The 129,454-nt window shown below is 40.3% G+C and overlaps 4 protein-coding genes and 1 long non-coding RNA gene across 18 annotated transcripts; 3 read left to right on the forward strand and 2 right to left on the reverse strand.

Moving 5' to 3' along the window:
* The first annotated feature begins 17,090 nt into the window (after positions 1-17,090).
* LOC309611796 (RNA/RNP complex-1-interacting phosphatase-like) lies at positions 17,091-31,004 on the forward strand. Of its 2 annotated transcripts, XM_082356652.1 has the most exons (8): positions 17,091-17,392; positions 20,057-20,117; positions 26,508-26,554; positions 27,171-27,246; positions 27,600-27,657; positions 29,491-29,574; positions 29,674-29,762; positions 30,866-31,004. In XM_082356652.1, the coding sequence occupies exons 1-8, from the start codon at positions 17,332-17,334 to the stop codon at positions 30,867-30,869; spliced, it is 480 nt and encodes a 159-aa protein (XP_082212778.1). In that variant the 5' UTR covers positions 17,091-17,331; the 3' UTR covers positions 30,870-31,004. The 2 variants fall into 2 exon arrangements, with proteins under 2 accessions (XP_082212778.1, XP_082212777.1); XM_082356651.1 differs by lacking the exon at positions 29,674-29,762 and having other exon boundaries at positions 17,097-17,392; positions 27,475-27,657; positions 29,491-29,625; positions 30,866-31,002.
* Positions 30,993-83,893, forward strand: LOC309611795 (EKC/KEOPS complex subunit TPRKB-like). Of its 10 annotated transcripts, XM_082356643.1 has the most exons (6): positions 38,235-38,373; positions 40,276-40,410; positions 40,945-41,104; positions 45,565-45,687; positions 47,030-47,206; positions 76,254-83,893. In XM_082356643.1, the coding sequence occupies exons 3-6, from the start codon at positions 40,964-40,966 to the stop codon at positions 76,437-76,439; spliced, it is 627 nt and encodes a 208-aa protein (XP_082212769.1). In that variant the 5' UTR covers positions 38,235-38,373; positions 40,276-40,410; positions 40,945-40,963; the 3' UTR covers positions 76,440-83,893. The 10 variants fall into 10 exon arrangements, with proteins under 10 accessions (XP_082212774.1, XP_082212771.1, XP_082212767.1 ...); XM_082356648.1 differs by lacking the exons at positions 38,235-38,373; positions 40,276-40,410 and adding an exon at positions 30,993-31,107; XM_082356645.1 differs by lacking the exons at positions 38,235-38,373; positions 40,276-40,410 and adding an exon at positions 37,964-38,102.
* Positions 42,054-57,128, reverse strand: LOC309611815. The gene is made up of 2 exons (XR_014234760.1): positions 55,448-57,128; positions 42,054-42,128 (listed from the first exon to the last, which is right to left on the reverse strand). It is a non-coding gene; the product is annotated as an uncharacterized lncRNA (long non-coding RNA).
* On the forward strand, positions 58,225-62,437 carry NAT8 (N-acetyltransferase 8 (putative)). The gene is given in 5 exon segments (XM_082356658.1): positions 58,225-61,006; positions 61,008-61,062; positions 61,065-61,324; positions 61,326-61,345; positions 61,347-62,437. Coding segments are annotated over 5 exon segments (558 nt in total). The 5' UTR covers positions 58,225-60,862; the 3' UTR covers positions 61,426-62,437.
* LOC309611785 (centrosome-associated protein ALMS1-like) lies at positions 62,614-111,581 on the reverse strand. 4 transcript variants are annotated; one of them, XR_014234724.1, is made up of 7 exons: positions 109,333-111,581; positions 74,261-74,464; positions 73,585-73,814; positions 72,346-72,529; positions 70,121-70,184; positions 64,013-64,112; positions 62,614-62,774 (listed from the first exon to the last, which is right to left on the reverse strand). XR_014234724.1 is itself a non-coding variant. In XM_082356608.1 (7 exons), exons 2-7 carry the CDS (start codon positions 74,412-74,414, stop codon positions 62,730-62,732), a joined length of 777 nt encoding a protein of 258 aa, XP_082212734.1. In that variant the 5' UTR covers positions 74,415-74,464; positions 109,333-111,039; the 3' UTR covers positions 62,614-62,729. The 4 variants fall into 4 exon arrangements, 2 of the variants coding, with proteins under 2 accessions (XP_082212734.1, XP_082212733.1); XM_082356608.1 differs by having other exon boundaries at positions 109,333-111,039; XM_082356607.1 differs by lacking the exon at positions 109,333-111,581 and adding an exon at positions 76,205-76,316.
* Between the last annotated feature and the right edge of the window lie 17,873 nt (positions 111,582-129,454).

Consider the following 129,454-nt stretch of genomic DNA (forward strand, 5'->3'; position numbering starts at 1 on the left):
TGGCTGAGGGGATCGGTGCAGGCCAGCGGCTGGTGACTATCAGGGATTCCTAAAGGGAGTAGTGGAGGATCTTGGTTCTCTGTTGGGATCTGGTAGGCATCCAGAGGCTTTGAAAGCTTGGTTTTGATATCATCCACGTGCTTACTCTCTATTTGTCCCTGGCTTGGAGCTGGAGGCAGGGCCAGGAGACGCCTGGCACTCTGGACTGGAGCTGTCACTGAAATGTCCCCAAGTTCAGATGGTGGGTTACTCTCAAGTATGTGGCTGTTTCTGCTACTGCAGGACTCGGGGAGTTCTTGACTTTGTGTCACACAAAACGTCTGGCTTGGAGGTTGCAATCCCAGGGAATTTTTCATCACCAGGGGGGAGGTCTCCATCACTACAAAGGGATCAAGGGAGAAGTCAGTCCCTGGTAAGTGAGATGCTCCCCCTAAACACCAACACAGCAGTCGTGTACCTTTCAAGGGGTTCAGGGGCAAGATGGGCAAGGCATTTCTACTAACTCTTCTTAAGGATCATGGACAGTGCCCTATGCTACGAGGTAAGCGGTGACTGTTGTAATTCTTACTGGTGAGCCTTTCCTGTCACTGATTCTCGGCTCGCTTTGTATTTCATAGGACTGTTATAAGTCCAATACAAAATGAGTCTTATTTTTAAAAACCTGAAATGTTTTACAGAGCCTAGCATTCTCATATAGGGTCCTTTCCATTCTCCCCACTTTCCCGAGAGGCCAAGAACACGTCACACCATGAACTAGGAGAGGGGGTAGAGCCCTTGCTGATGAAATACATCAACAAAGACAGAGTCTTAGCCTGCTTGCTCTCTGGACAGGATCTCGGACCACAAGGTCTTCAATCCTGGTATAAATGAAGGAAGTGAGGACAGTTCAACTGGCACTCTGATAACAAGAGTTCTGAAACACCTTCCAAAGAGACTATAGCAGTAGATGAGGGAAGGGAGTGCTACAGTGTGGCAGTACAGGGGGAATGATCGGCTACAGCAGTGAAAAGTGTGGTACCGATTGGTGTGCTCTCGGGGTTCTTGTACATGTAGCATAGATGACCTCTACAGTGGCCCTCCCACCTTCCCACCTGCATTAGGTGTTCTTTTTTTTTGTAATTTATGTTTATGTATTTATTTACTGTTTGAACTTATTTATTCTACGTATTTATTTTTTTGGCTGCACTGGGTCTCTCATTGCTGTGCACGGGCTTTCTCTAGTTGGCGGCTAGCGGGGGCTACTCTCGGTTGCGGTGTGCGGGCATCTCATCGCGGTGGCTTCTCTTGTTGCGGAGCGTGGGCTGTAGGCACGTGGGCTTCGGTAGTTGAGGCTCACGGGCTCTAGAATGCAGGCTCCGTCGTTGTGGCACATGCGCTTAGTTGCTGCACGGCATGTGGGATCTTCGCAGACCAGGGCTCGAACCCGTGTCCCCTGCATTGGCAGGCGCCACCAGGGAAGCCCTAGGTGTTCTCATATAGAGTCTAAAAACAGAGGGCACTGAGCGAAGGTAGTGGTTATTAAAGGCTCAGGATCTAAATTCTACCTGTCTCTACACCCCTTCCCAGCTGTCGATTTGACCCCATTTTTGAATGCTGACCTCATTGTTCAGCTTTTCTCTGCCGTCTGTATACTCACCTTGAAAACTTGTTTCTGTGATGCGTTGAGCAGACACAGGGTGGCAGATTGCAGAGGTGGAAGCTGGTGGTCGGATATTTGTGGGCTGAATCTCCTTCAGTCCCATTCCCATTTCTGGTTGCACAGAGGCCCTACTTCCTGTGTATGACGCCGAGCCGTAGGATTGCGGGCAGGAGCCAAGTTCTCCATACAGTAAAGACCCCAGTGTGCCTTGGTTACAGTAATATACCTGGCTTCCTTCCTGGCAGGGAAGTGACAGGCGGCTATGCCCCTGATTTGTTCGTGGGCCTCCTGATCCAGCAGTTCCCTTGGCTCTGCCCCTGTCGTCAGCTGCCCCTAGGATAACTCTGAGCCCTAGCCACTTCTCTGGTAGATTTCCCTATTCCCCCACTACAGTCACACCTGAATAAGGCAACTCAGACCTTTCAGAGATGTGTCCTGAACCTCTTGTTTTCTGAAATACCTATCTGGTGGTTGTGAGACTTAAGGCCAGCGTCCCCGAGAGACTTTTTCTATTTCTCCTAGTAAACCTAGACTCATCTTCTGTCACCTTCAACTCTACTCCAATTGTGTTCTTTCAACCCAGACCTCTGACCCTGCTTTTTACTTCTGCCATTTCATCCTCACTCCTGCTTCCTTTCCTAAATCCATACGTCTCTTTTGGCCTTCCTAGCCCTGGGCCAAGTTCCTTCCTCTTTGCTCAGTTTTTACCCCTTTCCTTCATTCTCCCATCCAACTTTCAGTCCTTCCTTTCTCACGCCCCAGTTAGCAGCATCTGAAAATTCGAAAGGTTTGTTACTCATCTATTAATTGTATTCCATTTACTTATTCAGTTCTATACCTATCTTACCTGTGTATGGAAGAACAGCTGGTAGCCAAGGTGGCACCAAGAATCCTAGCAGCTCTCACTTGACGTATCCGTAGTAGTCGGCAATTTCCATTTCGTTTTCCCTCTCGGTGAAAAATTGCAGCTTGCCCGAAGAGGTGTATCCGGCAGCATTCTCCCGTTGTTGTTGAGCCCGCCTCTTCATGGCCTCTCGCTCTGGCCTCTGCTCTTGTTCGATGGGCTTTGACATGACTGGCTCAGGCACGTTGGGTTCCCTCCATGGAACTCGTTGCTTGCTGAAGTCTTGGAGTAGAAATTGGGTTTGGAGCTTGGGTGGGGACTGGCGCTTATTCACAGCAGGGGGAACAGGCTCCCGCTGGAGAGGAGCGCCAGATGAAGTTTTGGAGGGTGCAGGCCTAGGAGCAGCAGACTGAGGGACACGAGGCTGGGTATGGTTGGTCCAAGCCGGTTGGGTTGGGTTGGTCACAGTTGGCTGAGCTGGTTTGGCGGGGCCTGGCAAAGAGGCAGGAGCTGGCTGGGATGAATTGACTGCAGCAGGTTGAGCTGAGTCAGTAGAACCAGGCTGGGCACGGTAAGCCCCAGCAGGCCGATGTGAGGCCAGAGACTGTGGCCTCCGAGGAGCGGGTCGAGCTTGAGGCTTGTCCCAGGCAGAAAAAGGCAGAGGTATCAACTTGACCTTCCCAGGAGGAGGCCGCTCATACTGGGCTGGAGATGGACACTCTGTTTCAGCACTGCTGTCTGGTTTCTGGGCTTGGACTTGCGTTTTCTCAGGACCCTTCCCCTCACGTGGGGTATGCCGCCATGGCTGGATAGCTGGGGGTGGCTGGGGGTCTTTGGGGTTGCTTGACTTTCCCAAGAGCCGACAGGAAGAGAGCCCAGTTTTCGTCTCATTCTTCTTCCCCAGCGCATGAAGAACCTTCACAGACTCCAGCATGCGCACGCCAAGGGAGGTTCGAGGCTTTTGAAAGCTCTGTTGGAGAAGCTCAGTTTGGTGTTCCTTTCGCTTCGTGTGGGGGATTGCTGGCTTCTCTTCTGCCTTGACTTTGTTCCCTGACTGCTTGTTCTCTTCAGCCTTGTTTCTCCCTCTGGTCCTTTTGGTCTTTTCCTGCCCGTGGCTCTTAGTTTTGCTGATCTTTCTGGATGCAGCTTTCTGAGGTTTGCCTTGAGAGTGCTTGGCCGTGTTCACAGGAGCCCTGTCACTGACTGCAGCGTGGCATATAACCACTTCTCCCCCTAACAGGCACTCTGGATTCTTTGGCTGGATTTTGGCCTTGGGAGCGCCACTGATAGGCTCAGAGGCTTTCTGTTTGTTCTTCCTGGGTTGATCAGAGGGAACCTTTATGACACTTGGCTTTTCCTGCACCGGATTCACCTTAATGGCTCTGGTGTCTTTAGCTTTGATCACGTTGGGACCTTGGGATTGATCAAGATCTTTCAAAGGATTAAAGAGCTGGGGAAGGTGAATATCCTCCGCCAGTGTAGTAATGTCTGCAAGACCACTGCTAGGTTCAATCCCATTTTCAAGTGTCCCTAGGTCCTGACGACTCCGGCTGTTCTCTCCCAGATCAGCATTTTCAGAACCAGGCTGCTCCTCTTGGCTGAGGGGATCGGTGCAGGCCAGCGGCTGGTGAATATCAGGGATTCCTAAAGGGAGTAGTGGAGGATCTTGGTTCTCTGTTGGGATCTGGTAGGCATCCAGAGGCTTTGAAAGCTTGGTTTTGATATCATCCACGTGCTTACTCTCTATTTGTCCCTGGCTTGGAGCTGGAGGCAGGGCCAGGAGACGCCTGGCACTCTGGACTGGAGCTGTCACTGAAATGTCCCCAAGTTCAGATGGTGGGTTACTCTCAAGTATGTGGCTGTTTCTGCTACTGCAGGACTCGGGGAGTTCTTGACTTTGTGTCACACAAAACGTCTGGCTTGGAGGTTGCAATCCCAGGGAATTTTTCATCACCAGGGGGGAGGTCTCCATCACTACAAAGGGATCAAGGGAGAAGTCAGTCCCTGGTAAGTGAGATGCTCCCCCTAAACACCAACACAGCAGTCGTGTACCTTTCAAGGGGTTCAGGGGCAAGATGGGCAAGGCATTTCTACTAACTCTTCTTAAGGATCATGGACAGTGCCCTATGCTACGAGGTAAGCGGTGACTGTTGTAATTCTTACTGGTGAGCCTTTCCTGTCACTGATTCTCGGCTCGCTTTGTATTTCATAGGACTGTTATAAGTCCAATACAAAATGAGTCTTATTTTTAAAAACCTGAAATGTTTTACAGAGCCTAGCATTCTCATATAGGGTCCTTTCCATTCTCCCCACTTTCCCGAGAGGCCAAGAACACGTCACACCATGAACTAGGAGAGGGGGTAGAGCCCTTGCTGATGAAATACATCAACAAAGACAGAGTCTTAGCCTGCTTGCTCTCTGGACAGGATCTCGGACCACAAGGTCTTCAATCCTGGTATAAATGAAGGAAGTGAGGACAGTTCAACTGGCACTCTGATAACAAGAGTTCGGAAACACCTTCCAAAGAGACTATAGCAGTAGATGAGGGAAGGGAGTGCTACAGTGTGGCAGTACAGGGGGAATGATCGGCTACAGCAGTGAAAAGTGTGGTACCGATTGGTGTGCTCTCGGGGTTCTTGTACATGTAGCATAGATGACCTCTACAGTGGCCCTCCCACCTTCCCACCTGCATTAGGTGTTCTTTTTTTTTGTAATTTATGTTTATGTATTTATTTACTGTTTGAACTTATTTATTCTACGTATTTATTTTTTTGGCTGCACTGGGTCTCTCATTGCTGTGCACGGGCTTTCTCTAGTTGGCGGCTAGCGGGGGCTACTCTCGGTTGCGGTGTGCGGGCTTCTCATCGCGGTGGCTTCTCTTGTTGCGGAGCATGGGCTGTAGGCACGTGGGCTTCGGTAGTTGAGGCTCACGGGCTCTAGAATGCAGGCTCCGTCGTTGTGGCACATGCGCTTAGTTGCTGCACGGCATGTGGGATCTTCGCAGACCAGGGCTCGAACCCGTGTCCCCCGCATTGGCAGGCGCCACCAGGGAAGCCCTAGGTGTTCTCATATAGAGTCTAAAAACAGAGGGCACTGAGCGAAGGTAGTGGTTATTAAAGGCTCAGGATCTAAATTCTACCTGTCTCTACACCCCTTCCCAGCTGTCGATTTGACCCCATTTTTGAATGCTGACCTCATTGTTCAGCTTTTCTCTGCCGTCTGTATACTCACCTTGAAAACTTGTTTCTGTGATGCGTTGAGCAGACACAGGGTGGCAGATTGCAGAGGTGGAAGCTGGTGGTCGGATATTTGTGGGCTGAATCTCCTTCAGTCCCATTCCCATTTCTGGTTGCACAGAGGCCCTACTTCCTGTGTATGACGCCGAGCCGTAGGATTGCGGGCAGGAGCCAAGTTCTCCATACAGTAAAGACCCCAGTGTGCCTTGGTTACAGTAATATACCTGGCTTCCTTCCTGGCAGGGAAGTGACAGGCGGCTATGCCCCTGATTTGTTCGTGGGCCTCCTGATCCAGCAGTTCCCTTGGCTCTGCCCCTGTCGTCAGCTGCCCCTAGGATAACTCTGAGCCCTAGCCACTTCTCTGGTAGATTTCCCTATTCCCCCACTACAGTCACACCTGAATAAGGCAACTCAGACCTTTCAGAGATGTGTCCTGAACCTCTTGTTTTCTGAAATACCTATCTGGTGGTTGTGAGACTTAAGGCCAGCGTCCCCGAGAGACTTTTTCTATTTCTCCTAGTAAACCTAGACTCATCTTCTGTCACCTTCAACTCTACTCCAATTGTGTTCTTTCAACCCAGACCTCTGACCCTGCTTTTTACTTCTGCCATTTCATCCTCACTCCTGCTTCCTTTCCTAAATCCATACGTCTCTTTTGGCCTTCCTAGCCCTGGGCCAAGTTCCTTCCTCTTTGCTCAGTTTTTACCCCTTTCCTTCATTCTCCCATCCAACTTTCAGTCCTTCCTTTCTCACGCCCCAGTTAGCAGCATCTGAAAATTCGAAAGGTTTGTTACTCATCTATTAATTGTATTCCATTTACTTATTCAGTTCTATACCTATCTTACCTGTGTATGGAAGAACAGCTGGTAGCCAAGGTGGCACCAAGAATCCTAGCAGCTCTCACTTGACGTATCCGTAGTAGTCGGCAATTTCCATTTCGTTTTCCCTCTCGGTGAAAAATTGCAGCTTGCCCGAAGAGGTGTATCCGGCAGCATTCTCCCGTTGTTGTTGAGCCCGCCTCTTCATGGCCTCTCGCTCTGGCCTCTGCTCTTGTTCGATGGGCTTTGACATGACTGGCTCAGGCACGTTGGGTTCCCTCCATGGAACTCGTTGCTTGCTGAAGTCTTGGAGTAGAAATTGGGTTTGGAGCTTGGGTGGGGACTGGCGCTTATTCACAGCAGGGGGAACAGGCTCCCGCTGGAGAGGAGCGCCAGATGAAGTTTTGGAGGGTGCAGGCCTAGGAGCAGCAGACTGAGGGACACGAGGCTGGGTATGGTTGGTCCAAGCCGGTTGGGTTGGGTTGGTCACAGTTGGCTGAGCTGGTTTGGCGGGGCCTGGCAAAGAGGCAGGAGCTGGCTGGGATGAATTGACTGCAGCAGGTTGAGCTGAGTCAGTAGAACCAGGCTGGGCACGGTAAGCCCCAGCAGGCCGATGTGAGGCCAGAGACTGTGGCCTCCGAGGAGCGGGTCGAGCTTGAGGCTTGTCCCAGGCAGAAAAAGGCAGAGGTATCAACTTGACCTTCCCAGGAGGAGGCCGCTCATACTGGGCTGGAGATGGACACTCTGTTTCAGCACTGCTGTCTGGTTTCTGGGCTTGGACTTGCGTTTTCTCAGGACCCTTCCCCTCACGTGGGGTATGCCGCCATGGCTGGATAGCTGGGGGTGGCTGGGGGTCTTTGGGGTTGCTTGACTTTCCCAAGAGCCGACAGGAAGAGAGCCCAGTTTTCGTCTCATTCTTCTTCCCCAGCGCATGAAGAACCTTCACAGACTCCAGCATGCGCACGCCAAGGGAGGTTCGAGGCTTTTGAAAGCTCTGTTGGAGAAGCTCAGTTTGGTGTTCCTTTCGCTTCGTGTGGGGGATTGCTGGCTTCTCTTCTGCCTTGACTTTGTTCCCTGACTGCTTGTTCTCTTCAGCCTTGTTTCTCCCTCTGGTCCTTTTGGTCTTTTCCTGCCCGTGGCTCTTCGTTTTGCTGATCTTTCTGGATGCAGCTTTCTGAGGTTTGCCTTGAGAGTGCTTGGCCGTGTTCACAGGAGCCCTGTCACTGACTGCAGCGTGGCATATAACCACTTCTCCCCCTAACAGGCACTCTGGATTCTTTGGCTGGATTTTGGCCTTGGGAGCGCCACTGATAGGCTCAGAGGCTTTCTGTTTGTTCTTCCTGGGTTGATCAGAGGGAACCTTTATGACACTTGGCTTTTCCTGCACCTGATTCACCTTAATGGCTCTGGTGTCTTTAGCTTTGATCACGTTGGGACCTTGGGATTGATCAAGATCTTTCAAAGGATTAAAGAGCTGGGGAAGGTGAATATCCTCCGCCAGTGTAGTAATGTCTGCAAGACCACTGCTAGGTTCAATCCCATTTTCAAGTGTCCCTAGGTCCTGACGACTCCGGCTGTTCTCTCCCAGATCAGCATTTTCAGAACCAGGCTGCTCCTCTTGGCTGAGGGGATCGGTGCAGGCCAGCGGCTGGTGAATATCAGGGATTCCTAAAGGGAGTAGTGGAGGATCTTGGTTCTCTGTTGGGATCTGGTAGGCATCCAGAGGCTTTGAAAGCTTGGTTTTGATATCATCCACGTGCTTACTCTCTATTTGTCCCTGGCTTGGAGCTGGAGGCAGGGCCAGGAGACGCCTGGCACTCTGGACTGGAGCTGTCACTGAAATGTCCCCAAGTTCAGATGGTGGGTTACTCTCAAGTATGTGGCTGTTTCTGCTACTGCAGGACTCGGGGAGTTCTTGACTTTGTGTCACACAAAACGTCTGGCTTGGAGGTTGCAATCCCAGGGAATTTTTCATCACCAGGGGGGAGGTCTCCATCACTACAAAGGGATCAAGGGAGAAGTCAGTCCCTGGTAAGTGAGATGCTCCCCCTAAACACCAACACAGCAGTCGTGTACCTTTCAAGGGGTTCAGGGGCAAGATGGGCAAGGCATTTCTACTAACTCTTCTTAAGGATCATGGACAGTGCCCTATGCTACGAGGTAAGCGGTGACTGTTGTAATTCTTACTGGTGAGCCTTTCCTGTCACTGATTCTCGGCTCGCTTTGTATTTCATAGGACTGTTATAAGTCCAATACAAAATGAGTCTTATTTTTAAAAACCTGAAATGTTTTACAGAGCCTAGCATTCTCATATAGGGTCCTTTCCATTCTCCCCACTTTCCCGAGAGGCCAAGAACACGTCACACCATGAACTAGGAGAGGGGGTAGAGCCCTTGCTGATGAAATACATCAACAAAGACAGAGTCTTAGCCTGCTTGCTCTCTGGACAGGATCTCGGACCACAAGGTCTTCAATCCTGGTATAAATGAAGGAAGTGAGGACAGTTCAACTGGCACTCTGATAACAAGAGTTCGGAAACACCTTCCAAAGAGACTATAGCAGTAGATGAGGGAAGGGAGTGCTACAGTGTGGCAGTACAGGGGGAATGATCGGCTACAGCAGTGAAAAGTGTGGTACCGATTGGTGTGCTCTCGGGGTTCTTGTACATGTAGCATAGATGACCTCTACAGTGGCCCTCCCACCTTCCCACCTGCATTAGGTGTTCTTTTTTTTTGTAATTTATGTTTATGTATTTATTTACTGTTTGAACTTATTTATTCTACGTATTTATTTTTTTGGCTGCACTGGGTCTCTCATTGCTGTGCACGGGCTTTCTCTAGTTGGCGGCTAGCGGGGGCTACTCTCGGTTGCGGTGTGCGGGCTTCTCATCGCGGTGGCTTCTCTTGTTGCGGAGCGTGGGCTGTAGGCACGTGGGCTTCGGTAGTTGAGGCTCACGGGCTCTAGAATGCAGGCTCCGTCGTTGTGGCACATGCGCTTAGTTGCTGCACGGCATGTGGGATCTTCGCAGACCAGGGCTCGAACCCGTGTCCCCCGCATTGCATTGGCAGGCGGATTCTTAACCACGGCGCCACCAGGGAAGCCCTAGGTGTTCTCATAGAGAGTCTAAAAACAGAGGGCACTGAGCGAAGGTAGTGGTTATTAAAGGCTCAGGATCTAAATTCTACCTGCCTCTACACCCCTTCCCAGCTGTCGATTTGACCCCATTTTTGAATGCCGACCTCATTCTTCAACTTTCTCTGGCGTTTGTTATACTCACCTTGAAAACTTGTTTCTGTGATGCGTTGAGCAGACACAGGGTGGCAGACTGCAGAGGCGGAAGCTGGTGGTCGGATATTTGTGGGCTGAATCTCCTTCGGTCCCATTCCCATTTCTGGTTGCCCAGAGGCCCGACTTCCTGTGTATGACGCCGAGCCGTAGGATTGCGGGCAGGAGCCAAGTTCTCCATACAGTAAAGACCCCAGTGTGCCTTGGTCATAGTAATATACCTGGCTTCCTTCCTGGCAGGGAAGTGACAGGCGGCTCTGCCCCTGATTTGGAATCTGAGATGGTGTTCCCTGAGCAAGGCTGGCAGAAAGCGATGGATGTAGAGGGACCATGTTCTTGGCGTCTGAAGTTTTATCATACTGGGCTGCCAGAAACATGGAGGAGGCAGCTGTGTGGCGGTCAGTGAGTGCCAGAGTAAAGTCTCCGAGTGAAGAAGAATTCTTTTCAGTGCTTGCTGTGATGTCCCACTCAAGAACACCTGGATAGGAAGCAGCTGAAGTGGAGATCTGGCTGTGGTCAGTAACTCCAGATAACATAGTCGTGCTAGAATGTTGGTAAAGGTAGGCACTACCCATGAGTGTCTGGAAAGGGGTACCAGTAGCCGATGCCGAACTGACGGCAGGGGCAGAGACTCTGGAGAAGTTGCAGACACTTCGTGTTAGGGAAGTTGCATTGCTCACCACAGGAGGAGAATGCTGCAGAGAATTTAGAGTTCCAAGTAGAGATGGATGTTGGAAATTTTCTGTAAGAACAAGAGGGTCATGAAAAACTCAGGGAGGTTGAGAAATTCTCACTACGTTTGAGGAACGGCATCATCTGAAGGTTCTTGCTATCAGGACACCTCTACTATCACTACTTCCTGAGAAACCCAAAATCAGACAGTTGATGATGGCTGTAAGGACTGAGCAGTTTTCCACTCTTCTCTATTCACTGCCTGTGCTCCCATCTTGGGCACAGACGGGCAGAAGAGCCAAGTGGTGTGGTTCAGAGATTGTTCTCTAGGCTGGAAGCAACCTTCTCCCTGCCCTGTCTTTCCCTTCAGCCTGCACTCGTATTGACTTCTATGCTATTTCCTAGACTGGAAGCATTTTAGAACTAGGAGGCCCTTAGAGAACTTCGATGTTCTCAGTCTCATTTCGTGAGTAAGGAAACTGAGGCTCAGAGAGGTCGGGTTGACTTGTTCAAGTTCTCTCATTATGTTAGTATCATTACCAGGTTTCAGAACCTAAGTATCCTGACTTCCTTGCCAGGACTCCACTCTGAGCATGATACTGCCAGAAAGCAGGAGAAATAGAACTTATAATATAGGCATTTTTTTTGTCCATTAGAAAACAGTACGGCTATTACCATTGTCGTCTTCAGTGTCTCCCTTTGCTTGTGCAGTTCCCACGCTATTACCTAGAGGTGACGTACAGCTCAGTCCAACTGGTGAATTGAAAGAGTCATTTTTGCCCTCTTCAAGCCTGGTTTCTCATCCTACCTCAAAATGATTACCCGAAAGTGGATTTCTTAAGTGCTTTTGGAAAGAGAAAAGTTATCTGATTACTTCAGATTACTCACCTATAAAGTGGTTATAACACCACCACCAATAATAATAGCAGTAATAATTAATAGATGAATAAGCTGATCTATTGCGTATGATTTATATGGAGGAAGATACAATAAGTTCTAGAAAGACAAAGAAAAATCATGACAAGCATATTACGTTAACGAAAAAGAAATCCATAGATATTAATGAAAACTGGGGTATGTGGCAAGTATCGAAGCCTAATGAATTTACTAACAAATGGCATTCTGTACCATCCATGCAATATTATGAAAGTGAATTTTGCCCACTCTATTTTAGTGAATACTGTTAACCAGAAAACACGATGGAGGTGATAGAGGTGAATGAATTCCTAGCCAATGCATACAGACAGAGAAGGTATGTCAGTAAAAAATGCATAACAAGCAACAGAATGCAATAAATGTGCATGTATAGGTAGCCACAACACATATAGACAAGTATTTCAATGAAAACCGGTACGAAGCAGACAGCAAAATAATAAGTGTAAAAGAGTTTCATTATTGTGCTCCTTCATATTTTTACCCAGCAAGTAAGAGGTATTAAGCCTAGGAGAAATATATATTTCAATGAATATAGCTTATATAATAAGCAGAAAGGAAGCTTAAAATGTATCAGGAAGGTTTTGGGATTTATCCTAGAACTTAGATTAGAATCATCTTCAGCATCCAAGAAGATGGCATCCCAAAACCTCAAAAAACCATCATGCCTAGAATCCAATTAAAAAAGATTTTCAAATGTAAGAAAATCCACAGGACTCCACAATATGGTTTTCGATAAACGTGGATGTTTGTTTGTTTTGTTTCTTTGGCCGCGCCGCGTGGCCCTGGCCGTGAAAGCACCGAGTCCTAAGCACTGGACCGCCAGGGAATTCCCTAAGTGGGGGGAATTAGAGATGTGGGGCTTGACTTTTTCTTCTTCTTCTTCTTCTTCGGTAGCTAAGCTCTACAAGCGAACGATGGCTGTTGATCAATGTGCTCTCTGTGTTAGGAAGGAAATAACTGTAAAAATGAAAAGCAGCCTTGCCTTAGAACCTACATATCATCACACAAAGGAAAATAGTCCTTCTGATTCAATTTAGAAGATATCACTTAAAATGTTGAATTGGTGAAATGTCTACCTAGTTTAAAAATTAGAAAGAATAAAACACTGAAAAGCAGCCCCCTAGATAACCACTGTGGTTGCTTGTTTATAGGAGGCATCATTTCTAAAACGTATTTCTAAAATGTTTATATTCAAAACTGTCAAGTGGCCAACTGTATTCAGAGAGGCAATAAAAGAAAGAAAACGGAGTATGACTTTTCTGATAAGCTGCCTTTCCTGGTGATCCCCTGTTCTGGCCTTACTTTCCTTCTTAGTCTGTTAATGTAAGGGTTTGCTACCATCAACTTGGTTTTGCCCTGCTCTGAGCAGGTTTCCCTCTGTGCTGTTTCTGCTTTAATTGAAAATCTTTGGTTCCCATCAGCATTCCATTGCAAACTCCGTTTTTCTTGAGAGCTCCTCTATGCTTTCCCTCTTCATTCTTACATTTTCTCCCATCTCTTGGTGCCTGTTGGCCTGTGCTAATGAAAACCATCCTAAACTTCCTTACGCTCGACTCTGTGCCTCCCTGTAGAGCCCAGTACTCTCCATCCTCTCTCCCTATTCTCTCTTTTCAACTAGTCGAAATCCTAGTGGAGGGGAGACCATTAGAGATGAAACATCTTGGTATATATTGCTAGTTTTCTATGTCCCCTGGCTTTTCTATGTTTCTGTTGAAACACTCTTGAGAAGTGTCTGATTTCGTTTTCTACATGGGTACCCTTTAAGGCTCAGTACTGGAAAAGAAGGGGATCAGAGTGATCAACCCAATGTGGTATCCTAACGTAACAGTTAAGGAAAGCAACAGGCTTTGTGAGACAGCCAGTGATTTGTCCAAAGTCACACAGATAGTAAACGTCAGAGTCAAAACTGAAATTAGGTCTCCAGACTTGTAGTTCAATACTTTCCCTCATTATTCCATGCTATTTTGAATCTCCTACTCAATTTAGGGGCAAAAGAAATCGAACGCAAAACTTTCCAAAGTTTCTTTTCTTACCTGACATGGTCAGAGAAGAGGAAGCATCCACTGCAGGTACAAGGGATGAGGAGACAACACTAGAGGGTGTCTGAGTGGCTGCAGCTGAACGGCGCACGTGTCCAGTACAGAGGTCACTGGTTACTGGTCCAAACAGCTCCACGGAAACCCCAAGACTCTACCAAGTGGTAGTAGGTTTGGTAGGAGAGTGATGTCACAAAGCAGGCAGTTGAAAGGTATGAGAGAGCCAATAGGGAGGTCCGATCCCCAACAGGAAGGCGGGCTTGGGTGAAGAGAGTGTAGGAGAGCTAAAACAACACCTGAGTTTCTGAGCTCTGGGGAGGAAATCCTAGAAGACAGATTTACCTCCCCCAGGCTCTTCCATTAGGGAAATCATTGCCACATTTCTTACAGACGTTCATTAATACACTGAACTAAGAGTTACTTATATTCTACAGAGTATTCTATTTTATGTATCATATACTTAGAGCTATATAGATCTTATTTAATTAATAATCCTTAGGAAGGAAAGAGCCATCTAGTTTGAACTATTACAGTTGTTCTGAAATCATATGTGTCTAATGAGTGAACTGATAGCAGCTTTTAAGGAGCCAAAGTAGGGATTAAGAAGCTCTTTTTGTAACTTGGTTCAAGAGTAGGGTGAAGTTTCTTGAGTGTACCTTGTGGAGAATGTTGTGGTCCAAGGCTCTTCTCTTTTAGTTTCTTCTCCTTGACTCCTACCTTCCTTGGGCTGGGCTAGGCTGGGGGCCAGGTTGGACTTGCGACTTAACATTTCTCTTCCGCTTTCTCTTTTTTTTTTTTCTTCCATTATGGGCATTGCTTCGAGGACAAGCCTTGCTCTTGCATTGGACGTTACTTCCTGTCAACTTCCAGCAGCAGGAGTCTTCTTTTCAGTGCTTGATGCTTCACGAAATAGACTCTGCCCGTTGGCAGCAAATACCAGAGAGCTAGGAGACAGAGCTGGTTGCAGACCTTTCCTCTTCCAGCCTTTGGTTGCAATTGTTTGGCCCATAATTTGCTAGCTCTAGTTCCTTGGGCCACACAGGTATCCTGCCATCTCCAGCTCTTGTTATATGTGAGAGACATTCTGAACACTGTCCCTTTTTCTTTGCACAGAAGTATATACAGTGTGGCAGTTACTGTAATCTCCTCCGCCTTGCAAACAGCCACTCTAGAATCTTGGACCTCTAGGACTCTCTGTCTTGCATGCTTGGGGGCAAGGCCAAGCAAAATGAAGAGGAGAATAACTAGAGAAAGAGGAGGACGTTGGTGGAGAATTGGGAGCAGGTAAGGTGAAAGGGCACAGGAGAAAAGAGATGCGTGTAGACTTTTTGGTTTCTGTGGGAAACAGGTTGACACACTTGGGCCTCATTTGGTATTAACAGAACAGAGAGTTAAAGATCTAAGTAGCTAGATAGTGCAGCAACTGCCATGAAGTCTGTACACTGAAGAGAACAGTCTCACATCTAGTTTTCATTTTGTTTTATGTCATAGTACCTTATTTATAGCATTCACTGGTGTGTTTGTAGAATACAGATGTTTTCAAATGCTCTGGTTTTGTCTACATGGTTATCTCCTTGTCCTGTTTGTAAGGAATCCAACATTGTAAGACATATTGCATGTTTTTCTCTTGACGATTGTCGACCTTGAAGCGTCATGAACTAACTTGAGCTGTTGGATTCTGTGGAGAAACGTTCAAAAGGGTCTGTGAAAAAGGCACTGTGGTGAGTCGCATTATGCACCCGAGCGTAAGGAGCAAGATATCTGCCACCAGCCCAGCTTGGCCTGGATTGCCTCTGTTTTAGTTCCCCTGGTTAGTGCTTTTCTCCCTAACCACTCTTGTGACTGTGATAATGTGAGTAAGGGCGGAGTTGCTAATGATCTATGTGTGAGGTAAGCTGGTTTGAGGGAGGCAATCTATGGACCTAGTCATTTTCCTTGGTGGTAAGCTTTCAGGGGTGCAGAGATTGATCTTCCTGGGGCCTTTTCTGGTCCCAGGAAGATATCGCATAGATGGGACCTCCCAAGACACACATTGAATCTTTAGGCCTGTTTTTCCTATTATGAGGTACGAGTTTCTTCACTGATGGGGATGATGCTTATCTGAGAAGAAATTGTGAAAGGTGGTGTAGTGTAGAGGTGTGGCTTAAGCTTTTAAGTTTTCCTCCAGGTTTTTCCCCTAAGCTTCCTACTTCGGACGGCCTACTTACATGATACTAGTAGGTGATGTCCGGCTAACAACTTCCTAAATATACCTGCAAGCCAGATCAGTGTCTCTTTTCTCTGTATTCCCATGGAAATCAAGAGTCCCGCCGAATTTTCCATCGAAACAGTTGATTTGTGTTGTCTCTAGGAATTCTAAAGGGCGTACCGTTGCTTCCTAACCGGTGTCATTTGGGAGATCCACCTCTGTACGTTCAAATGATTAATTTTGAGACTTTGCTCATGTGTGCAGTAAACCCTTGAATTCCCTAAGACCTTCCTTTCCTCCATCTCCTACCCCATTAAGCCCGCTTCAGTTCATCTCCTGAATTTCTTTGGAATCTGTCAGCCAGCTCTTCCTCAACTTCCTAATACTGAACTTGCCTGTCTGTTGCGATTAGGTCCTAACTGGCGTCCATATATCTTGTTTCCTTCCAATCCACTCTTCACACAAGAAACCTTCAAAGCAAGTTGGAACGTTGCTCATAAACATCGCTCACAAACATTGTTTTGAGAATAGAAAACACACTGTTGGCCTTTAAGACTCTGCGTGGTCTAGAATCCTCTCTGCTTCTCTAGCCCCATCTTGTGCCACTTTTGCCCTCACTTTCTATGCTTCAGATACACTGAATTAACCTTAGTTCTCACTCATCTGACAGAAGTCAGTTCAGATACTATTTTTCACTGTGATTCCTAGCATTAAGGAATTTGATTATCAGGTTTTGTATGAGGACTAAAACTAAACTGGGAAGTGGAAGAATTGAGTTTCAACTGTTTCAGTCAACACGCATGTATTAATGATACCTAAGTATTGAACACCGGGCTAGGTTTCATCAGGGATACAGAAGTTCTGGCCATCTCTGGTTTTGGATATCCCTTATTTGTTGAGACCTTTGCGTTGTTTGGTTGCCTTTTGTCTGTTTTCCAGATGGGAAAACAGGAACAAGGGAAGTATAGGTTATTACTAGGTGGGGTTGAACAAGTGGAGCAGCAAACTGCAAAGCAGAAAGAAGAGGGACGTACTATAGAGGGATATGACTTCCATTCTCAAGGCGCCTGCATCCTGTGCAGGGAGACAGCCTAACATAAAATGTGCCTAACAACAAATATATTGACTTCTTACTAAAAATCTCCAGTTCATAGAACCGAGGGGTTTGTACCTTCTCCTTTAAAAGTGATAGTCCTGGGACTTCCCCGGTGGTCCCGTGGTGAAGACTCTGCGCTTCCAATGCAGCAGGCGTGGGTTCAATCCCTGGTTGGGGAGCTAAGATCCCACATGCTGCGCAGCCAAAGAAATTTTTTTCAAAAGTTATACTCCTGTATTATTGGCTTTAGTGGTTTAGATTTTGTTTTACTGTTAAGAAGATTTCAGTTTATTTACCGGGAACAAACAACACATAATGTAAAAATAGTTTCCCAGAAACGATTTCCATCATTCTCTTCTGCCCTTTCTCCCGCAGACTGGTGTTTCACCTTGACAAGTTCTCTGTCATTCCATAGGAAAGCTGTCTGGCTTGGAGGTTGCAATCCCAGGGAATTTTTCATCAGCGGGGAAGTCTCCATCACTACAGAGGAATCAAGGGAGAAGTCAGTCCCTGGTAAGTGAGATGCTCCCCCTAAACACCAACACAGCAGTCGTGTAGTTTTCAAGGGGTTCAGGGGCAAGATGGGCAAGGCATTTCTACTAACTCTTCTTAAGGATCATGGACAGTGCCCTATGCTACGAGGTAAGCGGTGACTGCTGTAATTCTTACTGGTGATCCTTTCCTGTCACTGATTCTCGGCTTTCTTTGTATTTCATAGGACTGTTGTAAGTCCAATACAAAATGAGTCTTATTTTTAAAAACCTGAAATGTTTTACAGAGCCTAGCATTCTCATATAGGTTCCTTTCCATTCTCCCCACTTTCCCGAGAGGCTAAGAACACTTCACACCATGAACTAGGAGAGGAGGTAGAGCCCTTTCTGATGAAATACATCAACAAAGACAGAGTCTTAGCCTGCTTGCTCTCTGGACAGGATCTCGGACCACAAGGTCTTCAATCCTGGTATAAATGAAGGAAGTGAGGACAGTTCAACTGGCACTCTCATAACAAGAGTTCTGAAACACCTTCCAAAGAAACTATAGCAGTAGATGAGGGAAAGGAGTGCTACAGTGTGGTAGTACAGGGGGAATGATCGGCTACAGCAGTGAAAAATGTGGTTCCGATTGGTGTGCTCTCGTGGTTCTTGTACATGTAGCATAGATGACCTTTACGGTGTCCCTCCCACCTTCCCACCTGCATTAGGTGTTCCTTTTTTTTTTTTTTTAATTTATGTTTATTTATTTATTGTTTGAACTTATTTATTCTACGTATTTATTTTTTTGGCCGCACTGGGTCTTCATTGCTGTGCACGGGCTTTCTCTAGGTGGCGGCTAGCGGGGGCTACTCTTGGTTGCGGTGTGCGGGCTTCTCCTCGCAGTGGCGTCTCTTGTTGCGGAGCATGCGCTCTAGGCGCGTGGGCTTCGGTAGTTGCGGCTCACGGGCTCTAGGATGCAGGGTCAGTCGTTGTGGCACATGGGCTTAGTTGCTTCACGGCATGTGGGATCTTCCCCGACCAGGGCTCGAACCCGTGTCCCCCGCATTGCATTGGCAGGCGGATTCTTAACCACGGCGCCACCAGGGACTCCCTAGGTGTTCTCATATAGAGTCTAAAAACAGAGGGCACTGAGCGAAGGTAGTGGTTATTAAAGGCTCAGGATCTAAATTCTACCTGTCTCTACACCCCTTCCCAGCTGTCGATTTGACCCCATTTTTGAATGCAGACCTCATTCTTCAACTTTCTCTGCCGTTTGTGTACTCACCTTGAAAACTTGTTTCTGAGATGCGTTGAGCAGACACAGGGTGGCAGATTGCAGAGGTGGAAGCTGGTGGTCGGATATTTGTGGGCTGAATCTCCTTCAGTCCCATTCCCATTTCTGGTTGCACAGAGGCCCGACTTCCTGTGTATGACACAGAGCCATAGGATTGCGGGCAGGAGCCAAGTTCTCCATACAGTAAAGACCCCAGTGTGCCTTGGTTATAGTAATATACCTGGCTTCCTTCCTGGTAGGGAAGTGACAGGCGGCTCTGCCCCTTTTTTGGCATCAGAGATGGTGTTCCCTGAGCAAGGCTGGCAGAAAGCGATGGATGTAGAGGGACCATGTTCTTGGCGTCTGAAGTTTTATCATACTGGGCTGCCAGAAACATGGAGGAGGCAGCTGTGTGGCGGTCAGTGAGTGCCAGAGTAAAGTCTCCGAGTGAAGAAGAATTCTTTTCAGTGCTTGCTGTGATGTCCCACTCAAGAACACCTGGATAGGAAGCAGCTGAAGTGGAGATCTGGCTGTGGTCAGTAACTCCAGATAACATAGTCGTGCTAGAATGTTGGTAAAGGTAGGCACTACCCATGAGTGTCTGGAAAGGGGTACCAGTAGCCGATGCCGAACTGACGGCAGGAGCAGGCACTCTGGAGAAGTTGCAGACGCTTCGTGTTAGGGAAGTTGCATTGCTACAACAGATTTTTAAGCAACAGCGCAATCCAGCCAAGTTTATATTTTAGAGAGAGAACATCTTCCATGTGGAGGATCAGTTGAAATAGAAGAGATTGTTAGAATTGTAGGGCGGTAGTATTCCAGGCAGGAGATGACGAATGCCAGACACCACCTAGTCACAGACATAGCTTTTGCAGAGATCAGCTACATGTTGTTGTTTTTTATTTAGTCTCTCATATAATTTTTTTTAAGTCCTGGACCGCAAAATACTGTGGCATCGTTGGAAAAATCTGAGACTCGATTCTAGTCTTTTTTCTGTTTGCCTGCTCTGCAGCTTGGGCTTATGTTCTCAAGCCTTACTTTTTCATTGTGAAATAAGAACGGTGCTACTTAACCCGAGAACTCCCCAGGCACATAGACCCGTGGCGTGTGAGGAGCAGTGAAGGAGAGAAGGAATGGAAGTGCTTTGGGGACCCCAAGAGCCCTTCAGAAACCGTTTGTTCTTTTTAATATTGAGCATTAAAAGTGAAGGCATTCCATTTGTTTCACTCAAAAACAAATTCTGTTCTTCTGATAGCCTGTTTTTTTTTTCCACTCCCTTTTTCTATAGTCAGATCAGTTCCTGATGGGCATTCTCCAGTCCACACTATTGCATCTGATTGGAGGTTATGCAAAATTTCCCAGAGACAATGAATTTTGACTGTATAGTAGTTAATTCTTTATAGTACGTTCCTGCAAAAACACTCTTTTCTTCAGAGTTCTTCCTTTTCAGGATAGTGGTAGTGTTGTGGTAAGTAATAAAGGCTACTCTTCAGAAAATTGTATAACTTGTTTTTAGTGTATCTACTTCGCTTACTTAATTCCATATTCCCTGTTTTCTAGACAGACTTCTTGGTGTCCACTGTACCCATGGTTTCAACAGGACTGGCTACCTCATGTGCAGGTGAGTTGCCAACCCCAAGAGGCAGAGCATGTTTAAATTGTTCTGTTTACAATAGTAATGTAAGCTAATGTGAGCTGAATGCAAAAAATGCAGTCAGAGAAGTGTATGAAGTGGAAGGCAATTTTGCCCCCTACTCAGATGTTACCACCAGTAATAATTTAGCACATATTTTTTCAGAGGTAAAAAATGCAGATATAAGCATATACAATGGTCCCTTGGTATCTGCAGGGGGATTGGTTTTAGGGCTCCCCATGGATCCGAAAATCCTCGGATGCTCAAGTCCCGTATGTAAAATGGTGTAGTACAGTCGGGCTTCCATATCTGCAGGTTATGGAACCGTTGGATATACAGAACTGACTGTACATGTGATTTAATGGTATAGTGTTTTAGACATTCTGGTTTATAATTTAATATATGGAGGACATCTTCCTCTGACAATATTTGGAGACCTCATTCTTATTTATTTATTATTCTTTTTTTTCTTCCAACTTTGCTTTATGTAGTTGGATATAAATAAATGAACACAAACTTAAGCAAGATACATGTAAAAATTTAATAGAACCTGATACTCTAATTCTTCCAGTGTTTCTCAGACTCATCATGGGGCTCTTAAGAAAAGTACCCAACATGGATACTACTACAGTTGAATGTCAAATCTTTAAGTGCTTATGACATACTAAATTCTTGTATAATGCACTTATGAAGAACCCTTCAAGATACTTGTGTTTTGTATGTAGCAAAAAGTGCTAAGAGTCAAATATTCAACTCAATATAAAATAATAAGAAGCACTTCTGATTTGTTAGGTTGAGATTGCTTCTCCTTTTACTAATGAATGATTTTTTTAGCTGTAATATCAGTGAGCTGAACAAATATGTCACCTTGGAGTACATAAGGAAAAATAAACACATGCTAAATGGGTAAAACATTACAACTACATCTTTACTAGACCATCTCTACTAACACTTCAGAAGCTTAGAGATTCAGAGTGTTCTTACGTTAATTGCAAGAAAAATAGAAAGAGAGAAATTCCTTCTTTTTTGAGATCACAGCTGTGAAGTCGTGATTATACAAATTCTTCATTTGTGTGCAAAACATGAAACACATTTCTCTTAATTCTCCCTGCTTAGAATTGTCAGTCAACTAGCAGGACTTTCCTTCCAAGAAACAGAGACTGAGATGTCTTTTATATAACTTCAATAACCTCAGCACTACAATAAGAAGACATGCAGTATCCTTTTGCTGTGCTTCAAGACAACAGGGAAGGAGGTCACAGGAAAGAAGAAATCAAAATGGTTACAACTGAGAAACTTTTCTCAGTGTAACCATGGTGCCACTTTCATTTTTACATAAGCATGGTGGCATAATTCAAGCTCAATACATCAGAATTCTTAATATTTAAAATTTACCTTGACTTTTAATTATCACCATGTTAACAACCAAAATAATTTGACGAAACTCATAAGAAAGGGTAATGTTAAACCCCACTTTACTAGAGTTAGTTTCTGGACACATTAGCTCATTTTTTTTATAGAAGAGGGACAGTGAATCTCAGTTGGCTTACAAGCTAGGAGATCACTTTGAATTCTGCATTTCTTAACTGCAAACAGATATAGCACTTGTAACAGGTTATAACTGGTTTTCAGCTGGTTTTCAAGCACAGAGCCAGCCCCAACAGTAATAGTACACTATTGAAAAAGACCTAAGGCAATGAATTCCATTTCCAGTGGAAAGAAAGAATCGTATGGTCTTGGACAAACAATTCTGATGGTTTACTTAACAGTCACTTAGTAGTTCTTCCTTGCTCATAGAACTTTATGACTTTTTTGAGGAGTGAAGCATTCAGCTTGAGTGGATAAATCCTTGTTAGGCTAAGACAATCATTATCATATCCCTCTTTGCCATGAATTGTCTTATGAATGGTCATATCAGTCTGTTTTGGCAAATGAGTAATTAAGGGAAGGCTGTTATTGTGCTTATGAGAATGATATTTTTCTCTGAGAAAAGATAAATAGGCATTAGGAAAATGACCATTTGGGCTCTTTTTCTGCTTCCTCCTTGTTTTGTGAGAATGATATTTGGTTTTACAGCAGCCATCTTGTGACCCTGAGATGATCATATGCCAATAATGACAAATGGTAGATTAGAAAGAACCAGCAAAGACAGAAAACAGCAACATCAATAGTAACAACAATCACAGCAAAAGAACAATGGGACCTTAACTTGTGGAGTTCCTATAAAGTAAAAAATAAATGCTCTATGTTTATTCTAAAAAATAAAGAATTATGCAAACCAGCTTAAAACTCCTTTTTTTGTGCCAGTGTTCTAAAATGTGGCTTTTCGTAAAACCTTGACCCAAATGCCAGCAACTTCAGAAAAGAATTTGGGTAGGGGGAAGAAGAAAGTTATCTCACTTAGGAAAAACAACCACTATCTTCATCCTAATCTTCGACACACAATTTAAACATATATAGCTGCTGTAACACTTTACACAGTTCCTATGTAGTAGAGCAATAATAAGATCTAAATACAATTATATTTTTAAACACTGGGTGAAGGCTTTACATAAAAATACCATCCTACTTTTCCCCCTAAATTTCTAAAATATCACGTGCTTTTCCCCAACATCTGCAGCCGTTCAGGAATCTTTAGGAAACTTTCATGCATGATCTTAATTCCTAATCCTTGGCTCTTGGGCTCAATGACAGAAGATCAAAACCACCAAAAATGATGGTTCACTTGAAGTCAGGTGAGCGACACTGGCTCAGTTAGTCTCGTAGGACAAATGCAGTGCTGCATCAACTGTCTCCATGCAGGAGGGGCACGTGAAGGATCTCATCAGCCAGTCATCTGTACAGCCCAGGTGATCTGCATACACAGCAGAAATCAAATTGGGTTGTCGTAAACAAAGTCCATCATACAGATCACACACTCCCGGATCTTTTTTTTTAATATTTGTTTTATTTTATTTATTCATTTATTTGGTTGTGCCGGGTCTTAGTTGCAGCCAGTGGGCTCCTTCATTGTGGCATGCAAACTCTTAGTTGCGGCATGCATGTGGGATCTAGTTCCCTGGCCGGGAACGAACCCGGGCCCCCTGCATTGGGAGTGCGGAGTCTTTAGCCACTGCACCACCAGGGAAGTCCGCTGGATCCTTTTTTCTGATCCATTTCTTCCAGGGTCATAAACTCCTTCAGGCTGATGCTGTATGAGGCCTGTTCTTTCAGATATCCTAATTTGCTCCTCTCAGCTGAGTTGCTAGGCGAGTCTGGCTAGGTGTTGGATGAGAGACCAAAACTGGAACTTGATCCAGATATGGCAGCAGCAGCTCCTGATCCAGCTCCATCCCCTTGCCAAAGCTAGCCCAGTCGGACTGAGACTTGTGAGGCAGGGAGATGTCATCCGAAGTGGGGGACTTAAGGCAGTTCCCCATCTTCTGGGGCTTGAGTGTGTGATCTGTGTGCTGCTTTGACAGTCTCCCAACCTCATTCTTTTTTTAAAAAAAATTAATTTTCATTTATTTTTGAATTTTTAAAATTTATTTTTTATACAGCGGGCTCTTATTAGTTATCTATTTTATACATATTAGTGTATATATGTCAATCCCAATCTCCCAATTCATCTCACGACCAGTGACCCCCACCCTGCCCCACTTTCTCCCCTTGGTGTCCATACGTTTGTTCTCTACATCTGTGTCTCTATTTCTGCCTTGCAAACCGGTTCTTCTGTACCGTATTTCTAGGCTCCACATATATGCATTAATATACAATATTTGTTTTTCTTTCTGACTTACTTCACTCTCTATGACAGTCTCTAGGTCCATGCACATCTGCACAAATGACCCAATTTCGTTCTTTTTTATTGCTGAGTAATATTCCATTGTATGTACGTACCACATCTTCTTTGTCCGTTCATCTGTCGATGGGCATTTAGGTTGCTTCCATGACCTAGCTATTGTGAATAGTGCTGCAATGAACATTGGGGTGCATATGTCTTTTTGAATTATGGTTTTCTCTGGGTATATGGCCAGTAGTGGGATTGCTGGGTCATATGGTAATTCTAGTTTTAGTTTTTAAGGAACCTGCATACTGTTCTCCATAGTGGCTGTATCAGTTTACATTCCCACCAGCAGTGCAAGAGGGTTCCCTTTCCTCACACCCTCTCCAGCATTTGTTGTTTGTAGATTTTCTGATGACGCCCATTCTAAGCGGTGTGAGGTGATATACCTCATTGTAGTTTTGATTTGCATTTCTTTAATAATTAGTGATGTTGAGTAGCTTTTCATGTGCTTGTTGGCCATCTGTATGTCTTCTTTGGAGAAATGTCTATATAGGTCTTTTGCCCTTTTTTTTTTTTTTAATTTACCTTTTTTTTTTTTAATTATTAGCGCCTTTAATTATTTATTTATTTATTTATTTTTGGGGCTGTGTTGGGTCTTCGTTTCTGTGCGAGGGCTTCCTCTAGCTGCGGCAAGCGGGGCCATTCCTCATCGTGGAGTGCGGGCCTCTCACTATCGTGGCCTCTCTTGTTGCGGAGCACAGGCACCAGACGTGCAGGCTCAGTAGTTGTGGCTTACGGGCCTAGTCGCTCCGTGGCATGTGGGATCTTCCCAGGCCAGGGCTCGAACCCGTGTCCCCTGCATTAGCAGGCAGATTCTCAACCACTGCGCCACCAGGGAAGCCCTTTTGCCCATTTTTTGATTGGGTTGTTTGTTTTTTTTAATAGTCAGCTGCATGACCTATTTATATATTTTGGAGATTAATCCTTTGTCTGTTGATTCGTTTGCAAATATTTTCTCCCATTCTGAGGGTTGTCTTTTCGTCTTGCTTATAGTTTCCTTTGCTGTGCAAAAGCATTTAAGTTTCATTAGGTCCCATTTGTTTTTTTTTTTTTTAAGGCTGCATTGTTCCTTTGCTTACTGATGAACATATAAAAGTCAGAAGTTTTTGATATTATAAAACGTCAAAGTAATGAACATTCCTGTGTGAACATCTTTGAATATATATGCTTTGTCTCAGTTAACTTCACTCAGAATGGGACTTCTGCATCAAAGAGTTTATGCCCTTATGCTTTTTGTGGATGTTGCTACACTGTACCAATGTATGGTTGTTCATGCAGGAAATACTTATTGAGCATCTGTTATGTTTAAGCACTGTGCTGGGTGCTAGCAAAAAGACTTGTGAAATTTTGTGAGTAAAGAGACTTGACCTGCCCTTTGTGAATTCTAGCAGTCCAGAGAGGGAATAGATATTCAAGAATCATACTCTGCATGTAGAATTACAACTCTGACAAGTGCCAAGGAGAGGGACATGGTACCATGAGAGCATATTTTAGGGAGGATTTGATCTCATCATGGAGATTAGAGAAGGTTTATTTAGGGATGTTTCAGCTGATATCTGAAGGATGAGTAGGTATTAACCAGATAGGGACGTTGGGGAGAGATTTCTGAGCATAAGGAATAGCAAAAGATCCTATAAGAGGAAAGCATATGCTGTGTTGGAGGAACTGGCCAGGAAGGTGGGGCTGTTGGGGGAGCATGTCATTATAATGGAGCTGCAAGTGTGGGTAGGAGCTCGATCGTGCAGGCTTATGTTTAAGGTTTCAGACTTGAAGAGTAATAGAAAACCATTGAACTTTTTTTGTTGAACATACCCAGTTGCATTTTCAACCTATCGTTTTGCTACCGAGTGGAGAATACACTGCAGGGAGAAAGAGTGGAAGCGAGGAAACAAGTTAGGAGACTTGTGTAGAAATTGGGCATAATGGTGGCTTGGACCAGGGTATGGTGGTCATTTTGGTGGAAAGATGTGGACAGATTCTAGAGATATGTAGGCAGTATCATTGTTAGCACTGGTGGTGGGTTGAGGATGAGGGTGAGGGAGAAATAGCTGTCAGTGATGGTGATTCCTAAGTTTCTGGCTCCTATGGTTGGTTAGATAGGGTTTTTTAGATATGATGTTAATATTTGTCCTAATTTGTCTTTTGTTATTTGTTGGTTCTTGATGGATACTCTGTCATATTAAGTCTCCTGTTTTTAGTGTACAAAGCATTTTGACCGAAACTGACCGTTGTATGTTATCAGATAACTTTTTAACATCTGCCAGTTTGGTCCTGTATTTTATTCTCTTTCATTTATTAATTAAATTGTTGTATTAATGTAAATAATTATATTAATAGATTTTCTAAAGTTGCGTTATCCTTGCATCGTTGGAATAAAGCCTTTTTGTACTCATGGTATATATATCATTCTTTAATAATTATTGATTAGATGTGCTGATATTTTCTTAGGATTTTTATATCTGTATTTGTAAAGCGAAATTGGACCTTTTTTGCAAAAACTTGATTTTCTTTTCTTTTTATTTACAAATGACTCAAATTTTGTTGTTTTGTAGATATTTGATTGATGTAGAAGGCATGTGGCCAGATGATGCAATTGAATGTAAGTATAAGGGTTGTCACTACTTTTCCCTTTTCATAAAATTTGAAGGTAGAAGTGTAGGGGAATTTCTCAAATTTTGGAAAAAGAGAAAAGTTTGTAATTCATTTGTTCTGACATAAGATAACCTTTTACCAAAAGTTTATAAAGGTATGTATCTGGAAATAGCGAGATATAACAGCCTGAATAATTAGTCAGTGGATTTCAGCATTTTTTTTTCTTTTTTAAATTTATTTAATTAATTAAGTTATTTTTGGCTGCGTTGGGTCTTCGTTGCTGTGCGGGCTTTCTCTAGTTGCGGCGAGCGGGGGCTACTCTTTGTTGCGGTATGCGGGCCTCTCATTGCGGTGGCTTCTTGTTGCGGAGCACGGGCTCTAGGCATGCAGGCTTCAGTAGTTGTGTCACGTGGGCTTCAGTAGTTGTGGCTCATGGGCTTAGTTGCTCTGCGGCATGTGGGATCTTCCCGGACCAGGGCTCGAACCCCTGTCCCCTGCACTGGCAGGTGGATTGTTAACCACTGCGCCACCAGGGAAGTCCCTGGATTTCAGCTTTGATCTGCTTTCTCTGGGAAAGATTTGCTTTCTGTACAGTTATTTCTAACAGTTCATCCGCTCCTCAGTATTCAATAGGAGCCATGGACATTGCTTAGAAAGACAAAACTACATTGAAGACCTTTGGAATGGTCCCATCAGAAAGTAAGTTGCATTTTATATGTGATATTTGTGGTTAGGAAGATCTATTTTTATATCATTTAAGTTGCACATATCCCTTCTTCATGTAGCTTGTTTACTTGCTCGAGGAAACCTAAACAGATAGGAATGGGGGGAGGATGGAATTGTTATTTTCACGGGCCAAAATATAGTCACTAAATTGGCTACTGAATTTGCAGACCAGTAATATTTTGTGGAAACATTCTGTTTGAGGAATCGGGATTCCAGTGTATCCAGAACAAGTGGTTTTGAAGACTCAGTGCATATGATAGAAACAGTTCACACAGCTAATAAGTCTGTTAACCAAGGACCTAAGTATAACCTACATCCAACCCCAGGTTACCCAACATCTCGGCGTTTCCATACCCAGACCCAAGATTTTCAGCAATCAGAAAGGTATCTCTGCTTTCCCTTTTTCTAGAATTGAAATAGAAATTAATATTATATATTAGTGCAAACACATTATAATGTGAAGAATTGGTGTTTTCTTGCTGATCAGTGTCAACCAGGAGGTATTGTTTGTTCCATATTTTGCATTTAGGGCTGGAAAATCAAGTATAGGAGGGGGAATAGGTGATTTTTCAGAGGCAGTTGGGAAGAGGACTTAGGAATTTTCATTGATTCTTAAACTTAGTTTAAGCCAATAATTTGATGTGAGTGTCAGAAAGGATCTTACATTCTTAGGCTGCATTAATAGTGGTATAGTTTTCAGAATAAAGAAGGTTGCTTTATTTAAAGAGTAAATACAAATTATAGGGAAAATGGTAAAATTCCAGTAGAGAAACTTGCAAAGGGGTTGAACACATAAATCACAAACATACTTTTACTCGGGAAACAGGAAAAACCTCAGTACAATTAAAACAACAACAGTTTTTGCTATTTTGCTATTAATTTAGCAAGTTTTTGACAAGGTAGTCCAGTGTATTGATTGTCAGGCTGGACCTGGGTTTACATCCTGGCTCTGCTGTTCACCCTGTATGTGATGTTGAGTAAGATCTCTAAATTTCTATTTTCTTATCAGTTAGATGGAAATTTTAACAATATTATAAATAAAATTTTAATAACATATACCTTGGGATTGTTGTCGATTATTACATGAGTTAATAAAGTATTTTAGCACATTGTAAACTTTCAGTTTTCAAAAAGATGTTTTGGCATTTTTAGCAGATGTAAACATTTCAAAAAGGTGTTGCTTGTGTTGCCAGGGGCACTGAAAAATGGTATAGCCCTTTTGAAACATAACTGTAATAGCCATAAAAATGTTCATACCTGGTAATTCCACCATGAGGTTACAGAAGTACTTAAAAATATGGAAAAATGTACATGCATTTAATCATTCAGCACATTTCTCAAACTCCCTACTATGTATCAGACTCTGGACTAGGTGCTTAGGATACAGTTGTATATGTTCTGGGATGTTAATCCCAGCATTATTTACAGTAGTGGAAAAATTGGTAGCAGCTTGCATTTCTAACAATGAAGAATAGCTAAGTAAATTATTATATCCATGCTATGATACTTTATAAAGTCATTGAAAGTGATAGCTTACTTATGATAAGTGAAAATAATAGGTTATGATTCAGCAGTCAAAAAAAGATGCTAGGGGGAAAAAGACCAAAAGTAAATATTAACCAGTTTACTTAGATTAAGTGGGATTGAGGGGTTTTGGGGGGTGTTTACTTTTCTCAGATTTCCAAATTTTCTTTTGTATGATTATATTAGATTTACTGATGTTGCTTTTGAAACAATTTAATTTTCCAAATTTGCTGCATGTGCCATGGTTAGAATTTCTACATTTTATAATTAATTCATGTATGTATTTACTTATAAAGTGAAAGTAGGTTCCTGGTTTTCAAAAATAAATAGCTTATTCTGTTTCATGTCAACCCTGCCACACTTGGAGAGAATGCATCTGATTAGAATAGTACGGGCATTTATCTCTATAGGGAAAGATGGAAAGGCTTCTGGGAACCTACAGTGTGCCAAGGCATTGTGGTGGGTAATTGAAGTATATCATCTTAATTTACCTTCAAAACAATCCATGAAGATGGAAGGTATTATTAGCTCTATTCTATAAGAACTACGAAATCCAAAGATTAAGCAATTTTATCTGCTAAAATCACACAGGTAGAAAACAGTAGAACCAGAGTATCTATGTATAATTTTATAAAGCTTATTATATATATTTATTAAAACTAATAATGGTGTATTACTTTTGTTTTGTTTAAGAAAATTTTCACAGAATCAGAACATTTACCAGAGAGGCCATATTCCTCCTCCTGGTCCCCACGGAGAGGACTGTTTACAAAGGAGGTACTCTTGGAATGTAAAGCCAAATGCCAGTCAAGCAGCGCAGAACAGAAGGTTGTATCCTGGCAGTTACTACAGACTACCCTATCCGACCTATTATAGATGGACCAAGTGACACAAGCCTACCCTAGAAATCTATCTGGAGACAGAACAGGACTGAAGACAGCCAGAGTGACTTTTTATAACATCAGGTCAATTGAGGTTTATAATCTATCTTAGTGCTCTCTTATGTGTTCGAGCTTAAGGAAAAATTATATTGATATTTAGCTCCGCTGATAAATTTGCAGTATTTACAACAGTGAAGGAAATAATCTGTCATTCCAGTCTTAATTTTTTTTAAAGGAGGATGATATTTTAGAACTGATAAAAAGTAATAAAGAACATCCCTTGTAAATTATTTTTAAAAATTCTATCTTCCTTTTCTGGTGTATTTCCTTCTGACTAGACTTGTAATGTTTGTGTGTGTGTGCAGAAAATTTTTAGTGTTTTTGTCATGTTCTGTTATTACCCAGTCATCAGGGTATCTTCCCCCCCCCCAAAATGTTCAAGATTTCTATTAAAATCTACCTAGGAGATAATCTCTTTAGAACCTAATCACTATTTGTAATTAGTTGTAGTATTTTTGTGATTAGACATTTCTTTCTTTCTTTTGGCAGTCTATTGTTGGATTTGACCAACTTCCTTTCACTGAATTGTCAGATACGCCATCTAACACTAGATAAACTTTTAGGGACTGATTGTCAATTGAGCAGGAGAGACCAATTGATAAACGTAAATGCTAAATGCTGGGTAATTTACCTGACAGGGTAATTGTTATCAACTGGGTGGAGCTACTCAGAAAACTTGAAAACTCTCATAGACTATAAATGTTGCTTGATGAACAGAATAGGGTGCGACATTTAAAGCCTGGAATATCTGGGGAGACTTGCGTGGCTCCTTGTGTTGTTGCTTCCTTGTTGAACGTAACCTGCTGTAGTCTTTCTCCACTTGCCTCTCACAGTGGAATGGTGCCTTGACCTTGACTTTTTCTAAGTTGCCCCTTCTGCTAGTTTACCTCTGGAACACACAGCTGGATCATGTGGGAGGTGTTAATTATTTTTAGTTGCAGAGGAAGCCAGAAACCTTTGTTTGCTCAAGAAAGGGTCTAACTGTCATGACATCATAAGCCTTGGTAAATATTTGATGAATACTTGGGCAAATTGGCTTCATTTTTTAAGTCTCTGATTTTGAAGCGTTGTATCATGGAAAGTCTGATACTGCATATGATAGTTGTTTTCTCTGTTCTGTGTTATAGATGAACATCATGTGGAACCTGACCCTAAGGAAGTGCTCTAACTCAGCTACTCCCTGGTCTGTGTCTGATGAGCTCAGTCAGGTTGCTACCTTTCATCTAGGTGGTGGCTCAAAGTTTTTTTCTGCCCGCCACATTTAACAGAGATACAAGAGTTCTTCTTGCCAGAAGGCTGCGCTGTGGAATTGTTCCTTCGCATACATCGTGAACTCTCCCTTGGAAAGATACTGGCAGCAAGACAACTGGTGAGGCAAAAAAAGAATCACCCAGGGACAGGCATGGGAGTCCAGCTAATCTAATAGTTTTAAGGAGTTCCTTGGCAAGCAGTTTCTGAGGAGGACATTGCCACCAGAAGTGTCATCTTAAGCACTGCCACCTTTGAAAACCTTCTTTGATCGTGTTGTCCTCTCTGTCCCCATCCCATTTCATTTATCAACAGCTTATTGAAAACCAGTCTCCTTTTGCTATCTCGTGTCTCATTTATTCTTCAAAACACTGTGTTTCCGGCTTCTGCTCACATCACACCACTGAAAGTCCTCTGGCTAAAGGGACGAGCAACCTTTTTTAAAGGTCTTTAGTGGTCTGTTTAAGCTTTTAAATTTTTTATTTTTATTAAAAAAACACAGGTAAGTATTGGGTTGGCCAAAAAGTTCGTTTGGGTTTTTCTGCAGGATGTTACGGAAAACCCAAATGAACTTTTTGGCCAAGCCAAGAGTTTAAAATTCAGATAGTTCTACTGAGATTTCCATGAAAAAGAGTAGTCTTCCCATCAGCACCCCTGCCCTATCCCCTGATTTTCACTCCCCAAGGGTAATCACTTTAAGTATTTTTGCATTATTTTCTACCCAAAGGCAACCACTTAAAGTATTTTAGCATTATTTTCTAATATTTGCCTCCATATTTAAATACTAGGCTTATATTACCACATCTTGATTTTTCAGTTTCTGATACTATCTATTGACTTCCTACTGTGGAAGATGAGAATTTAGCTCTTTCACATCATCTGTCCACATACACACTTCTGTTCCCCTCATCTTTTCAGGATAGTTAATTTCCCAACTTTTGGTTAAATCAGTATTCTAAGTTTATGTTATTTGCTAGGTAAGTATCATTCACCTCTGAACCCTCATGTACGAGTTATGTCTCCATTCTTACACCATTTTGTCCCCTTCATTTTTGTTTGTGTCTTTTCCTATGAACCTATCACTAATTCATCCTCCAAATCTCTAACACCACTGTACCATTTCTCAGTGTGGATAGGGTAAACACATCAGATTCTTTTTTGTTTGAAATCTTTCCTGGATTGATTGGACTTGTTCTTGACCTGTTCTAGGTTGGGCACTGTTTTTAGTTTGCCAGGGCTGCGATAAAAAAGTACCACAGACTGGGTGGCTTAAACAACAGGTGTTTATTTTCTCACAGTACTGGAGGCCAGAAGTCCAAGATCAAGGTGTTGGCAGGGCTGGTTTCTTCTGAGGCCTCTCTCCTTGACTTGTAAATGGCCATCTTCTCCCTTGGTCTTCACATGGTCTTCCCTCTGTGTCTATGTCCAGATTTCCTTTTCTTATAAGGATACCAGTCATATTAGATTAGTGCCCACCCTAATGACCTCATTTAAACTTACCTCTTTAAAGACGCCATCTCCAAGTACAGTCACATTCTGAAGTCCAGGTGGTTAGGACAACTTCAACATACGACTTTTGCGGGAGCACAGCTCAACACATGACAGGCACGTTGGTTGTTCTCTACACCTGGGGCATAGCTCTTGCCCTGAGATTTCTCTTTGCCTTCACCCTGGTCCTTTCTTGTGCCCCTCTTCTGTTTCCTGGATCCACAGCTGCTGCATTCATGGTTTACTTCCCTGTTTGGTGGAGCATATCCTTCCATGGTTTCCCAAGGATTAATGGGATGTAAATTTTTTGAGGCTTTTGCATGTCTGAAATGGGTTTATTTTATTCTTCCACTGCACTGATAGTTTGATAGACTGTACAATTGTAGGTAAGCACTTTAAAATGCATTTATTCATTGTTTTCCATAGTTCATTGTTGCTGTTTGAAGCCTTGTGCTATTCTGATTCCAGAACTTTTATTTGTGACCTGTAATTTTTCTTTCTGCAAGCTTTAGGATCTTTGTTTCAGGTGTCCTGAAAGTTCATGATATGACTTAGTGTGGGTATTTTTTAAATTCATAATGCTAGATACTAAATGAGGTCTTCCAGTCTGGCAGGCTATATGCATCAGTTCTGGGAAATTTTCTTTTCACTTTATCTTCTCTATTTTCTTTTGGGGGAACTTCTATTAGTTGACTATTGGATTTTCTGAAATGTACCTCTAAGTTAATTATATTTTTTCTTTTATTTTCCATTTTTAATCTTTCCTTTCTTCTTTTTTTTAAATCACAAGAATTTTCTCAGCTTTATTTCCACCCTTCTGTTGATTATTTAGGTTTTCTGCTACATATTATATACATATTTTTTCTGCTATATGTTTTTTTAAAAAATAAATTTATTTATTTTTGGCTGCATTGGGTCTTTGTTGCTGCACGCGGGCTTTCTCTAGTTGCGGGGAGCGGGGGCTCCTCTTCGTTGCGGTGCACGGGCTTCTCATTGTGGTGGCTTCTTTTGTTGCCGAGCACGGGCTCTAGGGCGCGCGGGCTTCAGTAGTTGTGGTGCACGGGCTTAGTTGCTCCGCAGCATGTGGGATCTTCCCGGACCAGAGCTCGAACCCGTGTCTCCTGCATTGGCAGGCGGATTCTTAACCACAGCGCCACCAGGGAAGCCCCCTGCTATATGTTTTTAATCTCCAAGAGCTACTAGCTCTTCTTTTCTGAATGGTTTTTTCCCCAGGCACTTCATTCTTTTATTTTTTTAAATGAATGCATTATCTTTTCTCTCTCTAAAGTTATCAGTTTTTAAGTTTCTTCCGTTCCCTGTGTCAGCTGTTTTTGTTTTTTGTTTTTTCCTGTTTGTTGATGCCTTTCTCTCCTGTTAGATGTGATCTTGAAATATCTGGTGATCTTTGCCTGTCATTTAGTACTTAAGATTGAGGCACTCAGAGCTGATGGAAGTGTATGGTAGACTTGTAATAAGGTGGTCAGTCACCTTGACTTTTTTGTTTAGCTTCCCCTTGCTGCACACGATTAGGTTTTATTTTTCTCCATTCTAAGAGTTAATATCTTTGAAATTTTTATCACTCTCTCTCTCTGTCTACCATTCATCATCCCTCCCACTCTCTTGTGAGTTCTTAATCTTTAGGAGTCTTATCTTCTTGGTAGGGTTTGAGTAAAGAGTAGAGATATAGGCATGAGTTCAATCTAGCCAGTGTAATGAGACTTTGCCAATTAAATTGGTTTTGGGTTTAACCTCAGTCTGGTAAGCTTGATTTTTATGCATCATGTCCCAAGAGTGTAGGCCATTCAGTGCCCTAAGACATGATTTGGACCCACAAAATCAACTACAAACACTCCTGCTATGGAGGTAGGCCCTATCTAGATCCTGCCTGAACCACCTTTCTAATGTAATTCTAACAACTGCCCCAGAATTATGTCCTAAAACAAGCTCATTAATGTTATTCCCCTCTTGGAAATCTTTAATGGCTTACGGCCTTCAGAATCCATTTCCAACTCCTTGTCAGGGCCCTGTGTGATCTGACTCCCAGCTGACTTTTCAAAGCCTCTGCTGTGTTCCACTCCATTCTTCAGTGTGCCAGCCGTTTCTTGACCACAACATTATACATGTTTATGCCACGGTATCTTTGTCTTTCAGGTTGTTCCCTTGGCTATAATGGCTCTCCTATAGCCTCTGTGAACAAATCATTCTTGAAGCCCCCTCTCCTCAGTAAAGCCTTCTCTCCCAACCCTACCCCCCTACTGAATTACTCCTTTTTCTACAAGGTACCTTGTATCACTATTTAGCATTTATTTCATTTATATCTCCTGTTATGTGAAACATAGGTTCTAAGAATGGTCTCAGATTCCCTCAACCTCCTCCTCCTCCCTGAAGGTGCCATCTGCCACCTGGACCACACTCCCCTGTTTTGCCTTTGCCAGCAAACCTAATTAGCACTCTCTAAGCTGACTAGAGCCCAAGTTAAACTGTGGGCCTCCATACCAAGCCCTCTCCATTCTCAGCCATCCCTCCATGTTAGAGTTGGAGGAAATGCTACATATCAGGCCACAACTCGCAATGAGAAGCACACACACTGCAACAAAAAGTAGCACCTGCTCGCCACAACTAGAGAAAGCCTGTGTGCAGCAATGAAGACCCAATGCATCTAAAAATAAATAAAATTTTAAAATAATAAAATTCATAAATTATTTGTTAATAATTCTGGCAGTCATAGCTGTTAATTTTTCAACCACACATATGAGACCAAGAAGTACCAGAGCTCTTCCACTGACTTGACATTGAGATCCTACAAATATTTATACCTTTTAGGAATACAGAGACGTCAAGTAACAGTTTATCAAGAAGTACAGGTTTCGGGGCTTCCCTGGTGGCGCAGTGGTTGAGAGTCTGCCTGCCAATGCAGGGGACATGGGTTCGAGCCCTGGTCTGGGAGGATCCCACATGCCGCGGAGCAGCTAGGCCCGTGAGCCACAACTACTGAGCCTGCGCGTCTGGAGCCTGTGCTCCACAACGGGAGAGGCCGCGATAGTGAGAGGCCCACGCACCGCGATGAAGAGTGGCCCCCCCTTGCCGCAACTGGAGAAAGCCCTCGCACAGAAACGAAGACCCAACACAGCCAAAAATTAAAAAATAAATAAAAAGAAAGAAGTACAGGTTTCATTTGAGGGGTTATTTTCACATGACACAGGAATGGTTCCAGTTGCTCACATTCTTACCAGCACTTATATTGTCAGTTTTTTCATTTCTTTGAGCTGTTCTAATACAGATGTAGTGTTGTCTCATGATTTTTAAAACAGCTTTAGAGATATAATTGACATGATACACTGTACAACTGTTAAAGTGAACAGGTTGATAAATTTGACATGTATACATCCATGAGACCATCACCACAATTAAGATAGAACACATCTATTGATATTACCCCAAAGTTTCCTAGTGCCCCTTTGTAATTCCCCTTTTCCACCCCAGGCCCCCTACCCAAGCCACTGGTGGTTTGCTTTGTCACTATAAATTAGTTTTATATAAATGGAGTCATACAGTATACACTTTTTATGTCTGGCTTTTTTCTTTCAGCATGACTATTTTGAGATTTATCCATGTTATTTTATGTAGCAATAGTTGATTTCCTTTTTACTGCCAAGTTGTATTTCATTGTATGGATATACAGTTTGTCCATTCACTTGATGAACATTTGGGTTGTTCCCAGCTTTTGGTGGTCACAAACAAGTCACTGAACTGGGACAACTTTTTTTTTCTATGCCTATTTTTTAATTGACTTTACTGAGGGATAATTTTATAAAATGTACTCTTTAAAAGTACATAATTTGATGAATTTTGACAAATTCATACTCCCTTTTAACTAACACCACATCAAGATATAGAACATTGGCTTCACTGCAAAGGTTCCCTTGGGGGTTCTTTTCAGTCAGTGTCTCCCACTTGCCCATTCCTAACAACCACTAATTTGCTTTCAGACACTCTAGAATAAATTTGCAATTCCTATAGTTTTATAGAAATGGAATCATACAGTAACATAATTTGTTTCTTGCTTTTTTGCTGAGCATGTTTTTAGATTCATCCATGTTGCAAGTATGTTCATTCCTTTTATTACGGGATAGTATTTCATGACATCAATTTACCACAATTTGTTTATCCATTGATGTGTTGTTGGGCATTGGGTTGTTTCCAGTTTGGGGCTATTATGAGTCAAGTTGCTATGAACATTCACGTTCAAGCCTTTGTGTGGACACGTTTTCACTTCTGGGTAAATGCCAAGGAGTGAAACTGCTGGGTATGGTAAGAATACATTTAATTTTTTAAGAAACTGCCAAACTCTTTTCCAAAGTGGTTATACTATTTTATACTCAGACTAGCAACGTGGGAGGGTTCCAGTTCTGCATGTCTGACAACACTTGGTATTTAAAAATTGTAAGGTCTTTTAAATTTTAGTCATCTTACGGGTATATAGTAGTATCTCATTATGTTTTTAATTTGTATTTCCCTGATGACTAATGATGTTGAGCATTTTTTCAAGTTTTTATTGGCCTTTCATTTATCTTTTGTGAAGTGTGTTCAAAAATGTCTCCCATTCTTAATTAGGTTGTCTCATAATTTTTGAGTTGGAGTTCTTTACATAATCTGGATACCAGTCTTCTGTCAGAACAATTTTTTTTTTCATATATATTCCCACTGTGCTCAAGCCACAAGGTTCTTTGCTCTTTCTTAAATAGGCTAAGGCCATATCTGTCTCAGCCTTTGAACACCCTTTGTTGCCTGGAATGCTGCTCTTCAAATACACACAGAACTTGCTTCCAGACCTCCTCCAGTCACTGTTCAAATGGCCCTTTTTGGAGAGATCTTTCTTAACCATCCTATTTAAAATAGTAATACCCACGGCCTGACATTACCCCGTTTCCTCTGGTTTTTTCTCCATAGCATATATCCACCCTATTTGTTATTTACCTGTCTTTTTGTTTAAAGAAAAGTATTGACCAACATGAGCCCCAAGCATAAAAAACAGGGAAAATAATTCTCTACAGCCTGTTCAGCGGATTACCTCCTCTTTTGGAGGCTGATACACTTAAGGATGAAAAGTCAAATTTGTGAGCCTGCTGGATGAAGAGGTTGATTCCATTAACGTACTGTCATCTCTCTCTGAAGTACCTCAGGTAGGTCGCCGACTGCGTTCGGCTCCAGGAGATCCTTCCCCAGTGAGCGTACCCAGAACAAGAAGCAAACTGAATCCCGCCTGCCTCGAAAAAGAACTGTTGAATCTCGAGCAGCGGAGACGTACATAGAGCTCATTGGAGCCAATACTTTTCTTTGCACGGGAAGAAACTGAGGAAGTCTCGTCCAAGGCCAAGGTGCTTAAGGACCGGGCGGAGACCCACACCCAACCCTCAGCTTCCGGCCCCGCCGGAGGAGTCGCCTCCTCCCTCGCCGGAAGTGGCAGACGGAGCCCCGGCTCTCCTTCGCGTCCGCTGATGCGATTCAAGCCGGGGAAGAAGGGTGTGCCAGGAGGGCGGAGAAGGGGCGCAGGTGAGGTTGATCTTCCGGAAGTTCAGAGCTTTGTTTCCGTGGGGAAGATCTTACGAGAAGAACAGGGGGGCGACGGTGAGTCCTCGCCGAGCAAGAGCTGGCCGGGCGGGAACGGAAGACGCAGTCCCGGCACCCATTTTCTAGACAACGGATGTGATTCTCGGCGTCCTTGTTTATCGAGCGCTTCCTGAGGCCCGGCCCTGGGATGCAGCCCGGCAATGATCGGCTTAGTCTCTCCCTGATGTATCAGCTGACGATACATCACCCTGATAAGGCCGCGACTCACCAAAGTTGTGACAGAGGAGCTCGTGGAATAGGGAGCTAGTCCTGGGTTCTGGGCGCGCTGGTAAATGGACTCTTACCGGCGAGTTGAAGGGAGGGAGGATTGCATCAGGGGAACTGCCTGTCCTAGAGGGCGCGCGGGGGCGGGAGCTTGGTGACCTGAAGCTGAGAAGTCAAGTGCGGTGGTGGCGGAATGAGCGCGATCAGGGGAGGGGTGCGCTAGGAAGCCGAAGAAGGAGGAAGGGCCCAGATCATAGAGTTTGGAACGCCTGTGGGTGGAGGTTGGATGATAGGAGGGCAGGAATTGTGAGGCGACCACTTCTAGGTCACAGATGTAGATGAGAGATGGTGGCCTACGGTGGTGGCAGTGGGTATAGGAGAGAATTGGAGCTGTCAAGATGATATTTAAAAATTGACAAGACTTTTGGATTAGATATGGGATTTGAGTGAGAGGTTAGTATCCAACGATGATTCGAAGTTTCTGACCTGAGTGAATTATATAAAACAAAACAAACCATTTTGACGTTTGCTAGGGGGCCTTTTTCCCCTAGTGTAAAAACAAAAACCACAAAAATTTTTTTCCTCCCTGGTTATATGTACTCGTTGTATTTTGTGTGCACACTGCAGAAAATTCAGAACATACACACAAAAATATTTTTTATAGAAAACAATAAAAATTACCTGCAATTCTACTATCCAAGATGGCCGTATTTTGGTGTGCTTCCTTTATGTTTTTGCTTTGTGAGTGCATCTTTTTGTATAGTTGGGTATACATTCTGTCTGTATCTATTCTTTTTCCATTGGACGTTATCATGATAATAAAGGTTTAACTGCTGTGTGCTACCACATTATTCACAAATTTTATTCTTTCCTGATTGTAACAGAAAAGATAAGATGTAATTCCAGCAAGTCAAGGCCAACTTTTTTTTTAAACCCCACATTTGTTTATTTATTTATTTTTGGCTGTGTTGGGTCTTCGTTTCTGTGCAAGGGCTTTCTCTAGTCGTGGCAAGCGGGGGCCACTCTTCATCACGGTGCACGGGCCTCTCACTATCGCGACCTCTCTTGTTGTGGAGCACAGGCTCCAGACGCGCAGGCTCAGTAGTTGTGGCTCACGGGCCTAGTTGCTCCGCGGAATGTGGGATCTTCCCAGACCAGGGCTCGAACCCGTGTCCCCTGCATTGTCAGGCAGATTCTCAACCACTGCGCCACCAGGGAAGCCCAAGGATAACTTTCTGTTGTATTTTTCTTTCAATATTTTTTCTTTTTGTGTACCTTTTAAAAACCCCACAATTTATGTCACATTTTGTGTTTTCCAATCAGATGTGAAGTACTTAATGTTATTTATTGCTATATTTACACATCCTTAACTACTCTTCAAGACTAGTTTTTAGTGGTTGTTTAGTAAAAACCAATCCCCTGTTACTAGTTAGGTAGGTTTTCAACTTTTTACTCTTAGGATGATGAGAAGGACATCTTATTACATAAATCCTCAGATTGCCAATTTATTCCTTAAGAAAAATGCTAGCAATGGAACCTCCTAGGTAAAAGGATAAAATGAACCTATAAAATTGCCTCACCCAAATATCTCATTGGGACTTTAATTGAAATTGTTTTAAAGATCAGATTTTTGCAGTGCTTAGTTTTTCCATTTCAAAGATAGATTATGTCTTTCCAGTTATTTGTCTTTTATGTCCTTTTCTTGTTAAATTTATGTCCATAAAGGGTCAGTATTATTATTTAAGAATTGTACCCTCTTGGCTAAATTCCCATGTGTGAAATGAATATCTTTGAGTTGTGTCATACTTTCTTCTATAAGATTATTTTCTTTATATTTGTGTCTAGGTTCTGCTAAAATATAAATAAATGGTGAGATCAGAAAGCTAAAAAGACCAAGTTAGAGTGAGGTTTCCTTAATGCTATAAGTAACCTGTGGTCTAAAAAATTTTTGGTTTTCTGCTCCTAGTTGTCTGTTGGGAAGCTGCCCTTCTTGCATGCATCAGAGCCTGCCTTATCTGCACCAGGGGGCAGATAATCATGCTGGTTGTTTCCAGAAAGAAAAGAATGGCAGAGTATGAGAAAGCTGAGATAAAGGACATGGGTGAGATGCATTGAGAACTCAGTGTATAGCACTATAATTTGAAGAGTAACTACAAAAAGGGAAATTAGCAAACAAACTCAGATTACAACCATATGAGCATGGGGCAAAGAGAAAATCTTTGAAGACCACTACTGTGCTACTTAAACATCATATATTTGTAATAGTTAAACCTGTACTCAAAATATAAGCTGTTTGAAATTGACTTTACCAATCTTAAAATTTGACCACAAGTGTCATATATATGCAGATCTGATATAAAACCCAAACCTAAAAAAAAAAAAAAAAAAGCCAGGGGGCCAGGTGTCAACCTTGATCCTTCCCCAGGAATGGCAAAGGAAGCTAGAAACAGCTCGAGCAGGGTTAGGAAGACAGTGTCTCCTGAGAATACCAAATGTTTTGGGGTGGATTTTTCTAGTTTAACAGTTCTACATCTTATTATTAAAGTTACTTTAATATATTTAATTGTTAGTAAGGATATTTGTTTGTTAGTGACTTACAGTTGTTAACTTTTGGTCTTTTGGTCTTGTGCAATAGAATCCTGCTTATCGGTGAAATGCAGTTGACACATCAGCTGGACCTATTTCCCGAATACAGGGTGACCCTTCTGTTATTTAAAGATGTAAAAAATGCTGGAGACTTGAGAAAAAAGGCCATGGAAGGTGCCATTGATGGCTCATTAATAAATTCTACAGTGGTAAGTACTCGTGGGAATGAGTGAACTATATGGGGAGTTTAAGAATATGATGATTTTTCATGACGTTATAGGTGGGCCTAAAATTGTTATCTTCAGGTAAAAAGTTCTTGTCCAAGCTGTAGAGTGGAATCAGATTTGGCCAGCCTTGAATTTAACAGTGAATAGAAGCTGAAGTGCCAGGGCCTGCCCTTGGAGATGTGAAAGGTCGTCTAGCTCTGATGTGATGGCAGATGCCTGGATCTCCATCTTCTCTTCTGAACTAGAAAATCTCTCTAAAGGAGGCATTGCATAGTGGTAGAATCAGCAGGACTTAAATCCCAGGTATGCCATTTATTATGACTTTGAGCAAGTGGTAGCCAACCTTTATATAGTGCTTATTTGGTTCCTGGCATTGTTCTAAGTTCTTTACATATACTGATAACTCACGTAATCTTCACAACAACCCTGTGAAGTAAGTATGGTGATTATCTGCTTCTACAGATAAAACACTAAGGAATTCACCCAGGTTCCCTCGGTGGTAAGTGACAGAACTGGAATTCCAGCTCATTCTTTGCCTTGGTTTCCTCATCTATTGCATGTGAATAATGATACAGATATCATAGGGTAGTTTTGAGAAGTATAGAAAATGAAGGTAAAATGTTTTTTTGTTTTTTTTTTTTAACATCTTTGTTGGAGTATAATTGCTTTACAATGGTGTGTTAGTTTCCGCTTTATAACAAAGTGAATCAGTTATACATATACATATGTTCCCATATCTCTTCCCTCTTGCATCTCCCTCCCTCCCGCCCTCCCTATCCCACACTCTAGGTGGTCACAAAGCACAGAGCTGATCTCCCTGTGCTATGCGTCTGCTTCCCACTAGCTATCTATTTTACGTTTGGTAGTGTATATATGTCCATGCCACTCTCTCTCTTTGTCACATCTTACCCTTCCCCCTCCCCATATCCTCAAGTCCATTCTCTAGTAGGTCTGTGTCTTTATTCCCGTCTTGCCACTAGGTTCTTCATGACCTTTTTTTTTTTTTCTCTCCTTAGATTCCATATATATGTGTTAGCATACTGTATTTGTTTTTCTCTTTCTGACTTACTTCACTCTGTATGACAGTCTTTAACTCCATCCACCTCACTACAAATACCTCCATTTCGTTTCTTTTTATGGCTGAGTAATATTCCATTGTATATATGTGCGACATCTTCTTTATCCATTCATCTGATGATGGACACTTAGGTTGCTTCCATGTCCTGGCTATTGTAAATAGAGCTGCAGTGAACATTTTGGTACATGACTCTTTTTGAATTATGGTTTTCTCAGGGTATATGCCCAGTAGTGGGATTGCTGGGTCGTATGGTAGTTCTATTTTTAGTTTTTTAAGGAACCTCCATACTGTTCTCCATAGTGGCTGTATCAATTTGCATTCCCACCAACAGTGCAAGAGTGTTCCCTTTTCTCCACACCCTCTCCAGCATTTATTGTTTCTAGATTTTTTGATGATGGCCATTCTGACCAGTGTGAGATGATATCTCATTGTAGTTTTTTTTTTTAAATTATTATTTATTTATTTTTATTTTTATTTTTTTGGCTGTGTTGGGTCTTAGTTTCTGTGTGAGGGCTTTCTCCAGTTGCGGCAAGGGGGGGGCCACTCTTTATCGCAGTGTGCGGGCCTCTCACTATCGCGGCCTCTCTTGTTGCGGAGCACAGGCTCCAGACGCGCAGGCTCAGTAGTTGTGGCTCACAGGCCTAGTTGCTCCGCGGCTTGTGGGATCTTCCCAAACCAGGGCTCGAACCCATGTCCCCTGCATGGGCAGGCAGATTCTCAACCACTGCGCCACCAGGGAAGCCCCTCATTTTAGTTTTGATTTGCATTTCTCTAATGATTAATGATGTTGAGCATTCTTTCATGTGTTTGTTGGCAATCTGTATATCTTCTTTGGAGAAATGTCTATTTAGGTCTTCTGCCCATTTTTGGATTGGGTTGTTTGTTTTTTTGTTATTGAGCTGCATGAGCTGCTTGTAAATTTTGGAGATTAATCCTTTGTCAGTTGCTTCATTTGCAAATATTTTCTCCCATTCTGAGGGTTGTCTTTTGGTCTTGTTTATGGTTTCCTTTGCTGTGCAAAAGCTTTTAAGTTTCATTAGGTCCCATTTGTTTATTTGTGTTTTTATTTCCATTTCTCTGGGAGTTGGATCAAAAAGGATCTTGCTGTGATTTATGTCGTAGAGTGTTCTGCCTATGTTTTCCTCTAAGAGTTTGATAGTGTGTGGCCTTACATTTAGGTCTTTAATCCATTTGGAGTTTATTTTTGTGTATGGTGTTAGGGAGTGTTCTAATTTCATACTTTTACATGTACCTGTCCAGTTTTCCCAGCACCACTTATTGAAGAGACTGTCTTTTCTCCACTGTATATGCTTGCCTCCTTTATCAAAGATAAGGTGACCATATGTGCGTGGGTTTATCTCTGGGCTTTCTATCCTGTTCCATTGATCTATATTTCTGTTTTTGTGCCAGTACCAAACTGTCTTGATTACTGTAGCTTTGTAGTATAGTCTGAAGTCAGGAAGCCTGATTCCTCCAGCTCCATTTTTCGTTCTCAAGATTGCTTTGGCTATTCGGGGTCTTTTGTGTTTCCATACAAATTGTGAAATTCTTTGTTCTAGTTCTGTGAAAAATGCCAGTGGTAGTTTGATAGGGATTGCATTGAATCTGTAGATTTCTTTGGGTAGTAGAGTCATTTTCACAATGTTGATTCTTCCAATCCAAGAACATGGTCTATCTCTCCATCTATTTGTATCATCTTTAATTTCTTTCATCAGTGTCTTATAATTTTCTGCATACAGGTCTTTTGTCTCCTTAGGTAGGTTTATTCCTAGATATTTTATTCTTTTTGTTGCAATGGTAAACGGGAGTGTTTTCTTAATTTCACTTTCAGATTTTTCGTCATTAGTGTATAGGAATGCAAGAGATTTCTGTGCATTAATTTTGTATCCTGCTACTTTACCAAATTCATTGATTAGCTCTAGTAGTTTTCTGGTAGCATCTTTAGGATCCTCTATGTATAGTATCATGTCATCTGCAAACAGTGACAGCTTTACTTCTTCTTTTCTGATTTGGGTTCCTTTTATTTCTTTTTCTTCTCTGATTGCTGTGGCTAAAACTTCCAAAACTATGTTGAATAATAGTGGTGAGAGTGGGCAACCTTGTCTTATTCCTGGTCTTAGTGGAAATGGTTTCAGTTTTTCACCATTGAGGACAATGTTGGCTGTGGGTTTGTCATATATGGCCTTTATTATGTTGAGGAAAGTTCCCTCTATGCCTACCTTCTGCAGGGCTTTTATCATAAATGGGTGTTGAATTTTGTCAAAAGCTTTCTCTGCATCTATCGAGATGATCATATGGTTTTTCTCCTTCAATTTGTTAATATGGTGTATCACGTTTATTGATTTGCATATATTGAAGAATCCTTGCATTCCTGGGATAAACCCCACCTGATCATGGTGTATGATCCTTTTAATGTGCTGTTGGATTCTGTTTGCTAGTATTTTGTTGAGGATTTTTGCATCTATGTTCATCAGTGATATTGGCCTGTAGTTTTCTTTCTTTGTGACATCTTTGTCTGGTTTTGGTATCAGGGTGGTTGTGGCCTCGTAGAATGAGTTGGGGAGTGTTCCTCCCTCTGCAATATTTTGGAAGAGTTTGAGAAGAATAGGTGTTAGCTCTTCTCTAAATGTTTGGTAGAATTCGCCTGTGAAGCCATCTGGTCCTGGGCTTTTGTTTGTTGGAAGGTTTTTAATCACAGTTTCAATTTCAGTGCTTGTGATTGGTCTGTTCATATTTTCTATTTCTTCCTCGTTCAGTCTCAGCAGGTTGTGCATTTCTAAGAATTTGTCCATTTCTTCCAGGTTGTCCATTTTATTGGCATAGAGTTGCTTATAGTAATCTCTCATGATTGTTTGTATTTCTGCAGTGTCAGTGGTTACTTCTCCGTTTTCATTTCTAATTCTATTGATTTGAGTGTTCTCCCTTTTTTTCTTGATGAGTCTGGCTACTGGTTTATCAATTTTGTTTATCTTCTCAAAGAACCAGCTTTTAGTTTTATTGATCTTTGCTATTGTTTCCTTCATTTCTTTTTCATTTATTTCTGATCTGATCTTTATGATTTCTTTCCTTCTGATATCTTTGGGGTTTGGTAAAATGTTGAGGATATGGCCTTTCCCATAATAATAGCCCTCAATAAGTGTTGCTTCAAAACTTTTTATTATTTATCTAGGTTGCTTGCAGCTGTAAAATTCTGTGATTTTCTAAACACCATAAGCCCTTGAGATTTTGAAAATTTTGAAAATGTAGTCCATAGGAATTGTGATGAAGCAAAACAGCCTGACACTGGAGTTACCATGATATAGGGCATATGTCTTCAGAGTACTCCAGATTCTCTGTGTGTAATTCTTTTTGTTCTCTTTGGTAGATTGTTGATCCATTTCAGATACTTGTGGCAGCAAACAAAGCAGTTCACCTCTACAAACTGGGAAAAATGAAGACAAGAACTCTATCTACTGAAATTATTTTCAATCTTTCCCCAAATAACAATGTAATTAATATGGAATTTACTTACTTTATATCTTTTGACCTTGTCATGGTAGCCTTTGTACTCAGTGTTGGGTTGGAACCTGTTGTTAGTAACAAACGAAAATAATAGTGAAGAAAGAATGCTGGACAGAGAGTTGAGGTTTAGCATTGCCTCTTACTAGACAAATAAGCTTTGGAGTCACTTCACATATGAGTAAACTAAAGTTTAGCTAAATTAAGTGAGGATAGTTTTATTTGTCCTTCCTGACCATATAGAGTCAGGAAGATCACTCTAAATTATATTTAAATCTAATGATAAAAATTAGGCATGGATATTTGTGTGTTATCATGTGTATCTTTCGTTCTCCCCATGAACTCTTTGAGGATAGAACCCATGTCTTTTCCATACACCAGAAGCCTGCCTGGGACCTAGAACAGCCCTTTAACACATGCTCACACACCCAGTGCATAGGAAGAGTTTGTGGTTTGAGATATTGATAGTAATCAAAGTTATTGAGTTAAAAACATTCTACCTGGGGCACATTTGAAAAAAAAATGTAATTTTGCTGACGAAGTTTTAGTATTACTACTACTATTAACAACACAATCAAGTGCTGACATCAAGAGAAAAGTTAGGAAACCCATGGCATAGTTTACAATACAGATGTTTGAAAAGTTTATAAAATGTGTGGTAATAGAATTCCCCAGTACCTGGGGGAAAATTACTGGGTAACTATTGTTTCTTTGAGATCACTGAAATAACTCAGGAGATTGTACAATTCATAAACATCTGTCCCCTACCCTGTTCCAGCTGTAGGGGCAGAAGAAACAAATATGTTTCTGAGGAAGGCAGATGAACAAGACAAAGTCCAAATGCTCTAAGATAATTGATATAATGGGAATAATAATGCAAATCTGTGGGAACAAAGAAGCAATTCATTCTGTAAGGAGGAAAGTGCAAGGGGAGTGACATTTGAACTGGACCTTGAAAGATGAGGGCACTCCAGGCAGAGGGCAAAGTGTGAGCCCAGGCAAAAAAGTATGAAATGACGGGAGCCCCAAACAGTCCCGACTGGCTAGGGGGCAGGAGTGCACGGCTAGAGGGTCACTTAGGTCCAGGGGGAGTGGGTGTTTGTGCACCGTGCCAAGTCCAGGCTTGAATCTATGGGAATGAGGCGCAGCTTTGAGCAGGGAGGACTCAAGAGGCAGAGCTGATAGATATTAGGAAGGGATTGTTGGAAAACTGTAGACAGAGAAAACCATTAGGATATGAAAAATAAGAATCTGACCAGGGAAGAGCACAAATGGGGAGAGATTTCAGATGTTGAAACTACTGGTTTTATTGTCTTTTTATTCCCCCTTAGATTTCAGAGGCCTTGAAAAAATTTGGTATCTCCGCAAATGACACTTCAGTTCTGATTGCTTATATTGAAGAGGGAGAAAAACAAATAAATCAAGAATACCTAATATCTCAGGTAGAAGGTCATCAAGTTTCTCTCAAAAATCTCCCTGAAATAACAAATATTACAGAAGTCAAAAAGGTTTGTAAGCCTGTATTTTTAGAAAGAGCATAATAGATGTGGAATAATACTGTTTGCTTATTGTACACCAATGCTTCTATATATTTTTTTAACTTTTGAGAAAGGTTAATGTAATTAAAAGTTACTTGAAAAATAATTATAGATGCAAAGAATTGGAAATGCAGGTTTATGTAACATATAATTAAAAACTTAGTTGATGCATTCTTTTTTTATATATATAAATTTATTTATTTGTGGCTACGTTGGGTCTTCGTTGCTGCACACGGGCTTTCTCCAGTTGCGGCAAGCAGGGGCTACTCTTCGTTGCAGTGCGCAGGCTTCTCATTGCGGTGGCTTCTCTTGTTGCCGAGCACGGGCTCTAGGCACGTGGGCTTCAGTAGTTGTGGCACACGGGTTCAGTAGTTGTGGCTCTTGGGCTCTAGAGCACAGGCTTCAGTAGTTGTGGTGCACGGGCTTATTTGCTCAGCAGCATGTAGGATCTTCCCGGGCCAGGGCTCAAACCCGTGTCTCCTGCATTGGCAGGTGGATTCTTAACCACTGCGCCACCAGGGAAGCCTGATGCATTCTTTTTAAAAGAATAGATAATTTTAAATATCTATATCTTACGTAGTACATTTGAAATGTAAAATGTAGTATGAAGTTAATGTCTATATGTATGCTTTTAAAATTGGTACAAATGTATTTCTATGTTTAGAGAGTTATCACCATAACTGCAATTGAAACTTTTGACGTAAGTGATGAATTGTCATCTACTTTCCATATTTTAATCACATTGTGATTTTACACCATTATCCCAATAATTGAGTAATAAATAAATTCACATATACATGCTCGTGTAATGAAAGTAGTACATGAATATGTCAGCATGTCATAGTCTGTCTTTTATTTTTACAGATATATAAACTATCTTCACAAGAAGAAAGTATTGGGACATTATTGGATGGTATCATTTGTAGAATGTCAACAAAAGATGTTTTGTGAATGACAGAAATATTAAAAGTTTTCAGCAATTATAAAAAAATTCATTATTTTTTCCGGATTATAAAATCTATTATGTTTGTTGTAGAAAATTTTAAAACACAGAATGGTAACAAAGAAAAAACAAACACAACCATTCCTGATCCTATCTCTTAATATTTTAAAAGATAACCATGGTTACTGTTATTTGTTATTATCTTCTAGTCTTCTGTTTCTGTTCAAATATATTTTATTTTTATGTAAGTGGAATAATTGCTAACATTTATTGGGTGTCTACAATGTACTGAGTTCTTGTCTTCATGACTTTATATCCCTCAGCTCATATTCCTGCACTTACTTCTGGCTACTCCAGCATTGCTGTTCCAAGCCTCCTGGTTCCAAGTTTTTACATGCAAGAATTCATTTAATTATCACAGCATCATATGAGGCAGATACTGTTAATACTCCCATTTTACACAAAGGCAACTAAAAGGTTGTAGAAGTAATAAATAACTTGCCCAAGGTTTTACAGCTAAAAGTCATGTTTTATAAATGCTTTGGGTTTTTTTTTTTTCTATTTTGTCTTAAAATATGATTGTGTCAGTCAAGATAGAGTAGGTTAGGGGTCAGCAAACTTTTCTGTTAAGGACGAGGTAGTACGTATTTGCGGTTCTACAGGCCATATGGTGTCTGTTGCACCTACTCAGCTCTTGCTGTTGTAGTGCTGAAGCATCCACAGACAGTATATAAATGATACACACAGGGGGCTTCCCTGGTGGCGCAGTGGTTGAGAATCTGCCTGCTAATGCAGGGGACACGGGTTCGAGCCCTGGTCTGGGAAGATCCCACATGCCGCGGAGCAGCTGGGCCTGTGAGCCACAATTACTGAGCCTGCGCGTCTGGAGCCTGTGTTCCGCAACAAGAGAGGCCGCGATAGTGAGAGGCCCACGCATCGCGATGAAGAGTGGCCCCCGCTTGCCACAACTAGAGAAAGCGCTCACACAGAAACAAAGACCCAACACAGCCATAAATAAATAAATAAATAAAAATTAAAAAAAAAAAAAAGATACAACTGTATCCCAGTAAAACTTTATTTACAAAAATAAGTGATGGGCAAGATTTGACCAGAGGGCAGTAGTTTCTGGACTCCTAGGTTAGATTAGGCTGTAATTTAGGGTCCCTAAAGCTCATTGGTTTCATACGACAAAAGTTTGTGTCTTGCTCACTCCACATAGCCACTGTGAATCAGTAGGAAGACTCATTGCAGTGACTCAGGAATCCAGTCAGCCGAAGGCTTTATGTCAGCATGCGCTCTGTGGGTCACTGCACAGCTGGAAGTCATGCTGTGAGTTACATGGTGGCTCTTAAAGCTCCCATGTGGAAGTGACAGATATCGTTTATCTCATGTTTCACTGTCCAGTCACATGGCCATGCCAACATCAAAAGGGGTGGGGGAGTGCGATCCTGCACCATGATAGAGAATGGAGAGGTAGAAATCCTTAGGGGACAAACATATATTTCCATTGTGGTCATAAATAATAAGGTACCAAAGCACATCGTTAGCATTTCTTGCATGTGCTGTGCTAAGCTCTTTATATGCACTGCCTCATATAGTCCTCTCTACAACCCCAAGAGATTTTACCACCTTCAAGGAAGCAAATTTAGTCTCTGAGCTCTATTTCAAAAAGTTTCAAACCTACAGAACAATTGAAAATAATACAATGAACATCCATGTGACTTTCATGTGATTTCTCTATTTGTTAACATTTTGCTACATTTGCTTGCTTTTCTGAAATATTTGAAAGTAAATTGCAGACCTCATGACACTTCACCCTACATTGTGTTTAGTTGTCATGTCTCTTAGTCTCCTTTAATCTAGAACAATCTTTTTTTTTTAAGATTTTTTTTGATGTGGACCATTTTTTATAAATATTTATTCATAAGTATTTTTATTTTTTAAAATATTTATTTATTTAATTTGGTTGTGCCGGGTCTTAGTTGCAGCAGGTGGCTCCTTAGTTGTGGCACGCAGGCTCCTTAGTTGCAGCATGCCTGTGGGATCTAGTTCCCCGACCAGGGATTGAACCTGGGCCCCCCGCATTGGGAGCGCAGAGTCTTAACCACTGTGCCACCAGGGAAGTCCTGATGTGGACCATTTTTAAGGTCTTTATTGAATTTGTTACAATATTGCTTGTGTTTTATGTTTTGGTTTTTTGGCCACAAGGCATGTGGGATCTTAGCTCCCCAACCAGGGATCAGATCTGCACCCCTTGCATTGGAAGGCAAAGTCTTAACCACTGGACCACCAGGGAAGTCCCATAGAACAATCTTTCTTTCTTTCTTTTTTAAGTGATGTTGACATTCTTTGACGAGTACCCTAGATGTGTTTCAGAATTTCAGAATGAGTTTGTTCATGATTCAAGTCAGTTTTAAAATTTTGGGGAATGATAGTAGATAGATTTTGTGTCCTTCCAGTTGTATGTTGTTGGGAAGCACATCATGTCAGTTGGCCTCATCATTGGTGATACAGTTTGGTCACTTCATTAAGGTGGTCCCCAACCCCTGCCAGACCTCTCCATTATGAAGGCATCTTTTCCCCTGAACCTTAGGGAGTCAAAGCTGCCCTAAAGCTCAAAGTGCTTGTGGTCAAAATTAAAACTCAGATCTATCTGAGTGACCCCTGATTCTATGCTTCTAATGACTCCACACTGCTTCTTCCCTTGCCATCACTCTCAAACATGTTTTTATCAATGTGAAACATCACATATGTAATTCTATTTTTATACAATAACATTGCTTTCAATTTTTCACTTTTCTTTTGCAAATAAATCTCTGTACACGTCTCTTTCTTTAGGATAGCTTCCCTGAAGTGGAGTTATTAGGGAAGAGGATATGAATTTTTTAATACCAGAAAGGTGCCATTTTGCACTTGTAATTGGCACAAGTGTGCCAGTCTCAGCAGACTCGCCAACAATGCCTTTTAACTTTTCAACATTTTCACCATTTTGAGTTGTCAGACTACTGGTGAAGTTGAACTGTTTATTAGTTTGTTATGAAGAGTGTTTTGAAAGGGTTTATTTCTGTAACTATTTATAATGTTTTCAACTCTTTGTGAGCCTCTGGGTGAAGAAGAAAAAAGAAAAAGTAATGCCATTTCCTGGGAAAGAAGTTAACGTAAGCACCACAAGCTTTTTCTCTAAAAAAATTGATCCAATTTAGGAACAATGTTCTTTGTTCCTAAGTTAACCAGGTTGCTTCAGAGCCTAAAGGCTCCCCAGCAAAAGCTCCCCAGTAATTATAGAGACTGGTGCTGGCAGAGAAGGGATGCAGTTTGGTAGGACACCCTTATCTGGCTCCTTAGTCAAGGGTTACATATTAAAGTAAAAAGCCAGCTGTCTCTGGGATAAGGTGAGGGAAGAGGGCTCTCTTACCCAGGCAATCATTGTTAATCCCCCTCTCCCCAGTCTTGGGAACAACTAAGGCTGTAACTACAGTGAAATGGTCTTTAATCCCCTATTCCCCTCCCCACCACACACTCAGAAGAACTACAAGAACTGCTCCTAAGCCTTGTACCTTCTTTTTAGAAGGAGCCTCATGGCTCACAGGCTATTTCAGGCCTCCTGCTGCCATTCTCATTCTGCTTTTCCCCTTGATGACCTTTCCACTTGTCTGCAAACTACAGTAGTCAATTCCTCTGCTCTGGAACCTGTGCTGGGGTTGCAGCTGCTTCCCTGCTCCTGGCTTTGTTTTGCTGACTGACGTGCCATCTGTACTCCATGTTACAATACTGAGTAAAGCACAACTCTCTAGGTTGATTGGGTGCAATGAGCAAAGTTTGTATTCATCAGATTTGCCTGTTCTTGTTTTCATAATCCTCTGTGCCAGTAGTCTCCCATTGTTCCCTCCAGGTCACCCTTCATCTTTCTCCACTCTTCTCTTTGCCCTGGAGGCTGACTTACCATGTACCCAGCAAGAGGTCCTCCCTTCCCCTTGGCTTCTACTTGGGTTTGGCCAGTGTGTGTGAAGGGGGGAGGCTAGCAGGAGAATGAGGCCGGGGTGTTTATTCTCCTGGCCCCTCCCTGCAAGGACCCCTAGGCTGGCTTTGGCCCTGAACCTCTCAGGGCGGTCTGTGCTACTCAACTCCTGGGTCAGACTCCTGTCACCTCTCCCTCCGCCTCCCTTCAGGCCTCTGAGCAATAACATGCCTGGTTCCCCTCTACCCATCCACACCTTCATAATTAGGCCCTTTGGTGATCTATATCTGTAAAATCAGCTCGAGTTATCCTAATTTGAGTGCTGATACCATCTCCCTTTTGCTAAATTTGTTAAAAGGTTAAGTTAGGTTAGATTAGAACCATTTCTGTAGAGCTGAATCATTGTTCTAGGATTTCTGAACATCCTGCCAAGGACCTATTAGTCCAGTTTCTCTCCCCTTGAAATAATTTGCTGTTATTTCCTCTCATTCGTCTCTTTTAAGTGATGAGTTCTCAGTGGGAGACCAGGGCATTGACCTGAGGCTAGGTTACTGGGAGCCCCGATGAGAGATCAGGGGAGATGGTGTTCTTTCCAGAACATTTTCCTTCTCTTTCTGAGGCTTCTGAAACTCTATGAGTCTTGATTGTCTACCTTCCATTTCATTGGCCCATTTCTGGACTGAGCTGGTCTATTAGGCAAGTGTTCCTCATAAATGCAAGCATGGGATTTCATTGACATGCTGCTCTCAAATCCCACAACTCTGGGAATAACAGTGATTCCAAAAATATAATTACCTATTATAATCAGGCTCCTATAGGCAATAGAAAAATAAAATAATTTATCCAGTTACTTGTAACTGTTTAATTAACTGTAATAAGTTAACAGTTACTTGCTAAGCAACTAATAAATTAACAGTGACATAAGTGCTTAATGAGAAGTACAAAGGCTTCAAAGAGGGAGCAGATACAAGATCCATCTGGTTGAGAGGGGTCAGAAGTCTTGATGGAGAAGGTAGCACTAAACTGGATCTTGAAGAAAGAACAGAGCCTTAGTCACGTATTGGAATTTGGTCAAGTATGGTCTGACCGCTGGTGATAGGGGCATAATGAGGCCTGGAGGCGAATCTTGCATCCCAGCAAACAGAGCTGGTTCTCCTGGAATACAGTGCTTTACACTACTTAATAATTCACTTGTCAGACAGCTGCCTGTTGGGGTCAGCACGTGGTACTGAAAAAGCAAAATGTTCAGGCCTTCAAATCAGAGCTGCCAAGGCTTGGGTCCCACGCTGCCATGTTCTATGGGGTTGTGGGTGGGATATCTCAGGCTTGTGGGCTTCGGTTTCCCATTTGTAAAATGGAAACAATATCAACCTTAGCTCTTAGGTTGCTGCCAATATCAAAGAGTACAGCATAGGAAAAGTGCTTTCTCACAGTGCCAGGCATCTAATATCTCAGTGAATAACAGCTGTCTCTCCTTCCCTGTACGTACCTGCATAGTGCTGAGGCAGATAGTAAAACCAAATAAGACTCACTGCTGGTGGGAACGTAAAACTCTGGACAACAGTTTGGCAGTTCCTCAAAATGTTAAAATAGAGTTACCCTATGACCCGGCAATTCCACTCCTAGGTATATACCAAAGGAATTGAAAACAGGTGTTGAAACAACCACTTGTACAGAATGTTCATAGCAGCACTATTCACAATAGCCGAAAGGTGGAAACAGTTCAAGTGTCCATCAATGGATGACTGGATGAACAAATGTGGTCTATCCATATCATGCAACATTATTCAGCCATGAAAAGCAATGAAGTACTGATACATGCTAGGACATTGGTGAACTTTGAGAACAAAAGTGAAAGAGGCTGAACGTAAAAGTTCACATATTGCGTGTTTCCATTTAAATGAAGCATCAAGAATAGGTAAATCCATAGAGACAGAAAGCAGGTTAGTTGCTGCCAGGGGCTCGGGAGTGGTGGAAATAGGGAGTGACTACCTACTGACTAACAGGTCTCCTTTTGGGGAAAAGAAAATGCTTTGGAACTAGATAGAGGTGGTAGTTACACAACATTGTGAATGTACTAAATGCCACTGAATTGTACACATTTAAATGGTTAATTAAAAAAAAATAGAATAAAATAACACACCTGCCTTACCTTTAGGAGTTCACAATCTTAGCTGGGTCTCTTTAGACTCTTAAGAGTTGGCTGAGGGAACTTCCCTGGTGGTCCAGTGGTTAAGAATCCACCTTCCAATGCAGGGGACATGGGCTCAATCCCTGGTCAGGGAACTAAGATCCCACATGCCGTGGGGCAACTAAGTCTGTGCCACAACTACTGAGCCTGTGCACCACAGCTGGAGAGAAGCTGGTGCGCTGCAACAAAAGATCCCACATGCCGCAACTAAGACCCAATGCAGCCAAAAATAAATAAATATTAAAAAAGAAAAAAAGAGTTGGCTGAGGCACATTTGCAGCAACATGGATGGACCTAGAGATTTTCATGCTAAGTGAAGTCAGAAAGAGAAAGACAAACACCGTATGATATCACTTATATGTGGAATCTAAAATATGACACAAATGAACTCATCTACAGAACAGAAACAGACCCACAGACATAGAGAACGGACTTGTGGTTGCTAAGGGGGAGGGGGCGTGGGGGAGGGATGGATTGGGAGTTTGGGATGGGCAGATGCAAACTATTATATATAGGATGGATAAACAACAAGGTCCTAATGTATAGCACAGGGAACTATATACAATATTCTGTGATAAACCATAATGGAAAAAAATCTGGAAAAGAATGTACATATATGTATAACTGAATCACTTTGCTGCACAGCAGAAATTAACACATTGTAAATCAACTATAGTTCGATAAAATAAATAAAAAAAAAAAAAAGAAGTTGGCTGAGGCAGAGACAGGTAGATTCCCAAGCCTCAGTTTCTTTTTTTTTTTTTCTTAACATCTTTATTGGAGTATAATTGCTTTACAATGGTGTGTTAGTTTCTGCTTTATAACAAAGTGAATCAGTTATACATATACATATGTTCCCATATCTCTTCCCTCTTGCATCTCCCTCCCTCCCGCCCTCCCCATCCCACCCCTCTAGGTGGTCACAAAGCACCGAGCTGATCTCCCTGTGCTATGCGGCTGCTTCCCACTAGCTATCTATTTTACATTTGGTAGTGTATATATGTCCATGACACTCTCTCACCCTGTCACATCTCACCCCTCCTCCTCCCCATATCCTCAAGTCCATTCTCTAGTAGGTCTGTGTCTTTATTCCTGTCTTGCCACTAGGTTCTTCATGACCTTTTCTTTTTTTCCTTAGATTCCATATATATGTGTTAGCATACTGTATTTGTTTTTCTCTTTCTGACTTACTTCACTCTGTATGACAGACTCTAACTCCATCCACCTCATTACAAATACCTCCATTTCATTTCTTTTTATGGCTGAGTAATATTCCATTGTATATATGTGCCACATCTTCTTTATCCATTCATCCGATGATGGACACTTAGGTTGCTTCCATGTCCTGGCTATTGTAAATAGAGCTGCAATGAACATTTTGGTACATGACTCTTTTTGAATTATGGTTTTCTCAGGGTATATGCCTAGTAGTGGGATTGCTGGGTCGTATGGTAGTTCTATTTTTAGTTTTTTAAGGAACCTCCATACTGTTCTCCATAGTGGCTGTATCAATTTATATTCCCACCAACAGTGCAAGAGTGTTCCCTTTTCTCCACACCCTCTCCAGCATTTATTGTTTCTAGATTTTTTGATGATGGCCATTCTGACCAGTGTGAGATGATACCTCATTGTAGTTTTGATTTGCATTTCTCTAATGATTAATGATGTTGAGCATTCTTTCATGTGTCTGTTGGCAATCTGTATATCTTCTTTGGAGAAATGTCTATTTAGGTCTTCTGCCTATTTTTGGATTGGGTTGTTTGTTTTTTTGTTATTGAGCTGCATGAGCTGCTTGTAAATCTTGAAGATTAATCCTTTGTCAGTTGCTTCATTTGCAAATATTTTCTCCCATTCTGAGGGTTGTCTTTTGGTCTTGTTTATGGTTTCCTTTGCTGTGCAAAAGCTTTTAAGTTTCATTAGGTCCCATTTATTTGTGTTTTTATTTCCATTTCTCTAGGAGCTGGGTCAAAAAGGATCTTGCTGTGATTTATGTCATAGAGTGTTCTGCCTATGTTTTCCTCTAAGAGTTTGATGGTGTCTGGCCTTACACTTAGGTCTTTAATCCATTTGGAGTTTATTTTTGTGTATGGTGTCAGGGAGTGTTCTAATTTCATACTTTTACATGTACCTGTCCAGTTTTCCCAGCACCACTTATTGAAGAGACTGTCTTTTCTCCACTGTATATGCTTGCCTCCTTTATCAAAGATAAGGTGACCATATGTGCGTGGTTCATCTCTGGGCTTTCTATCCTGTTCCATTGATCTATGTTTCTGTTTTTGTGCCAGTACCATACTGTCTTGATTACTGTAGCTTTGTAGTATAGTCTGAAGTCAGGGAGCCTGATTCCTCCAGCTCCATTTTTCGTTCTCAAGATTGCTTTGGCTATTCGGGGTCTTTTGTGTTTCTATACAAATTGTGAAATTTTTTTGTTCTAGTTCTGTGAAAAATGCCAGTGGTAGTTTGATAGGGATTGCATTGAATCTGTAGATTTCTTTGGGTAGTAGAGTCATTTTCACAATGTTGATTCTTCCAATCCAAGAACATGGTCTATCTCTCCATCTATTTGTATCATCTTTAATTTCTTTCATCAGTGTCTTATAATTTTCTGCATACAGGTCTTTTGTCTCCTTAGGTAGGTTTATTCCTAGATATTTTATTCTTTTTGTTGCAATGGTAAACGGGAGTGTTTTCTTAATTTCACTTTCAGATTTTTCATCATTAGTGTATAGGAATGCAAGAGATTTCTGTGCATTAATTTTGTATCCTGCTACTTTACCAAATTCATTGATTGGCTCTAGTAGTTTTCCGGTGGCAGTTTTAGGATCCTCTCTGTATAGTATCATGTCATCTGCAAACAGTGACAGCTTTACTTCTTCTTTTCCGATTTGGATTCCTTTTATTTCTTTTTCTTCTCTGATTGCTGTGGCTAAAACTTCCAAAACTACGTTGACTAATAGTGGTGAGAGTGGGCAACCTTGTCTTGTTCCTGATCTTAGTGGAAATGGTTTCAGTTTTTCACCATTGAGGACAATGTTGGCTGTGGGTTTGTCATATATGGCCTTTATTATGTTGAGGAAAGTTCCCTCTATGCCTACTTTCTGCAGGGCTTTTATCATAAATGGGTGTTGAATTTTGTCAAAAGCTTTCTCTGCATCTATTGAGATGATCATATGGTTTTTCTCCTTCAATTTGTTAATATGGTGTATCACGTTTATTGATTTGCATATATTGAAGAATCCTTGCATTCCTGGAATAAACCCACTTGGTCATGGTATATGATCCTTTTAATGTGCTGTTGGATTCTGTTTGCTAGTATTTTGTTGAGGATTTTTGCATCTATGTTCATCAGTGATATTGGCCTGTAGTTTTCTTTCTTTGTGACATCTTTGTCTGGTTTTGGTATCAGGGTGATGGTGGCCTCGTAGAATGAGTTGGGGAGTGTTCCTCCCTCTGCAATATTTTGGAAGAGTTTGAGAAGGATAGGTGTTAGCTCTTCTCTAAATGTTTGGTAGAATTCGCCTGTGAAGCCATCTGGTCCTGGGCTTTTGTTTGTTGGAAGATTTTTAATCACAGTTTCAATTTCAGTGCTTGTAATTGGTCTGTTCATATTTTCTATTTCTTCCTGGTTCAGTCTCGGCAGGTTGTGCATTTCTAAGAATCTGTCCATTTCTTCCAGGTTGTCCATTTTATTGGCATAGAGTTGCTTGTAGTAATCTCTCATGATCTTTTGTATTTCTGCAGTGTCAGTGGTTACTTCTCCTTTTTCATTTCTAATTCTATTGATTTGAGTCTTCTCCCTTTTTCTCTTGATGAGTCTGGCTACTGGTTTATCAATTTTGTTTATCTTCTCAAAGAACCAGCTTTTAGTTTTATTGATCTTTGCTATTGTCTCCTTCATTTCTTTTTCATTTCTGATCTGATCTTTATTTCTTTCCTTCTGTTAGCTTTGGGATTTTTTTGTTCTTCGTTCTCTAATTGCTTTAGGTGCAAGGTTAGGTTGTTTATTCGAGATGTTTCCTGTTTCTTGATGTAGGCCAAGCCTCAGTTTCATCATCTGCATGCAGGGCCAAGAGTCTGGAATGTGCTGAGACTTCCAGACTTCATTTCTTACACAGAGAATTACCCATAATTCCTCTATCCAGAGACAAATGCTGCCAATGTTTGGTGTAACCATTCAGACTTTTCTCTCTGCATGCTTGTGTATATAAATTATTTTTGTTATATTTTTCCAAAAATGAATGAAAACATACTGTTTTATAACCTTTATAGCTTGGTGCTATATTTTGACAATTATTTTTCATGTCAATAAATCCTCCTCATTATTCATGGCTATGAGGAAGGTTGAAAACCCTGAATGTAAACCAAGGCCATTGGGTGTTGAGGAAGCCACAGAAGCCGGTGAGAATACAGGAAAGAGAGGGCAGGGACAGATCAAGGACCTCTGGCCCCTCAGCTTGACTATTAGGTTTCTGACTGATTATTATTAGATAGACTCATTAGGGATACTCAGCTGTATTTTGGAGCCTTCTATTCTCTTTTGATTCTTAGTTCAAGTTTTGCTTAACATTTAAAAAAAATTAAAATGTACTGAAAACAATGTAACATACCCATGGCTCACCACCCTGCCTTCATGTTAGTTAAACCCTTGTGGCCTTTTTGCGTGCCAAAGATCTGGAGCCTCAGCAGTCTCCATCACCAGCCCTGGATTCCAGCTGCCAGGATGGCACCTTTGGGGTGGTTATGATCTTTCTCTCCAAGTCTGGTCTCTCTCCAGCGTCTTCCTAGATGCTCTTGCCAGAAATCTGGCTGTCGTCGCTGACAACTTCTTCATCCTCAGATCATCAACTCCTGCCATTTCTGCCCCCAAGGTGCACCTCCAAGTGGGCCAGGTCACACCCATGGCCCAACTCTGGTCTAAGTCACTGCTTTCTCTCGTAGGACCCCTGCTAGCCTAGATGGCTCCTTTGTGAACATAGAACAAGGCACCCCCTTCACAAAGACACAACCTATTGGAAACACAGTTCAGTGAGCAGTGACACCTTTGAGCAAATAAGAAAGAGGTGCCTTTTCTTTGGTCAGACGCAGCTCTGTGCCAGGGCTCATGGATTTTAGTTCCCACTAGCCTTCTTGGACGAGGTGCTCTTTTACAGTGAGCAGCCTGCATATCTGTATCTGGAGGCCCTTCTTTTGCCTGGACTGCTGTGCTAGCCTCTGGGGGCAGGGGGATATATGCTTCCATTCCTGGCTCTTCCAATCCATTTTCCACATGTAGCCAGAGTAATAGACACACACCACACACACACACACACACCCCACCTCTGGTTATGTTACTCCCCAGCTAAAAGCATAGCAATGGCCTCCTGGTGTTCTTGGAATAGAGTCCAAACTTCTTAACCTAGATGATAGGCCCTGCATGGCCAGGTCCCTGCTGCCCTCATCTGGCTGTGAAGCACCTCGTATGCTGAGCCAGGGGACTTGGACTCTGGTCTGTGATGACAGAGCACAGGGTGAGGGGCAAATTCCCCAGGGTCATAGCAGCTGTGTGGAGGGGCTGAGGGTGGACATCAGAGAGCACCAAGGTGCTTGGTGGACTGCCATGGTATGGGGTGTAGGCCGTCCACAAGGGCAAGGACTCCTGAGCTGTTCCAGACCCTGCATACCCCCTCCAGGCTAATTCCCCAGTGATCAGAGAATGGACTCCCTGCTCCATCATAGCCCAGCTACTTGAGCCTGGGATTTATGATTAACAAATATCCAGGAGCTGGCCAATGAGGTGCCATCCAGGACCTGGTCCCTGGAAGTGGAGCATGCCCTTGCAGTCTCTCCTGGATGCCACTTGGAGGCTGAGGGCAGAGGCTGCCCTGGACACTCAAGGCTCTTGTGATAGCAGGTGAGAGGCCATGGGTGGAAGGACAGTGTTCTTAGGTGTGGCCTGGAGCTCTGGACCCTCCTCTGGCTCTCAAGGCTGGTCTATTTTTGGTGTTTGTTTGGCTCTTATGCCACCTCAACAGCCTGAAAATTTGCAAGCAAGTGGGAAGAAGCCTTTGTTGAAACCTGTACTTGGAAACACAGGACTACTGCAGTGTATGGTCCCTGGGAGAGGGACACACACTTGGCTGCTGCATGGTGCCACCCCAACGTATGGAGAAGCTGAGAGAGCCAGGGAAAGGGGAAAGAGGGGGAGGGGAGGGGACTTATAACCAGAGATTTGTATGTGTTATTTTATTAAATCCTCTACACAACTTCAGAAGGCAGGCTCTTAGAGAAGATTATGTAACATGCCCAAGGTCATGCATGGAGACAGGATCAAATGCAGACCTTTCTGACTCTACACCTTCTCCCAGTGGTTGTGGCCTATTTCCTCTTGGGTAGAAGCAGAAAGACACATCCTTGAGCAGGGTCATCCCCGGTTCTGGTGGGTGGGAGGATAAGCCACTCACATGGCCTCTTCTCTCTCCCCCAGGGCTGCCAGGAAGTCACACAGGGACTCCTACCTCTCTCGTGAACTTTGAGATCCAGACACAGAAGTCTTCCATGGCTCCTTATCAAATCCACAAATACCAGGAAAATTATTGCAAATGGGTCGTGGGCTTGTTCTCCAAGGTGATGACCGAGCACCTTCCCACCACCTTCCACCACATCCTAAAGCTGCCCCGAACCCTTGTGCTCTTGCTTGCGGGGGCCCCTTGCCCTATTCCTGGTCTCTGGCTCCTGGGTCCTGGCCTTCGTGGCCAGCCCCCCCTCCTTGCTGCCCTGAGGTTTCTTGCCAAATACCCCTGGATCCAGTTTGAGATCATGTCTTTGCACACAGACATGTCTGACATCACCAAATCCTACTTCAGTGAGAGTGGCTCCTGCTTCTGGGTGGTTGAGTCTGAGGGGCAGGTGGTGGGCATGGTGGGAGCGCTGCCCGTTAAGAAGCCCGCCCTGTGGAATGAGCAGTTGCAGCTGCTTCACCTACGTGTGGCCCTGGAGCACCGTGGTCAGGGGATAAGTAAAAGCCCTGGTCAGGACTGTCCGAGTCTGCGTGGGACCAGGGCTACAGCGAAGTGGTCCTCAGCACCAGCACACTGCAGTACTCTGCCCTGGCCCTTTAAAAGCGCCTCGGCTTCTGGAAGATGGGCTAGTTTTTCTTCTCCACAAGCTATAGGCTAGTTGCTGTCCCTGCAATTCAATTTACCTACCGTCTCCCCTCTGCTCAGGTCTCTCAGGCACTGGAGCAAGGACGGGGCCTATGATCCGTTTCGTTGTGGATTAGTTAGTTAGGAGGGATCGGCTCTGCTGCAGTAATAAGCAAACCGTGAAGTCTCACTGTGACGGCACAGTAAAAGCTTACTGCTTGTTCACATTGGAACCCAATGGCCTGGGTGGTGGGGGGGGCTCTGCTCCATTCAGTTTTTGGGGTTGCTACTGTTTCATTTATCTAGTGCCACGAGAATGTTGCATAAAAAACCACCACAAAATAATGATAAACATTTTTTTAGCTCATGAGTCTGTGGGTCGGCAGCTTGGGCTGAGCTCGGCTGGGCCGCCCCTTAGATCTCCAGGTGTCATGCTCTGCCTCTTCAGTGAGAGGAAATGCAAAGTCATGTGGAAAGGGCGTGGAGAAGGAGTGTGAGAAGAATCCACGTAAGGAGGATCAGGGCCAATGATGCCATCAATCTGCTATGGCCCCCAAGGTCTCTGCTGAAGGGGAAGAAGGCAGCCAGGGACAGAGTGTGGGATTTGACATGGACTAGACCTAGAAGTGGCACAACCCACATCCCACTGGCCAGGGCCAGGTCATGATTTAAATCAAGCTTCTGTTGCCTCTTGAGTTGTGTCTACTAAAGGCTAATGGCTCCGAAGGAAGCTGGAATGAGGCTAGGAGGTAGCTCTGGACCCAAGGCACCTGTGTCTGCTGAGAGTCTCTGGGCCCACCTGATGGCTACCCTAACCGGACACTGTCTGACACCAAGTCAACAAAAGGGCTCTCACCGTGTTATGCTGCATTTCTTTTCCTTGATTGGTGCTTTTAGATTGAAGTTCCCCACACACCTCAGGGAGACACTGCATAGCTCCCTGCACCTCTACAGATGGGAAATAAATAACCCTCTGCTGCTTGCTTTACTATGAGTCAATCAGAAGTCATTTTCTATAAGAACACATACAAAAAGGGACTTACTCTTGCCTAGAATTAAGATAATACCATTGTAACAAACATCCCTGTGGGTAAGGCCACTGTGGAGAAAGTATTGCTCCTAATCATTCTACCCAAGACTCTTTAGAAGGTTACTACTTCTAAATTACACATGGACAACAAGATAAGTTTTATTAAACCAGACTCATAAAAGCAAGGATTGTGCTCCTCCAGGTTGATGATAAAATATAATTCCAAGGCTCTGAGGAAAATACTCTTATGTCAGTTCCAAGGAACTTTTCTCCCCAAGAGTTGATTGGTCACTTTCTGTGGAAGAAAAGAAGGGCAGGAAAGAAGTTAGATACTCTTGCCCCTAGAGGCAGACAGCCACTCCTCACCCCAGACATGCTGCTGAAGAGACCAGTGTTGTTCTCCCCAAATCTTCTTTATCTTTCCCAGCTACAGAAACTATGGTAATTATACAAAAAATACTTCCTGAAGTGTTTAGGGAAGATGATCTGTAGTCTATTATAGTCTATACAGAAATATAATATTAATATAATCCTAATAGACTAATCCATCCATCAGTTCACAAACACACAAGCACAATAAGAGGCCTGGCCTTGTGATGCTGACACACCAGACAGGTCATGTAGTGCCTGGGGCGTCCCCACTTGAGGGAGCCCAGCCTGAGCTGCGGTATGCGCTCCAGAAGCAGCTCTCCAATCCCACATCGGTCTGGTATGAACTCGTCTCTTGCTTTCAGAGTCCTCTGGGGGTGAAGTGAGGGGGTTGGGAAAGAAATGAGAACACTGGAGGATCTGGACCTTCAGGCATCGGAGCCCATCTGCTTTCTCAAGGAATTAATTGGTAGCAAGTCCCCTGGCCTGTGAGGTTCTGGGACTTGCAGTACCACTGATTCTACTGGGGCTGTGGGCAGGAAATGGTAGTGGCTTCAAGGCTCTGAGTACCCAAACTGCCAACTTGTATGCTACACTTGGACATTTTCCAATTTATTTAAAAAGTTCTAGTGGTATATGATTCACCCATAAGGGGCATAAAACTATCATTTGGGACTCTGGATGAAAACTCATCAGTTCTGAAAGATGTGGGCATTTCCAGCATGGCATCTAAACTGACACCCAAGTATGAAATTTGGTTTCATTCCAAATGTATGCCTGGAAGGTGCCTTATTTATTTATTTATTAAACAATTTTAAAACATTAAAACAATTTGTTTTTTGGCCGTGCCGTGCGGCATGTGGGATCTTAGTTCTCTGGCCAGGGATCAAACCTGTGCCCCCTGCAGTGGAAGCATTGAGTCTTAACCACTGGACCACCACAGAAGTCCCTGGAAGATGCCTTTTTTAGATTTGCCTTTCTAGATTTTCAGATTTGAAGTCTAGTTACAGGTGCTTTTATCTTCTAAATTTTAGTAGTGGTACAATGCATTATGAGCTTAAGTTCACTCTCCAAATGTGGTTAATTCAAACAGGTCAGATGTGTTTTTCTCAATTTCTCTTTCCCCTGATAAATCTCATCAATCCTGCTCTAGGACTGACTGACCTTTTTATATAGCTGGGCTCGCAGCCGGTATGACTTATATTCCGATCTCCTCTTTTCCTCTTCTCTCTTTTTCTGTACTTCTGGAAGCTGTTCATAAACCCTTAGAAATGGCACCGATGGAAAGACAGAAAGCAGTGAGGTCACCTGACCACAGAGGCACACGATCACTCCTCCCCACATCTCCGTAAGCTCTACTGCTCTCCAGGCACTCAGTCCCTCAGACAGGCTGTGGGCCTGTTGTGTGCCCAGCTTCCTGTTAGACACTTGGACACACAGAACCCTGGCCTGGAGTGCTCATGATCCGAAAAGGGATACAGATAAAAACATAACAAAATCCTGCTAATAGTGGTTACTTATGGGAAAGAAGTGGAATAAGGGGTGGAGATGAACTTCTTTTCACTCTATATGGAAAAATGTATGGTTTCAATATAAGATAATGACTTTGTATTACTACCATATTTTTAAGCATGAAAAATAATGCAAAAGAAAATAATCATCATATCTACAAAATGCTACATAGAGTTATAGGAAAAGAAACAAAACTTATTCTGATTGAAGGAGGTCAAGGAAGACCAGAGAGGAGACTAAGCTTGAGGTAGGTCTTGAAGAATAGTTAGGAGCAGAAAGGCGAGGTGGGGGGAAGGGAGTGTTGGTAAGAATGGAGTCAAGGCTTCACGGAGAGAGTGTAGGGGAACAGGAGGGAAGCAGATGGGGTGAAGGTCTCGTAGCCATGTGAAAACCTTGGGCTCTGTCCTATCGGGGACTGGATGCCACTGATTTTAAGTAGGGAGGAACATGATCAAACATGCATTTGATAAATACACTCTAACTGGAAATAATGTAAATCTCCAACAAAAAAAGAACAGTTAAACAAATTATGGGCTATAATAAAATTATTACAAAGCATAAAATGTTTCAAATAGTTTTTATGCTATGGGAAAATGTTCACAATACAATGTTAAGCAAAATAAAGCAGGCTACAAACCTGTATATATATATATAGTATGATAAACAATCTGGGGAGAAAGAAGTGTGTTAACACAGGTCTCTGCAAAATCCCCATAGAAACAGGACTAGGGTTAGTTATGTTTAGATGGAAGAATTATGAGTGACATTTGTTTTCTTCTTTCTAATTTTTTCTATATTTTCCGAAGTTTTCTATAATCTGAAAAAAAAATCATTGCTAATGATGTAGAGGCTCTGTGGGAAAGAGATTAGAGAAGATAAAGAGCAGAAGTGGGAGAAGAGCAGTCCTCCGAGAGCGGAGGCCAAGCCCGCAGCAGGCAGTGAGGAGAATGGGCTGCGGAGCAATCGTGAAGGCGAGTCTCCGGGACGCACTAGCCGGCTGCATGTGCAGTGCGGGGTCACGGAGCTGGAGGCAATAGCTCCCCAGCTTTTCTAGCGGGTGAGTGGGTGGCCCAAGTAAGTGTGGGAGAGGAAAATGGGTAGTTCCACTTTGGACACAGTGAGGATAATCACTAACTGAAAACACAAAAGTGGAGGTCAGGAAAGAGAGCAAAGAAGAACAAACATATATTTTAAAAAGTCACTGTTGATGAAAACCACACTGAGATAGCACATCAAATCTGTTAGAATGGCTATTATCAAAAAAATAAGAGATAACAAATGCTGGTGAGGAGGCGGAGAATGTGCTCTGTTGGGGGGAATGTAAACTGGTGCAGCCACTATGGAAAACAGTGTGGAGGTTCCTCAAAACATTAAAAATAGAACTGCTGTATGATCCAGCAATCCCACTGAAGGAGATGAAATCATGATCTCAAAATGATATCTGCACCCCCACGTTCATTGCAGCACTATTTACAATAGTGAAGACATGGAAACAACATACGTGTCCATCGATGGATGAATGGATAAAGAAAATGTGATATATATATCTACATATAATGGAACATACATATAATGGAATACATATAATGGAAAATGTGACATATATACATATAATGGAATCACCATAAATAAAGAAAAAAATCCTGCCATTTGCAACAACATGTATGGACCGTGAAGGCAATGTGCTAAATGAAATAAGTCAGACAGAGAAAGACAAAACTGTATGATCTCACTTATACGTGGAATCTAAAAACATCAAACTCATAGAAACAGAGAACAGAATGGTGGTTGCCAGGAGCTGAGGGATGGGGGAGTGGAGAGATGCTGGTCAAAGAGTATAAACTTGCAGTTTTAGGATGAATAAGCTCTGGGGAGCAAATATGCAGCACAGTGACTGTAGTTAACAACACTGCATTGTATACTTGAAAGTTGCTATGACAGTAGAGCTTTAATGTTCTCACTATAACAACAACAAGAAAAATAAAATGGTAATTATGTGAGGTGAAGGATGTGCTAACTAACTTTATTGTGGTAAACATTTTGCAATACAAATGTATGTCAAATCATCACATTACATAGCTTAAACTTATACAATGTTAAATGTCAATTATATCACAGTAAAGCTGGAAAAAAAGTCACAGTTAGAGAAGGGATAACAAAGGCCATTGGAAAAAAGACGAGTTATCCCAAGGAGAACATGTGATGTGAAGAGAAAATCTGCTTGGGCCAGGAAATGTTGTATTCTAGGGCTGGAAAGCTGGGAGTCGGGCTAATCAGAGTAGCCAGAAATTGCATTTTGTAAATGGATCCTTGAAAGCAATTACTACATACTATTGGAACTGTCTGTCTGTTCATGGTCTGGAGTCAACTATCTTTCATTTGTAGTACCTAGTCCAGTGCCTGGCACATACCCAAATATATGCATTAATAAGTTAGTGAAAACACTTCTATTAAAGGACACATTGGAAGAAATGCTTCAAGTTAAGAGAGTCAGGTTCTCTCTTCTCCAAATCTTTTCTCTTACCAGAAACGTTTAAACATCTTTGGTAGAGGTAGGTGATGGGAAAAGATGATGAGTAACACAGAGATCCAGAGCTCCAAGTCCTCCACATGATACAGTTGAAGGAGTGCTGGGTGGGGAGCCTGCTGCCGGACTCTAACCCCAGCTCTGGCCCTGACTTGCTGGCAACCTCTCTCTGGGTTACAGTTTCCTAAAAGTTAAAGGTAGACTAGATGATCTTTAAGATCCCATTCAACTCTCTGATTCTCACATGGAAGTAGATGGCTTCTTTGAAAGGGGGCCATATCAGAAATAAAATGGAACAGAAGTACTCTAATGAATGTATCAATTTAAAACCTGTCTCTTCCTAGAAGATGGGTATTTAATCCACCCCTACAACTATACTTATATTTTAAAGCACAGATACCTTTCAGAAGATGCCCTACCTCTTGCAGGCGAGCTTCATAGTCCCATATAGCAAGGACTCCTCTTGCTGAGGTTAGAGTGCTATTAGCTGCCACACAATGAACACTATGTAACTGCCATTAATTAAATTTTGTGACATTCAGAATGAAGCAATAATTCTCAACGTTTTTGGACTTTCGACACCTTTATACTCCTAAAAATTGAGGGCAATTTTGGTGCATGTGGATTTTATCTATTGATACTTACTGTATTAGAAATTAAAACATTTAAAAAGAATTTAAAAAATACTTATTTCACAACCTAAGTGTCCATCAACAGATGAATGGATAAAGAAGGTGTGGTATGTATATACAATGGAATACTACTCAGCCATAAAAAGAATGAAATTCTGCCGTTTGCAACAACATGGATGGACCTAGAAGGTATTATGCTTAGTGAAACAAGTCAGACAGAGAAAGACAAATACTGTATTACATCACTGATGTGTGGAGTCCAGAAAATAAAACAAATGAATGCATATAACAAACCAGAAACAGACTCACAGATACAGAGAACAAACCACTGGTTACTAGTGGGGAGAAGGAAGGAGGGAGGGGCAAAATAGGGGTATAGGATTAGGAGATACAAACTATGTATAAAATAAATAAGCAACAAGGATATATTGTATAGCACAGGGAAATATAGCCATTAGTTTGTAATAATTTTAAATGGAGTATAACCTATAAAAATATTGAATCACTATGTTTTATGCCTGAAACTAATATAATATTGTAAGTCAACTATACTTCAATAAAAAAAAACTTGTTTCTTAATTTATTAAAAAAAATAAGCCTGTTACATGCTAACATATAAAATAAATATACTTTCCAAAACAAAAATAAGAAGAGTGGCATGTTATACATATTTTGCAAATCTCTTTAATGTCTGGTTTCATAGAAGACAGCTGAATTCTTATATTTGCTTCTGTATTAAGTTTGCTGTTATATGTTGTTCTGGTTAAAGGGTACATTAACAAAAATCCAGTTTACACACATATGTAATTGGAAAAGAAAAGAGTATTTTAATATTCTTTTCAGATAATTGCTGATTTTCTTTTTTTTTTGGCTGCTCAGCTTTCGGGATGCAGGATCTTAGTTTCCCGACCAGGGACTGAAACTGAGCCCTCAGCAGTGAAAGCGCCAAGTCTTAACCACTGGACCACCAGGGAATTCCCTGATTTTCTTGATACTATACCAAATCTTGACAAGTGGTAGTTTAAATGTTGACATATTTACTTATATAATATGAAAAATATTACAATTATTTATGTCACTGCTGATCTCATCAGAAAAGTCTTAAGTACTGGGAGATAGTCAACCTCAGAGTGGTAGACACAAGTTTTCTAGAATTCTATTCTTTGCTTGAAAGCTCAAATTTTCTCTTTGGCAATAAATACTGTCAGCTGTTTTCCTGGAGAACTGACAGATTCACTTCCTCATTTTCAAGAAAATATCTGTCATATACCCAATTTGGAATAATTAGTTTATCAGTCATTCTTTCAAGTAAAAGCTATGTTCCATGAAAAAGGTAGCTAGTTCAGCTCACTACACAAACCAAGGCTTTTCCTTGAACCAATCATCGTATCTTGATATGCAGCAGAAGTGCTTTATGTGTACTTCCATTACACTGCTGCCATGTGGCTGTGAAGAATAAAATGCCAACTAGACTAGCACAGTTTGGTCCACTGTCTCAAATAGTGCTAAGGCATCAGCAGTTTCAGTCCTCCCTTCATTACTTTTGCATCATCTGTACAAATGTCAATATAGATAAAAAGACACATAATATCCTAGTATTATTTTGAAATTTGTTTTGACCTGGCAAATCCCCTGAAAGGGTCTCAGCAGCTTCCAGAGGCCCATGGACCACACTTGGAGAACCACTTGATTAAAGCATCCCTTTGAAATACCTATAAGGAAATGGTTTACTAAATGGAGAGTAAAAAGATTTCAAGAGGAATGCTTTAATTACCTAAGATAAATTGTTTTCAAGCACTATGCCAACTATAAAACTGTTCTTATTAAAGGAAGTCTCCAGTGAACCCCTAAGAGGTAACCAACCATTAACTTAGTTATTCTATGGCAGTCTCATGAGCAATATATGCATATCTCTAATTAATTAATTGCTAATGAATGCAAAGGCACGAAATTTAAAAAGGTAAAAAATTAGTCTTTTTCCAACCTCTGTACCCCAGTCACTCAGTTCCTTGTCCCAAAGGCAACAACTATTACCAATTTTTTGTGTATCCTTCCAGAGATAGTCTATGCATGTACAAGTATATGCATCTATGTAAGCACAAATACTTTTTTATTAAAGACTATAAATGGTGGCAGTGTACACATGCTTCTGAAACTTGATTTTTTTTTTTAAGCCTAATTTACTGTGTCTTGGAAACCATTCCCCTATCTCTCATTGTACTGGATACAATTCCTAGTAAAAGGATTGCCTAGATGTAAGGTCTCAGATATTTACTTTTATTTAAAAATATTTTTTATTTATATTTGTTTCTAACAAACACAAGCCTGATTAAGGCAAGCAAATTAGTGGCGATTCTTTGTATTTTTTATATATGAGGCATCCATACCATGATCTGCTATTTTTTATTTCATTTTTAGTGCCATAAGTGAGAAACTATTTTTATAACTAATTTTCTCATAATGTATTGTTTTTGGTTTTTTTTTACCTCTCATAATGCTTTAACTAGAGCATAATGCCTTTATTCTGGGGCCAAGCTATAGCTCCTGACCATTTGGTGGCCTGATTTATATTTTTATAGTTACTTATTCTTTTGGCCTTACCATTTAGACCGCTGAATCATTTCCTTCTTTCCAACAGGCCTTTTCTTTTGGGCAGCCAGGAAGCCTAAGCAAAAGAAGAACAGGTTTTTTTAATGGATTGTGTCTTTTTTTTTTTTTAATTGAGGTATAGTTGATTTACAATATTACATAACTTTCAGGTGTACAACATAGTGATTCACAATTTTTAAAGGTTATACTCCATTTATAGTTATTATAAAATATTGGCTATACTCCCTATGCTGTACAATATGTCCTTGTAGCTTATTTATTTTATCTCTGAATCCCCTACCCCTATCTTGGCCCTCCCCCCTTCCCTCTCCCCATTGGTAACCACTAGTTTGTTCTCAATATCTGTGAGTCTATTTCTTTTTGTTATATTTACTGGTTTGTTGTATTTTTTAGATTCCACATATAAGTGATATAATACAGTATTTGTCTTTCTCTGTCTGACTTATTTCACTAAGCATAATACCCTCCAGGTTAATCCATGCTGTTGCAAGTGGCAAAATTTCATTGTTTTTTATGGCTGAGTAGCAGTGGTGTCACCCATACCAGCCCCTAAAAACTGAAGGACCTGTGACTTGATTTATCTCTCTGTTTCCATACCAGCCCCTGAGGGCTGAAGGACACTTGCCCTGATTTATCTTTGTGTTTGTTTCAAAAGTACCCGGCATTTGGCAGAGATGTTTTGCAGCTGTACTTTGAGAGATACATGCTTTGAGAGATATATAGTGGTGAACTCCCCCAAACCGGTTCTGACTTGACCATAAGAACAAGCGTGCACGGATGAAACCTGGAAGTGTCCAAAAGTTACCTTTGCTTCATTACCATGCTATGATCTCTGCTCAAAGGGGGCATTTGTACTCTGCTCGGCACAATCTGTGCCATGTGCGAAGGACCATGGAAGATTGTGCATGCCTTGGCTGCCCCCGGCTGCCCCTGAAAATCTCCACCCCTTTCCTTAAGCCCTAATGATCTATCTGCCTCCTAACCCTTAAAATCCCTTACTCTGCTCCCTTCAGGGAGAAAGTATCTTTAGAACATGAGCTCTCCTTTCTCCATTCCTTGATCAATGAATAAAGTCTATGCTCTGCTATGTTGAACCTGGTCTCATTCAATTGACATTTGTGACTCTAGGCAGAGGACCCATTGAGGGGTCCCCGACACTTAGGGGATCAGTAACGGGATAGTGTCTTAGTAAGGAAGGGTGTGTTGCTCAAGAACTGTGAGAGGGAGCTGCTAGGACTTTGCGCCCCTACCCTGAGCTGGCAGTGCTGGGTGGTGAGTAATGGCCAAGGCCAAGGCCAGGGTTAGACTGTGATGACTATGATAGCAGCCTGAGGCTTCTGAAGACACAACACTGTGGCACAGACTAGACAGTGTGCATTAAAACACTGACCAGTTTACAGGTAAGGCTGTGATGAAAGCGTTAGGTAGTACTTTATAGTTTTCACAGATTTCACATATTATTTTATTGAGATCTTACATCTAGCATAATTGTTAAGAGAACAGACTCTAGCGCCAGCCCACCGGGGTTCAAATCCCAGTTTAACAGGTGTGTAAATCTTGGGCAAGGTACTTAATCTCTCTTTGGCCCAGTTTTCTCATCTGTGAAGCAGGGATATTAACAGTATCACCTCAGAGAGGTTCTGTAAGCATTAAACAAGAACAATGTCTGGGCAAAACATAAGGGCTATATAAGTATTTATTATTATTATTATTATTATTATTATTGCTACCCTATGAGGAAGGCAAGCCTGGAATCAGCCCCAAGCCCCTCAAAACATTGTACTTTTGGAACTAACTTGCTCATGGTGACAGAGCTGGTTTTTAAAAACACCATTCTTGGGAATTCCCTGGCGGTACAGTGGTTAGGATTCTGTGCTTTCACTGCTGAGGGCCCGGGTTCAATCCCTGGTCAGGGAACTAAGATTCCACAAGCCACGTGGCGCCCCCAAAACAAAAACAAACCCAAACACCATTCTCACTGCACACTCTCATTTTTAAAGTGTAGTGACAGGGCAAGAGTAACTGGGCTTATTTGGATTGTGAAGGTGCTGAGAGCTAAATTGGGCAGGTTCTGCTGCCTAAGGAGATTTGAGTCTCAACAAGCAAAAGGTCACTTTCTGGCCTGTAACTAGCCTGGCACTGAGCGGTGCTGCCTTGCATGAAGCAGACCTTGCCCTCTCTACCAAGTAATAGGAAAGTGAACAGGAAGAGTGTACCTCTCTTAGGGAGCAGGTGCGTGGCGTCCCGGTGGCCCTGCCATCCTCGCACAGTGTTGAACAGTGCCTCCCGTTCACTCTGTAACATGTTCTGCAGCTTCCTCTCCTGGACTATAAACTTCAGGCGCTTTATCCGTTCCCCAGAGCTGGAGATGAAGTCAGGTCTGTGAAGTTGCAGTGATTCCTGAGGAGGAGAAAAAGCCCCCAACCTCACATTAATGATGTAGGCTTTTCTCCAAGGGCCTAGAAAAAACAGTACCTGCCTAACAGGTTTGGAAAGCCTGTTTGTAACTTATAGAAAATATCTAGAGTTGAAGAATTATCTAACAACTCCCTGTGCGGGAAAGCTCCAGTAGGAAAATCAGAGGGATCAAAGAAATGCCTTTGGAATAAGCCAAGAACTAAGACTGTGGCAATTACAGCTCTCCCCAGTGTTGATGGGATAAAGCTTGGCCCATTGTGCTATTTTTAATTTCCCTTCAAAGAAATACATCATTAAAAAAAAAATTTTCTGGACTTCCTTGGTGGTGCAGTGGTTAAGAATCCACCTGCCAATGCAGGGGACACAGGTTCGATCCCTGGTCTGGGAAGATCCTACAGGCCGCGGAGCCACTAAGCCCTCGTGCCACAACTACTGAAGCCTGCGCGCCTAGGGCCTGTGCTCCACAGCAAGAGAAGCCACCGTAATGAGAAGCCTGTGCACCACAAGGAAGAGTAGCCCCCGCTCGCCGTAACTAGAGGAAGCCTGCGCGCAGCAATGAAGAACCAATGCGGCCAAAAATAAAATAAATAAATAAATAAATTTACAAAACAAAACAAAAACATTTTCTTTAGCTCCCCAGGTACTTATAAAGAAGAGAGCCGGTGCCTTTAAAACCCTGTGTTAAGCAGAAATAGGAGTTATGTAAATGCAGGAACAAATATAAGGCTGACGCAAACATGAGGCCTCTACTGCACTCCATGTGCTGGTATCTGTCTACAAACCCAATGAGCAGCTACACAACATCCTCCCTTCTGTTGCCTTGCCCCCAGATACTGAGGGTGATGCACGATTTATAACGGCTAACAGTAAGGCAGCCTTTGATTAATGAGTGTGACAACAGATGAACTGTGGAGGTGCTAGAAACGAGGATCACTTGACTGCACTTCAGAAAGCCAAGTCACAGGTTTAACTCTTTTGTATCCTGCCCCTTCCTCCTCCTTAAACATATGGCTAAAATTAACTCAATGTCATTGTACCTGTAGGGTTGCTCTCACAAATGGCTTCAGTGGATCTCTGCCTGGGCCTGCTAGTGAACTGCGGCTGTCCGTGTGCTGTCCTTGCCAGTTCTGTTCCTGTAGTGGCTCCCTCCAAGGTGTGGTGTTGGTTATTGGTGCAAACCAGGAGACACCAGGGCCATGAAACTTGGGCAGGTTTTCCTTCTTAGGACCAGACTTCACATTTTCCACAGGAACAAACCATGAAACTCCTATAGGAATTATTTTTAAGAAAAAAAAAAAGATTTTTCACTTTTTTCATCAGAGACGTGCATAATATAGGCTCTCAGGGACTCAGCTGTCAGCGGCCACCAGGATGCCCTGGAGTCTGCTTAACTGCAGGTGGGACTCAGTAATTGTAGTGCTGGATGCAGTCAGCCCTCTGTATCCATGTACACGGAATCCTTGGATTCAGGGGGCAGTACTATGCCATTTTATATAAAGGACTTGAGCATCCATGGATTTTGGTATCCATGAGTGGTCCTGGAACCAATCCCCTGCAGATACGGAGGGATGACTGTACTTTGAAAATTTGCCAAGGTGGTGCTGGGGAAAGATAGGGTCAACATTAAGTCATTTAGAAACAAAGAATCTTAGCTTTGCAAAAGACTTGAAATTCACTAGTTTTTCTACTAAGAAAGCAGAATTAGAAACTGACCTTCCCAGCAGCTCTGCTTATTCTTCCTTAACTTTCTGTCCCCAAGATAATTGGTAAGGAGCCTTTTCTCTTCTATCTTTTCTTCTGACCAAGAAGTCACATCACTGTCCTCTTCTACTCTAGCCTCGCTAGAACTTGGAGTTGGGAAAGTCATTCCAACATCTCGAGTGTGTTTTCTGACACCATTCACAATCTCCAAGGTACCTAAAGGGGAAAGATCACAGCTATCTCTGGGAAGAGCCTTGAGACTTGGTTGGCAGGTATATTCAAGTCAGTAAATGAAAACTTAAAAAAAAAAAATAATCATTTATTTTCTATTCTGCAAAGAAAAGGAATTGAGAAGATCTATAATTTTCATATCTAAATCTGGTAAAATAGGGAATTCCTGGCTGTCCTGTGGTTAGGACTCCACACTTCCACTGCAGGGGGCACAGGTTCGGTCCCTGGTTGGGGAACTAAGATCCCACGTGCCGCGCAGTGTGGCAAAAATAAATAAATAAAATAAATAAATAAATAAATCTGGTAAAATATTCAAAACAATCATTGAGACACATTTTTAACAAGTATCGTTATGTAAAAATATTTGTTGAAGATAGTGCTCTGAATGAATGCAAAAGACAATGCAAGCAGAGTTGAAAAGTGATATAAACTGTTTTGGAATCATATTATTGTACTTACTACATCAAGCCTCTTCAAAGTTTTATTGTAATTTCGGTATGTGAGATTTTATATTTCCTTATTTTTTAGAACAAGTTTGAGTTGTATTTTCTCTTATTGTCATCAGAAAGTATTCTAACTATGATAGGTAATATACATGTTTTTCTTATTATGATACCTGAATAAGGAAGGGTAGTTTCACTATTACCATTAGAGTTGGATTTTTTTATTCCACTTCAGTAAATGAAAAAAATTTAAGCCTTCAAAATCGCAGGCTACTGCTTCCTCTTGGGTGGGGTGAAGGGGTATGAGGGAGAGAGAAGAAGAGAGGGAAGACGAGGGTAGAGATAGAGAGATGGAGGGTGTGTCTGTGACAGAGAGAGAGAGGGAGAAAGGGTTTTCATTTGTCAGTTTAGATATTAGAGGGAAAGAACTATTAATATGGATTCAATGGGAAAAGGATTTCAGTTCTGGTCCCAACTGAGAGAGACAGTAAGTGCTTATAGTCCTACTGGCAGTTACCCAGGTAAGGAAGAAGTTAACAGATGTAAAGACATGACTCGAAGGGAAAAATAATCAAGGGGCAAGTTTATTTCTGTGTTATAAAGTCAAAAGATATAGGAAGTCATAAAGTGAAAAGCCTCCTTCCCATTCTTGTTCTCCATTCATTAAGTTTATAACCCTGTGATTCCAGAGAATTTTTTGCACACATTCAAGCAATTCTCTTCCTCCCTTTATTTTTTAAATACATGTAGTAGCATGCTATACACTATTTTGTACCTTGCTTTTTCTTTTTAACTATATATCTTGGAGATCTTGACCTATTACTAGCAAGAGCTTCCTCATCCCATGTAGGCCTTCATTATATGGATATACAATAATTTATTTAACAATTTGGCTACTGATGGACATCTAAGTTGATTTTACTTTTCTGCTTATAATAAACAATACTCCAGTGGTTAATTCTGTACACTTGCCATTTTACACACATGCACTGTATATTTATAGGCTAAACTCCTAAAGTAAAAGTGCTGGGTCAAAGTAATTTTGATAGAAACTGCCAAATAGGGGTTGTACTCCCAACTTATATTCCTACTAGAATGTACCTATTTCCTTACAGGCTTGCCCACAAACTTACTATCAAACTTAGATTTTTGTCAATCTGATAGGTGACAAATGGCATTTAAGCATAGTTTTAATCTTCATTTCTTTTATTGTGAGGTTAAGTATCTTACCATAGTTTTAAGTGCTTCCTGTATTTCAATGGAAATGTTTAAATTAATTTACCTGCTTGTATGCCCTTATTTAACATATGTACATTTTGCTTGTTGCAAAGGGTAGAGCTCGAGCTCCAGAAACTGCTGGTAGAAGACGAAACAGAGTCAGAAGAAATATGGTCTGTCACCTGGAAAAACAAGAGATCCTGTCATCATTACCTGTAGTCAATGGCACAGTTACCCAAGGGATAAGAAAATACTATCACCAAGAGCCCTTTCTAATTCAGTTCAAACTGTTGAGATGAGGTTGCCAGGAAGCTTGTGGCGATGTGAACATGCTATTGCACACTTCGGGATGGGGAGGGGATGCTGCTGCAGTTGGACGCGGGCCTGAGCTGTTTTAAGAAGGCAGGACAGACTGGCTATGTTCCCAGGACTTGAAAAAACTCTGAAGAGGATGCGAGACAAAGATTAGCCTGGTGTGCCTTCAGAGTGAAATTCTGAGTTGACACCAGCATAAAATTTTGATGAGAGATAAAGAAGGCAGGGGATAACTAAAGAGAGTGAGTGATGAACTGCAGAGAGTGCTTTCCAATAAGATCCAACTTAGAAACTTAAAGGGTAAATGCCAAAGACCTGAGAGGCGCCATGAGAAATCCTGAATGAGTGGAATACTGCAAAAAGCACTTAAAGATTTGAGCCCAAAAGGTTGTTTTTAGCAAGTAGAGCAATAAAGGGAGTTGATGGTGGAGTGTTAGTGGATGACAAAAAGATTACCAAAATATAGTCGAACAAATATGATATAAAATAGTATTTCTTAAACTTGTTCATCAGAACAATCTCCTGAGGAAGGGTCCTAACCCAGAACAATGAATTGGAGTTTCTAGGTGAGGGCTCTGGGCATCTATATTTTGAATAAATGTCAGGTGCTTGTCTACTTAAGCACATTTGGTAGAGTAAATTGAAGCCCAAGTCAGGAAAGGAAACAGAGTATCTGCTTCCCTGAACTAGATAAACTATATTTCAGGGTCTTCAGGGAATTTGCAACAGATCCTGGAGGAGACGGGGCTGGCTAAGTTACATGTCTGGGGACAGGAAATACTTCAATTTTCAAAAAGATAAGCAATGCAAACTCTGGGGTTTAATAATGATGACCTGTAAAATTCTAGCATGGATCACAAATTTGATAATTTGCAAGCATTTGGAGGTTAAAGAAAAGATGAGAAAATTTTAGCCAAGGTTCATTAAGGCTGGCAGAACAAGCCCTGCCAGGTTAGCCTTGTTTTTCCTAGTAGACATGGTCACAACTAGATTTGAATAAAACAACAAACTTTCTCATTACATACTTGAGGGCAAGATGGAGTTATAGGGGTTGAAGGATAAGTTGGTGGAACCAGCTTTCCCATATAATGCACATCTGGGAGGGCCGAAAGGGCTGTCAAGATCCCAAATAATAACAGGAATGATAGGCCAAATCAAACAAGGGATAACTGTAAGGCCCTACGCAGCAGGCAGGAGGAATAGCAGCAACTCCGACGCAGTAGAAAAAGCTCTGAGTCGGGTGTCCAAAGACCTAAACCAGTCTCAGATCTTCCCTTTACTAGCTGTCTCCACTTGAGCAAGCCATAATCTCTGTGCCAGTTTCCCCATCTAGAAAAGGGAACACCTAAATTTCTGAAATTATAGAAATGTTACAAAGAACAAATGATTTAGATTAAAAAATGTAAAAAGCTACTAATATAAAACTATGAGACTATGATGCTGTTAAATCAGTATGTATGAAAGGGTGGTGAGGAAGATCTGACTGGCAATATACTATAATTTTTCTGCAGCTGTTTTAAAAAAAAAGAGAGAGAACACTTTATGCACTAAAATGGACTTTCAATATAGACTGTCAAGTACAAAAAACAAAGATTGCTGCCATTTTTGTGAAAAGGGAAGAAAACATATGCAGTTACTTTTTTATGTATAAAATATCTGTGAAAGAACAGAACCCAGATTGGAAAGGAAGAAGTAAAACTTTCTATTTGCAGATGACATGATGCTATCAGTAGAAAATACTAAGGAATCCGAAGTATTAGAACTAATAAATAAGTTTAGCCAGACTGCAGAATACAAGATCAACAAGATAAAAAAATCAATTGTATTTCTATATTCTAGCAATGTGCAATCTGAAAATAAAATTAAGGAAACAAAATCAGGGAATAAATTTAACAACATAAGTGCAAGGCTTGCACACTGAAAACTATAAAACATTGGTGGGAGAAATTAAAGGTTTAAATAAATCGTGAGACATTCCACATATGTAATTTAAAAATGGACAAAAGATTTGAATAGACATTTCACCAAAGAAGATATAACAGTGGCCAATAAACATATGAAAAGATGTTCAACATTATCAGTCATTAGGGAAATACAAATTAAAATCACAATGAGATACTACTTCACACCCACTAGGGTGGCTATAATAAGAAAGATGGGCAGTACTAAGTGTTGACAAGGAAGTGGAGAAACTGGAACCTTCACAAACTGCTGCTGAGAATGTAAAATGGTACAGCTACTTTGGAAAACACTTTGGCATTTTCTTAAAAGCTAAACATAAACTTACCATATGACCCAGCAATTCCAGTCCTACATATATATGCAAAAGAAATGAAAACATATGTCCACACAAAAACTTTTACAAAAATGTTCATAGCAGCATGATTCACATTATCCGAAAAAAAACCAAACAAACAAACAAACAATCCAAATGTCCAACAACTGGCAACTGGATAAACAAAATGTGGTAGAGCCATACAATGGAATACTAACCAGCAATAAAAAGGAGTACTGGTACACACTATAACAAGGATGAATCTTGAAAACATCATGCTAAGAAGCTAGATGCAAAAGACTAGATATTATATAATTCTATTTACATGAAATGTGCAGAAAAGGAAAAAGGCAGATTGGAGGTTGTCTGGGGCTGGGAATGTGGATTGATCGCAAACAGGTATAAGGGACATTTCTGGGTAACAGAAGTGTTCTAAAACTGCATTATGGTGATGATTGCACAGCTCTGTAAATTTACTAAAAATAATTGAATTGTATACTTAAAATGGATGTATTTTATGGTATGTAAATTAAACTTCTATAAAGTGTTTTAAAAATCTCTGTAAAGATATGCAAGAACAAGTCACACTGAGTAGCTCTGGAAAGGAAAGATGGGTGCCTGGGAAACGGGAGAGGGAAGACACTTTATCAAATACTCCTTTCTATATTTTTAATTTTGTACCATGTATTATCAGTTTAAGAAATGAGAATAAACAAAACAAAAACTTATAAGGAAGAGTGTGGCAATAAAGGTTTAATGGCTTTGGTGAGTTCAATAGGAGTAAAACATATGTTAGGCCATAGAAATGTTCTAGCTTACAGAAAGGAAGATGATAAATCCTCTGTCACCATCTGAAGCACAACATGCTTAGTTCAAAGGGACATGCTTAAAAACAGGATGTCAACAAATAGGCCCAGAAGCTGTCAACTTAGGAAAGGGGAGTAGAAAGGATGACCTGTGAGAAATGGTTCAAAGAGTGAAGACCTGAGGGAAAATACTTCAGGGAAGGAAGTGGGGACCTGAGAGGTAGAAGATTAGGTCTCTTTTGTGCCTTCAGAGAGCAGAACTGGAAGCAGAGCCAGGAAATCTAGTACAGGCAGATTTTGGATCTTTTTAAGTTTTAAAACCTTTGCCAGCTGGAGCCTTAGACAAATGAAACAAGTTGCCAATGAGCGGCAAGTGGGTGGTGGAGCTGTTGAAGCAGAGGCTGGAGCACCCTGTGGAGCAGAGGCAGCGGAAGTGTTGACGGTCCCTTCCGAGAACGAGTCTGAGAACCTCTGGCACTTCCAGAGGACATGGTATGCACCGCTGGGTGTAAAGCACACACGTTTACATCTGATTAAATGAGGAGCCTTGGTGTGTGTGTTTCTGCTTCTAGTTTCAATCTTTCTGATTAAGTTCATTCCTGCCTATAAAACGGTAAACATTTAAAAATAGAAAATAGTCTAAAAATAAATTCTTTCTCAACAAAATGTATCTAGTTAGCCCTCTAGAATGCTGAAAATCAAAAGGACAGACGCCAACAAGTGTTTTCAAGGATGTGGAGAAATGGGAACCTTCACACATTGCTGCTAGGAATGCAAAATGGTAACACTACTTTGCATAACAGTCTGGTAGTTCCTCAAATGGTTAAATATAGAGTTAACCATATTATCCAGAGTATATCCTTTTGTAGGCATATGCCCAAAAGAAATGTAAAGTACGTCCACACAAAAACTTGTACATGGATGTTCACAGCAGCTTTGTTAACAGTAGCCAAGCAGTGGAAGAAATGCAAATGTCCAGTAACTGATGAATAGATAAGTGAAATACGTATATTCATACAATGGAATATTATTTGGCCATAAAAAGGAAAGAATACATGTTACAATGTAGATGAACTCTGAAAATATTAAGTGAAAGAAGCCAGTCACAAAAGATCACATATTGTATGATTCCATTTACATGAAATGTCCAGAATAAAGAAATCTATAGCGACAGAAAGCAACTTAGTAACCACAGCCGGGGCAGGGGCTGGGGCAGGGGTGGGAGATTGGGAGAAATGAGTGACTGCTAATGTATATAAGGTGCTTATGGTAGGTGTTGAAAATGTCTTAAAATTAAATTGGGGTGATGGTTGCACAACTCTGTGAATATACCAAAACACACTTAACAGTACACTTTAAATAGGTGACTTTTATGGTATGTTAAAGAGCTCAAGAAAGCTATAACAATGTGTTTATTCATGTACGCAAACTGAAATACATGTCGATTATGAAGACTTATTTGGAGAAAAAAGCTGCTCGTGCTCTCTGTTCTTATATCTTCTGTTACTGAATCAGGGGTACAAGAACAATGGAAGGTGACCAACAGCGTCATTTCCATTTAACAGTGGACAGTCCGAACAAAAATGTGGGCGCTGGGTATTGTACGTTTGGTGCAGTGCTACACACACTACGGCTAGCACTAAGTGCAAACCGTCAGAACCGTGCCGTCACGCTAATTTGACTTCCACAGATTCAATCAATAACCACAATTCACAGGTCTGCACTGTGTGTGACAATTTGTGCTGAGGACCCACCATGGGATAGAACATAGAACTGTTGCTGAATTCATTTACAGATGCCGTCGGTAAACCACAACAATCCACTTTCCTTAGTCCGTGGGAGAGTCTCAGGCATTTCCTCTAATGATCTCATCATCCCTTAGCGCCTGGATGTGAATCAACCCACTCAGTTCTCTGCAACTGGGCTTACACATAAAGACTGAAGTGACTACAAGTCAACTCACATTATCAGCTACCATGGTTTAAGCTTTCTGTTGCAGAGAGTCTTAAAAGGAGATACACACTGGCTGGCTTCTTCTGTTTTAATTTCTATTATTGTGAGAGTAAACTCACCTGTTCATGCCTTATTACAACTGGGGAAAAAGTAACTGCCACCATCTCAGAGATGTTTCAGGCTTTTTGTAGTACTTTTTAGTTTAATTAAAATCTAGGTGAAATTCATTCCCGTATTCATTGATCAGACAAACCATCATAGAGACCCAGGGGAAAAAAAAAACCCTTTTCAATTAAATAATGACTTCTTATGTGGAAACTGAGCTTAGGAAAACATCTCTAATATAGGAAAAAGGCTGTATTTTCTTACATCACCTTATACAGCTACTCTTCATGTATGAAGATTGTTATTGCTAACCTTCTGCCGGCAAGGTGCCTGCTGAAAGATGCTTTTCTTTCAGAAAAATGGGTTTATGCTAATTTATTTATAACCACTAAAGTTTAGGACCAGAGATACACATTGATAAGACAGAGTCAAAATTAGAAATACAGTCGATGGCACCAAAAGACAGTCTTTTCTTGTGAAAAGTTTTTAGATATGCACAGTTCAAACTGGCAACTGGCGTTTCAGTACGAAAACTTACTAGCTCGTCTGCCCCCAAAATAACATTTTGACGTAGATTTAATTCTGAAAGGCAAGATTAGAACTTCTAAAAGCAGGAACTAAGGTGATAACTGTCTATTAGTCACCATCAGAAAATCAGAACTGGTCAATTATTTCTGCAAATATGGTAGATGATAACTCTAATATATCCTCCCCCTCAAATCAAAAATGCATTGCGCCTGCAGAATGGTCCTCAGAAAATTTCTTTTCATACATGAATGAGTAAAGATTGCGGAGACATAACGAATCTGAATAATGCCAAAATTCAAAGTATGGCCATGAGACTGTAGAGTTAAAATGTAATGGAAGTACTTGTCATTAGAACCGAGGTCAAGAAACTAACAAGATGGTAAGGTTTCCCAGATAATGGCTGGGTTTGCGTTAGAAAAGAAAGAAAATCAAGAGCTAAAGTCCTCAATTAATATACAGGAAAAACTGGAAGGTTAGCAAATGATCATTAAAATCTTGTAGAGGGTCGTAGAGCTAGATGACATAAGGCCCAAAAGATTTTCTATCAGGTTTGAAAAATTATGGTCTGGAAGTGACCTCTCACTCTCTTTTCTTCTCTGCATTCTCTGAAATCTTTCCTCTTAGCTTTAGTATTTATGAGGATTATGATCACCTTTTTTACATGGATGGCTCTAAAATCTTTATTCCACTCATGACATACTCATGAGGTCATATGTATCTATGTTTTTAGATATTTTCACTTGGATGTTTTGATCTAACTTCAAGTTTAATAAATAAAACTCCTTCATATTTCAGTCAGAATTAGTTTCCTCTTCCAATCTCTCCATTTTGATAAGGTGTTTGCATAGTATTTTAGTTGCTTTGGGTAGAAATTTCAAAAGAACCACGGCTATTAATTACCAAGTCCAAGTGATGAGAGTCCAGCTTAGTTTCTTCTCATAAATTAATTGATGAATATCACTTTCTTATTTAAAAATCTCTACTGACAATTAGCTAAACATTTGGCAATAAAATTATATCTAGACACACAAAATAAATTCCATGTGGATTAAGTGTTTAAATGCATTGCCCTCCACCCTAAAGAAGTATTAAAAAAAAAAAGAGAATACTTTTTTATAATCTTATGGTTGGGGACAACTTTCTTAGCGTGGAAAAAATAAATAAAGAAGTTGAATACACAACAATGCTATTACACTATTAATACAATATAAATAATGCTCAAGAATTAATAAGAAAAATTCTTCAGAGAAAAATGGGCAAAGGATATAAGCAGCTAATTCTCAAAACAAGAAATGTAAAGAGCAATCTCTGAAACCTAATATTTAAAAAATGCAATTTAAAGCAATGAGTTTTTTCACACATCAGAGTAGCAAATATTAAAAAGACTGATACTACCCATAGTTGGCAAAAGAATGAAGAAACACATCCTCTCATACTTTTGGTGGACATATATATTTGTACAAAATTCCTGGAGGGCACATAGTTAGAGGTGGGGAGGTCTACAGATTACTGACAGTCTCTTAAATTTCTATTATTAATGATCTACTTAGGATTTAAAACTTCTTGGTCAATTCTGTTAATTTATATTTTCTTAAAAAATCACCCATCTAATTTAGGTTTTAAAATATATCAGCCTAAAGTTGCATACAGTAATCTTTTTTTAAAAAAAATCACTTCTTTGACTGTGGTTATACCCTTCCATACTATTAGTGTTGATCCTTTTCCTCATGGTCAGAATAACCAGAGATTTGGTCTATTTTTTTTTTTTTTTTTTGAAAGAACCAGATCTTGGTTAAATCGATCAATTCTGGGGACTGATTTATAGAATGCTTATTTCAATTATTTCCTAGTTGAGTTTGTTGAACTAAAATATCATTGAAGGCTATACATTTTCCTCTCAATATAGATTTAGTCACATCCCGTAAGTTTTGGATATGTGCTTTTACTGTCATTAATGAAAAAAAATTCTATAATCTCAATTTTGAGTTCTCCTATAGCCCAAAAGTTTAGAATGTTTTAAAATGTTTATTTAAGGAAAAAGTTATAGTTGTTAAATTCCAACCTTATTGTATTGTGGTTAGAGAATATAAGCTTAGTTAGAAATGTTCTACTTTGGGGATTTATCAACATTTTGCCTAAATGTACAGTTAAATTTGTAAATATTCCATGGGCATTTGGAACAACTGTGGATGCTGTGTTTTGGGAATAAAGTTTAATATAGATACTTTAAATCAAACTTCTTAATATTGCTATTAAAATCTTCCATATCTTTTATCTGTTATATATCAAAATCTGATAAAAACAATGAAAATATCCCATTCTTGTACTTTTGTCACGTTGTATATTGTAATTAAGTCTGGATGAACATATGAATGCACTCTAGTTGAAAGCACAGCAGTAATTTTGGAAGTCTCTGAAAGACTCTTTCTTCCCTTGGAAATTACAGAGTGGAGATAGGGTAGATTCTCAAGACAAGTAACATTTAATTAGAAATGACCCCAAAACGCTACCTTTCCATGGTATAGAAACTTGTATTTCTAATCCGGAAAAACTATAAATTATTGGCAGAAAGGTGGAAGTATAGGAATTTTCATGCATTGCAGGTAGGAATATAGACTGGAAATTAATTTGGTACTAATGTAGAAAATTAAGTATACATATAGCTTATGATCCAAGATTTCCACTTCTGGGTCTGTGCAACAAAGGTAGTCTCACAAGGTCCATAAGGCAATATGGACAAGGATGTGCACTGCTGGTGTTTTGCCTTGTTGGGAATTGACGGCGACCTGGGTGTCCATTACAGGGCAAGTGCATAGGTAGATTGGTAGATGCACTCCATGGAGTACTATGCAGTGATCAGAAACCTGAATTAGACGTATGTATAGCAATGTGATGAATCTTAAAAATACAAGCTTAGTGAAAATAACAAAAGTAATGACACACCTTTTATATACATTGAAAGTACATGACAACACAGAATACATATTTTGTAAGAACTCTTGTAAGCCAAAAGATATTTACATAACAAGGCCAGTTCCGACGGGAGGACAGGAATGAGGATGGGATATGGGAATGAAATTTTAAAAAGAGAGGCCATGGATGCCTTAGGGACCAGGAGAAGATGGTGGAAGAGTAAGATGCGGAGATCACCTTCCTCCCCACAGATACATCAGAAATACATCTACACGTGGAACTGCTCCTATAGAACACCTACTGAACGCTGGCAGAAGACCTCAGACCTCCCAAAAGGCAAGAAACTCCCCATGTACCTGGGTAGGGCAAAAGAAAAAAGAAAAAAAAGAGACAAAAGAATAGGGACGGGACCTGCACCAGTGAGAGGGAGCTGTGAAGGAGGAAAGGTCTCCACACACTAGGAAGCCCCTTCATGGGTGGAGACTGCAGGTGGCGGAGGGGGGGAAAGCTTCGGAGCCACGGAGGAGAGCGCAGCAACAGGGGTGTGGAGGGCAAAGCAGAGAGATTCCCGCACAGAGGATCGGTGCCGACCAGCACTCACCAGCCCGAGAGGCTTGTCTGCTCACCCACCGGGAAGGGCAGGGGCTGGGAGCTGAGGCTCGGGCTTCAGTCGGTCGGATTGCAGGGAGAGGACTGGGGTTGGCAGCGTGAACACAGCCTGAAGGGGGATAGTGTGCCACAGCTAGCCGAGAGGGAGTCTGGGAAAAAGTCTGGAGCTGCCGAAGAGACAAGAGACTTTTTCTTCCCTCTTTCTTTTCTGGTGCACAAGGAGAGGGGATTAAGAGCACTGCTTAAAGGAGCTCCAGAGACGGGCGCGAGCTGCGGCCATCAGCTCGGACCCCAGAGACGGGCATAAAACGCTAAGGCTGCTGCTGCCGCCACCAAGAAGCCTGTGTGCCAGCACAGGTCACTATCCACACCCCCCACTCCCGGGAGCCTGTGCAGCCCGCCACTGCCAGGATCCCGCGATCCAGGGACAACTTCCCTGGGAGAACACACGGCGCCTCAGACTGGTGCAACATCACACCGGCCTCTGCCGCCGCAGGCTTGCCCCGCATCCGTACCCCTCCCTCCCCACGGCCTGAGTGAGCCATAGCCCCCGAAGCAGCTGCTCCTTTAACCCCGTCCTGTCTGAGCGAAGAACGGAGGCCTCAGGCGACCTACACGCAGAGGCCGGTCCAAATCCAAAGCTGAAGCCCAGGAGCTATGCGAACAAAGAAGAGAAAGGGAAATCTCTCCCAGCAGCCTCAGGAGCAGCGGATTAAATCTCCACAATCAACTTGATGTACCCTGCATCTGTGGAATACCTGAATAGACAACGAATCATCCCAAATTGAGGAGGTGAACTTTGGGAGCAAGATATATTATTTTTCCCCCTTTTCCTCTTTTTGTGAGTGTGTATGTGTATGCTTCTGTGTGAGATTTTGTCTGTATAGCTTTGCTTTCACCATTTGTCCTAGGATTCTGTCCGTCCATTCTTTTCTTTTTACTTCAAAAATTTTTTTCATAATAATTATTTTTTATTTTATATTTTAATAACTATTTTATCCTACTTTGATTTTATTCTCTTTCTCTTTCTTTCTCCCTTCCTTCCTTCCTTTTTTCTTTCTTTTTCTCTTTCTTCCTTTCTTTCTCTCTTTTTCTTTGTTTCTTTCTTTCTTTTTTTCTCTCTTTTATTCTGAGCCATGTGGATGAAAGGCTCTTGCTGCTCCAGCCAGGAGTCAGTGCTGTGCCTCTGAGGTGGGAGAGCCAACTTCAGGACACTGGTACACAAGAGAACTCCCAGGTCCACATAATATCAAACGGCGAAAATCTCCCAGAGATCTCCATCTCAACACCAAGACCCAGCTTCACTCAACAACCAGCAAGCTACAGTGCAGGACACCCTATGCCAAACAACTAGCAAGACAGGAACACAGCCCCATCCATTAGCAGAGAGGCTGCCTAAAATCATAATAAGGCCACAGACACCCCAAAACACACCACCAGACGTGGACCTGCCCACCAGAAAGACAAGATCCAGCCTCATCCACCAGAACACAGGCACTAGTCCCCTCCACCAGGAAGCCTACACAACCCACTGAACCAACCTTAGCCACTGGGGACAGACACCAAAAACAACGGGAACTACGAACCTGCAGCCTGCAAAAAGGAAACCTCAAACACAGTAAGATAAGCAAAATGAGAAGACAGAAAAACACACAGAAGATGAAGGAGCAAGGTAAAAACCCACCAGACCTAACAAATGAAGAGGAAATAGGCAGTCTACCTGAAAAAGAATTCAGAATAATGATAGTAAAGATGATCCAAAATCTTGGCAATAGAATAGAGAAAATGCAAGAAACGTTTAACAAGGACCTAGAAGAACTAAAGAGGAAACAAGCAATGATGAACACAATAAATGAAATTAAAAATACTCTAGAAGGGATCAATAGCAGAATAACTGAGGCAGAAGAACGGATAAGTGACGTGGAAGATAAAATAGTGGAAATAACTACTGCAGAGCAGAAAAAAGAAAAAAGAATGAAAAGAACAAAGAATGAAAAGAACTGAGGACAGTCTCAGAGACCTCTGGGACAACATTAAATGCACCAATATTTGAATTATAGGGGTCCCAGAAGAAGAAGAGAAAAAGAAAGGGACTGAGAAAATATTTGAAGAGATTATAGTTGAAAACTTCCCTAATATGGGAAAGGAAATAGTTAATCAAGTCCAGGAAGCACAGAGAATCCCACAGAGGATAAATCCAAGAAGAAACACGCCAAGACACATATTAATCAAACTAGCAAAAATTAAATACAAAGAAAACATATTAAAAGCAGCAAGGGAAAAACAACAAATAACACACAAGGGAATCCCCATAAGGTTAACAGCTGATCTTTCAGCAGAAACTCTGCAAGCCAGAAGGGAGTGGCAGGATATACTTAAAGTCATGAAGGAGAAAAACCTACAACCAAGGTTACTCTACCCAGCAAGGATCTCATTCAGATTTGATGGAGAAATTAAAACCTTTACAGACAATCAAAAGCTGAGAGAGTTCAGCACCACCAAACCAGCTTTACAACAAATGCTAAAGGAACTTCTCTAGGCAAGAAACACAAGAGAAGGAAAATACCTACAATAACAAACACAAAATATCTAAGAAAATGGGAATAGGAACATACATATTGATAATTACCTTAAATGTAAATGGATTAAATGCTCCCACCAAAAGACACAGACTGGCTGAATGGATACAAAAGCAAGATCCATATATATGCTGTCTACAAGAGACCCACTTCAGACATAGAGACACATACAGACTGAAAGTGAGGGGATGGAAAAAGATATTCCATGCAAATGGAAATCAAAAGAAAGCTGGAGTAGCAATTCTCATATCAGACAAAATAGACTTTAAAATAAAGACAATTACAAGAGACAAAGAAGGACACTATATAATGATCAAGGGATCGATCCAAGAGGAAAGTATAACAATTGTAAATATTTATGCACCCAACATAGGAGCACCTCAATACATAAGGCAAATACTAACAGCCATAAAAGGGGAAATAGACAGTAACACAATCATAGTAGGGGACTTTTTTTTTTAAATTTTTATTTATTATTTATTTATTATGTTTATTTTTGGCTGTGTTGGGTCTTCGTTTCTGTGTGAGGGCTTTCTCCAGTTGCGGTGAGTGGGGGCCACTCTTCATCGCGGTGCGCGGGCCTGTCACTATCGCGGCCTCTCTTGTTGCGGAGCAGAGGCTCCAGACACTCAGGCTCAGTAGTTGTGGCTCATGGGCCCAGTTGCTCCGCGGCATGTGGGATCTTCCCAGACCAGGGCTCGAACCCGTGTCCCCTGCATTGGCAGGCAGATTCTCAACCACTGCGCCACCAGGGAAGCCCCATAGTAGGGGACTTTAACACCCCACTTTCACCAATGGACAGATCATCCAAAATGAAAATAAATAAGGAAACACAAGCTTTAAATGATACATTAAACAAGATGGACTTAATTGATATTTATAGGACATTCCACCCAAAAACAACAGAATACACATTTTTCTCAAGTGCTCATGGAACATTCTCCAGGATAGATCATATCTTGGGTCACAAATCAAGCCTTGGTAAATTTAAGAAAATTGAAATCGTATCAAGTATCTTTTCCGACCACAACGCTATGAGACTAGATATCAATTACAGGAAAAGATCTGTAAATAATACAAACACATGGAGGCTACACAATACACTACTTAATAACGAAGTGATCACTGACGAAATCAAAGAGGAAATCAAAAAATACCTAGAAACAAATGACAATGGAGACACGACGACCCAAAACCTATGGGATGCAGCAAAAGCAGTGCTAAGAGGGAAGTTTATAGCAATACAAGCCTACATCAAGAAACAGGAAACATCTCGAATAAACAACCTAACCTTGCATCTAAAGCAATTAGAGAAAGAAGAACAAAAAAACCCAAAGCTAGCAGAAGGAAAGAAATCATAAACATCAGATCAGAAATAAATGAAAAAGAAATGAAGGAAACAATAGCAAAAATCAATGAAACTAAAAGCTGGTTCTTCGAGAAGATAAACAAAATTGATAAACCATTAGCCAGACTCATCAAGAGAAAAAGGGAGAAAACTCAAATCAATAGAATTAGAAATGAAAAAGGAGAAGTAACCACTGACACTGCAGAAATACAAAAGATCATGAGAGATTACTACAAGCAACTCTATGCCAATAAAATGGACAACCTGGAAGAAATGGACAGATTCTTAGAAATGCACAACCTACCGAGACTGAACCAGGAAGAAATAGAAAATATGAACAGACCAATCACAAGCACTGAAATTGAAACTGTGATTAAAGATCTTCCAACAAACAAAAGCCCAGGACCAGATGGCTTCACAGGCGAATTCTATCAAACATTTAGAGAAGAGCTAACACCTATCCTTCTCAAACTCTTCCAAAATATTGCAGAGGGAGGAACACTCCCCAACTCATTCTACGAGGCCACCATCACCCTGATACCAAAACCAGACAAAGATGTCACAAAGAAAGAAAACTACAGGCCAATATCACTGATGAGCATAGATGCAAAAATCCTCAACAAAATACTAGCAAACAGAATCCAACAGCACATTAAAAAGATTATACACCATGATCAAGTGGGGTTTATCCCAGGAGTGCAAGGATTCTTCAACATACGCAAATCAATCAATGTGATACACCATACTAACAAATTGAAGGAGAAAAACCATATGATCATCTCAATAGATGCAGAGAAAGCTTTCGACAAAATTCAACACCCATTTATGATAAAAGCCCTGCAGAAAGTAGGCATAGAGGGAACTTTCCTCAACATAATAAAGGCCATATATGACAAACCCACAGCCAACATTGTCCTCAATGGTGAAAAACTGAAACCATTTCCACTAAGATCAGGAACAAGACAAGGTTGCCCACTCTCACCACTATTATTCAACATAGTTTTGGAAGTGTTAGCCACAGCAATCAGAGAAGAAAAAGAAATAAAAGGAATCCAAATCGGAAAAGAAGAAGTAAAGCTGTCACTGTTTGCAGATGACATGACACTATACATAGAGAATCCTAAAACTGCCACCGGAAAACTACTAGACCTAATCAATGAATTTGGTAAAGTAGCAGGATACAAAATTAATGCACAGAAATCTCTTGCATTCCTATACACTAATGATGAAAAATCTGAAAGTGAAATTAAGAAAACACTCCCGTTTACCATTGCAACAAAAAGAATAAAATATCTAGGAATAAACCTACCTAAGGAGACAAAAGACCTGTATGCAGAAAATTATAGGACACTGATGAAAGAAATTAAAGATGATACAAATACATGGAGAGATAGACCATGTTCTTGGATTGGAAGAATCAACATTGTGAAAATGACTCTACTACCCAAAGAAATCTACAGATTCAATGCAATCCCTATCAAACTACCACTGGCATTTTTCACAGAACTAGAACAAAAAATTTCACAATTTGTATAGAAACACAAAAGACCCCGAATAGCCAAAGCAATCTTGAGAACGAAAAATGGAGCTGGAGGAATCAGGCTCCCTAACTTCAGACTATACTACAAAGCTACAGTAATCAAGACAGTATGGTACTGGCACAAAAACAGAAATATAGATCAATGGAACAGGATAGAAAGCCCAGAGATAAACCCACGCACATATGGACACCTTATCTTTGATAAAGGAGGCAAGAATATATACAGTGGAGAAAAGACAGCCTCTTCAATAAGTGGTGCTGGGAAAACTGGACAGGTATATGTAAAAGTATGAAATTAGAACACTCCCTAACACCATACACAAAAATAAACTCAAAATGGATTAAAGACCTAAATGTAAGGCCAGACACTATCAAACTCTTAGAGGAAAACATAGGCAGAACACTCTATGACATAAATCACAGCAAGATCCTTTTTGACCCAGCTCCTAGAGAAATGGAAATAAGAACACAAATAAACAAATGGGACCTAATGAAACTTAAAAGCTTTTGCACAGCAAAGGAAACCATAAACGAGACCAAAAGACAACCCTCAGAATGGGAGAAAATATTTGTAAATGAAGCAACTGACAGAGGATTAATCTCCAAGATTTACAAGCAGCTCATGCAGCTCAATAACAAAAAAACAAACAACCCAATCCAAAAATGGGCAGAAGACCTAAATAGACATTTCTCCAAAGAAGATATACAGATTGCCAACAAACACATGAAAGAATGCTCAACATCATTAATCATTAGAGAAATGCAAATCAAAACTACAATGAGATATCATCTCACACCAGTCAGAATGGCCATAAAAAAATGTAGAAACAATAAATGCTGGAGAGGGTGTGGAGAAAAGGGAACACTCTTGCACTGTTGGTGGGAATGCAAATTGATACAGCCGCTATGGAGAACAGTATGGAGGTTCCTTAAAAATCTAAAAATAGAATTACCATACGACCCAGCAATCCCACTACTGGGCATATACCCTGAGAAAACCATAATTCAAAAAAATTCATGTACCAAAATGTTCATTGCAGCTCTATGTACAATAGCCAGGACATGGAAGCAACCTAAGTGTCCATCGACAGATGAATGGATAAAGAAGATGTGGCACATATATACAATGGAATATTACTCAGCCATAAAAAGAAACGAAATTGAGTTATTTGTAGTGAGGTGGATAGACCTAGAGTCTGTCATACAGAGTGAAGTAAGTCAGAAAGAGAAAAACAAATACAGTATGTTAACACATATATATGGAATCTAAGAAAGAAAAAAAAACGGTCATGAAGAACCTAGGGGTAAGACAGGAATAAATACACAGGCCTACTAGAGAATGGACTTGAGGATATGGGGAGGGGAAGGGTAAGCTGTGACAAAGAGAGAGAGTGGCATGGACATATATACATTACCAAACGTAAAATAGGTAGCTAGTGGGAAGCAGCCGCATAGCACAGGGAGATCAGCTCGGTGCTTTGTGACCACCTAGAGGGGTGGGATAGGGAGGGTGGGAGGGAGGGAGACGCAAGAGGGAAGAGAAATGGGAACATATGTATATGTATAACTAATTCACTTTGTTATAAAGCAGAAACTAACACACCATTGTAAAGCAATTATACTCCAATAAAGATGTTAAAAAAATAAATAAATAAAAATAAAAAGAGTGGCCATGAACCTAGGAGTATACTTAACTCAACCCTTGGCAGCTGAAGTTTAAAAAATTTTTTTAACTTTATCTTGGCATAGAAACTGCATAGTAATTCTATTCTTTCACTCTGCTTCTAGAAGGATTTGTTATGACTAGTTTGGATGTTCAAACAGGTACTTTAGGCAGAAACTAGAACACAATGAAAAGCTTGAGAATTCTCTCTTCCAGCTCATAAGTAACGTTATATGTTTGATCAGTCTGGCTGAGGTCACTTTTTAATTAATGTCACAAAGAAATTTTTATGGTTTCATATTAGAAAAGATGTGCTTCTTGTTTTAAAAAAAACATGAAAAATTAAAAAGAAAAAATGTATAATCCCATAATCTTCAAATAATCTGCTAATATTTAATTTTGTTCCAGTCATATAAATACATGTAAATATTATATCTTGCTTTTTACCTCTCAGCATATAATGAAATTTATCCTTGGGTTCCAAGATACTGCTTTTGACTGTTGTTTGTCTCCATATATGTGTGATTGTGAAGAGTGATACGAAATTAGCCTGTTTTATAAAAATGTAAGAAACACTGGTAAACATTTAATTAAATATACTAAAGCTCTCATTTTATTCTCTCATGGAGGTCTCTTTGTTTCATAGCTAGTTTGTGTTGTTCATTTGCCCCACTGCTGAAAACGTGGGCAACTGGAAATAATAAGAGGTCAAAAATACAGAGAAATCATTCATCTTCAGCTTTTTCTCTGTAAACAAAAACTGATAAATATGACTTCTTTTGTACTGACAGTAGTAAAGTATCCCTTTTCTTTGATCCCAATATACACCCAGACATTGAGAGAAAAAGATGGGAAAGGGAGGGGAAAAGAAAGAAAAAACAGGGAGAGAGAGAAAGAGCACAGAGACAAACACAGCAAGAACATGAGAGAAAGAGAGGAGAAAAGGAGTAACCAGAAAAACAAGAGATACATAGCAGAGACAGTGAGACAAGAGACAGCATGGGGTGGGGTGGAGGACAGCACAAGTGCACAGAATGCAGGTGCACAGAGGCAGAGAGAAAGAACACAGAAGCAGACAGGGTGCAAAGACACTGTAATAAGAGAAAAGCATGAACTATAGAGCCTGGGGACAGCCTGCATAGACACAGCAGAGAGAGGCACAGAAAGAATAAGTCAAAGAAAGAGTAGGTGTAATCAAAGGAAGAAGGGAAGAACAAGCAGGCAGTAGCACTTATTCCCTTATATTCACTCTAAACCCCTCAAATGTACATGACCTGGGTACACATGTTCAGGGAAAAAAAGCATTAGCATATCTAAGGAAACCTGGGTTAAAGATAAGATAGGCAGTTCCAAAAAGAAGAAATACGGTCAATAAACACACAAAAGAAACTAAAAACTCCATGTGATTAAAGAAACGTGGATCAGGATAGATACCATATTTCTGGCCTATGTGGCAAGTATTAACAAGAATGCTGTTGGCAGGTATTGACCAAAATATTATTGCACATTACTGGTGAACAAATAATTGAATCAATATTTCAGAAGGACAATTTAGTAGTGTGGATTAAACATTTTTAATGTGCATACTTGGTAACCCAGAAATTCCGTGTTTAGAAATGTTTCTCAAGGAAATTGAAAAATTCAAAAAGATGTAACAAGACTACCCATCGAAGTGCAGACTATGATAAAGAAAAATTCAAAAAAAACTTAAATATCTGTCATTAGGGACTAACTATTATATTTATACAATGGAACACATAAAGCTATTAACAATGACTACATAAATCTTTATTTACTGCATAGAAAGATGTCTATGATATACTAAGTGCAGAGCTTCAAAACAATATACATAGTATGATTTCATTTTTTTGGACTGTTGTTTCTCTCCATGTATGAACACGATTGTGAAGACTGATATGAAATCATCCTGTTTTATAAAAGTGTAGGAAACACTGGTAAACATTTAATTAAACATTAATAAAGCTTTCATTTTATGCTCTCATGGAGTTCTTCATTTGATATTTAGCTTCATTAGATTGTAGACCTAATAAAATATATCCAAGATAGGCAAGTAGGTATGCGAATCATAAAATATAAACCTGGAAGCTTATCTGTAATGTTAATCACGACTATTTCATGATGGTGAGAATTATGGGTGATTTCCAAGGTCTTTATATTTTATGTATTATCTAAACTCTTTATATTTAGTTATCTTTTTACTTTTATACTCAAAAGTAGTAAAATATCTTTTTTGACAAAAGTATTTAGTAATAAAGAGAAGAGAGAGATGTAAAGTGGTAGAAGCATCAACCACAGGGAAGCCCTTCACTCCACAGTCTATGATAAGGAGAGACATAAGCATGGTTCTAGCTGAGAGGAAGGAGCCTACAGAAAAGGAAGAAATCGAATATAAAAGAGAGAGAGAAAACAAAACTGAGAAAACAGATAATGGATTTTAGAAAATATGACAGCACAGAGACCTTAATGAACCTTTTCTTTCATAACTGAAAGACACAAACAAAAAGCATCAAAAAGTAAAAAAACAGGGTTTCCCTGAAGGCACAGTGGTTGAGAATCTGCCTGCCAAGGCAGGGGACATGGCTTCGAGCCCTGGTCAGGGAAGATCCCACATGCCGTGGAGCAACTAATCCTGTGTGCCACAGCTACTGAGCCTGTGCTCTAGAGCCCACGAGCCATAACTACTGAGCCCATGTGCCACAACTACTGAAGCCCACATGCCTAGAGCCCGTGCTCTACAACGAGAAGCCACCACAATGAGAAGCCTGCGCACCACAACGAAGAGTAGCCCCCGCTTGCCACAACCAGAGAAAGCCCATGCACAAAGACCCAACGCAGCCAAAATAAATAAATAAATAAACAAATTTATTTAAAAAGTAAAAAAATATTCAGAATCTAGGGAACAGACTCAACTCACACTACAAAATTCCAGAAATAATATCTAAAGAAACAACTGGGAATAAATATAAGGAGCCACCACAAAGCTCTCCCTACACAAAGGACCATACAGAAGGGTAAAAGGTGAGTCAACAATTCAAAATACCCCACTGGTATCTCAGAAAAGGGACTGAGGTAATAAGTGGCCCAGGAGAAAGATAATGTCCCAATTGGAGACACGTTCCCTGTGAAAAAATAGCTCCTTATGTCCTTGCCAGAATGGTTTACTGTATGCCTACTCTGGCCAGGAAGAAGTCAGAAAAAGGGATGGGAAATAACCTTTTAAGTCTAAATGTCTTAGTTTTATTACTAAGATTTGCTAGAAAAAAATAAGGCCTCAGTCATATCACTGCCCACACAACAATGCTATGAAAGCAGCTGCCAGGTGACTTTACAGTAGTGTAATAGCAAAACCCCAAGGGCATGTCCTATAGAACAAGATACTTTCCTCACCTCCACACTTGATAAGGTGGCCATCAATTTATGAGTTTCAAAACAATGGCAGAGAAAAATGTCACCTACTGTAGCTGTCCAGAGTCCTAGAATCAATTACTATCTTTCTGCCTTTCCCAAACTCTGAGGGACAAAAGAAATACAAGCCATACACAATGAGCCTTCAAGTTCATGTCCTAGGAAGGGGACTCAAGCAGTATCTTGTAAATAGGTAATAAGGTTGTCAAATGTGATCAAATAAATGGATGTGATCAAATAAATGGTTTCCACAGAACTGTTTTGAGATAAAGGTCATCTGAAAACAAAAGAGAAGGATTTATGAAAATATTTTATAGCATTAAAGTGGAAGAAAGGGGGCTTCCCTGGTGGCGCAGTGGTTAGGAATCCGCCTGCCAATGTAGGGGACACAGGTTCAAGCCCTGGTCCGGGAAGATCCCATATGCTGCAGAGCAACAAAGCCAGGGTTCCACAATTACTGAGCCTGTGCTCTAGAGCCCGCGAGCCACAAGTACTGAGCTCACGCGCCACAACTACTGAAGCCTGCGTGCCTAGAGCCCGTGCGCCACAACAAGAGGAGCCACGGCAATGAGAAGCTCGTGCACCACAATGAAGAGTAGCCCCTGCTCACCGCAACTAGAGAAAGCCCGGGCGCAGCAATGAAGACCCAACGCAGCCAAAACTAAATAAATAAAATAAATAAATTTATAAAGAAAAAAGTGGAAGAAAGGAAGGAAAAAAAGAAGGGAAAGAATTTATTTTGCCAGAAGGTTTACCCATTTTAGTCAATAAAGAATTTGTACTCTCACTCTAGACAAAAATTTTAAAAGAACATGGACTTAATGAAATGGATCCAAGATAAGCTAGGACAATACAGGGAGACTAAAAGGTAGCTGACAAATTAACACACTTCATCTAAAAATTAATGAATGTCTGCCATGTGTTGGAAAACCAAGGACAGGTACCAAAGGAAAAAACCTGACAGAAATGAAGGGAGACATAGACAATTCAATAGTAATAGCTGGAGACTGCAATATTACACTTTCAAAATGGATAGAAAAACTCGACAGACCAATAAGGAAATAGAAGGCTTGAACAACACTATAATCCAACTAGACCTAAAGACATATACATAATACTCCAACCAACAGAAGCAGAATACACATTCTTCTGAGGGCACGTATAATGTTCTCCAGGAGAGACCATATGCTAGGCCATAAAACAAGTCACAATACATTTACAAATTATACAAAGTATGTTTTCTGACCACAATGGAATGAAACTAGAAATCAATAAGGAAATTTGGGATTTTAAAAAGTACAGAGAAATTAAACGACACACTCTTAACTACCAATGTTCAAAGAAGAAATCACAAGGGCAATTAGAAAATACTTTGAGATGAATGAAAACGAAAGCAAAACATCCCAAAACCTTTGGGATGCAGTGAAGGCAGAGCTTACAGATATTTGTATCTGTAAATGTCCATATTAAAAGAAGAAAGATTTCGAAACTATAACCTCACCTTCAACCTTAAGAAACCAGAAAAAGAAGACCAAATAAAACCCAAAGCAGGCAAAATGAAGGAAATTATATAGATTAGAATGAAAATAAATGAATCAGAGAATCAAAAAAAGAGAAAAATCAAAGAAATCAAAAGTTGGTTCTTTGAAACGGTCAACAAAAATGGACAAATCTTTAGCTAGAACTCACCAAAGGAAAAAAGGGGAAAACTCAAATCATTTACATTAAGAATGAACCAGGAGATGTTACTACCAATCACACAGAAATTAAAAAGGATCATAAGGGAATATTATGAACAATCACATGTCAACAAATTAGGTAACCTAGATGAAATAAGACAAATTCCTAGAAAAACAACCTACCAAAACTGACTCAAGCAAAAATAGAAAATCTGAACAGACCTATAATAAGGACAGAGGCTGAGTCAGTAATCAGAAAACACCCCCGAAAGAAAAGCCCAGGCCCAAACTGGTGAATTCTAAAAAACATTTAAAGTAGAATTAACAACAACCATTCACAAACTCAAAAAACAACATCATCATCAAAACAAAATGAGAAGAAGGATCACTTCCCAATTCTTTCTATAAGGAGAGTATTACCCTGATAAAAAAGGCAAAGATACAGTAAAACTACAGACCAATACCCCTTATGAATATAGAAGGAAAATCCTCAACAAAATACTAGCAAACTGAATCCAGCAACACAGAAGAGGGATTATACATTAAAACCAAGAGGAATTTATCCCAGGAAGGCAAAGTTGGTTCAATATATGATTATCAATCAACGTAACACACCATCTTCATAAAGAAAACATAGGATCATTTCATTATACGTAGAAAAAGCATATGGCAAAACCCAAAACCCTTCCATAATAAAAACACTCAACAAAACAGGAATAGAAGAGAACTTCCTCAACCTGATAAAGGGCATTTATAAAAAAACTCACAGGGGCTTCCCTGGTGGCGCAGTGGTTGAGAATCTGCCTGCTAATGCAGAGGAAACCGGTTCGAGCCCTGGTCTGGGAAGATCCCACATGCCGCGGAGCAACTGGGCCCGTGAGGCACAACTACTGAGCCTGTGCGTCTGGAGCCTGTGCTCCGCAACAAGAGAGGCCACGATAGTGAGAGGCCCGCGCACCGCGATGAAGAGTGGCCCCCGCTTGCTGCAACTAGAGAAAGCCCTAGCACAGAAACGAAGACCCAACATAGGAATCAATCAATCAATAAATAAATCTTTAAAAAAAAACAAAAACAAACCTCACAGCTAACATCATGCTTAATGACCAGAAAGATTTCTCCTTAAAATCAGGAACAAGACAAGGATATTCATTCGTAACACTTCGATTCAACACAGTACTGGAGGTTCTAGCAAGGGCAACTAGGCAAGAAAAAGAGATAAATGACATGACATTGGAAAGAAGAAGGAAAACTATCTCTATTTGTAAATGACACAATATTTTATACAGAAAACACTAAGGAACACACAAACACAAATTACTCAAACTTATAAGCAAGTTCAGCAAAGTTGCACGAACCAAAATAAATACAAAAATCAGTAATATTCCTGTACAACAAGGAAAATTCCCAAAATGAACTTAAGAAAACAATACTAGTTACAATGGTATCAAAAAGAATAAAATACTCAGGGATACTTTTAACAACAGAAGTGCCAAACTACAAAGAAGTGGAACCCACAAACATCGTTGAAGAAACTAAAGATGACCTAAATAAATGGAAAAACACCCCAGTTCATGGATTAGAAGATTTAATATCGTTATGACAGCAGTACTCCCTAAATTTTTCTACAGTTTCAATGCAATCCCTACCCAAGATTCAAGTTGTCTTTTCTTTTTTTTCTTTTTGGCAGAAATTGACAAGCTGATCTGAATATTCCTATGACCTAAGAATAGATAAAACAATCTTGAAAAAGAAAAAACAAAGTTGGAGGAGTCACACTAATTAGACAGTGTGGTAGTGGCATAAAGAGTGACATATAGATCAATAAAATAGGGTTTATAGTCTAGAATAAACCCTTACATTTATAATCAATCGCTTTTTTTTCATTTTTTAAGTTTATTTTTATTTTTTCTGATTTTTTTTTTTCTTATGATCAATTGATTTTTGCCAAGGGCGCCCAGACAATTCAATGGAAGAAAGGGTAGTCTTTGCAACAAATGGTACTAAGACACTGGATATCTACAGGCAAAAGAATAAAACTGTACTACCTCAACGCCACACACAAAAGTTAACTAAAAAATGATCATAGAACTAAAAGTAAGAACTAAAATTATAAAACTTTTAGAAGAAAAAAAAGAGTCAATATTTTGTAACCTTGGGTTAGACAATAGTTTTAGATATGACATGAAAAGCACAAGTGACAAAAGAAGAAACAGACAAATTGTACTTTGTCAAAATTAAAACTTTTGTACCACAAATAAAATCATCAAGAAGTGAAAAGAACGGCACAGAATGAAAGAACATGTTTGCAAAACATATCCTAATAAGGGACTTGTATTCAGAATAGACAAAGAAACACAATTCAGTAATAAAATGACAAATAAGCCAATTTTAAAATGGGCAAAGGATCGGAATAGACATTTCTCTAAAGGTAAACAAATGGCCAATAAGCATATGAAAAGATGTTCAACATCTTAGTCATTAGCGAAATGCTAAAATCAGTAAAAAGTGAGATACCTCTTCACACCCATTAAGATAGCTATTATCAAAAGACAGACAACAGGGCTTCCCTGGTGGCGCAGTGGTTGAGAATCTGCCTGCCAATGCAGGGGACGCGGGTTCAACTGGGCCCGTGAGCCACAATTACTGAGCCTGCGTGTCTGGAGCCTGTGCTCCGCAACAAGAGAAACTGCGATAATGAGAGGCCCACGCACCGCGATGAAGAGTGGCCCCCACTTGCCACAACTAGAGAAAGCCTTCGCACAGAAACGAGGACCCAACACAGCCAGAAATAAATAAATAAATAAATTAATTAAAAAAAAAAAAAAAAAAAGACAGACAACAAGTGTTGATCAGGATGTAGACAAACTGAAATTTGATCCAGGTGGGAATATAAAATGGTGCAGCCACTTTGGAAAACACTTTGGCAGTTACTCAGAAGCTTAAACAGTTACCATATGATCCAGCAATTCTACTCCTAGGTATATAAGTAAGAAAATTGAAGGAACATGTCCACACAAAAACCTGTACATTAATGTTTATAGCAGCATTTTTCATCATGGCCAAAAAAGCAAAACAATCCACATGTCCAACAACTCATGAATAAACATGTTGTATATGTATTTGAAATACTGTTTGTTACTGTTCATAACAAACAACAAGTACTGATTCCTGCCACAAAATGGATGAACCTTGAAAATATTAAGTAAAAGAAGCCAGACACAAAAGGCCACACATTGCATGATTTGCTTATAGAAAATGTGCCCAGTGGGCAAATCCATAGATACAGAAAGTAGATTAATGGTTGAAGGCTAGGAAATGACTGTGAAGGGGCACAGGGTTTCTTTTTGGTATGACAAAAAGTTCTGGAATTAGTGGTGACAGTTGTATAACCTCCTCTGAATATACTAAAAACCACGGAATTGTATACTTTACAAGAATGAATTGTAAGGTATGTAAATTTTATTTTTAAAAAATCAATAGAGATTGACCAACACTGAGACATACCCTGGGAAAGTAAGAAAACTTAGATTTTAAAAACCCAACAACAATCCAGGATCAAATAGGGAAAAACTATTAGGGTTGCCTCTGGCACAGAAATATTAAATGTATGTACCCAGAAACAGGGAGCAAATCTGACTGAGTTTTGAATTAAAGATTATTATTCAAAAGTTTTATACCCAAACAAATTGTTATTCCTACACAAAGGTTACAGAATGATAATCTCCAATTTATAAGAACTGAAGAGATGCTCACTCCTGAACAACTGTTGAAAAATCTAGCTAAACAATAAAATTATTTAAATTAATAAACTCACAGTTCCACTGAAAAGACTCATGATACTGACCCTCTTTAAAAAACACATAAAATGGTGATTTTGCTTATAACATGGAAGAAAAATGTTATACTTCTTAAAAATAAAGCTAATCAATACAGTAGTAATACTACCATAATGAACTGAGACAACATTCACAAAATATAATGAATATTGTTATTTTGGGGGAAGTGTGTGTAGGTGGGGAGTGGGGAGAAGTAGGGCAAGTGCAACCAGTTTCTTAATTTTTCATATAATGGAGTCAATAGATACTATTTCATATCTGGGTGATACATTGAGACAGTGGCTTAAGCATATTTGTTAATTACATGGCTGTTAAGTTAGCAAAAAAACTCAAAGAAAATCATATAGCAATAAAAAATATTGAAAACAGTAAGAAATCATTAAAAATGATAAGAAACCCTGAAGAACCAAAATAATTTTGAAAAAGAACAACAAAGTTGGAGGATTCACACTTCCTGATTTTGAAACAGTAATACAATAATAGTGTGGAACTGGCATAAAGATAAATAGATCAATGGACTAGAACAGAGAGCCCAGAAATAAACCTTTGTGCCACATGGTCAAATGATCTCTGACCCTTGACAAGGGGCCAAGACCATTCAACAGGAAAACAGCAGTCTCCTTAACAAATGGTGCTGGGAAAACTGGATATCCACATGCTCTTAAAAAGAATGAAATGGGGGGAAAAAAAAAAGAATGAAGTTGGAGCCTTATCTTACATCATATACAAAAATTAGCTCAAAATGGAATAAAGACCTAAAACCATAACATTCCTGGAAGAACACACAGGGGAAAAGCTTCATGGCACTGGACTTGGTAATGACTTCTTAGATATGACACCAAAAGCACAGGCAGCAAAAGTAAAACTCGACAATTGGGACTACATCAGTATTAAAAATTTCTGGGCATCAAAGGACACAATCAACAAAGGTGAGAAGGCAGCCCACTGATTGGGAGAAAAATTTATAAATGATATATCTGATAAGACGTTAATACTCAGACTATGTAAAGAACTTCTACAACTCAATGACCAAAAAATAACACGATTCAAGAATGGGCAAAGTGGGCTTCCCTGGTGGCGCAGTGGTTCAGAATCTGCCTGCCAGTGCAGGGGACATGGGTTCGAGCCCTGGTCTGGGAAGGTCCCACATGCCGCGGAGCAACTAGGCCCGTGAGCCACAACTACTGAGCCTGCGCGTCTGGAGCCTGTGCTCTGCAACAAGACAGGCCGCGATAGTGAGAGGCCCGCGTACCGCGATGAAGAGTGGCCCCTGCTCGCCGCAACTAGAGAAAGCCCTCGCACAGAAACAAAGACCCAACACACCCAAAAATAAATAAATAAATAAATTAAAAAAAAAAAAAAAGAATGGGCAAAGTACTTGAATAGACATTTCTCCAAAGATGATATACAAATGGCCAAGAAGTATATAAAGAGATGCTCAATATAATCATGAAAGAAATGCAAATCAAAAACATATCACTTCATACACACTAGGATGCCACTATAAAAAAAAAAAAGAAAATAACAAGTGTTGACAAAGATGTGGAAAAAGTGGAACCATTGTGTGCTGTTGGTGGGACTGTAAAATGGGCAGCTGCTGTGGAAAACAGTAGGGTGGTTCCTCAAATAATTAAAAATAGAACTACCATATAATCCAGCCATTCCACTTCTGGATATGTAACCCCCAAAATTGAAAGCAGGATCTTGAATGGATATTTGTACACTCATGTTCATAGCAGCATTATTCACAATGGCCTAAAGGTGGAAGCAACACAAGTATCTATTAACGGATGGATGAATGAATGAACAAACAAAATGTGGTATATACATACAGTGCATTCAGTCTTAAAAAAAAGACAATCCTGTCAGATGGTACAACACTGATGAGCCTTGAGGACATTATACTAAGTGAAATAAACTTGTTACTTAAAGACAAATACTGTATTCCAATTACGTGAGGTACCTAGAGTAGTCAAATTCTCAGAATGGTGGTTGCTAGCGGCTTGAGCATAAGGTGGAATGGGGAGTTGCTATTTGAGTCAGTGTAGAAATTCAGTTTTGCAAGATGAAAAGAGTTCTAGAGATGGGTGACAGTGATGGCTGCACAACAATATGAATGTATTTAATACCATTAAACTACACCATGCACAAAAATAAATTCAAAATGGATTAAAGACTTAAATGTTAAGAACTGAAACCAAAACCAGAAAAAAAGACAAAACTTCTTGAAGAAAACATAGGCACTAATAAGCTCTTTGACACTGATCTTAGTAATTTTTTTTTGGATATGTCTCCTCAGGCAAGGGAAACAGAACCAAAAATAAACAAATGGGACTACATCAAACTAAAGAGCTTTTCCAAGGTGAAGTGAACTATCATCTACTGAATGGGAGAAGATATCTGCAAGCAATCTATCTGATAAGGGGTTAATACCCAGAATATACAAAGAACTCATACAACTCAACATCAAAAACCCAAACAACCTGATTTTAAAAAATGGGCAAAGGATCTGAATAGACATTTTTGCAAAGAAGACATACAGATGGCCAAGAGGCACATGAAAAGATGCTCAACATCACTAATCATCAGGGAAATGAAAATCAAAACCACAATGAGAGGGGCTTCCCTGGTGGCGCAGTGGTTGAGAATCTGCCTGCCAATGCAGGGGACACGGGTTCGAGCCCTGGTCTGGGAAGATCCCACATAGCGCGGAGCAACTGGGCCCGTGGGCCACAATTACTGAGCCTGTGCGTCTGGAGCCTGTGCTCCGCAACAAGAGAGAATGCAATAGTGGGAGGCCCGTGCACCATGATGAAGAGTGGCCCCCGCTTCCCACAACTAGAAAAGGCCCTCGCACAGAAACGAAGACCCAACACAGCCATAAATTAATTAATTAATTAATTTAAAAAACAAAAAACAAAAAGAAAAACCACAATGAGATATCACCTCACACCTGTGAGAATGGCTATTAGCAAAATACAACAAGTACTGGCAAGGATGAAGAGAAAAGGGAACACTCGTGCACTGTTGGTGGGAATGTAAATTGGTGCAGCCACTATGGAAAACAGTTTGGAGGCTCCTCACAAAATTAAAAACAGAACTATCACATGATCCAACAATTAACATATGGGTATTTTTCTGAAGAAAACAAAAACACTAATTTGAAAAGATATATACACCCCTATGTTCACTGCAGCATTACTTACAATAGCCAAGATATGGAAGCAACCTAAATGCCCATGGATAAAGAAAATGTGGTGTATATATTTATGAAATGGAATATTGCTCAGCCATAAAAAGAATGAAATCTTGCCATTTGCAACAACATGGATGGACCTAGAGGGTATTATGCTAAGTGAAATCTAAAAACCAAAACAAACAAACATAACAAAACAGAAACAGAGTTATAGATAGAAAACAAACAGGTGGTTGTCAGAGGGGAGGTGGTGAAGGGAGGAAAGAAATAGGTGAGGGAGATTAAGAAGTACAAACTTCCAGTTGTAAAATAAATGAGTCACGGGTATTAAGTGTACAGTGTGGAGAATACAGTCAATAACTATGTAATATCTTTGCATAGTGACATATCGTAACTAGACTTACCGTGGTGTTTGAAATGTATAGAAATATCAGATCACTATTTTGTGCACAGGAACTAACATAATGTTATAGATTAATTATACTTCAGAAACAAAATAACAAACTCATAGAAAGAGATCAGATTTGTGGTTAACAGAGGCAATGGGTGGGGGGAGGGAGTGGGAATTGGTTGAGGGCAGTCAAACTTCCAGTTATAAGGTAAACAACTCTTGGGGATGTAATGTACAACATGATAAATAAAACTAACACTGCTGTATATTATATAAGAAAGTGATTAAGAGAGTAAATCCTAAGAGTTCTCATCACAAGGAAAATATTTTTTTCTATGTCTTTAATTTTGTATCTGTATGAGATGATAGATGTTCACTAAACTTACTGAGATAATCATTTCCTGATGTATGTAAGTCAAATCATTATGCTGTACTCAAACAAACAGTGTTGTATGTCAATTAAATCAATAAAACTGGAAGAAAAATAAATAAACTAGAATTACAAAGAAAAAATGGTTAAGATGATAAATTTTTTATGCATATATTATCACAATTAAAAATAATAAAGAAAAAGAAAGAAAACACGAGAATCAAATACTTAGGAATAAATTTAGACAAGAAGGTATAACACTTGTACGTTGGCAACTACCAGACCTTACTGGAAGAAATTAAAGACCTAAATAAATTGAAAAACATCCTGTGTTCATCGGCTGGAAGACAGACAATGTTGTTAAGATGGCAATACACCCCAAAGCAAGCTACATATTAAATGCAATTAATATAAAATTCCCAACAACCTTTTCAGCAGAAATGAAAAAAAGCTGATCCTAAAATTCATATGGAGACACAAGGGCCCTGATTGGCCAAAACAGTCTTTAAAAAGAACAAAGTTGGAAGACTCATACTTCTCAATTTAAAAATTACTACAAAGCTCCAGTAACCAGATCAGTGCAGTAATGGCATATAGATCGGCACATAGATCAATGGGACAGAACTGAGAGCCTAGAAATACACCCTCACATCTATGGTCAATTGATTTTTGACAAGGGTGCCAAGACCATTCAATGCAGAAAGAACAGTCTCAACAGCTGATTTTGGGACAATTCCATGTGGAAAGAATGTTTGACCCCTACCTCATACCATATAAATAAATTAATTCAATATACATCCAAGATGCAAATGAAAGAACTAAAAGTATAAAATTCTTGAAAGAAAATATTTGGACAAATCTTCATGACTTTGGATTTGGCAATGGTTTCTTAAATATGACAACAAAAGCACAAGCAACAAAAGAAAAAATAGGTACACTGGGGCTTCATTGAAAGTAAACTGCTGTGCTTCAAAAAACAGTAGTAAGTGAGTGAAAACACAACCCAGAGAGTGGAAGCAAATATTTGCAAATTACACATCTGATAAGATTCCACAATCCAGAATATATAAAGAACTCTTACAACTCAAAAACAAAAAGGCCAAACAACTTAATTAAAAAGTGGGCAGGGACTTCCCTGGTGGCGCAGTGGTTAAGAATCCACCTGACAACACAGGGTTCAAGCCCTGGTCCAGGAAGATCCCACATGCCACGGAGCAACTAAGCCCAGGCGCCACACTACTGAGCCTGCGCTCTAGAGCCCACGAGCCACAACTACTGAGCCAGCAAGCCACAACTACTGAAGCCCATGCACCTAGGGCCCGTGCTCTGCAACAAGACATGCCACCGCAATGAGAAGCCCACATGCCACAACGAAGAGTAGCCCCCGCTCGCCACAACTAGAGAAAACCTATGCACAGCAACGAAGACCAAATGCAGCAAAAAATTAATTAATTAATTAATTAACTAAATTTTAAAAATGGCCAACACACACATAAAAAGATACTTAACATCATTAGTCATTATGCAAAGGGAAAGGCAAAACAAACCACAATCAAAATGACAATGAGTATGAGATACCACTTTGTACCTACTGGGGTGGCAAAAAAATTTAAAAAAGTAAATAAAGAGTGTTGGTGAATGTGGAGAAATTGGAACCCTTAGAAATTGTTGCTGGGAATGTAAAATGGTGTGGCCACTGTGAAAAACAGTTTGACGGTTCCTAAATAAGCTTAAAATAAAATTACCAAATGACCCAGCATTTTCAACTCTTAAGTGTATACCCAAAAGAACTGTATGTAGGTGTTCAAATAAAAACTTGTACACAAATGTTCACATCAGGTCTATTCACAATAGCCAAAAGGTAGAAACAACCTAAATGTCCATGAATGGATGAACAGATAAATAAAATATGTCTAAACATATAATATTATTCAGCCATAAAAAGCAATGAAGTACTGACAGATGTTAGGACATGGATAAATCTCAGAAAGATTATTCTAGAGTCAAAGAAGACTGACACAAAGGCCACATATGATATGATTCCAATTAAATGAAATAACCAGAATAGGCAAGGTCACAGAGGCAAAAAGTAGATTAGTGATTGACAGGGGTTGGTAGGAAGGGGGAATAGAGAGTAACTGCTTAATGGGTATGAGGTTTCCACTAGGGTGATGAAAAAGCACTGGAACTAGATAGTGGTGATAGTTGTAAAACACTGAATATACTCAGTGCCACTGAACTGCATACTTTAAAATGATAAAACTGTAAACTTTGTTACGTATATGTATTCTAGTACACACACCAAAAACCCCTCTATCTGCATCCTTTCCCCCTACCTCCTCTATGGAACAAAAAGCCTCAATCTGTGTCTGTCCCAATTTTTGGCTTACTTTAAAAAAGAGTCTTATTGTACTATTTATATGTGTAATTACTGTCATTTAATACCTACCAAAAACTCAATTGAGAAATAATATTTATGGTTAAATGTCTGAATGTTTTGTGCCTTCTTTCAGCTAAACTAGTGGTCTCCAAATTGTTTTGATCATGGGGTCCCACTGATAAAATATTTTTGAGTACAAACTACTAAAGTAGATATTTATTTATAAATTATATATTATTGCTATACTCATACACTGTAAAACATACACAAAAATATAAATTTTAAAAGGTTCATACTCCAGTGAACCATTTTGCAAGTATCCCTATTTGGAGAGCACCTCTCCAAATCAATTTTATCTTGGGTTAAAGTAATGGTCTGCATTTACTGACCCCTTGAAATCTGCCTTTATGGAATTCCCTAAACTAAGGCCCTATTAGCCTTATATGATTGTTGTTACTGAGAATGTACTCTAAGGACGCCATTGAGGATTTTGTTACACCGCAACGCCTTCTTTATGAGGACAGACGAGAGAAATTTAAGAAGTCTTAGTACCAGAAATATCTGTAATGCTTTTGAAAATTTCGCTTGCTTTTATATTAGAGTTACGTAAGTGATCACAAAATTCCAGCAACACTAATTGCTAGAAAACATAAAGCAAAATTTGTGGCTCATTTTTAGCAACCATATCCACAAGGTATCAACTTGCCTTCCCGTCACTCTTAATTCTTCATGTATTTATTTTTCAAATCATGTTGTAGCTCACCCCTCCCTGGCTTCAGTCTAATTTTCCATCATTCCAATTCTTCATTTACTTAAAAAACAATCATATCATATTACTTATATATGTATGTGTCTCTGTGTGTGTGTGTGTGTGTGTGTGTGTGTGTGTGTGTGTGTGCTTAAAAGCACCTCAAAATTTCTTAAAAGACAGGGAGGAATGAATAAACAAAAACCAAAAGGCAAAAAAAACAGGCAATATTGTTCAGAATGGAGGTCATTCTAAACTTGAAGCTCCCCTGTACCAAAGGTATAGACTTTGCAGATTTTGAAGCATTTAGCAGCAAAGCCTTTCATCCAAAGGGTAATTCGTAAATGAGTGTTGATGAAAAGAATGACAACTGAAACAGTAATGTACTACACTTTCTCACTCTTTTCCAGCTGGTAAGAAATGTTATAATGAGGAAAGGGCAACTGGCTTTTTTTCCCCTGTGGGCAAAGTTTAACTAAAAAGTCCATGAAAAATGCAGTCACATTGCCAGATGGAATTTGTAGCCATGTACCTGGACGTGTTTCCTTCTGGTGTGCTCTGAAGTAATTTGGGGGTAACCTGTATTCAATGGTTTCTTGTTTTTCTCGCTCCGCTTCTCAAGGTGTCTCCTCTGATGGTCGGTGATGCTGCTGTCTAGTTTAATTCGCCTGGGTGACAAACAAACTCTTTCATGGCCAAAAGCATGGATCAGTCGGGCAGTATCAATGGTGGAAATAGAGCTGCTCCTCTCATGCAGAGTCACTTCCTTATCTGTTTGGGTCAATATATCTGATTCCACAGAAGTGGTGGTGGAAAGGATGTTGGTGGCAGTATCTGTGAGCAGCTCACTCTCCTCTGAGTGTCTAGAATCTGAAGAAGTGTTATTTATATAATGAAAACCTGGCTGTTTTCTCAGAATATATTTATCAAATTTAATCTGTTCAATTTTAATCTGATTGGACCTCCTAGCTTGATGAGTAGAAAGAACCTTGTTTTTTTTAAGATCGCCTGTGTTTTTATGGCATTTCTCCAGGCTTTTATACCGTTTCTTTTTCTGAAGCTTGTTGTTCTGCTGTTGCCGTCTACCACTCCATTCCTTAACATCTTGTTCCCCCTTGCTATCATCCTGTGTACTTTCTGAGGGCTGGAGAGAATGTGTGATGGGACGCTGAAGAAGTTTAGCCAAACGATCAAGTCGCTCCACCAAGGAAAGTTCCTTCTTGGCACTGAACTCAGGAGGTTTCTGTTGCCTCTGTCGCTCCTGATACCTGTTCCAGAGTTCATTTAAACTCACAGTGTGCTGAGTTGTTAACTCTGGGGTGGCCTTATGATCCCTTTTTAGGTCATTAACTTGTTTGTCATATTTTGGAAAATCTCTAGCCTGACTTTTAGTAGTATGCTGTACTTCTTTGTTTTCCAAGTTTACATTGATACTGAGGCTCTCTATTGTGGTATAATCTGACTTTGTCTTTGCCACATTTTGATAAGAGGAAGGAAGACAAGTGTGTTCTCTTTGTTTGTCTGGATGATGCTGAAAGGAATCTTTCCAAGAATGCCTCATGAAAACTCTTCTTCCTAAGGATTCATGGCAAAAATCTTGATCACTTGGTAGGTGCACTGGATGATGAAAGTAAAACTTAGCTGACCTGAAGACAGAATGGGTGGTATTTTCAAATTCTGAATGACATCTGGACTCTGAAAAGGCGAAAAAAAAAAAAGATTTTGAAGGACTTTCAAAATATTTGTATTGCCTTTAGAAGTGGTATTCACATTTAATTCTTTAGATACAAAACAAAGACTGAAGAAAAGAATGGTCTATATAAAGATTCAGAAAATTCACTGCCTGGACAAAGGACTCATGCCTTGTGCCTAGTGGTCAGATTGGCATGGTAATAGTTTAAGAGACTCAGGATCAAAAGACCCAGATTCTGGGCTGGATTCTGCCACAGACTGGCTGTATGACCTTGAGGAGGGCATTTAGGTTCTTGGGATTGTAACAGCAGCTGCTATGTATTACTGCTTGCTATGTGTGGGGTATTATGATATATGCTCTATATCTGTTTTTTTCCCTTTTTGTGAACCATCTTCACACCACCTTAATTTTTGGTATTGTGGTAAAATACACCTAATATAAATTACCATCTTCCATCTTCACATTTTGACAGTCATTCTATATCAAAATAGGCATTTTAAGATGTAGAACATCTTAACAACTATAAACCGTAATTGTAAACATTAATTCAGTTTCCATATACATTTTTAGAGTTCTAAGTCATGGAAGAAACAGACATACACATGAAACAAAGTATCACTTGTAACTATGGGATCCATTTTACCTTCTCTATAGATTAGTGGTAATCAGAATTTTCACTAAATACTCTGGGAATCCCTAAGACAATTTCCCCAAAATATAGTGGGATACTTGGAATCTGCTTTTATATCTAAAGTATAAAAAGACTCTCAAACCTCCCAATGAACAAAAGTCCAGGACCAGGTGGCTTCACTGCTGAATTCTACCGAACACTTAAGGAAGGATTAATATGAAAGATTCTCAAACTCTTCCAATAAGCAGAACAGGAGAGAACACTTCCAAACTTATTTTATAAGGCCCACATTACCCTGTTATCCAGACGTTACCTAGATACCCAGTGTAGATACACTACAAAAAAATTACAAGCCAATATCCCTGATGAACATAGATGCAAAAAGAAACCAAACAAAACATTAGCACACCAAATTCAATAATATATTAAAAGGATTATACACTATAATCAAGTGGGATTTATTCCAGGAATGCAAGGATGATTCAACATCTTACAAATCAATCATTGTGGTACATGACACTAACCAAATAAAGGACAAAAATCATATAGTCAATAGATGTAGAAAAAGCATTTGAGAAAACTCAAAATCCATTCATGATAAAAACTCTCACCAAAGTAGGTATACAGGAAACATAGCTCACGACCATTTCTGACAAGACCATAGCTAACATACTCAATGTTGAAAAATGGAAAGCATTTCCTCTAAGATCAGGAACAAGACAAGGATATCCACCGGCATCACGTTTATTGAACACAGTATTGGAAGTTCTAGCCAGAGCAATTAGGCAAGAAAAAGAAACAAAAGGCACCCAAATCAGAAGAGAAGCAAAATTGTCACTATGTGAAAATGACATGGTTTTAGATATAGAAAACCCTAAAGACGCCACCAAAAAAACTGTTACAACTAAAACATTCAGTAAAGTTGCAGTATACAAAATTATTTAACAGACAAAGATCTGTTGCATTTCTATACATTAATAATAAACTGCCAGAAAAACAAATTAAAACAATCCTGTTCATAATTGCATCAAAAGAATAAAATACCTAGGAATAAATTTAACCAAGGAGGTGAAAGACCTGTATACTGAAAACATTGATGAAAAAAGCTGAAAAAGACATGAACAAATGGGAAAATATTCTGTGTTCACAGATTGGAAGAATTAATATTGTTAAAATGTCCATACTACTCAAAACAATCTACAGATTCAATGCAATCCCTATCAAAATTCCAATGGCATTTTTCACAAAAATTGAACAATCCTAAAATTTGTATGTAACCACAAAAGACTCCAAATAGCCAAAGCAATCTTTAAAAAGTAGAAGAAAACTGTAGGCATCACACTTCCTGATTTCAAACTATATTACAAAGCTACAGTAATCAAAATGGTATAGTACTGACATAAAAACAGACATGTAGATCAATGGAAAAGAATAGAGAGACCAGAAATAAACTCACACATATAAGGTCAATTACCTTATGACAAAGCAGCCAAGAATATACAATGGGGAAAGGATAGTCTCTTCAATAAATGGTACTGGGAAAACTCGATAGCCACATGCAAAAGAATGAAACTGAAGCGTTATCTTACACCATACACAAAAATCAATTCTAAATGGATTGAAGATTTAAATGTAAGGTCTGAAACCATAAAATTCCTAGAAGAAAACATAGGCAGTAAGAGCTTTGACACTGGTGTTAGCAATAATTTTTTGAATTTGACGCCCAAAGCAAAGACAACAAAAGCGAAAGTAAATAGTAGGAGTACATCCAACTGAAAGGCTTCTGCACAGCAAAAGAAACCATCAGACTACTGAATGGAAGAAGATATTTGCAAATGACATATCTGACAAGGGGTTAACATCCAAAATAGACAAAGAATTCAACTCAAATAAAAACAAACAAACAAACAACCCAATTAAAAAATGAGGGCACAGGATCTTAATAGACATTTTTGTGAAGAAGACATACGAATGGCTAACAAATACAGGAAAAGATGCTCAGCACCAATAATCATCAGGGAAATGTAAACCAAAACCACAATGAGATATCACCTCACACCTGTTAGAATGGCTATCATCAAAAAGACAAGAAATAACAAGCATTAGTGAGGTTATGTAGCTAAAGGTTCCTTTTTCTGTGCACTGTTAGTGAGAATGTAATTGGTGTTGCCACTATGGAAATCAGTATGGAGGTTACCCAAAGAGTTAAAATGCAACTACCATACGATCCAGCAATTCTGCTTCTGGGTCTACACACAAAACAATTGAAAGCTTGGTCTTGGAGAGATATTCGTAGATCTGTGCTCACTGCAGCATTATTTAAAATAGCCAAGACATGGAAACCACCTAAGTGTCCACTGATGGATGAATAGATAAGGAAAGTGTGGTATGGGGGGGGGGGGGTGGGAGGAATTGGGAGATTGGGACTGACATATATACACTATTGATACTATGTATAAAATAGATAACTGATGAGAACCTACTGTATATAGCACAGGGAATTCTACTCAATGCTCTGTGGTGACCTAAATGGGAAGGAAATCCAAAAAAGAGGGGATACATATATATATATATATATATATATATATATATATATGTATGTATATGTATAGCTGGTTCACTTTGCTGTACAGTAGAAACTAACACAACACTGTAAAGCAACTATACTCCAATAAAAATTAAAACAAAACAAAAAAAAAGAAAATGTGGTATAGAGGAAAGTGGGCAAGATGGCAGAGTAAAAAGACCTTGAGCTCACCTCCTCTCACAAGCACACCAAAATCACAACTATCCGCAGAGCAACCAATAAAAAAAAACGCACACACACAAAACACTGGAACCCACCAGAAAAGATCTCCTACACCAAAAGACATAAAGAAGGAACGGCAACAAAACCGGTAATAGGGGGAGACTCACAATATAATCAAATTCCATAACCCCTATGTAGGCAACGAAAACTGGAGAGTAAATATATTCCAGAGGTTCTCCCAGGTTGGGGGTCTGGCATTGTTGAGATGAGCCCACAGAGCATTTGGCTTTGAAGGCCAGAAAGGCTTAATTGCAGGAGCCCCACAGGACTGGGGAAAATAGAGATATCACCCTTAAAGGGTGCACATGAAATCTCATATACCCTGGGACACAGGGCCAAAGAAGTAATTTGATAGGAGCCTGGGCCAGACCTACCTGCTCGTCTTGGAGAGTCTCCTGGAGCGGCAGGGGTTGGGGGAGGGTGGCTGCGGCTCACCCTGGGGACATAGACACTGGTGGCAGACATATTGGGGAATACTGTTGGTGGATGACATATTGGCTCATTAGCTCCAAAACCTGGCCCCACCCAACAGCCTGCAGGCAACAGTGCTGGGACGCCTCAGGCCAAAGAACTAACTGGGTCAGGACACAGCTCCACCCATTAGCAGACAGGCTGCCTAAAGACAAAAAAGCTCACAGCTGCCTTTGGACTAGCCCCTAGACATGGCCCAGCCCACCAGAGGGCCAAGACCCAGCACCACCCACCAGTAGACAGGCACAGGACTCTCCCACCAGGAAGCCAGGCCAAGCTTCTAGACCAGTCTCATTCACCAGGATGCAGGCACCAAAAGCAAGAAAACTATGATTCCTCAATGCAGGCCAGAGCCTACCCTGGGACCAGCTGGGCCTTGGACTGGCCCACTAGCAGGCCAAGGAAACCTTCAGGACACTCCAGACCCTGTACCCAACTGTGTCAGGAACCGACACCACCCCCTCAACAATCTGAAATGAGCTCTGGGATCCCAGGACCCTGCAGCTGGACTCCAGGGACCAGCTCTGCCTGCCAGTAGACCAGCACTAACCCCATGATCTGGCTTCAACTACCAGTGGGTAGGCAACAACCCTAGGGTCTTCAGGACCCTGACTCCACCCACCAGTGAGCCAGCATTAGCCCCGGGGCCCCTAGCATTCTGCAACCAGCCACGTTGTGACCAGGCCCTGCTAAACAGCAGCCAGCAGCATCCACACAAGGCAGGACCTGGCAACCAACCAGACTAGGGGCCTACCAGACTGCCCACATAGTTAGCCCACCACAACAGAAGGCCCAAGTAGCCCTCTTAGGGTGAACCCCTAGAGCACACAGCTTGGGTAACGAGAGGGGAGTGTGCTGCTGAAATGCACAGGACGCCTCCTACAGAGGGCCACTTCTCCAAGGTTGACAGATGTAACTTACCTACTACATACATAAAAATACAAATAGCAACTTATTGACAAAATGAGATGGCAGAGCAATATGTTTCAGATGAAGGAACAAGATAAAATCCCAGAAGAAGAACTAAGTGAAGTGGAAATAGGCAATCTACCCAAGAAATAGTTCAGAGTAATGATCATACAGATGATCAAAGAACTCAGGAGGAGAATGGATGCACAGAACGAGAAGTTATAAGTTTTAAGAAAAGAGTTAGAAAATATAAAGAACAACCAGAGATGAAGAATACAATAACTGAAATGAAAAATACAGTGCAAGGAATCAAAGTAGACTAAAGGATTCAGAAGAATGGATCAGTGAGCTGGAAGACAGAGTAGTGGAAATCACTGCCACTGAACAGAAAAAAGATTTAAAAAAGAAAAGAAATGAGAACGGTTTAAAAGATCTCTGAGACAACATCAAGAGCACTAATATTCGCACTACAGGGGTCCCAGAAGAAGAGAGAAAGAGCCCGGGAACATATTTGAAAGAAAGAGCTCAGGAAAATATTTGAAGAGATAATAGCTGAAAACCTCCCTAACCTGGGAAAGGAAATAGTCATCCAAGTCCAAGAAGCGCAGAAAATCCCATACAGGATAACCCAAAGAGGAACACACCAAGACACGCTGTAATCAAAATGTCAAGAATTAAAGATACAGAGAATACTAAAAGCAGCAAGGGGAAAGCAGCAAATAACATACAAAGGAACTCCCATAAGACTATCAGTTGACTTTTCAGCAGGCACTCTGCAGGTCGGAAGGGACTGGCATGATATATTTAAAGTGATGAAAGGGAAGAACCTACATCCAAGAATACTCTACTCAGCAAGGCTCTTGTTCAGATTTGACAGAGAAATCAAAAGCTGTATAGACAAGCAAAGGCTAAAAGAATTCAGCACCACTAAACCAGCTTTACAACAAATGTTAAAGGAACTTCTCCAGGTGCAAAAGAAAAGGCCACAACTAGATATAAGAAAGCTATGGAACAAAAAAGCTCACCAGTAAACATACAGTAAAGGTAGGAAATCATTCGCAAACAAAGCTAGCAGGAAGATTAAAAGACGAAAGTAGTAAAATCATCTGTATCCACGATAAGCAGTTAAGGGATACACAAAACAATTTGATGTAAAACATGACATAAAAAACAGTAATCATGAGGGGAGGAGAGTACACATGGAGGGTAATTGCAAATGCATTTGAAATTAAGACATCAGCAATTTAGAAGAATCACCATATGTATACAGAGACTGCTATACAATAACCTCAAGGTAACCACAAGCCAAAAATCTGTAACAGATACACACATACACAAAAAAGGAATCTAAACATAACACTGAAGATAGTCATCAAATCACAAGAGAAGAGAACAAAAGAAGGGGGAAAAAAAGACCTACAGAAACAAATCCAAAACAATTAACAAAATGACAGTACGAACATACATATCGATAATTACCTTAAACGTAAACAGACTGAATGCTCCAACCAAAAGACACAAACTGGCTGAATGGATACAAAAACAAGACCCGTGTATTTGCTGCCTACAAGAGACTCACTACAGATCTAGAGACACATACAGACTAAAAGTGAGGGGATGGAAAAGGTAGTCCACACAAATGAAAATCGAAAGAAAGCCAGAGTACCAATATTTATATTAGATGAAATCAACTTTAAAATAAAAACTGTCACAGGAGACAAAGAAGGACACTACAGAATGATCAAGGGATCAATCCAAGAAGAAGATATAACAACTGTAAATATATATGCACCCAACATAGGAGCACCTGAATACAGAAGGCAAAATATTAATAGACATAAAAGGAGAAATCAACAGCAGCACAATAATAGTAAGGACTTTAACACCTGACTTACATCAATGGACAGATCATCCAGAGAGAAAATCAACAGGGAAACACAGGCCTTAAATAACACATTAGACCAAAGGGACTTAACTGATATTTATAGAGCATTCCACCCAAAAGCAGCAGAATGCACATTCTTTTCAAGTGCACATGTAACATTCTCCAGGATAGATCACATGTTAGGCCACAAAACAAGCCTTGGTAAATTTAAGAAAACTGAAATCATATCAAGCTTCTTTTCCAACCACAACTCTATGGAACTAGAAATCACCTACAAGAAAAAAAACCTGCAAAAACCACAAACACGTGGAGGCTAAACAATATGCTACTAAACAACCGATGGATCACTGAAGAAATCAAAGAGGAAATCAAAAACTACCTAGAGACAAATGAAAACGAAAGCACGATGATCCAAGACTTATGGGACGCAGACAAAGCAGTTCTAAGAGGGAAGTTTATAGTAATACAGGCTTACCTCAGGAAACAAGAAAAATCTCAAATTAACAACCTAAACTTACATCTAAAGCAAGTAGAGAAAGAAGAATAAATAAAAACCAAAGTTAGTAGAAGGAAAGAAATCATAAATATCAGAGCAGAAATAAATGAAATAGAGACTAAAAAAAAACAATAGGAAAGATCAATGAAACTAAAAGCTGGCTCTTTGAAAATATAAACAAAATTGATAAACCTTTAGGAAGACTCAACAAGAAAAAAAGGGAGAGGGCCCCAATCAATAAAATCAGAAATGAAAAAGGAGAAGTTACAACCGACACCACAGAAATACAAAGGATCATAAGAGACTACTATGAGCAACTACACGCCAATAAAACGGACAACCTAGAAGGAACTGATGAATTCTTAGAAAGGTACAACCTCCCAAGACTGAATCAGGAAGACACAGAAAATATGAACAGACCAAATACCGGAACTGAAATTGAATCAGCAATTAAAAAATACCCAACAAAGAAAAGTGCAGGACCAAATGGCTTCACAGGAGAATTTTACCAAACATTTAGAAGAGTTAACACCCATACTTCTGAAACCGTCCCAAAAATTTGCAGAGGAAGGAACACTTCTGAACTCATTCTAGGAGGCCACCATCACCCTGATACCAAAACCAGACAAAAATATTACACAAAAGAAAACTACAGACCAATACCACTGATGAACATAGATGCAAAAATCCTCAACAAAATACTAGCAAACCGAATCCACTAATAAATTAACAGGATCATACACCATGATCACGTGGGATTCATCCCAGGGATGCAAGGATTTTTCAATATCTGCAAATCAATCAGTGTGATACACCACATTAACAAACTGAAGAATAAAAACCATATGATCGGGCTTCCCTGGTGGCACCGTGGTTAAGAATCCACCTGCCATTGCAGGGGACACGGATTCGAGTCCTGGTCTGGGAAGATCCCACATGCTGCGAAGCAACTAAGCCCGTGTGCCACAACTACTGAGCCTGTGCTCTAGAGCCTGTGAGCCACAACTACTGAGCCCGCGTGCTACAACTACTGAAGCCTGTGCGCCTAGAGCCCGTGCTCTGCAACAAAGAGAAGGCACCGCAACAAGAAGCCCACACACCGCAACAAAGAGTAGCTCCCGCTCGTTGCAACTAGAGAAAGCCCACGCGCAGTAATGAAGACCCAACACAGTCAAAAATAAATAAATAAAATAAATTTATTTTAAAAAAAACCATATGATCCTCTCAATAGATGCAGAAAAAGCTTTTGACAAATTTCAACACATATTTATGGTAAAAACTCTCTAGAAAGTGGGCACAGAGAGAACATACCTCAACACAATAAAGGCCATATATGACAAACCCACAGCTAACATTATACTCAATGGTGAAAAGCTGAAAGCATTTCCCCTAAGATCAGGAACAAGACAAGGATGTCCACTCTGGCCACTTTTATTCAACATAGTTTTGGAAGTCCTAGTCATGGCAAGCAGAGAAGAAAAAGAAATATAACGAATCCAAATTGGAAAAGCAGAAGTAAAACGGTCAGTTTTTACAGATGACACGATACTATAAAATCCTAAAGATGCTACCAGAGAACTACTAGAGCTCATCAGTGAATTCGCTAAAGTTTCAGGATATGAAATTAATACACAGAAATCTGCTGCATTTCTACATACTAACAACGAAAGATAAGAAAGACAAATTAGGGATTAACCAAGATGGCGGATAGAAGGACATGCTCTCACTCCCTCTTGCGAGAGCACCAGAATCACAACTGGCTGCTGGACAATCATCGACAGGAAGACACCGGACTTCACCAAGGAGGATACCCCACGTCCAAGGACAGAGGAGAAGCCACAGTGAGACGGTACGAGGGGCACAATCAGAGTAAAATCAAATCCCATAACTGCTGGGTGGGTGACTCACAGATTGGCAAGCACTTATACCACAGAAGTCCACCCACTGGAGTGAACGTTCTGAGCCCCACGTCAGGCTTCCCAACCTGGGGGTCCGGCAATGGGAGGAGGAATTCATAGAGAATCAGACTTTGAAGCCTAGTGGGAATTGCTTACAGGACTTCGACAGGACTGGGGGAAACAGAGACCCCACTCTTGGAGGGCACACACAAAATAGTGTGTGCATCGGGACCCAGGGGAAGGAGCAGTGACCCTGGGGGAGACTGAACCAGACATACCTGCTGGTGCTGGGGGGTCTCCTGCAGAGGCGGGGGCTGGCTCTGTTTCACCGTGGGGACAAGGACACTGGCAGCGGAGGTTCTGGGAAGTACTCCTTGGCGTGAGCCCTCCCAGAGTCTGCCATTAGCCCCACCAAAGAGCCCGGGTAGGCTCCAGTGTTGGGTTGCCTCAGGCAAAACAACCAACAGGGAGGGAACCCAGCCCCACCCATCAACAGTCAAGTGGATTAAAGTTTTATGGAGCTCTGACCGCCACAGCAACAGTCAGCTCTACCCACCTCCAGAGCCTCCCATCAAGCCTCTTAGATAGCCTCAAACACCAGAGGGCAGACAGCAGAAGCAAGAAAAACTACAGTCCTGCAGCCTGTGGAACAGAAACCACATTTACAGAAAGATAGACAAGATGAAAAGGCAGAGGGCTATATACCAGATGAAGGAACAAGAAAAAACCCCAGAAAAACAACTAAATGAAGTGGAGATAGGCAACCTTCCAGAAAAAGAATTCAGAATAATGATAGTGAAGATGATCCAGGACCTCAGAATAAGAATGGAGGCAAAGATTGAGAAGATGCAAGAAATGATTAACAAAGACCTAGAAGAATTAAAGAACAAACAAACAGAGATGAACAATGCAATAACTGAAATGAAAACTACACTAGAAGGAATCAATAGTAGAATAACTGAGGCAGAAGAATGGATAAGTGACCTGGAAGACAGAATGGTGGAATTCACTGCTGTGGAACAAACTAAAGAAAAAAGAATGAAAAGAAATGAAGACAGCCTAAGAGACCTCTGGGACAACATTAAACGCAACAACATTCGCATTATAGGGGTCCCAGAAGGAGAAGAGAGAGAGAAAGGACCAGAGAAAATATCTGAAGAGATTATAGTCCAAAACTTCCCTAACATGGGAAAGGAAATAGCCACCCAAATCCAGGAAGCGCAGAGAGTTCCATACAGGGTAAACCCAAGGAGAAACATGCCGAGACACATAGTAATCAAAGTGGCAAAAATTAAAGACAAAGAAAAATTATTGAAAGCAGCAAGGGAAAAATGACAAATAACATACAAGGGAACTCCCATAAGGTTAACAGCTGATTTCTCAGCAGAAACTCTACAAGCCAGAAGGGAGTGGCATGATATACTTAAAGTGATGAAAGGGAAGAACTTACAACCAAGATTACTCTACCCGGCAAGGACCTCATTTAGATTTGATGGAGAAATCAAAAGCTTTACAGACAAGCAAAAGCTAAGAGAATTCAGCACCACCAAACCAGCTCTACAACAAATGTTAAAGGAACTTCTCTAAGTGGGAAACACAAGAGAAGAAAAGGACCTACAAAAACAGACCCAAAACAATTAAGAAAATGGTCATAGGAACATACATATCGATAATTACCTTAAACGCAAATGGATTAAATGCTCCAGCCAAAAGACACAGGCTTGATGAATGGATACAAAAACAAGACCCATATATATGCTGTCTACAAGAGACCCACTTCAGACCTAGGGACACATACAGACTGAAAGTGAGGGGATGGAAAAAGATATTCCATGCAAATGGAAATCAAAAGAAAGCTGGAGTAGCTATACTCATATCAGATAAAATAGACTTTAAAATAAAGAATGTTACAAGAGACAAGGAAGGACACTACATAATGATCAAGAGATCAATCCAAGAAGAAGATATAACAATTATAAATATATATGCACCCAACATAGGAGCACCTCAATACATAAGGCAACTGCTAACAGCTATAAAAGAGGAAATCGACAGTAACACAATCATAGTGGGGGACTTTAACACCTCACTTACACCAATGGACAGATCATCCAAAATGAAAATAAATAAGGAAACAGAAGCTTTAAATGACACAATAGACCAGATAGATTTAATTGATATTTATAGGACATTCCATCCAAAAACAGCAGATTACACGTTCTTCTCAAGTGCGCACGGAACATTCTCCCGGATAGATCACATCTTGGGTCACAAATCAAGCCTCAGTAAATTTAAGAAAATTGAAATCATATCAAGCATCTTTTCTGACCACAACGTTATGAGATTAGAAATGAATTACAGGGAAAAAAACATAAAAAACACAAACACATGGAGGCTAAACAATACGTTACTAAATAACCAAGCGATCACTGAAGAAATCAAAGAGGAAATCAAAAAATACTTAGAGACAAATAACAATGAAAACACGACGACCCAAAACCTATGGGATGCAGCAAAGGCAGTTCTAAGAGGGAAATTTATAGCTATACAAGCCTACCTAAAGAAATAAGAAAAATCTCAACTAAACAATCTAACCTTACACCTAAAATAAACTAGAGAAAGAAGAACAAACAAAACCCAAAGTTAGCAGAAGGAAAGAAATCATAAAGATCAGAGCAGAAATAAATGAAATAGAAACAAAGAAAACAATAGCAAAGATCAATAAAACTAAAAGCTGGTTCTTTGAGAAGATAAACAAAATTGATAAGCCATTAGCCAGACTCATCAAGAAAAAGAGGGAGAGGACTCAAATCAATAAAATCAGAAATGAAAAAGGAGAAGTTACAACAGACACCGCAGAAATACAAAGCATCCTAAGAGACTAACTACTACAAGCAACTTTATGCCAATAAAATGGACAATCTGGAAGAAATGGACAAATTCTTAGAAAGGTATAACCTTCCAAGACTGAACCAGGAAGAAGCAGAAAATATGAACAGACCAATCACAAGCACTGAAATTGAAACTGTGATTAAAAATCTTCCAACAAACAAAAGTCCAGGACCAGGTGGCTTCACAGGTGAATTCTATCAAACATTTAGAGAAAAGCTAACACCTATCCTTCTCAAACTCTTCCAAAAAATTGCAGAGGAAGGAACACTCCCAAACTCATTCTATGAGGCCACCATCACCCTGATACCAAAACCAGACAAAGACACTACAAAAAAAGAAAATTACAGACCAATATCACTGATGAATATAGGTGCAAAAATCCTCAACAAAATACTAGCCAACAGAATCCAACAATACATTAAAAGGATCATACACCATGATCAAGTGGGATTTATCCCAGGGATGCAAGGATTCTTCAATATACGCAAATCAATCAATGTGATACACCATATTAACAAATTGAAGAATAAAAACCATATGATCTTCTCAATAGATGCAGAAAAAGCTTTTGACAAAATTCAACACCCATTTATGATAAAAACTCTCCAGAAAGTGGGCATAGAGGGAACCTACCTCAACATAATAAAGGCCATATATGATAAACCCACAGCAAACATCATTCTCAATGGTGAAAAACTGAAAGCATTTCCTCTAAGATCAGGAACGAGACAAGGATGTCCACTCTCACCACTATTATTCAACATAGTTCTGGAAGTCCTAGCCACGGCAATCAGAGAAGAAAAAGAAATAAAAGGAATACAAATTGGAAAAGAAGAAGTAAAACTGTCACTGTTTGCAGATGACATGATACTATACATAGAGAATCCTAAAACTGCCACCAGAAAACTTCTAAAGCTAATTAACGAATATGGTAAAGTTGCAGGATACAAAATTAATGCACAGAAATCTCTTGCATTCCTATACACTAATGATGAAAAATCTTTAAGAGAAATTATGCAAACACTCCCATTTACCATTGCAACAAAAAGAATAAAATACCTAGGAATAAACCTACCTAGGGAGACAAAAGACCTGTATGCAGAAAACTATAAGACACTGATGAAAGAAATTAAAGATGATACAAACAGATGGAGAGATATACCATGTTCTTGGATTGGAAGAATCAACATTGTGAAAATGACTATATTACCCAAAGCAATCTACAGATTCAGTGAAATCCCTATCAAATTACCAATGGCATTTTTTACGGAGCTAGAACAAATCATCTTAAAATTTGTATGGAGACACAAAAGACCCCGAATAGCCAGAGCAGTCTTGAGGGGAAAAAATGGAGCTGGAGGAATCAGACTCCCTGACTTCAGACTATACTACAAAGCTACAGTAATCAAGACAATATGGTACTGGCACAAAAACAGAAACATACATCAATGGAACAAGATAGAAAGCCCAGAGATAAACCCATCCACCTATGGTCAACTAATCTATGACAAAGGAGGCGAAGATATACAATGGAGAAAAGACAGTCTCTTCAGTAAGTGGTGCTGGGAAAACTGGACAGCTACACGCAAAAGAATGAAATTAGAATACTCCCTAACACCATACACAAAAATAAACTCAAAATGGATTAGAGACCTAAATGTAAGACCGGACACTATAAAACTCTTAAGAGGAAAACATAGGAAGAACACTCTTTGACATAAATCACAGCAAGATCTTTTTTGATCCACCTCCTAGAATAATGGAAATAAAAACAAAAATAAACAAATGGGACCTAATGAAACTTCAAAGCTTTTGCACAGCAAAGGAAACCATAAACAAGACGAAAAGACAACCCTCAGAATGGGAGAAAAAATTTGCAAACGAATCAACGGACAAAGGATTAATCTCCAAAATATATAAACAGCTCATGCAGCTCAATATTAAACAAACAAACACCTCAATCCAAAAATGGGCAGAGGACCTAAATAGACATTTCTCCAAAGAAGACATACAGACGGCCACGAAGCACATGAAAAGATGCTCAACATCACTAATTATTAGAGAAATGCAAATCAAAACTACAATGAGGTATCACCTCACACCAGTTAGAATGGGCATCATGAGAAAATCTACAAACAACAAATGCTGGAGAGGGTGTGGAGAAAAGGGAACCCTCTTGCACTGTTGGTGGGAATGTAAATTGATACAGCCACTATGGAGAACAATATGGAGGTTCCTTAAAAAACTAAAAATAGAATTACCATATGACCCAGCAATCCCACTACTGGGCATACACCCAGAGAAAACCATAATTCAAAAAGACACATGCATCCCAATGTTCATTGCAGCACTATTTACAATAGCCAGGACATGGAAGCAACCTAAATGCCCATCGACAGACGAATGGATAAAGAAGTTGTGGTACATATATACAATGGAATATTACTCAGCCATAAAAAGCAATGAAATTGAGTCATTTGTTGAGACGTGGATGGATCTAGAGACTGTCATACAGAGTGAAGTAAGTCAGAAAGGGAAAAACAAATATCGTATATTAACGCATGTATGTGGAACCTAGAAAAATGGTACAGATGAGCCCGTTTGCAGGGCAGAAGTTGAGACACAGATGTAGAGAACAGACATATGGATACCAAGGGGGGGAAAACTGCAGTGGGGTGGGGATGGTGGTGTGCTGAATTGAGCGATTGGGATTGAAATGTATACACTGATGTGTATAAAATTGATGACTAATAAGAACCTGCAGTATAAACAAAGAAACAAACAAAACAACTAATACTAAACTTTCATTGGGTTATTTGTATGGAAATATGTTAATATAAATGTTTCAGACATTACATGAAATTTCTAAAAATCTTATATGTTCTGGTATAATGTTATGTCATAATCCTAGTTATTACTTTAAAATGTATATCTCAGAAATAACTAATTTTCTTGTCAACTGCATTATTATGAACTTTCATCAAATCTTTAACCGTGGTCATTTTTAAGTCTTTTGTCATTTACAGACAGTTCTGGGTGTACTCTGATGCTTTTGTAAATATGTTCCTATAAAAGGGTTTCATCTTCAGGAAATTCATGGAAAAGACTGACAAGTACAGGTTTCTGGTAACTGACTGTAATGCTGAACTGAATGAATAAGCATTTTCAGAACTCTAATGAAAAACTGATGAGCTCATAAAAGTGCTAACAAAAGATCAAGATGAAAAAAAAAATTAACTACATGGGACTGAGTGAACTGATGAGGATGAGTATAATTTTTGTGACTTTCTGTTTGAATTTAAAAAAAGAAAAAATCCCACAAGGACTCAGAGGCAAAGAATATACAAATCAATTTTCACTGCAAAGTAAAGGAGCTGTTACAGTGGAGGATTACTGGACTGAATGTCAATATTATGACATAGTATGAGTGTGTTTCATGTTTGGTAATTGCAATCATTGATGCTTTTGTTGTGGTCATCCATGTACAATGCTTGGTGTCAGTCTATTTATCTCTTGTAAAAATAAAATACAGTGTGTGTGTGTGAGTGAAAAAAAAAAAAAAAGAAAGACAAATTAAGCAAACAATCCCATTCACCATTTAGAACTAATAAACAAGTTCAGCATGGTTGCAGGATAAAAGTTAAATATTAAAAAAATCAATTGTATTACTATATACTTGCAATTAACAAACTGAAAATGAAATTAAGAAAACCATCCTGGGGGAATTCTCTGGCAGTCCAGTGGTTAGGACTCTGCAATTCCACTGCAAGGGGGCGTAAGTTAGATCCCAGGTTGGGGAACTAAGATCCCTCAAGTCAAGCAGCACAGCCAAAAATGAAAACAAAAACTAAAACAAAAGCAAAAGAAAACCATTCTGTTCACAACAGCCTCAAAAAAATTAAAATATTAATGTAAATTTAACATAAGAAGAGCAAAACTTCTACTCTGAAAGCTATAAAAAATTACTGCAAGAAATTAAAGAATATCTAAATAAATAAATAAATATCTAAATAAATAAATATCTATCTAAATCAAACATCCCAAGTCCACGGACTTACTGTTAAGAAAGCAATTCTCACCAAACTGATAACAGATTCAACACAATCCCTATCAGAATCCTAGCTGATTTCTTAGTAGAAATTTTGAGTATATGGAATTGTCAAGGACCCAGAATAGCCAAGACAATCATGAAAAATAAGATAATGTTGGAGGACTCATACTTCCTAATTTTAACTCACAGAATGGGAGAATATATCAAAATCAAAATTTTGATAAGAATGTGTATCTAGAATACATAGAACTCTTAAAACTCAATAAAAAAGAGAAATAACCCAAATAAAAACCAGGGCAGGATCTGAATACACATTTCTCCAAGGATAACACACAACTGGCCAATAAGCACACAGAAAGATGTTCAACATCATAATCATGAGGCAAATGCAAATCAAAAGCAAAATGAGATACAAGTTCACATCCACTAGAATAGATCCAATGAAAAAGTCAGATAGTAAGTGTTGGTGAGTTAGTAGAGAAATTGAAATCCTCATACATTGCTACTGGGAACGTAAAATGGAGCAGCCACTTTGGCAAACAGTCTGACAACTCCTCAGATGATTAAATATAAAGTTATTACATGATCTAGGAATTCCATTCCTGGGTACGTACCCAAGACAAATGAAAACATACTGTCCATATAAAAACCTGTACATGAATATAAAGGCATTTATATTTTATAAATATAAAATCATTATTTTATAAAAGCATTATTCATAGTAGCCAAAAGGTGGAAACAACCAAATGTCCATCAACAAACAGATAAACAAAATGTGATACATACATACGATGAAATATTATTGAGCCATTAGAAGGAATAAAATAATGATACAAGCCCTAACTTGGATGAACCTGAAAACATCATGATGAGTTAAGAGAAGCCAGTCACAAAAGTCCACACATTAAATGATTCCATTTGTATCAAGGTCTAGAATAGGAAAATTTATAATAGAGACAAAGTAGATCAGTGGTTGCCTTAGGGCTTGGGGGGAGGTGGGTGATGAGGAAATAGAGGGGTGATAGCTAAGGGGTATAGGGTTTCTTTCTGAGGTGATAAAAATGTTCTAAAGTCAACTGTGTTGATGGTTGCACGTATCTGTGAATAGGATAAAAATCATTAAATGGTACACTTTAAGTGGGAGAATTATATATGTGCATTACATATCAAAAAAGCTGTTTGAAAAAAAATGTTCTATGAGCATTTGAAAGGTTTTTTTTTAAAAGCATACAAACATTTATACACATCAACCTCATTATTTCCAGATGTTTCTCTAAATCTGCTTTTTTTTTTTTTTCTACTTTCATTTCTATGGTCTGTCATGGGCTAAGTATGTGTGTTCAAGCTCTCTAGTGTTCTGTATTATCCATTTCTCCTTGAGGGTCCTCTAGGGCAGCGGTCCCCAACCTTTTTGCCACCAGGGACTGGTGTCATGGAAGACAATTTTTCCACAGACAGGGGTGGGGGGTGGGGGGATGGTTCAGGCGGTAACGAGAGAAATGGGGAGCGATAGGGAGCTGCAGATGAAGTTTCTCTCGCTCGCCCGCCCGCCGCTCACCTCTGTGCGGCCTGGGCTAGAGTATGCTTCTGCAGGTTATATTTCCATCTTTCTTTTCCAAGCTATGTCTCCTAGACTACCCACTGCAGAGTTGCAATGTTGTTTTTTCACCTTACACATTCTTTTTTGTGTGTGATAAACACAGAAGGTTAAATTTACCATCTTAACCAATTTTTAAGCATACAGTTCAGCAGCGTTAAGTATGTTCACACTGTTGCACAACAGATCTCTAGAACATCTTCATCTTGCAACACTGAAACTCTATACCCAATAAACATTAATTCTCCCTCCTTTCTCTCCCAGGCCGTTGGCAGCCACTTTTCTACTTTGTTTCTATGATTTTCACTATTTCAGATACTTCATGCAGGTGGAATATACAGTATTTATCTTTTTGTGACTGGCTTATTTCACTCACCACAAGGTCCTTGAGATTCACCTATATTATAGCATGTGACAGGATTTTCTTTTTTTAAGGCTGCATAACATTCTATTATATATATATATCACATTATATTTATCCATTCATCTGCTGATGGACATATCTTGATTACTCTGAGTAATGCTGCAATGAACATGGGTGTGCAGATATCTGTGAGATCCTGCTTTGAATTCCTTTGGATATACACCCAGAAGTGGGATTGCTGTATCATATCGTCATTCTATTTTTAATTTTTTAGGAACCTCCACACTGTTTTCCATAATGGCTGTGCCATTTTATATTTCCACCAGCAGTGCACAAGGGATCCAATTTCTCTGCATCCTTGACAACGATTGTTATTTTCTGTTCTTTTGATACTACCCATCCTAATAGGTGTGCAGTAGTATCTCATTGTGGTTTTGATTTGCATTTCTTTGATGATTAGTGATATTAAGCATCTTTTCATATACTTGTTGGCCATTCATATATACTCCCTGGAGAAGTGTCTATTCGAGTCCTTTACCCATTTTTAAATTGGGTTTCTTTGTTGTTGACTTTTAGAAGTTCCATATATAATCTGGATATTGGTCACTTATCATGATTTGCAAATATTTTCTCCTATTCCACAGGTTGTCTTTTAACTCTGTTGATTGTGTCCTTTGAAGCAGAGTTTTAAATTCTGATATAGTATAATTTATTTATTTTTGCTTTTGTTGCCTATACTGTTGGTGTCATATCCACGAAATCATTGCCAAATCCAATGTCATGAAGCTTTCCCCCCATGTTTTCTTCTAAGAGTTTTATAATTTTAGCTCTTCTGTTTGGATCTTTGATCCATTTTGGGTTAATTTTGTATATGGTAAAAGGTAATGGTCCAAATTAATTCTTCTGCATGTGGATATCCAGTTTTTCTTTGACAGCTAGGTAGTAATGGCTTGTGTCC

This window comes from Balaenoptera borealis (assembly GCF_965194805.1).
Source record: "Balaenoptera borealis genome assembly, chromosome: 15".
In the NCBI taxonomy this organism is placed as follows: Eukaryota; Metazoa; Chordata; class Mammalia; order Artiodactyla; family Balaenopteridae; genus Balaenoptera; species Balaenoptera borealis.

Coding starts and splice junctions, on each gene's coding strand:
- LOC309611796 (XM_082356651.1), top strand. CDS start 17,332: ATGGGCAAGGCATTTCTACTAACTCTTCTTAAGGATCATGGACAGTGC. Junction 20,118..26,507: donor ACTGGCTACCTCATGTGCAG/GTGAGTTGCCAA, acceptor GTTGTTTTGTAG/ATATTTGATTGATGTAGAAG. Junction 26,555..27,170: donor GCCAGATGATGCAATTGAAT/GTAAGTATAAGG, acceptor TCCGCTCCTCAG/TATTCAATAGGAGCCATGGA.
- LOC309611795 (XM_082356648.1), top strand. CDS start 40,964: ATGCAGTTGACACATCAGCTGGACCTATTTCCCGAATACAGGGTGACC. Junction 41,105..45,564: donor CATTAATAAATTCTACAGTG/GTAAGTACTCGT, acceptor TCTCTTTGGTAG/ATTGTTGATCCATTTCAGAT. Junction 45,688..47,029: donor ATCTTTCCCCAAATAACAAT/GTAATTAATATG, acceptor ATTCCCCCTTAG/ATTTCAGAGGCCTTGAAAAA.
- LOC309611785 (XM_082356607.1), bottom strand. CDS start 76,229: ATGTTAAATAAGGGCATACAAGCAG. Junction 74,465..76,204: donor AAATAAGGGCATACAAGCAG/GTAAATTAATTT, acceptor TTTCCCCTTTAG/GTACCTTGGAGATTGTGAAT. Junction 62,775..64,012: donor GAGCCCAGCTATATAAAAAG/GTCAGTCAGTCC, acceptor TTTCTTCCACAG/AAAGTGACCAATCAACTCTT.